The sequence below is a fragment of the Cupressus sempervirens genome, chromosome 7 (genome assembly GCF_028749045.1).
Source record: "Cupressus sempervirens isolate cs-2001-9-10 chromosome 7, ASM2874904v1, whole genome shotgun sequence".
In the NCBI taxonomy this organism is placed as follows: domain Eukaryota; kingdom Viridiplantae; phylum Streptophyta; class Pinopsida; order Cupressales; family Cupressaceae; genus Cupressus; species Cupressus sempervirens.
This window is the reverse complement of record NC_143124.1, coordinates 172,304,319-172,448,497: the sequence shown is the minus strand read 5'-3', so window position 1 is coordinate 172,448,497 and position 144,179 is coordinate 172,304,319. Positions and strand designations below refer to the sequence as shown.

The 144,179-nt window shown below is 35.7% G+C and overlaps 1 protein-coding gene and 1 pseudogene across 1 annotated transcript; one reads left to right on the top strand and one right to left on the bottom strand.

The window, feature by feature from the left end:
• The first annotated feature begins 28,623 nt into the window (after positions 1 to 28,623).
• On the top strand, positions 28,624 to 29,529 carry LOC149546069 (protein DETOXIFICATION 41 pseudogene; annotated as a pseudogene).
• Positions 29,530 to 46,410: 16,881 nt separating this feature from the next.
• On the bottom strand, positions 46,411 to 106,739 carry LOC149546068 (uncharacterized). Its single transcript, XM_089790977.1, has 2 exons — positions 104,745 to 106,739; positions 46,411 to 47,069 (listed from the first exon to the last, which is right to left on the bottom strand). Exon 1 carries the CDS (start codon positions 106,360 to 106,362, stop codon positions 104,767 to 104,769), a length of 1,596 nt encoding a protein of 531 aa, XP_089647103.1. The 5' UTR covers positions 106,363 to 106,739; the 3' UTR covers positions 46,411 to 47,069; positions 104,745 to 104,766.
• Positions 106,740 to 144,179: the final 37,440 nt, after the last annotated feature.

The following is a 144,179-nucleotide window of genomic DNA, read 5'->3' as shown; positions in this document are numbered from 1 at the left end:
TTGCTTGCTTTTGGTTGTTGGCTTTAATATGTCTATGTTTGTAAACATTATTTGGTAAAAAAGAGTTTTTGCTCTCTTTAAAACCTACTTGTTCCTTAATCAAAAGCATCATTGGTTATACTTTTGGAGCATGTTATCATTGGTTATACAAGTTTGGTAAGATCAGAAAAATAGTTTTGAACGTGGAGATTTTCTTGCACTTTAAGGTATCAAACAACCTAACATGTATATAAAACTATGAATTGAACATAGTCTAAAGAGGTATTTACAGTGGATAATTCTAGATTCAAATCCTACTTTCTTGGCTTCATCTAGTCTAATCCAAAGTTCCTTTCTTTAAATCACCCAATATAATAGTTAATGTGGGAAACTTACAATATGGAAACAATCACAACCTTGGCCTTAAATAGGCCTATAGTGTTACTTTTGGTGCTTCTAGTTTGCAATAGCAGAATGATGATTTGTTTCATGGTTTTTGATGATATTTGATCAATGGTGGCTGATTATGAATGTTAACGTTATTGTTTTTGAACTGAAACATCATTGTGGTGGTGTATTTTACTATGTTTCCTTAATATTAAAATAGTGGTGTATGAGATTATTTGTTGCTACATCTATGTACATATATATACATATTTTTAAAAACATATATTCTTGTATGGAAAAACCCAAAATGAATTTGAACACAACCCCAAGAAAATTTGAATGAATTTCAAACCTAAATATCAAACCTGAATTAGTACCCAAATCCAAACCGATAACTTAGTTCTCTACCAATCTTGGACTTTGTCTCACAAACCCACTTCACCAAACTTCAAATTTCTCTTGGAAAATTAGATAACTGACTCTTAAGCACCCCAAAATACATATGTACACTATATATATAGTGGTCTTCTTGATTCTAAAAGAAAACCTTCTCTACACGTTCGAATTTACAAATGGGAAGATTTACTTCTTGGGGGGGGTGGGGGGGGTGAATAAGAAGTAACTAATTTTAACCTTTTAAATTTTTTAGCTAAGATCATTCACATGCATCTACCATTTCTAATTAACATAAAAGTAAAGACATGCATGAAAATAGATAACATAAGATTTGGTCACCCAGAAACCCTCCAAAATGAGAAGGTAAAATTGGGGTGGGGATGACACCCACAAATTATCACTACAACAATATGTAATTGTTTAAGGTTACAAAGTTTTACCACTTCCAATGCTCAACCCTGTGAAAGACATGCCCTATTAAAAACTTTACACCCTATTAAAAGTGACTTAGTTAAAGGATTTACAAACACTCACTTGGAATGTTACCCTGTTAAAGGATTTAGCACCTTGTTGAAAGGCTTACAACATGGTTGTTAAACCAACCTATCATCATAGGATTTTCTTTCCTAATACAATGTCTAGAAAGTATTAGAATTTGATCACTTACAATCTTTGATTGTTGATTCCAAATTCTTGTTCTACTCAATTTGATATGATCCTTCCTTGATCTAATATGTCTCTGCTCGAAGTGTTGATGCTCTGTTCTCACAAATTGAATTCTGCAGTGTTGCTCTTCCTTCTAAGTCCTTATACCCCTCTGAACTTCGCTAGCATTCTCCCATATATCTCTCTTACACACATGAATTATGGGGTAGTTTCCTCCTTTTATAGGCTTTGAAGACTTAGGGTTAGGTATGAATCTATGATCAACATTCATCCTTCTTTTCTCACTCAAATTGTTACACTTTTCTTATTGGTTGCATGCCTTCTTCATTTTTCTTATTGGTTGCATGCTGATTTCATAGGGAATGTAAAAGATTCAATCTTATCTTTAAGATCCTTTGAGATTCATCTTAAGTCGGCTCAAAAATGGTTTACATCTGAGTTTGTGAAGGCACAAGCTCATATGATGATTCTATGTTACTTGGCACTTACTATTTGTTGATGCTTGGCACATATAGAAATTCTATCTCACTTGGCTCCTATAGTAACTCTGCCTCACTTGGTATCTATACTTTGCTCAAAACCTATAGTGACTTGGCATCACTTATCTCTTAACATCTAAATCTTTCTTAGCACCTGAAGTTCACTTGGCACCTATTGAATCTTTGAGTTGGCACATACTATAGCTCGACATCTATATTATACTTGACATCATCTTGGAAATTGGTTAAGTGTGTTGACACTCAATTGTCAAAACCAATCTGAGACCAACAATCTCCCACTTTGACATGAGTGTCAAAAACACTTAACTAAGCATTATGAATTTGGTCTCTTATGAGTATAATACACATCCTATTCGGAATTTGTACAAAACCTCAAAAACTTATTCAAAATTTTGTAGAAGACTATATACCTCAAAAACTTGTAACTCCCCCTAAGCTGATGTGCCATTTCTGTATCCAAAATCTCTTAAGATGGATTTGTCTCATGTTGTTTCCATTATTTTCCTTATCACTCCTTTGCCTCTATTTTTGTCTGCTCTCTTTTTGCTCTATGTTTTCTCTATGTCTACTCCCCCTTTGTTTATACTCCCCCTTTTACACATCTCCTTCCAATTTTTTGTATCCTTTTGGTTGTATCTCCTTATTTCTCCTCAAAATTCAAAATTTGAATATCTCCCCCTTTGGATATTCTTTCTCCTTTAGGTCTCATTTATTATTTCCCCCAAATTATTATATCTTATTATCTCCATCTCCCCCATATCTACATAATGTATTATCTCCCCCTTTTTGACACTTATGTCAAAGTTTCCTAAGAATGAATGGAATATTTAGCCAAAAAAAATTATTTACCTCCATTATTATCTTTAGAGTAGCATCCCAGTTATCTAATGTTATTTCTAGTGCTTTGAGCTGGATGGCTGTCTCTACTGCAAGGTGTATTGGGCCTTCTAGTGTAGATAGATTTGGATCTTTCTTTAAAACATTTTCTGCATAGGTCATTTCTTTATGCAATACTTCTAGGTGTGGGGTGATTGTAGACTATATCTGTATCAATTTGGCCTTAATATTAGCCTCTTCTATTGTTAATACAGCTAATTCCTTCTAAGTGTGAAGCATTGTGGCAAAATGCTTCTCACTTTGAGCTGGATCCTTAGGTAGCTATGTGCTTGATATTTTAAGGTTCCTCTCTAATCTCAATATTCTCTAGCTAGTCTCTTGTGTGAAATATGAGGAATCACACAACTTGGAGTACAATGAGAATATATTCTCAAGTATTGCTTTTACTTTCTCTATCTTCTTAGCTAGTTCCACTTGTGATAGTGCTATTTCACCAGATATCTTTTTATTAACCTTCATTTGAAACTTCTTCTTAGACCATTCCAATAATTTGACATTGGTATCAAGGTCTTCATTTTGTATCTAGTGCACTTGAGGAATCACACAATTTGGAGTACAATGAGAATATATTCTCAAGTACTACTTTCACTTTCTCTATATTCTTAGTCAGTTCCACTTGTGATAATGCTATTTCACCAGATGTCTTTTCATTAACCTTCATTTGAAACTTCTTCTTAGACCATTCCAGTAATTTAACATTGGTATCAAGGTCTTCATTTTGTACCTAGTCCCCTATGTTGAACAATTTCTCCATGATGCGCTTTGTTTCATCAGGTACTGGCAATATGAATGCATCAAGGAAGATGTCTTTGATTTCTATTAATGCTTGCCTTTGCCTATACTCATTCTTGAGTATTTCTTTCTTCTTCTACTTCTCAAGTGCCTCTTGCACTTCATTTATCTATGCTAAGTTCATTGTCTTGTAGTCATAACTTGGTATGACTATCTCTTCATCAAGTGTAGGGTCTCCATAATGAAGTACCCTTGCTACCTTGGTGAAGCTCGAGCTTGGTGCTGATATTTGTATTGGTATTGCATTAGTGCTTGGCTACTTAGTAGGAGTCCCTGTAGTAGGAGAATTAACTAATGTTTGGATTGCCTCTTGCTCTCTCTCCTTAGGGATTTTCTCCTCTTCCTTGTCTTCTTCACTTCTACCTTGATCAATTATGGTGATTAGAGGAGGTGCACCTTGGCTCTGCGCTGTAGGATTTTTGGTATCTTCTTGTCATATTTTCTCCTTTATTTGCTTTTTGACAGTTACTGTGACTGTAGTGTTTGCCTTAGTAGTTGCATCTTGAGCTTGTTGCTCTTGTGGTTGATCACTTGTAGCTATAGGAGGTTGTGAAGGTGGTTCTTGTGTGTTCACCTTTTCCTTGGTAATTTTAGCTATAGCCTTTTGAAGTTCCTCTACACTCACCAAAATAGGATTTGTACAGAACTGTGATTGCAAAGTTGTTTGGTGAAGGATTTTTCTAAGATCCTCTACAGTCCATGGATTAATGTTCTGACTAGTAGTGTTAGGAATATATTTCACAATTACTATCTTTGCAGGTGTAGGTGTAGCATGTGGAGGACTAGGTGGTGGTGGTTGTGTGTCTTGGACACTCTTTTCCTGTTGCTGCTTCTCATCTACTACCTTATCACCTTTTTGTATTTCTTTCTCCATTGTTACCTCTTCCTTTTCTTTCCCTCCTTCTTCCTCTTTTTCATTTTCCTCTTCCTCTTCATCATTATTTCTTCCCTCAAAGGGATCTTCTTGTCCTTCCTTGACTATTTGGAGACCATATATAACTTTCCACATGAGAGTGGACTTCTTTACAACATCTTCAACTTTATTTTGTAGAATGTTGAAGGCTCTGTATTTGGGTGCAAATTTGCTCTCATGTTTCTTTCTAGCCTTGCTTATTTGACCTTTAGTAAGGTCAAGCATTACATGAGCCAAAGTTGACTCTCTTATGTCTTTCTCCATGTTTAGGAAATAATACCATTTATTTTCAACAATTCAACTTAGCTCCTTAGGCATAGAATTATCAAGTTCAAGTGGAGTAGTCTTGAACTTGGCTATCATAGTGTAGATATATTCTTCCACTATGTTATGCTCTTCTCTACTTAGCTTATTAAAATCAATGCCTTTTAGTCCAGTCAAATCTGCATTATCCCTAATGTTATCACAAATATTTTCAAGGTCAAATTTGGTGGTGTGACTTACCACTCTGAATTGTTCATTGTCAGATTTTGTCCTTTCTTCATCTAACTCTGGGGGTGCCACATATTTTCTTCTCTTCTTCTCTACTGGCCCTCCTTGCTCTATGGCTTTCTTCTTTTCCTATTCTTTTGCCACTTTTGTCATTGCCCTTGTATCTACCCTTGTGGTAGGCTAGGCTAGGATCGTCTTAGCTACTTTATTTTTGCCTCTTGACTGTGCTATAGGCTATTTCTATGCCTTCCTCTTCTTAGGTTCTACTTTTGGTGCTTCCTACTTGGCACCTTCTTCTTCCTCTTCATCTTCACCCATGCCTTGGGTTAGTACTAATGACTCTTTCCCTTGTTCATCTTCATCATCACCCATCTCTTCATCTTCTTCTACCTCCTCTGCCTTTGTTGTGCCTTCTCCAAATTTGACCTTTAGTTTCTTTACCAGTTTGTCCTTTTTCTTCAATGTGGAGGCAATCTTCAACTCCATGTCCACCTTTGATCTTACGACATAATAAGTCCCAAAATGTGGTGCTTTCTTATCTACTTCTACTAATAATGCTATTATAGTTGCAGATGCCTCATTTATATTTATCTCATATCCAAGAGGTCTTAACCATCTAACCCTTGGTATGGCTACTTGAATATAGGTATAATCAATATCTACAATAAAACATACATCATTTACATGTTTCTCAACCAATGAAATAGGTATCCTTAATCTCTATTTCATGGACTTCTTGAAATCCTCAAAATAACTTGTCATAAGTGTTTCAAAATTAGCTCCCATTTGTTCAATATACTCATTCACTTGAGCTACAATGGACCTATTGGTTTTCCAGCTGACTTTGCCAAAATATGGAAATTCATTTTGTACATAGAAAAATATACAAATCAAAATTGCACCAAATTTGCATTGTGCTCCCTTAGTTCTGCTTATTTCTCCTAAGTTCTCATTAGTTTGTTGCAATTGCAATTCTGCAAGATCATAAGAATAATCATTTTTCACTAGTTTGTACCCAACATCCACTGCAATGCATGGAACACTATTAAGTTTACTGGATTGATAAAATTTGTGTGAAATGACTCTAATAGCAAAGTCAACAAGAGGATCCTAGATAATATCTATAGGCATTCCTCTCTTATTCCATTTGGCTCCTATTTTTTTCTTAATGGCTTCCTTAGAGTCACTTCTAAGGGTCTTAGGCTGATCTAGGGTTGGATACCCTATTTCCCTATGAATAATCATCTTTGATATCTTTATTGGGCCATCTTCCAACCATAATCTTCCATCATGAATCCTACTGAGCACAATTCTAATCCATTGAGTTTTAAAGACAGTAGGGAATTCTAGGGCACAAGTCAAACCCTTCGTTTCAATGATTTGATATTCTTCCTTCAATACTCCATTTTCACACAACTTGTCATAAGCTTCCCTCATTTCCATGTCTGCAATAGCACTAATATTATAGTTATAACACCTCCTCACATCCTAGACCATAACTACCTTAAGAGGAATAATAGATAGGGCCCTGACTGGGTCATTTTTGTATGCTACTTCAGGGATTGGCCAAAAATTTGGTTGTCTAACTTCATTTGACACTAGTTGGACCTCAAACAACTCTTTCTCCTATGGTTTCCTAGAACTGGAGGCCATTTCTGCTATCTAGGGTTTAAACATGAAGAAATTTGAAATTGCGTAACTCGACACTAGTGTGAATACCTTGGAATCGATGAAAGTATGCTGAATCACTGTTGAAATCTACTCAAATGTTGGATTCTCTACTTTGAAATCATTCTGCACTCTTCTTCATCTTTTCTCTTTGTTCATGATGAGGAAAAATGGTTCAAAATGTGATTATATACCCTTATTTTGTAGCATTTAATGCTTAGTGTGTTTATAGCTATCCACTCGGCTCCTTAAGCATTTCTGCATAACTCGGCTTCCATTGTCCTTTTAACTGCTCGGCATCCACTGAATTTTCCCTTTGCTCGACTTCCACTACCAACTCAACTACAACTAATCATTCAGCTTCTACTGACTTTAGCAAGCAACTCGAAATGTATTGGGATTTTACTTAGCATCTGAAGGCATCTTTACTTACTCGAAAATACTGGTGAAAACTTGAAGTTTTAACTTTGCATCTTTATTCATGCAGATCTATCCTTTTTAGTACTTTCTTATCTTAGAACTGATGTATGATAAAGATTCATATATTAGTCCCACATACCTTCTTTTTCTTAGTTGGATGAAGTGTGACCACTTGACCTTTGAGGTGAAGTGATCCCTTCATTGGATGTGCTACTTCCATCTTTCTTCTTCCATGTCTTATTCATTTCTCCTTTGATGTGTTCAACGTCTACCTTTCCTTTTCCTTTGTTGAACTCTGAGTTAGGTGCCTTTGACCTTGTTGGGTAGTTTCTACTAATATGACCAATTGTCAAACAACTGAAGCATGTTGTTTGGCTCAACCATATGATGTAGTTTCCATTGAAATGTGTTCTTATACAATTTTTAGGGATGTGTCCATATTCTTGATAGTAGTGACAACTATGTCTGGTGTTGTTGTCCCAATTATCGTGATGTCCATGATTATTTTCTTTTGTTGGTTGATTAGGTGTCCACATAGGCTTTGTTCTGCACTCAAAAGCTATATGTCCATACTTCTTGCAATTGTAGCAGTGACATTCAAATCTTAGTGTCTTGATAGTTTTTGTTCTGCAGTCATGTGCTTGATGTCCTCGCTTGTTGCACTTGTGACATTGACCCATATTCTTAGGTTTTTCATGCTGATTGGCATTCTTACTCCTACACACATTAGAGGTATGTCCTTTTTTACCACAAAAATGACAAGTAGGTTTATTATTCTTACCTTTGTCACTTCTTTATTCTATAGTCTTGGATGACTCTCCTTTTTCAGTGCTAATGTATCCTAGTCCTAAAGTATCATTACTGGCTCTTGGTGATTTAAGTAGCTGTTCAAAGTATTTAATGGCCTCATTGGGTTTTTTGAAGCTCTCTGCAATCTCCTTCTCTCTTTCCAAGGCATTTTGTAGTTTTTCATTTTTCATCTTCAGTGTAGGGATCTTAATGTCCTTGATATTTAGTTCATGATGTGCATTCATCGTCTGGCTTAGGGTGTCTAGCTACATGTTGGAAATTCTTGCAAGCTCAATTGACTTTTCTTCCAATCTATTGGCAAGGTTTCTTTTATCTTCTTCTAGCATAGCCTTGTCTTAAATGGCTATTTTCTTCTGTTTAGTCACTTCACAAAGCATCATGACTTGTGATTCTTTTTCAAGCTTGAGTATTCTAAGCTCTTTTGCTTGAGATCTATTCTTCTCCATCAGATATGCTATTGCTGCATCAAATTCTTTGGAATCTCCATTTGCAAATACTTTTGAGGTTCCAATCTACTTGTATTGTGTATCATTCTCAGCTATGGCAATCTCTCTTATTCTCTTTAAGGATTTTCTCAGTTCTTCTCTGGCTTCTTCCAAATTGTGTAGAATGAGTTGTACATCAATCACCTAATTTTCTATGATCTTCCCAAGTTTTTAGACTTCCATTTCTAGATATTTTCTCCAAGTTGTGAGGCTTCTTCTTGTGAGAACTCAAATCTAATACCAATTTTTGGAATTTACAAATGGGAAGATTTACTTTTCAGAGGGGTGGGGGAGGGGTGTGAATCAGAAGTAACTAACTTTAACCTTTTAAAACTTTTAGCTAAGATCATTCACATGCATCTACTATATCTAATTAACATAAAAGTAAAGATATGCATGAAAATAGATAAGAGAAGATTTGGTCACCCAGAAACCCTCCAAAATGAGAAGGCAAAACACGGGGTGGGGATGACACACACAAATTATAACTGCAGCAATATGTAACTATTTAAGGTTACAAAGTTTTACCACTTCCAATGGTCTGCACTGTGAAAGGCCTACCCTATTAAAGGCTTTACACCCTAATAAAAGTGACCTGGTTAAAGGATTTGCAAACACTCACTTGGAATGTTACCCTGTTAAAGGATTTAGCACCTTGTTGAAAGGCTTACAACATGGCTGTTAAACCAACCTATCATCATAGGATTTTCATTCCTAATACAGTGGCTAGAAATATTAGAATATAATGACCTGATGACTTACAATCTTTGATTTCATATTCCAAATCCTTGTTCTGCTTAATGTGATATGATCCTTCCTTGATCTGATATGTCTCTGCTCAAAGTGTTGATGCTCTGTTCTCATAAACTAAATTCTCCAGTGATGCTCTTCCTTCTAAGTCCTTGTACCCTCTGAACTTCACTAGGATTCTCCCATAAATCTCTCTTAGACATGAATTATGGGGTATTGCCCTCTTTTTAAAGGCTTCAAAGACTTAGGGTTAGGTATGAATCTACAATCAACATTCATCCTTCTTTTCCTGCTCAAATCTTTACACTTTTCTTATTGGTTGCATGCGTTCTCCATTTTTCTTATTGGTTGCATGTTGATTACATAGGGAATGTAAAAGATTCAATCTTATCTTTAAGATCTTTTGAGATTCATCTTAACTCAACTCAAAAATGGTTTACATCTGAATTTGTGAAGGCACAAACTCATATGTTGATTCTGTGTTACTCGACACTTACTAGTTCTTCATGCTTGGCACATATAAAAATTCTATCTCACTCAGATCCTATAGTAACTCTATCTCACTTGACATCTATACTTTTCTTGACACCTATAGTGACTCAGCATCACTTATCACTCAACATCTGAATCTTGCTTAGTACTTGTTGAATCTCTGACTCGACATATACTATAGCTTGGCATCTATATTATACTTGACATTATCTTAGAAATTGGTTAAGTGTGTTGACACTCAATTGTCAAAACCAATCTGAGACCAACATTACAGACCCAATAACTAAAAAATGCAAGGTGGTTCAGTTTTGCAAAAATTTGTCAAAATTGTCAACTGCAACTTTTGCAAAATGCAAATTTGCTTGAGCAACTTTTTGCAACTTTGCATTCTAGCCAATTATGAACTTAAAAAAACCTTAATCACATTAAAATACAAAGTCCAAATTATGGTGGAGGAAAAACATTAGGAAAGATGAATTGGGAAGTAATGTGTAAATTGGTTGGCCTAATCTTGTGAGGATGATTTGCATGTGTATTTATAAATCTTGTATAATCTTGTAATATTTTATTATTTTTTATTATATACAAGATACTTGTTAGGATTAACCACATAAAAAAATCAAAATTACATGCAAAAAGAACCAATATCAAAAAATAATAGATCACATAGAAGAGAAAACAAGACACAAAGATTTAACATAGTTCACCCAATCCTTGAACTAAGTCCATCAACAAGTCCATTATTATTATTATCTAGTGATTACAACCTACAATCCCTTATAGCTCAATACCATTGCAAGAGGCTAAAATATCACCATACATTGTGAAATTCCTAACCCTAAACCATTTTATACAAGATTTTTGCTGCTTACAAAATTAAGGCTAGAATTTGCCCCTCAACCCCATGCTATATTATGACAAGAAGTGCACTTGGTGCGCTGCCCCTTAACCTTGTCCCCATAGAAATAATCTGGGGAGAAACTATACTGAATAAACTCCAAGTTTGATTAGGTTCCACATCGCAACAATACTACTCATGCTTGTATGTTTACATTTTTTATATTTATAGCTTGAATATTTTCCTGTGAAGAAAGACCACACCTAGCAATATGAATCGAGAAAAGAAAAGAGACAATTGTTAGATTCTAGTCTCACTTCTGAAAAAAAGTTGATAAATGTAATTGGCCTTGCAAAAAGTGTAAGGGTTTAAAGAATCAAAGAATTCTAATCACAACAGCCTAGAGTCATTGTAGGCAACATGGTCATATTGAAGAGGGGCACAGTTTTTGTTAATTGGTGAATGAGGATTTCTAACTGGAGGAACATGGAGGTGTGAATATCCAATCCAAGGATAATGCTCCCATGATGGAAGATGATCCTATGGTAGAGAGCATGAAGATGATGGTATTGGCATAGTTGATAATGTGTCAGAGGACATGATTGAAAAAGATGGTATTGACGCAGTTGATCAAGATGATCATAATGATGATACTAGCACATTTGATAATGATGATGAAGATAGTCTTGATATACCTATACTTGAGAAGGCATACGAGCCCCTATACTGAGGCTTCCAAACAACTCTTCTCTCTTCTATAGTGTTGTTGGTGAACTTGAAGGTTATGAATAATTTATCTAATGTAGAAATGTCACGTATGCTAAGGTATGCTATTTTTTTCATCTTCAATGTTAGTATACCATTACTATTCATTATATTAATAAATCATATTTGTTTTTGTAGGTTGATAAGTGATTTTTTTAACACCATCAAACATTCTATCTCATTCGTATGGAGAACTATCTACTATTATGAATCAAATTGGAATGAAGTATCAGACAATATATGCATGTCCTAATGATCACATTAAATATTGTAAAGAACATGAATTTGTAACAAAATGCCTTGATTGTCATATTAGTAGATATCAGTTAGATTAAATAAAAAAAGCTACTGCACAAGGTTCTTCAGTACATTCCCATTGTTCCACATCTTGAATGATTATTTAGGTGCACTAACTTGGCACAATTTATGGATTACCATGCTTGCAAAAAAAGTCAAGCTGACATTATGTGAATGCCTATGGATGGTTCTGCATTTAAAGACATAGAAAAAACTTTTCCACACTTTAAAGAAGAACCTCATGATCTCAATCTTTCATTAGCAGCAAACAGTGTCAATTCATTTGGAGATATGAGATCTATTTACTTAGTATGGCCTATTTTTGTTATTAACAATAACATTCCTCCTTGGATGTCCATAAAGAGGGAGCACATAATGTTGTCAATGATTGTACTAGGTATTTTTTTTCATTTAATTGTTACCTAAATTAATTTATAAACACCACTTCAAAATGGTCATAATAATTATGTAATGTTTATGTTTATTCAACTAGGTAAGTATCAAGTTAAAGATATGAAGGTGTGTATTGAGCCCCTTATTGATGAGTTGTTGAAATTATGGAATGGGGTCACTATGTATGACATCTCTAGACCAATAGGGAAAAAAAATTCAATTCCATGCAATGCTTGTATGGATAATACATGATGCCCCTGAGCTAACTCATTTTTACGATATGTTATATTGTTAAGGTCATATATTTTTGGTATGTTATAGTTCTTACGCATTATTGTTGTATGTTTAAGTTTTGCATGATAATTGTACACGATCTTTTAGGTCTTCAGACAAAGAGAAAATTTGCATGTCCAATTTGTGGTTTGAAGAAAAAATCTCGTCATTGAAGAAGTTTAGGAAAGAAGGTGTTTGATGAGTTTAGACACTTTCTCCACAATAATCATAAGTATCAAATTACTGAAAAACATATTTTTATTGGGAAATAAGAGACAACATCAAGGCCATGAAGAATGAAACCTCATCTATGGAAGTTGGAATACAATAAACTAAATTGTCGAGGTAATGTCATTCTATCTGATAATTTTTGTTTGAAATTTATATTTTGATATTGTCTTTTATTTAGTAATGATCTAATTGATGCTTTTGAAGGTCGTCAAGGCATCAATGACCAACTTCTTAGAGGAATAATAAGTTATCCTAATCAATTTAGTAGGTTTTTGTACTACAAGGATCTCCTAATCTTGCATTTGTTTGATGTTATGCATATTGGAAAGAATGTAACAAAGACACTATGGAAAATATTGGATGGAAGGTGTGACAAAGAACAAATTGCCAAAAATTGTAATGAAATTCATGAATCCAACCATGCACTAAAAAATTTCACTGAATTAAATAGCAATAGAGACTGAATAAATATAGGCGCCCTTCCTTGGTTATTGAGGGAGCAACAAAGTGATGCATTAAAAGAAATGATTAAAAAAAAAATTCTCATAAGATTTGCTGCAAATATAAGTAGTCTTGTATCAAAGAAAGGTGATTTTGGGCTAGGGTTGAAAACACATTATTGACATGCCTTCGTCAAGATAACTCATGTTCTCTATTTACAATATATTTGTAAAATTACATGTATTTTTTTATTGTATTATTTTATAATATATTGAAATGATCATTTTTAAATTATTGCAGTATGTCCTACCTCTATCCCTACCACACCAATTTGATAACAATGTTAAACAAGTTATATATAATCTTGGAAGATATCTGAGGTTAGAAGTGCTATTTATTAGATTTGGTGTACATATATTATATTTACAACTTTCTTTAATTTCTATGTAATTTATTGTATATTTTTTTCTAAAATCTTGTTTATATGTTCTTGTGTGTTGAATCTCTCTTAGGTGGTTATCATCTAAAGAAATTGATAAAAAAGATATGAAACATTGGAAGAGAAAAATTTCCTAGCTTATGTGTGAAATAAAAAAGTTTCTACCTTCAACTTGTCTCAATGCTCAAGAACACTACCTCATACATCAAGTTGAGAAGATTGAGTTGTGCGGGTCTGTATAAACTAGGTCAATGTGGATGGTTGAGAAGAATTTAAAACTTATGATAGACTTGGTTCAACAAAGAGCACATCTTGAGGTTCTATGGTGGAGGGATATATGATATACTAGACTATGGTGTACATTAGTGAATATCTTCTCAAGTTTGTAATAAATATCATGGTAGATCATATTTGGGATCTCAACTCTATTAAATTTTTTGAAGGGGAGTACTTGATGGTGAAAGGTAGATTGAGGAAAGTGAGAGGTAATTACAAGATATTATTGTAGTTTATTAATTCTTATAAATCTTCAATCTAAGTTGTATCTAAGTGGTCTATTTTTTTTCTTTACAGTTGGTCATGAGTGGGATGCACTACATTTGTATATTGTAAATAATATTTAATTGGATGATGGTATGGATTCAACAATCTCATAAAAATGGTTGCTCATTAACATGGGATGGTGTTGCATCATTGGTTAAAGAAGCTCATCGTAATGGAGATCCCAATGTTACACCAATGGTACTTGATCTAGCATATGGTTCAAGAGGTAGAAGGTATGTATAAGATTACTAATCATGAACCATAAGTTTAATATCAACTCACAAATTGATGTAATAATCTTGACATATTTGAATAATTGTAGATCAAACACCACAAAGCTATGTACTACCATGACCATAAATTTTGTGATTGATACTATGGCATTTTGGATGATATACTTGAGTGTGAATTTAACTCATTCAAATTAGTTCTATTTTTCATCAAATGGTATAAGCTACGAGTGAATCAAAATGATCCTAATAGGACTCTTATTGAACATGATAGTGGATTTACAATGATTAATACAAGGTCATTTGAGCTATTTGGAGATGAGCCCTATGTTCTTCCAAGACAATGTGAGGAAGTGTTTTACTTTGGCGTAACACATAAATTAGGTTGGTCATTTTTCATTAGACATGATCCAAGCGGAAGGCTAGTAAAGTATAATGTGATGGAAGAAGAAGATAATAAAGAATCAGAAGATGAAGTAAATAATGATCATGAATGACTATCACACAATGACTAAGAAGAAGTAGATGACAATTCTAGTGATGCTAACGATTATGCTGATGATGATGACGATCATGATCATGGTGATGAAGATGGTGACGATCAAGGTGATGATGGTCATGATAATGGTGATGAAAATGATGATGATGGTGATGAAGATGGTGGTGGTGTTGGTTTTGATTATGATGAAAGGGAAAAGTACGATGATGGTGGTGATGATGATGATGACATGGATGAAGAGGATGATCAATGACATGATCAATGAAATGTATTCCGAGGTATGATCAATATCATGTATGAGGTATTGATTTATTCTTTTTTTTTTTTGAATTGTATATTTTTATAATCAATTTATTATGTGTTGAACTCTAATGTCATGGAGTATATACATCAATTTTGCAGAGATACCACGCATAAATTAGAGGTAAGGAATTAAAAAATATACAATAATTTCAATGAATGAATCATGTAATTTTTGTCTTCTATGTAATTTGTAGCATACATATCATGTAATTTTTGGCTAATGTAAGATATATGATTTACATATGTAGAAAATTTAATGCCTTTGACCAGGATCATGCACAATGACGTGGATTGATAGGTATAAGTCAATAGACCCTATAGATACAATTTATTATTTGTGTGTCAACTCTTTACCATCCACATGAACTTTAGTTCTACAATGTCTCTCATTTGATGGATTACAGGTATCACCAAATAGGTATTTGTCTAATCTATCTTCCTCGAGTGAGAAAAATGTGGGAATAGAAGACAAAAGTGAGACATCTAGTAGGTCTAAAATAGGGAGATCAACTAGAGGTCAAAAGATTAGAAAAAAATTCAATAAACAAATACAAATTTTCCTTGTTGATGGGGGGTCATGTTCTTATGATAATGAGACTAAATGTGACATGAAGGTTCCCTTAAGGTACACACATCTTCAAAAAAAATGGGTACCCAAGGAACCACCTCCAGTTAACACTATTTTTTCTATTAGTGAAAGGATATATCACATAGCTCCATCTTCATTACATGGTTAGGGCATATTTTCCATGGATGGTATAAAGGTCAGTTATAATAAAGTTGTTGAATTGATGGAGTATGTAGGACCTTTTTACTATTAAAATAATTGGATGTGGATTTTGCAATATAAAAAAAGTATGTGTAGGTATGCATTATTAGCAAATTATATACAATGAAAAGAAAATGATCAAAGTAAAAGGCTCACTATGTATATTGATGGAAGGCCAAAAGAAACAGGGAATATTGCAAATTTTATAAATAGTTCTCAACCTATGTCAACTAATAAGTGACCAAATTGTATATTTGAGGCACATGAGGGAATTGTGTTTTTGTATGTGCGATAAAATCAATAAGTGCAGGGGAAGAGCTTATGATAGATTACAAATTGAATTATGTAGTTACAAAAAAATTCACTATCATGGCATTGGTAATTACAACATTTAAACCAATTGCCTCCAATTAATATTGACTCCAATATACAATCTACTATTTTTTAAATTTTATTTTTGCTAAATCTATTACTTTAATTTCATTTCGGATTGCTACGAATTATTAATCTTTGTTATAGGGAAACTTGGATCCACCACAAGGCACATGCGAGGATGTTCCTCACATAACTTCAACAAAGGTAAACCTTAATTAGTGTAACTATACAAATTATATAGAAACAAATGTCATATTATTATGTTCTTTTCTTTATGGATTTGGATTTATTTTGATATAATTTTAGTCATATTGATGTCACAACTTGATATTTATTGATAGGGAAAAGAAAAAATGACAACAGATCAAATGCAATCTAAAATTGAGGTGTCATTTTTAGATGACATTGCATATAGCGCTGACCCTAGCTTCATGGCTACTTAGATGATAAATAAATATATTAAATAAATTCTTACCCTTGTCTTGGAATAAAACAGAATCGATGAGGCTGAGGCACTCAAAGATGAATTGATACATAGAGTAAATTGTATGAAAGTAAGAAGTAATTAATATTAAGAAATGATAAAAGTTTAATAGATGTTTATATTTTATACTATCTTATGGATCATGATCTAAAATATGATGTGTTCTTCTTACAAGAATTTTTGACACCTATAAAATGTGGTCAACATGCTGAGGGTTGTAGCACAAAGCCTTCATGTAAATAATTCTTAAACCTTTAACCATTCATTTAACCTTTGTATGCATTATTGACTCAACTTATGTTTGGGATGCTTCTAGTATCCCATTTGATCTTTATTCTTTGCAAATTTCTTTGCTAACAATGTGTTCTTCAGCTCATGATGAAATGCGGATGCCTCCTTTGATTACTGTTGCGATATTGCCAACTGCATTTTCAGCAACAAGGAGCTTGCATACATCTTCATCTATACCAGCTACAATTGGTAAAACCTTGTTTTTCTATATTTTGTTATATGCTAATCATGCTTCTTTTTTGAGTGCATTTTATAATCATGGAGCTATTTTGTGCACTAATATATACACCTAAAGCTAATACAGGAACAAAGACTAGTACTATTGAAGCTCAATCATTTCCTAGATCAGTATGTGTTACTACTACTAGTTTGTTTGTGGGGTCATTGTTGTTGAACAAGACAAATGTGTTTCCGTTAAAAGTACCAAAACTTCAAGGTGATCTAAAATTTTTATTATTTACAGTGTAATTGTAGTTTACTTATACATAACTCATTTTGGACTGATAATCCTAGGATGTTTTTTATAATACTCTTTTTGAAATGACATTGAAGCAATTTGGGCCCACCATACGTAAAAGGTACATAGCTTTATATCATTGGTATAGTATTTTTCTTTTCTTCTATTTATCATACTATATTAAAGTTATATATTTAACAATTTTGTTTTTTCAAAAAAGGTGGAATGAACAGGTTCCTAAATTAAAAAATCAGCTCATTAAATCTTTAGAGGACCTCTTTGGAATATTTTTTTTTTTTGACAGTGCCTTACTTCTTACAAGAGCATCCAAACATATAAAGACTATGAAAGACCAATATAGAAGGACTCTAAAGGAAAACCAAAAGTACAAGCATCCTTCTATGATTCCATCGATGGAGTGGAATGAAATAATGGAAGATGCAATCGAGAATAGGCTATAGGGTAAATGAATTGAATCGAATGATGAAAAAAGAATCTATGTCATGATATTATTAATTAGAATGTAATCATGCACTGATTAATGATCTTTGTAAATATATAATCTAACATGTTTAAAACTTTTCATAGATTGCAAGACACATCAAAAGCTACAGAAGTGAGAGTAAAAAAGGTTGGCCAACACAAACTTAGCTCTGGTGGTTATATGAAACTCTACTCTTGACTTGTAAGTAGAAACAATGGAATTTCACATCAATTTTTATTATATAAGGTTGAAAACAATTTTGTTTAATCAAATCATACATGCAAAACTAATGATATTAAGCAAAAAATATAGGGCACAAAATTCAATGTAGAACCCACAAATGAAGACAAAAAAATTGCCTTGAAGGAAGGCTATAAAGTTGTGGTTGCATGACTACACCAAGAATTTGAAAGCTATACTGAAGAATCTAGTGCACCAAATGAGACATAGGTAAATTGGTCAAATGAAAAGTAAATGAAATTGAATAGTTGAAAAATTTCATGTTTGGTGTTAATTTCCAACATAAATTGACTATTTCTATTTTTTATATCTAACAATGACAACAATGCACATGACATTTCACCACATCCTTCAAATCCTATCACAGAACTTGCACATGACGAAAGCCATGATGTGCATCACAATGGTGGAGGTATTAATTTTCTATCGAAAACAAATTATGTAATTATTAATAGAATTAAACACTTTCAATTAAAATTGGCTGTGCAACCTTTTTTTGAATATTTTAGAGCATGTTGAACATCATGGTGAATGAGTGGAGCATGTTCAAAGTGTTCAACATGTTGAGGTGGTAGTCAATCAAAATGCTAATGTACATGATGTGGAATTGTCAAGTAAAGAAAAATGCATGTTATGTTCTATTGGTTAATGAAATACTTGTAACAATAAAAAGAAGTATGTGAATTTAACCCATTTACTTATTATTGTAGCAGACCCCCCTTTAGTGCAGTAGCCTCGTGCTCTTCAAAGTAGGAGGAAGCATCATAATTTGACATTACAACCACAAGAGGACGAGAATGAGGAAGATATTGATGCTCCTATCAACCTTTTCCTTAAGAAATCTAAGAAAAATAAAGAAAAGAAATGCTTTTTAAAAAATGCTCTTTGATAAACCTTGTTTGATAAACTTTGTTGGATAATGAAAGAATGCTGTTTTAAGTATTTGTCTATGAATGTTGCGCATTAATATTGAATTTTATGTCATGTTAATGAATATTATTGTGTTAATGAATTATTGATTAATGTTTAGTATTAATGAATTTTATATCATTTTAATGAATGTATTGATTGAATGTTATAATTCATAAATGGATGAATGAATGAATGAATGAATGAAGTATGTAATTAGATGTTGATGGAGAATTCCAATTGATGTTAGGGGGAGGGATTGAAGCAGATGAGCTTCCACCTTCATGTGGTTGGCCTTGTTAAGTAAAGAATATTAAATTATTCTCAAAATCAAGTAAAGGTCAAACCAACATACATTCATTATTTAATCAATTTCATTCGTTCTAGGTCTTTGCTCATAAGTGCATTTTGAATGTGTCATTCTCAAGAAATTATCAAATATCAAACTAGAAGGGCCAATACTCAACTTGTCTTGCATGATTCGGCTTCATTTTGTGTAAGTATTCTCTTCTTCAATGCGTCAAATCTACATGGTTTATTATATTTTTATTATATTCAATTTAGCAATTTTTTACAATTTTTAGTTTAACTTGTTCGTTTGTCTACATGTGAGAGAGCTTTTTAAAACTAAATTGATATGCATTTTTAAAAGTATATTTTATATAAAATTACTATAAACACCACCTTCGCAAATGATTTTTGTGTGCAAATATTGTTAGACTGGGTCATCAAGCCATTGAGCAATGTTGAACCACAAATTTAAATGTGCTGTTGATTTTTTTATTTTATTATTTCATATTGAATTCAATGTTGTGTTAAATTAGAGAACTTAACTTTATTTCCTAATTTTAAATTTTTTTGTGGTGGACGAAGAAGTAGGGTGGAAGCAGATAATAAAAGAGGCAGAGTAAGATGAAGAGTTGGAGGAAGATAGAAAAAAGAGGAAGAAAGAGGGCCAAACAAATTCAAGTAATTCTTCTTACATGTAATTTTTATGGTAAGAAATAATGGGCAGAAACATCATCTTCAAATTATCATGTTGTGATGTGTTTGATTGACAATTACAAGGATTTGGTCAAGCTTTGAAAAAAGTTGTGATTGGTAATTAAAAGAATTTGTTTTTGTTAGGATTGTTTGTGGCCTAAGATCAATAAAGTGGCTATTTTTGGTGGGTTTTGAAAGTGCTGGTGTAAATAAATATTTACTATTTACACTTTACTTAAGTTTACTTAGGTTAATGCATTGTTTTATTATATTGCATTATTTTATTATTTATTTGGTGAGAAACTTAAGAGTTTGCATACTTTTATGAGTTGTCATGTTGACAACATAGAAGTAAGCAACTCTAATTCAGCACATGGTGTCTACAACATTGAAGTTTGCATAATTAACTGAGTTTTCATGTAGACAACATGATTATTCACACTCCTATTTTAGCACATGGTTTCTACAACATTATTTTACATGCTACACGTTTGTAGGCTTATCTTCTCATCACCGCACTTACTCTTGTGCTTAATGGAGGATAACCCACACTTGGTGGACATGTGCCTAGTTGTATGACTTATCATGTTGCTGACTCCTATGCATTCTAGAAGCATTCCAGAGGCCTTTATATATAGACACTCCTAGTGTACTTTCACGTTGAATTGAATACATATCAATATTCTGATCATACTTTTTTTGGTCTACTATTGTGCTTGTGCTTGAGTTCTTTGATCTTGGGTGAATTTTTCCCTAAGAAAAATTCTTACATGATATCAGAGCTCTTGGAGAATTTCTCTTCACATAGCCATTCGAGACCATTGTTGCTTTAGCACATCGGCCTAGATCTGGAGTATCACAGCCTTTGGGAGCGTCTAGAGTTAGAACAGACCTTGCCATTTCATCCAAAATGTCAATTTGGTGAAAATTAGCTATAAATTCACCTACCCTAGGTTAAAGTCAATTTTGAGGCAAATTTTTTTTGCAAATCAGTACTTGAAGGCCCAATTTTCAAGTTTGGATATGGTCATTTTTCAAATCTGCTTAATTTTTTTTGGACATGATAATTTATTTTTTCTCTACTTTTTCAAATTTTGCATTTTTTGAAAACCTTTTTGGCCTTTGGGCAGTAGAGAATTTTTTTTTTTCTATAGGTACCAGGCAATGATACCCCATCCCTGCACCTTGCACAAAAATATTTCTCTTGATTTAGAGAATATCCTAAATTGTTTGGTGGTTTAACATTTTTTGGCACCAGACTACATACAAATTCTGGCCAAGATAGTCTTTCTGGAAAACTGCACCGACACCAACTAGGGACAAGCTGACCTACCGACAGTCTCTTTTCCTTGCCATCCACGAGCAAACTCTTTTAAATATGTTTACAGGTGCTTCCACAGTGAATGTGGGATTTTATCCCACACCATTAGCACCTTGACAAATCTCTGGCAGTCTCTTTCTCCCTAGCGGCAATGATTGTTTGGTATTCCAGTAGGGCAGTGATTCCGGCATGACAACTCCTGAACCCAATGCCAGACTTTTGCACTCCAGCCCCATGAAAAACTTTACCATGTCTACTGTTAGGAACCCAGTCTGCACACAGGAATCTAGCTTTTTAGTGATCCCTCCATGCAAACTATTATACCTCTTGCCACGTGGACACTGTCCAATCACACTTGCCACCATGGACCATGCCCAATTAGAGCGGCCACATCAATGCAACATTGTCCATGCAGACCTCCATGTGTACTCAGGCATGTCATCATGCCCTGTTAGCACTGACTGTACATTGAGTTAGCCTTCCGTATAGTCCACTTGTGCATCTGTACATTTGACTCAGTTGGTCCATACTTTTTCATACAATTGATGTCATCCTGATATCATCACCACGTCAACAAGGGCCCGCATTTTTGCTTACATCAACATTTTATAGTGTTAAATTTAATGACTGTCAGACCATCATTCCTAGGCCTTTTTGAATTATTGTGAAAACCATTTGACCGTCAAATTTAAGCTAGTAGTTTTCTACCCAGACCCCTCTCTAGATGTAGTTTTGATTTGCTAGTTCGACTTTGGGAGGCCATAACTCAGTCATCAACTCCAAATCAGGTGCAATTTTTTTAAATTTTGGGTAAAATTTCTTGAAATTTTTAGTGGTGGTGTTCTTTTCTGGTTTTGGTGCAAGGATTTTTTAGAAATTGCATTTTTGGCAATTGTACCTATCCAATCCTGCATCTTGCAACTTGAAATGCTCTATACGAGCTCATCTAGACACATTTTCAAGTTCTATTTTTTTGAAAGTGCATTATTTTTTGTTTACTTTCTAGATTTGTAATCAGATTATAGGGTTGTGTGGACAAAAATTCTCACTTTTAGACTTAGGGCCTTTTCTGCATTATAATGCTTTGATTACTTTTCAAAATTGTTGAACATATAAGCTATAGTGCTTAGTGATAGATTTAAGCCTCTAAAGATAGTTGTAAACAACAAAATTAGAAGTCCACTTTGTACATTTTGACAAGTGGCCTATTGTACACACACTATATATAAAGTGCCAAAAGCATCTTTTTTGGGGGGTTCTTTTGATTGAGTGAACGGTGGGGGGGGGGGGGGGGGGGGGGTGTATTGTGTTCTTGTGTCTCTTTTTTGTGCTCTTTTACTTTTCTACATCATGGGTTCACCTAAAGGTCCACTTATAACTTCACACAATTATTCTACATGGAAAGATATTGTATGGAGTAGATTAATGGAAAAAGGTCTGTCTTTATGTTGATGGTTCAATTGCAAAACCCACTGATCAATGATTGGAAAATTAAAGACCCACAAGCTTTAGGAATAAACAGGACTTGTGTACATAGAGATCTCTTCTTCCACATTTCTAGTTTCAAGGAAGCCAAGCTTGCTTGGGAAAAACTTGAATCTTTGTATGGTAAGGTGGATGAGGAAAAGGGATACCAAATTGAGGATGACCTACTTCTCTTGGATTCTAAGAATTTTGACACAATTCAAGAATATATCAACAAAGCCAATGAGTTTAGAGCACTACTTAAAGATTCTGGTAATCCCATGAAGGATGATAGGTTGATTTATCACATCCTGAAAAGGCTACCTTCAGAGTATGCTTCTTTTGTTTTGAGTTATAACACTTACAAGTTGACCATGGGAAGTGCTTTTCAAAAGCCTACATTTGATGCATTTGTAGAAATGTTGATTTTTGAACAATCCCACTTGATAGATATGGGACTTCTCATGTCATCAAAGACCAAAGCATTGGTGGCTAGTGATGAGAACCAATCAAGTCAAGGAGGAAAATATTCTAGCAACAACAAGAAAAAGTAGTGGAAGCAAAAATCACAATCTGAGACACAACAATCCTCCTCACAACAAGGTGGTTCTTCTTCCAACAAGAAGGGAAATAGTAAAAAGAAGGATAAAATTTTTTGTGCATATTGCAAAAAGCCAAATCGTGATGAGCATCATTGCAAGATTTAGAGAATTGATGAGTTGGAAAACCTACTAAGGAAGAACAAAATTCAAGTGCCAGGTACTTCCAAGGATTCAACTCCACCCACTTCAAAAGGAAAAGGGCAAGCACTTATGGAAACCACAAGTTCTTTAATGGAAAGGATTCTTGACTCAGGTGTCTCCTATCATATGGGTTCTTCAAAGGGAGATTTTTCCTCATTGAAGCAGTCATAGGTACCACACATCTTTGTGGGAGATGATACTAAAATGGAAGTTGAAGGGAAAGGACATGTGGAGATGGGAAAAGGGTTTATTCAAAGATGTTCTCTATGTTCCAAACCTTAGCTCTAATCTCCTCTCAATTTACCAAATCACTCACCTTAGAGATGGAAAAAAATTTGAGTTCCTTTTAGATTTAGTAATGGTGCAAAGTCTCAAAGATGATTCATTGGTTGCAGTGGGGATAGTCAATTGTGACAAGAGGCTTTATTCCTTCTCCCACTTTATGCCTAAGTATCCTTCACATACCTTGTTAACTCAATCTAATTCACAAATAAAATTATGGCATGAGCGGTATAGTCATCTTGCCTTCTACTATCTTCAGCAACTTTGTTAAAAAAAATGGTCAAAGGTCTACCTACAATCAAATTTTCTAAGGATGAATGTTCATCATGTTCAGTGGATATGCATCTAGAGGAGAAATTGATAAAGGGAAGTCTTCAAGTGCACCAGTTGTTCTTCAGTTGGTTCACATGGTTTTAGTAGGTCCTTTTGTAGTGACATCAGTCAGCCAAGGCTACTACATCCTTACTTTCATTGACGACTTTTCACGCTACACATGGGTCTATTTTCTTCATCACAAGAATGAAGTGGTTGATAAGCTTCAAGCCTTCAAGAGTCATGTTGAACAACACTCCAGGAAAGCCATCAAGGTTCTTTGGATGGACAATGAAAGTAGATATTTGGATAGAAGACTTAAAGACTTTTTCAAACTTGAGGGTATTGATCTTTAGAATCCACCAGCATTCAATACGCATAAGACAAATGTTGCAGCACTGAGGATATGAACTCTTAATTCCATGGCAAGTTGCATGATACAAGCCAAATCTTTTGATCCAACACTTGTAGTCGAAGCTATAAGCAGTGCTACTCACATACTTAATAGCTCTCCTCATAGTGCCTTAGATGGTAAGACTCCTTTTAAGGAATGGTGCGACAGAAGACTAGTTGTGAAATACTTCAGAATCTTTGGTTGTCTAACATGGACAAACATTTCTTCTAGGCGATGCAAGGAACCACCACCTAGGCCTTGTACTTTCATCGAATATGAAGATGGTATTAAGGCATATAGAATTATGGATCCTAAGACACATGAGATCTTTGTGGAGAAGGAGGTACACTTTGAGGAAAGTTCACCCAACTTATCCTCTAATCCTCTTCGCACTTCATATAGTATGGAAACTGATAGTGACACCAGCAATAGTGATTCAACATACTCAGATTTGTGGGATCCTATTGACAGATGTAGAGAGAGGTCACATCATCAACACATTCCACATGCATATATTGCCATAGTGATAGGTCCAACACAGCAGGGTACACCTTGTCTTCCAACTCCAGCAAAAGGGGATGACTACATAGCAAATATTTCAAGTTTGTTTGTGGAGATGAATCCTACATAGCAGACTTGGGAGACATAATTGATGATATACATCTTCTCTTTGATGAAGAAGATCCTTCTTTAGTTGTTGCGTGGGCTCACTCTGACCCTCATGTCCATTCTCTACATAATCAATCTTCACAGGTTGATATGATTATGGATCCTTATGTACAACAGTTGTAGGAGGTATCTTTCTCATTTGAGGAGACAATAGGTTCTTTGGGATAGGTTCTACATTCATCCTTGTCAGATTTGCACTTGTTCTTTTTAGCAATCTTGGAAGGGTCAACCATCAACATCGACATAGGGACAACTGAATAGGTTTCAGAGGTACCTTTCATCATTGGGATTCTTTCTACACACAAGGGAAGCATCTCATTTGTACCCTTTCCATTGTTTCTTCCAAAGGGGAGGAACATTATTCAACACTCATGGACCAACTTCTACCTTGGAGTAGCTATCACTGATCAACATTCTTCATTTTGGGGGGGGGGGGGGGAGACTACCTTGTCTCTCTTCCTCTTCTTTCTTATGGGAGGACTTTTTCCTCTAATGAGGTTTTGTTCTTCTCATTCTTCACTATCGTATATACTTGATGTATGTCATAATGGGGGGGTCTTGATTACTTCATCCATCCATGCATCTTGTCTTTTCATCTCTCTTTTTGGAGGAGGGTTTTTCCCATGAGGTTTTCCCTCTTTCTCCACTTTATGAGAGATTGCATTTCATTATGTACATGGGTACCTAATATGGCCTAGTAGCCAGGACCCATTATGCATTTCATCCTAGTTTTTGTGAGCTTAAGTGCATTCCCCTAAGTTGCACTTAAGGGGGGTGTTGGTGTAAATATGTATGTACTATTTACGCTTTACTTAACTTTACTTAGGTTAATGCATTATTTTATTATTTATTTGGTGAGACACTTAGAAGTTTGCGTACTTTTAAGAGTTGTCATGTTGACAACACAAAAGTAAGCAACTCTAATTTAGCACATGGTGTCTACAACACTGGAGTTTGCATAATTAACTGAGTTTTCATGTATACAACACAGTTATTCGCACTCATATTTTAGCAAATGGTTTCTACAACATTATTTTGTGTGCTATACCTTTGTAGGCTTATCCTCTCATCATCGCACTTACTCCTGTGCTTAATGGAGGATAACCCACACCTTGTGGACATGTGCCTAGTTGTATGACTTATCATGTTGCTGACTCCTATGTATTCTAGAGGCCTTTATATACAGACACTCTTAGTGTACTTTCACATTGAATCAAATACATATCGATATTCTGATCATACTCTTTTTGGTGTACTGTTGTGCTTGTGCTTGAGTTCTTTGATCTTGGGTGAATTTTTCCCTAAGGAAAATTCTTATAGAAAGAACTTAAAAAGAAATACTAAAAAATAGTAATAGTCATAGTATAAACAATAGGGGCAAAAATAGATGTGAAACTAACAACAGATACTTACCTGGAATTATGGAGGCATCAAAGATATGTTTTAGAGTTACTTTCAACCTTAGTTTCCAATTGTTTAGAACCTTCTTTCATTATATGTTCTTTGAGCACAAAAAATCTATAGAATATTCTAGCATGTTTAGATAAATTCCAAAATCTTGGCTCTTCAACTCTTCGTTAAGATAGTGAACTCTTCATTAAGACAGTTAAATCCAATCATGATAGTCACTGCTATAACCGTTTTACAGTGGTCGGTTGTTGCATGTTGGGATTTATTGTTTTGGAATGTTAATATTATGTATTAAGGGTTTTTTTAAACCATTAGGAGATTGGGCCATGGAGAATAGAAGAAGATCCACAAGTTTTTGTTGAAACTAACTTGAAACCCTCAATAATGAAGTTGTTTATGAAGGGTTTGATATTCCTCTTGATTTACCTGATGGAAAATTGGTATTCTAGGTTTATTTGAAACTAGACCCACTACTCTTTTCAATGCATTAAGTTTTTCATCATTTGGTGTTGTTTGTTGAAGATGCTTTGTATAAGGTGTTTGTAAGTTGTTCTAATTGTATTCATAATCAAAGATGGAGCATGTGTATTCCCTAATATTAAGTAGTACCCTTGATGGGTATGTTGTCGTTTGTTAGAATGAATGAGTGCATGTGTAGGATAGTATGACAGACAAAGAAACATGGAAAGTTTGTGGAAGAGATGGAGACTTAGCAAAGAACAACCAAAAGAAAGGAAGAGCCTCAACACTCAAGACTAAATGCTAAGAGATGGGTCAAAAGACTGAGATGAATTAGTGAAGGTAAATTAGTGATAGATGAACTAGTTTGAATCAATTTAAATTGCCATAAAAAATATTTTGGAGATAGATAATGTGTTTGTGGAAGTGATTAATTGATTGAAGTTTATAGTAGGCATTAGATTCCTCAAACCCATACTAAGGGTCATTTAAGAATAGTTTGAACAAGGCTATGCCTCTACATGAAATGTGTTTGTAATGGATCATGTGAGATCCTTGATGAAGGAAGTTAAGTTTTCAATGATGTTTCTTGCATCACCTACCCAACTCTTCCAATGGGTTCTTCAACATTCCTTGAATGCATGCAACATCTCTAACACACTTGCAAACCTTACCCAAGCCTCTATCACATTCTTCTTCAACTCTGTTTTACTATTCGTAGATATTTCTAGTAGGACACATAAGGAATGTCTTGCTTAGCACCTTTTTTCAGTCATGGCCATGGTGAAAACTTGAAATAAATGGAACAAAAAATATGAGAACCTTAACCTACTGCTACTCCTAACTTCAAAACCATGATCTTGTGTAATCAAGGTGGAAACATGAGTAATGGATGCATTGAGATACCTACAGATTACCCAATATATAAAGAATAACAATAGTGGACAAATGTATACACAATCAATATAGGAATATGCATTCAACTATCTAAAGGCTATTTGAGAATCATGTCCACAAGATCTAGAGGAAAAAGTGTAGTTCTAAAATCAAAAAACAAGGTACAACCTAAGTTGCACCACAAACCAAAACTATCACATTACATTAACCTTCAAATCACCATCCTACCTCCATCATTGCTCTTCATTACAAAGGATTGCATATTATATGCAATGAGAATGAATTTTTAACTTCCTAAAGACTCATATCCAAGCGTACAATCTTGATGACCCTTCACATTCCAAAATTGTCATTTTGCAAGAAAGTGTTGTGAGCAACATTTTTGACAACATTGCAACATTTTACAACTTTTTGCATTTTTGACATTTTATGCTACCACATGCCTACTTGGCACCTCAAATAGGTCCAATGGCTTACAATGAACATATCCAATACAAAATTGACTCATTTGTGACCTTGCATAGAATTTTATACCTTATGGATCTCTGATTCACTTTATACCTTAGGGGTCTCTGACTCAATAAAGGTGTCCTGCTGTAATTAATTGTATGACATTAAGAGTACTAGAGATTGGAGTGTGCCACCTGTTTTCTCTTCACGTTAGCCAACTACCAAATTAGATATTTCTTTTACTTGAGATCTAATCGGGAAAAAAGAGAGTTCTTGGAAGATTTGTGTTTTCGAGTTTTAGTAGCTAAAACCACATTGAAATCCATTTCAATGAGTGAGAGAAGTACCCACATCACAAATTATGTAGCTAAGGATAGAAATGAGTGACCCAATTGCTTAAGATGAGTGTTATAAGAATTGAATAACCTATGGCTTCTTTCAGGGCCTGCAATACTCATCATGTTCTTCAACTTTTTTCTCTCCATTGTTTCCCAAATGTTTGCAGGTCGCTTGGGGGAGTTGGAATTAGCAAGAGCTTCCATAGAAAATATTGGAATTCAAGGATTTGCCTATGGAATTTTGGCTAGTACCATTTTGAAGAATTTGTAGACAATCCAAGACTGGTTTTTTCTATAGTAATTATGAATTTAGTTCAAATAGTTTATAATAGTGAGTTTCTTTATTATTTGGAGAACAACATAGATTGGAATGTCAAGTGTAGTACAAACATTGGGTGGGCAAGCTTTTGGAGCCAAGAAGTACAAAATGTTTGGAATCATATGCCAACAATCTATGCTTCTAATGAATGCCACTGCCATCCTTCTTAGTTTACTTTATACATTTGCAGAGCCTGCATTGCATGGCATTGTGAAGAATAAAGAAATAGCTTCTCAGGGAGCCATCTTTGCAAAAGGGATCATTCCTCAATTGTTTGCCTTTGCTTTGACTTGTCCCTTGTAGAGATTTCTACTAGCTCAGAACATAGTGGCCCATCTTGCCTATATTCTTGTAGCCACTTTTCTGCTACATCTTCTTCTAAGCTGGGTAACTATTTACAAGCTTGGGTTTGGCCTGCTAGGAGCTTCATTAACTTGGAGCTTTTCATGGTGGATTCTCACCATTGCAACTCTTCTTTACATATTGTACAGTCCGAGTTGTAAGGATACATAGACTACCTTCTCATGGATTAGGTATTTAGAATGCAAAGTAACACAAGAAGATAAATATCCAGACTAATCACCAACTAGGATGTCCTTATTAATTAGTTTGGATATTTATCTTTAGGTGTTTTAAAAAAATATTCTATATTACTTGAAATTTTGACCAAACTTGGTCAAAACCTAACCAAGGTTGGTCAAAATATCGACCAACCTTCATTGAAATTTTAACCAAATCAGTAACAAGGGCATCGTCATGGGTTTGGCATCCTGATCGGATGGGCCAAGCTTTTCGACCAACATTGGTCAAAGTTTCAATGATCACAATGGCCAAATGTAGATGCTGATTTGAAACCTTAACCAAGGTTGGTCAAACTTTTGACCAACCTTCATCAAAATTTCAACCAAACGTTGTGGGTTTGGCATCCTGGTCAGATGGTCCAAGCTTTTCAACTAACATTGGTCAAATTTTTTATGACCACGATGGCCAAATTTAAATGTCTATTTAGACCAAGACTTGCGTGAAAAGTTTGACCTCAATGAGGATTTGTCCAAATTTTGATGGGAAAAATACCAACAAGACCATTTGTGGATCATTTGACCAATTTGGGTAGAAAATTTGACAAGAGGTGATCATTTGATAGCTCTCTTTAAAGCCAAATTTGGATAGAAATTTGACACCTATCATAGAAAGAGAGGAGAAATGCTACAAAGGCTAGAATTCACAAATCCATAAGAGAAATTGTTATTGAATCAAAAAAGTATTTTGTTACAAAGGAGATACATCCTTATAAAAGAGATCAAAACCCTAACAAGAATCTAACCTAGCTGGCCTGATAGTAATTAATAAATAATTAGGCAGGGGTCCCAATGGGGGGGTCTATAGGTCTAGTTTTTAGGTCCAAGAGGTCCCATAGGAATTGTTTTGGGGGGCTACAAGATTAATTAAAATATTTGTCTTCAAAATAAGAGCCCCACTTTTTAAGGCCTCTTATTTTGAGCAGGTGAAAATGGGGTGGGGCTAGAAATAGCCCCACCAACTTAGGAAAGAATTTAGTAACTTGTCAAAAAATGATACACTTTATTCTAATCAAAAATTTAAAAAAATACCAAAATATATAATTTAGAAATATTTTCCTTAAAATTAGGAGGTGAAAGTTCTCCCTACAAAGTTCATAAGATGAGTCACCTTAAAATTTCCCTAAAAAGTATCAATGGGTACAACTCTGTTTTTAAGGAAGTTGGCATCCATGGGACCCCAGCCTTAATTATTATATACCTAAAGTTTAGCTTAAATAAAATAGAATTAATAAGAAAACACCGTATTACTCTAACAGAAGAAATATGCTAAAATAACAAAAAGGATTAAAGATCTCACCTCTAGATCAGATTTTTTACTTGATGTGTTGCTCAAAATGGACAAACAATGTCGAATCTAGGCCTAAAACTACCAAATCTACATAACCTAGAAACCGTTTGACAATCTGTCTAGGTCAACTTTTGTGCAAGGTCAACTTTCTCCTGAAGTAGGGGAGTGGTGCATCCCTAATCAACTGTGTCTAATTTCTAATCTAACTTTGCAGTTTCAAAGAATGACAAAATGGGTACATTTGAATCCATAACCTATTTGTCATTCTGAGATTTGAAACTTGCAGTAAAAATGATTTTTGTTTTCCTTGGTCAAACCCTAGTTTAGGAATTCACCTTGAATTGAATAATTGAATTGTAGAAATGCAAATGAATCCTCAATCTTCAATGGTTTTTTTTTTCTTGAAGAATGCTTGAAAACTTGAGTGCTTGAATGTAGTAAGCATGAATTCATGAACTTGGTGAATGCCGAATGGAGCAAATTGATGGGCTTATAAAGTGATCAGAATTAACTTCCTCCTACATGCCAACTTACCTCAAAATCTTCACCATGGGTAAATCTAGACTCAAGATGTGAGAAAGGGACCAAATATAGGGCTTAGGTAGGGACACACTACATCCTTGATAGGCTAGGGATGCATTACGTCCCTGCCAACTAGGGCCCAAAGCCCTAGGGACTCTGTTAGGGTCCCAAACAGGTCTTGAATCCTGAAAATTAGTACATATTGCAAAATATAATCGTTATAATGTGAAAATTAGATTTTGAGTAATTGGATGAAGGAAATGGAGGACCTAGGTGATTAGATCTTACCTCAAACTTTACGTCATAAAAATAGGATCTTTAAAAAAGATCAATTAGGCCTTACCCAAATTCCACCTAGGAGAAATGAGAAGAAAAGGGAACAAAGGATGAGAGATGTAAGGAGATGATGATATTTCATTAATTAGGTGCTAAAACATCATTAAATTCAAGTGATTTCAATTTAAGATGGTAAATTTAGCCCTTTCTTTTGTGAGAGTATGGACTTGATCCAAACTCTTGGTAAAGTATAACATAAGACATGAGATAATCTTATCATGATCAAGGAGACAAAGAATCCATCAAGCCCCAAGGGATTGAGTCTTTTCTAACTCCAAGATCATTGTGATAAGAGAGAAATAACTAATTGAGAGAAGTAGAGAGAGAATGGGTGTAATTAATTCTCTAATGAGAATGTACATCTCATTGTGAATCATAGAAAAGAAAAATGAAATTGTGTTACCTATATATAGTACTTAGCATGTTGTGCATGAATGTGTTACCTATATATGAAATTAGCAAATTATTATTATTATTTGATCGATAAACAACTATTGCTAGATTTTATTAATTATTAAGAAATGTTACAACATTTTTTTTGCCTCGTTCAAGGTGTGGGTACTAGGGAAAAAAGAATGGGGAAGAAAACCCCTAGTCTAGCCAAGGACCGAAGTCTTGTATACAAGGGGAAGGGATCCTCCATTACATAAGAGCAAGGGCATACCCTTGGTTTACAATGCCATAAACCTATGGCTGAGGTCAAACACCACCTGTACAAGTGACCCCAAATGAGGTCTTGAGTTGGCATCCATCCCTTACAGATGTGCTCAAGAGTGGGACCAACTCCAAGGCCTATCAATTTGAAAATTAAGATGAGATATGTTACAAAGGGAGAGCAAGAGCAAGTAGTTTCTAGAACTTCATAAGGCATGCACCCCTACAACCATAACAACACGAAGATAAGGTACCATATATTGTGGGAGATGAACAGTTAAAGGATACCCCTTCCCAAAACCAAAAGGGCTAACTAATACAACTAGAGAAGATTAATATGAAAGTATCTGAGATATAATACAAAATGTAGTAAAGCATAGAAAACCAAATATCTCTAAGAGTGCATGCCAAAGATGAGGGAAAGAGCAAGTCCTACATAATGAGTTCCTCTGTAATGCCAATATGGACATAAATAGGGAAGGAATTAGCTAGAAACCCATTCTCAACCATATGAAAGAAGATATCCTCAATCAAATCTCACTAGAAAATGAAAAGCAAGGGTGGGCTGAAATGCCCCTGCTCAAGATCAAAGGGGGGGGAAATGGAGATAGGAGAACCATAGAAGCATTTTTGGGGCTTCAAGAAGCTCATAATTTCCCAATTCATAATCCATTCCCTTCACTCAAGAAGCTCTGCAGGGAGCGAGAATGATAGTTAGAGTAAGGGGACATTAACCCTTATGTTTCAAGATCCTGCAAGATGAGACATTGAAGGCCTAATAAAGCCTACTATCACTCTAAAGATATGTAAAGAGCCAAATATTAAAACCATTGTAAGCACAAATAATACCCATAAGGGTACCATGAAACTATGCTACGTAGGGGCCGTAAGAGCACTGTACCACCAAAATATAGATAAATTGATATAGAGAAACCCCAAGCCAATGCAAATCTAGACCATATTTATCCATAGCCAATAACCATCATAGGGTCCCACATCAATACTAATTTTATATTGAAGCCCATACTTTGATAAAACACATTTCGAGCTAATTACAAAGATAGACAGTGTGAGGGCCTTGGAGAGCCCTCGACTGATTTATCAGATATTCATAATAAGATACCCCATTGTCAAAGAAGGCTAATTATTTACAAATAGAGCTTAGAAGCATAAGGGAAGGGAAAGAGGGGAAGGAAGCCTCATCATCCTTCTAGAAGGGGTAGGTGGAGGGAGTAGTAAGGAGACAGGAAAAATAGAGATCCGTTCAACCTACACAAAGAAAAATATGGGCAAAGTTGTAAGCCCTGAATCAAAGTGGGTTATAGATGGCTCCGCTTATCACCATCCCCGTGTCTGTGAAGATTGACAAGGCCCATTCTAGGTACCAAAATTGGGTGATGGGATGACCCTTATGCTTCAAGAGCCAAGTCAAAAAGGATAAAGGGAAAAGCCACTCATAATTAGTTATGGAAGCCCATGCTTTGCTCTGTTATTTTAGAGGAGAAGTATATAGCCAAAGAATACCCAATGCGCCTTAATCCATAACTAGAGTGTGATAAGAAAATCTCAAAATCATAAGTACCCAAAGAAACCAATTGAAATGGAATCATAACCAACAAAGATGCGGTTCCCAAAAAATAACATCGACCCTTTTATGAGAATAAAATATGGAAATAACATTGTCTGCATAAAATAATATCTCAAATTTGAAGAGCTAAAGCACTCATAAAGATACAAAGGAAGATAGGTCGGCATAAATGTGAGTTTATCCAACCTAGGAACAAATAGTAGAGAAGCACTAAAGCAATACCCACTTAAGAAGTTATCCCAGAATAAGGTTGGGGCATTTTCCTAACATCAACTGTAATAGGCATACTACTATGATGCCAACTTCACAATCAATAAAAGAAGGCTCTGCAGAAACTGAATTTAAAACATCTTGAAAATTATAAAGAAACTGAATTTAAAACATCCTGAAAATTATAAAGAAAGTTAGAGATAAACTTTTAACTACTTCCTTAAGCTTACAATTGCCAACATTATCTTCAGAAAATTGACAAGACCTGCGATATGACTTTAAATGATAATATGTATAATGCAGATACTTATGGGAGTTAATAACCAAAGGAGCTTCCAAACATCAAAGTATAATACATTTATCATGAGCTTCCAAACATCAAAGTATAATACATTTATCATTGATGAAGTTTCATAAGAAGGGCAAAATATATAGGGATATTGCAACAAGGGAAACAAAACCAGTTACAGAACAATTTTAAGCGATATAGACCAAAATTACAAAAAGAGGAACATTAGGGTAACTAAACTAATACTCTTGACACATTATTCCTTGTGGACATGGAATTGACTTCCAAATCACAATCCCCCACATAATCTTCTTTGAAGAACCAGTCGATTCTATGCCACTCGGGAGGTTGGTGAATTTGCATGACTGTGACTAAGAGCCACCAATTTAGGCGAATGGAAGGGATGCAATCGTTAAAGGCAGGAAAATTCTGGATAATGAGGATAGGAAATACCTCCATTGGTCTATCACTAACTCCAATTCACTCCTCTTAGGAATTCTTATATTTCGATCAATATTCTCCAGGATGAGCCCAACTTCTATAACCAACGAAGAATTGAATAGGGCATTGCAGAGCTCCAAAATAGACCTCTTATCACCACCAACATGGAGAAGGGTATAAATAAACATGGCTATGATTTATGCATTAAATTTTTCCCTTTCTTGGAGAAGAGACAATTCTTCACCCACAATTTTTGTAATCGCTCTAATCACTAGACAGTGCAGAGAGTTAAGCATGAGCAAAATACGGCTATCAGAGATGCGGCCCTAGAATTGGAGAAGTCTATTCCCAGTTTTCATGTGATTATTGGTGTCCTTGACTAAGGTTACCAATAGAGGAGCCTTCTGAGCATCTAAATAGGCATGAAATACCAAGAAAATGTGTGACAAAGATAGGTATTAAACACCACATGAGTATGAAAGGACGAACTAGATAGATCAAAGCCAGAGGTGTCACTATAATGAGTAACCCCAAAAAATGAGGTATCAATCAAGCTGATACGACAGTTAATAAAAGCACCATGATTACTATGTGTGTTGATATGAAAGGTGGGGAATGACATCAGAAATCTAATAATGGAGGGCAAGGTGATAAAATTAAGTAACTGCATCAAAAGGTCAGGAATAAATGAAGGGGCTATATGTAGAAGGACCCTCGAAATCTAGAGAACCAACATTATTCTAAGGTAGGAAAAGGGAGGGTTGAGGGGATTAAGGTGGTTCAAAAATGTGGGAGCCATCTACACCTTGGTTGGCAAGGGAATTCTCTTGGGAGTTTCCTTCTTTATAGATGTGAGTACTTTTAAAAAGGGATAAGAAATTAAGTAAAATTATAGCTCTGTCAAATCTAGTATTTAAAGTTCATTTGGGGGATGACTTCTTCCTTAGAGCATTAAGAATAATTTGAGAATCTCTTTTGATGATAATATTTTTGATACCAAGCTTATTAAAACGTATAAGGCCCCCCTAAAGCTTCTAATTCAACTATATTGTTGGAGGTCGCTCCAATAGGCTTGGCAATTCTCCCACAAACCTTTCCATTCCAATCATGAATGATGCTGCCAATACTGACAAGTTCTAGGTTACCTCTAGAGGCTCCATCAAAGTTAAGTTTGAACCACTTAGGTGGAGGGGGAGACCAAGAGAAATATTTCCTAAGTTGTTTTGAGTTGTTACCTCCAGGCCTACACACTAAGGATTAATAAGGCCAAACCATTCTTTCTTCATCCACGCGTCCTAGTTAGAAAATAGGCCTTTAGATTGAGGAGTGGACCTAAATTTTTTGATGATGTTCTCCACAATGTTGGCCTCAATTTTATTACATAGAGAGTCAAGAGGCATGACACAACCTTTGAAGATTATTCTATTTTGTTCTTTCCAAATTTATCATAAAATGATAGTAGGGGAAGATAGCCAGAGTGAGTCATAGGAACTCTTGTTGACTTTACATGGCCAAACTTGGAGATGACTCGAGAGTATTAGGTAGGGCCATTTGAATATGGAGTTTGTTGCATAATCAAACCCAACATTTATGGGCATAGGGACATGTAAGTAGAAGGGGGTCCACTAATTCCTCATTTTGATTGCAAAGGCAACAACTAGATGGACCACAAAAGTCTAGCCTCCTAAACCATTATGTTGTGAGGATTCTTTTTTGAGCAACAACCCATAAGAACATGCTAGCTTTGGGGAGGCCAAACTTGTTGCAACATAGATCTAGTGGTAGAGAGGAGAGGGAAAAATTATTTTGGAGAACTAGAGAATTGTATCCCTCCTTAACACTGTCATGTCTTGACTTTACCTTGGTCCATACTACAAAATCCTCTTTTTCCTTAAGAAAGATTTGTAAGGGAATATTCTCAAGGGATCTCCACTTCCACTAGATATGGGGATCATTGTTAGAGAGTGTTATGTAATTTCTCAATCTGTCCCCCCAAGATGCTTTCAGAATATTGATGGTATGGAGGGAGACTAAATTATTTAAGGGAGGGTAACCTCCCCATGAATCATCCTAGAACAAAACTGATTGACCATTTCCCACATCCCATTGTAAATTATTATATGTTATCCATATATATAATTTAACATATATGTCTGGATCATTTCTTTTGGTTGGTGATAGGCTTTTTGTCACCTTGGTTACCCTATGTTTCAAGGGGTGACCAGTTCTGGTTTTGTTTGTTGTATCTTTGTTTCTGAGTTTATTGAATATCTTTAGTCTTGTACAGGGTTTTAGGCACCCTTCAAAATCTATTTATCTAATCAAAAAAACATATATGTCTAGATGTGTTACACATAAATGAGGTTTAGCGAGCTTTTATGCATTACCCATAAATGAGAATTAGCATGTGTGTGCAAACAAAATAGAGACCCAATGCTAAGGATGCTCACTTCCTAAATTGATAGTGTGCATGGAGAATCCATTCTTTAGGATTATGCATAATCCATAAAGAGATCCACAAGATGCATGCACAAAAAAAGGATGAAGTAGCAATGCATAGATTTGAAGATAACTTAGAAAGCATACCAAGCCTCCAAGGTATATGTATACACCTAGACAACATTTTAGATATGTTTTTTGAATCTCATATTGTAAATTTGGGAGACATTTTAGATATGTTTATTGAGTCTCTTAATATAGATTTGAAAGAAATACTTGAGGGGGTTTCTCTTCTCTTTGATGATAGTTTCATCACAGCTAGAGTTGGAGAAACTTCTTCACCTTCTTTGTAGAATGAGTTCATGATTATTCTCCTTCACATGGTTTGTCACATTTTGTAGTTTATCTTGATCGTGGTGATGTGATGGATTCTTCGAGCTTGAAGCTACCTTTCAATCTTTAGAGATGCATATTTAGAGAACTTCCCCCTCCTTCAATTTGAACATGGATTAGATTCTTAATAATTCATTGTAACTTTTTTCTTAATAAAGAGAGACATGATTCTTGTAGGTGTTGGATTATCTTTTTTTGTAGGTACACTTCATTAACATTGGAGCTACTTTAGTACGGGTGGTCATGTCTCCCACTTTCTATTATATAGAGGGATACTTGATTATATATACATGATGTATGTAGTCCTTGGCGAGTCTTGAGTCCTCCATCCATGCATCCTATTTATGTTTTCATCTCTTTTTTTGGAGGGGAGTTTTGTCTCATGAGGTCTTCTCATTTTATCTTCTTTATGAGAGATTTCTAGCATTATACATAAGTACCTAACATGCCCTAGTAGTTGGGACCCATCTTGCATTGTGAGTTTAAGTGAATTCTCTCATTGAACTTAGAGGGGGGTGTTGGTGTAGTTAAATACTCACTACACTTTACTTAAGCTTACTTAGGAAATGCATTGCATAGAAATTTGCATTTGAGACACCTAGGTTTGTGTAGCTATATTTGTACAGGGTGTAGAAGAAGTTCTACTTTGGGCGGTGATAGTTGTCCACATTCCACTTTATGTGCGATATCCACCTATAAAGAACTAAACACTTTATCATCCTCCGCATGTTGCACATACTCCATTTCATAATAGAGGATGATCCACCTTTTATGGACATGTGTTTCTACCTTGTGTTGGTGATAAATTATCTACTCCTCATCATTGTGATCCTAAGGGTGTTGCAGAGTCACCTAAAACTCTAACATCAAGACTAGGAAATTATCCTTACATAGGACAATGACTTAGGTTAGGTTTATATTTGGGTCTAAATACTGCCTCACCTCTACCACAATTAAGAAATATAAAGACATGTTGAGACCTATGAAACTAGGTGGAGTTGACATCTAGTACCAATATAATCACCTACACAAAATAATAACACACACATATAATATGTCAACTACACAATTAATGAAAGAGACTCGAAACATCATATGGGCCTCACAAACGAGTAAAACAACATCCTCTTTCTTCATACAAACACATCATGGAAAAAAACATGAGCATGTACATAAAGCATGCCAATATACTAAACCATCATCAATGACATTATCATAATCATGGGTTACACCAAGGCAATATATCAAGCATGAAACATAATGATAAGAGAACATAAGTACACCATTTTAAATTATGAACATCTGACATGTGCACATATAATTCCATGATTATTTAACACCCACCTTAGTGTATTTTCATATGACTTCATATGCCACTTAATCGATATCTAAATTCAAATATAGGTTCTTTATCATTTCACTATTGTTTAAAATTGAGACAAGTTATTTCTATGTGTGCTCCTATATTCTTCCTCCAATCCAATAGTTTATTTCATTGCCCTTCCCTATGTTACCATTTGTGCCTTTGTATTCTATCTTGACCTCAGAATTAGTCGTACATTTTAATTTTGCATCCCCTAATTGTCCAGGACTTGTGGTCATGGTTTGAGCATTGATTTGTTGGAATATAATGCCTAGGGTGTTATATTAATGGGAACATAAAGCCATGTGCATTATGTTCTAGGATCATAAAGCCCTAGGAATTTTGTTCCCCAAAGATTTTGCCCAAATTTGAATTAGGTTCATCTCCTAGTGATTTAGTGGGATATTTGGATTTATAGTCAACTTGCTTGTGTTTTAACCCTTAATGTTGTAGAGCTATAAAAGCATCCTATCTCTTCTCATTTTGGGATGCATGGTATGAAAGCATCAAAGATCCAACTTATTATCAAATGTTCATTATTGTCAAGTGTAAGCATTCAAATGTATATTTCTTCACAAGCATTCAAGGTGTTCTTTTTCATGGATCAAGCACCTTTCATCATTGAAAGCCTAACAAAGGAGAATTTTATCAAGGAAAGAGATATACCCACATCTACATCTTTTTTCTTATTCTCAATCAAGCATTGCAACAAACTACATACATCACATAAGGTCTTTTCTTTCATGATTTCTTTTTGGGTTTTTGTCTTTCAATATATTTGTTCACATTTAAAGAAGCATTTGTATTGCCTAGGTATGCTATTCTATTTTTTAAATCCAGCCTCTACTATATGAAAAATACTTTCATTCATTTCAAGGTTGATTCCAAACAAGGGTCTCACTAAAGCAAATTCCTCTATCCAACCATATTCCTTATTTTTATGTGTAGATATAGGTGATGCAACTATTGATACTTTATTGGCCTCGTTCATGGGCTTGTTGGGGTTAATCCAACTTTGATGAGGTCAAAGGCATTATGGACACCTCCAGAGGATGGTTGGATTAAAATTAATGTTGATGGGTTGGCTAGGGGAATTCTAGGTGTTTTAGATTGTGGGTGCATAGCAAGAGAACATAAGAGCAACATACTCACATTTGCAACAAAACATTTGCAGGATGGAACAAATAACATTGCAGAATGTTCTGCAATTAGGGAGGCTTTGGGCTTAGGAGCAAAAATTGGCTATAAATGAATTCATTTGGAAGGTGATTCAAAGATCATCATAAATGGCATCAAGAGAGGAAAGATGGAGGCATGGCATTTGGATCAAAGTATACATCAAATCAAGGAATTGCTTCTGGATTTTGACAATTTCAAGGTTTCACATTCTTTTCAAGAAGCAAATAGAGTGGCGGATTTGCTAGCCAATTTATGTGTCAATTCAATATTGGGTCCACAATATGAAATCTTTGAGGACTACTGTCACCTTGGAGTTGAATAAAGAGAGCACTATTGTTCGACCATTAGATACAATATTTCATTCATGATATTTTAAACTGGAGGATTAAGGGAAAGGCATCACAAGTCCGACTTTCGATGATATTAATCATTCCATGGTAAGCAAAGATCTCCATGCTACCGATGTATCCATCATGCGTGCCAACTGGAGTATTGATTTGCTTTGGTACTTTGTTCCATAGAGTTCCAAGGCAAATATATTCAGGTTGAAGGCAGGTCAAGTTCATTTTTTTCATTGAGTCAAAAATGGAGGCTAACTTCACTCTCGACTTAGATTCTCAGATATAGACCTACAAAGGCCAGATTTCCATGTGATGTCTTACGCATATTTTTGTTTTTGACGATCCAACCTTCTTGAAGGGTGTTCAATAGATGCTTAGGCCAGAATATTTGGAGGCATTCTGGAAGAGGAGATCAAATTTGGATGTGGCATCACTTTTTGTGGCGCTAGCATTGATGGTGGGGGAATTGAAAGAAGAGGTTCACCGGGGTGTGGTTGGATGCGTGGAAAGGTAGTGGCTTCTGGGGCTGGAGGACATAATAGAGAGAGCAGTTCTAGGGGTTGGAATTGAAATAGAAACTGAGCCTTAGAGGTTAATTAGTGGAGGGGACTCTTCTATTAAACCACTGGTGGTGTGGCTTTCCTCAAATCCATAAGGCGTTCATACCCCCAAAGCAGAACACGGGTTGAAAATGATGTTGGAATTCCTGACTGAGCACATATGGGTGCCGAAGGAGCAAGAACGAGTCTTTATGAAGGTCATGCTGAGGAAGAGCACACTCACCCTTGGACAACAAATTTGCCACCAGATTGTGAAGAAATGCCACCTGAAGGAGGGTGCATCCACATCACAGGGAGATTGGGTTGATGCCTCGTTGTTAGTCATAGAGGGGGGGCAATGGAAAGCGTCGTCAAGGAAGACATGGGAATTTAGTGAGGGATGATCACTCAACTCCAACTTTCACTCATGAGGAAGTAGCGCAATGGTTCAAGGAGTAGCAGACAACAGAGGTGATGGTGGCTCTATTTTGTTTGTATTGACTGGTTTAGTGTTTGGGTTGGGCGTTTGTCTTCGTTAGAGTGTTCATAGTCTGAATTTTTGTTGTCTAATGGCATATGTATGGGCATGGAAAGGATAGCATAGGCTAGAAGGCTTCTAGCCATACCATAACAATGTATTTATTTTTATCAATATAATACAAATATTACCTATCAAAAAAAAAAAAACTATTGATACTTGATCTGAAAAGTACACGATTTTTTAGGAAGACTACCACTAGATTTTGGTAAAACATATGGGTATAGATTGCCCTGGGCTTTTTTTTTATGGAAACAAAATGCCCAAGGCATTTTGCACTTAACAGATATTCAAATTCACATTACAAGTCAATGTAGTTCTCAAACCCCCATTTTAGGTCAGTACAACTTTCTGCCTATTTTCTTTTAGTCTGGATTTCTTTTGGAATAGTTTGTGTTTGCTTATTTAGCTTCCTATCTAGCATCCTCATATCATGCATATAATATATCATTCCAACACAACATCTTGATAAAAAAATGGATTATTGACCCAATTAAAGCTTAATTCTAACTTGATCCTATTGAGACATCTTCCTTCTGATTGTACATTAGGAAAAGGGGATCTATCCATCATTAACAAGAATCCCAATCTTTTCTTCTTATACATTTTGGCGAACCTAACACACAACACTTCCATTCTTATTTTGGTCTTTGGTCCTTTTTGTGTGTTTCTATCAAATACATTACACCTGACATGGTGACCTTGACCTAGTACATTATGATTGTTATACATATAGGATTAAGTTCTAAAAATCATCAATATAAAATGATCATTTATCAAAAAACATTTGGGCTTACATGCAATGTACAAACATTTAAGTGGATAAAAAGGTGTATAATAGAATTGGCTATTAAAGAGTGGAAATAGACACTTCATAAATATGTTTTATACATATAAGATTAAGTTCTAAAAATCATTAATATAAAATAATCATTTATCAAAAAACATTAGGCCTTACATGCAATGTGCAAACATGAAAATGGATAAAAAGGTGTATAATAGAATTGGATATTAAAGAGTGGAAGAAGACACTTCATAAATATGTTTTATACATATAAGATTAAGTTCTAAAAATCATTAATATAAAATGATCATTTATCAAAAAACATTAGGCCTTCCATGCAATGTGCAAACATTAAAATGGATTAAAAGGTGTCTAATAGAATTGGCTATCAAATAGTGGAAGTAGACACTTCATAAATATGTTTGGAATATTTTCAAATATAGAAGAATTTCTCACATAAGAAGTTAATGCTTCATTTTTATTATATAATCTCTACCTTGATCTTGCTTTTCTTGTCTCCATTTCATGGGGATGGAGATGTTGATATCTACATAGCCCACTTGTTTGTGGCAAACATATGTCTAGAGTTTGGCAAGTGTTCTAGCTAGTGACAACACTCCTAGTGTTCTCGTTGGTTCATGGAGACCATGACTAATTATAGTAAGTCTTTGTTTCAACACCAATCATCATCCTTAGATTATCAATGTATGCCTTTGATGCCTTGGTGAGTTTTCTATAACATGGTTGATCATATTGTAGAGTTTGCACTAAATTAATAAACTAATATAAATTGTTATTCGCTTTAGTGTTTAAATATTAAAAGGGTCTTTTTTGTTTTCCAAGTTAGATGCATAAGAGTTGCGAGGGACTTAAGTTGTTTTAAAATTTTGTTGGGTTTTTCAAGTAAAAATAAAATACTTGAATTTTAAATTGCCCTAATTACCTCCAAACTCTATCAATTTGAGTTTTGGCTCACATTTCTCTCTTTCAAAGTTTTGCACACAAGGAGATGTCAAAAAGAACAAATGAGTTATTTCAAGAGTTGTTGATGAAATAAAAACATCTTCAATCTTACAAGTTTTAATGGTGAAAGATTCATCCTACTTGGTCTATTGTTTTGGTACATGAAACATAGTGGTTTTATTAAAAAAATTGGATTTGGGTTCCTACAAGTATGATGATCTTTTGAGGTGTATTAAATCCAAGTTTTGATATTTATATGTCTGTGATGTATACATTATCACACAAAAAATATAACCATAATTCTCAAGGGAAGATAGTACAAAAGAACACTCTTTATTGAACAAGGAATTTATTATGAGATATAGAAGGGATGGGCCCACATGCATTTCAACAACACATGAAAATCACTATGTAAAATTAATGTGAAAGTATCATCAAAATAGGAGGATGAGGTGCTCAAACATAATGTGTCACCATGCTCACACATATCTACTTGAAAGGATATAAACCTAAGGGGAATCACAAATCTAAATTACCTTTCAAGGAGATTTTGTATATAGTTAAATCAATCATTCTCCTTCAAAAAGTCATTTCCAACCAAAATTATGTTCTAATAGTGTTTTTTTTTCTTGTTTTTCCTTTTTTCCAATATTGTAGATTCAATGAAAATTGTTTGAAATGAAATTATTCACTAGCCATAAAATATGACAATCACCTAAAATATCAAATGAATGTCATTCCTATACATAATATGTTTTTAAACAATAAAATTTTATCAGAAAATAAGCCATAAAACCTAGAAGTTGATGTTGATTCCATTCACAAAAATTGTTAGATATATTATTATTATTTTTAAAATATTACAGTAGAGAAAGCCTTGAAGTTGATGTTGATTCCATTTAGCGAAAAAGAAATGTGAAATTTTAGAAAAAAATCACTATGGTAGAGGAAATCCCAGTTGAGTAGAAGCATTTCATTTCTTTATACTTTTGTAAAATGGTCAACAAATGTTTGATCTCCCATGTATTCCTACATATGATTATTATATATATGTAATTTTTTCTACTTGTATTAGAGGATTTGCTAAATTATGTTTTGAGCAAGACATGTAAATTTCTGTGATCAAGACATAAAAGTTTAAAACATTATTTAATAAATTATCAATATTATTATTTTTTCTTACTACAATAAATTTCAGAGTGTACAAAATGAATTTAAAAAATGATTTTTTTTTACAACCCGTAAACCTCACTATATCACTTGTTTAATAGTAAAACTATAATTACAATTTTATTAAAAATTTATAAAATACAAATCAATAAAAATGATTCAAAATTACGCTATATATCTATATTTCATTAGTTTAAATCTTGATACATCAACTCCAAGTGATTCAAACTTAACAAGAGAGGGTTATGTTACTCTTTTTTAAAATCAAGTAGGACGGATCAGTCATGATATAAAGGTTTGAAAGTGATTACAGACCTTAAAAATTGCAACTGCAAAGACATTGCATTAGATTGAATGTACCTCAGGCCTTGCATCTGGCATCCGTGGCATCAGGGCATTGTCATAAAAGTCTCTGGGGCCTGGATGGATGAGCTGATCCTTCATTGAAAGTTTCTTCTAATACAACCACAGCGAGGAATTGGACTGGGCAATGCTCGCATGAATCAATCCTTACACCACATAAATAGCTTAAACACTTTTGTTTCCTCGAACAAACTTCATAGTGTGAACACCATCAATTGGCTCCATAGAATCTCTGTTCAGAATGTGTGTCTCATATATATAAAATGCACAGACTACAGAAGACCACTTCGCTGGATTTGTTGGCTTAAGTGCATAACCATTTTTACAACTCACCGCACAGTGCATACGGACATTTCCACCTCCTAAAACTCCATATTTTCTTCAAAGCCAATCAGATACTTTTAACTGGTCCAATGGATTAGCATTTTTCTGACCATGGGCATTAATTCTACAGCTCTTACATCTGTATATGGAATCTGAAACTGAATCTTCATTCTCATCGCACATACATCCATCTGATGTTTGAGCTACATTAGAAAGCATGGAACTAAATATTTTACTAGAAGTAACAGCTCCTTCCGAACATCACTAATGGGCTTCTATTTATCCATGGAAATTATCGAAGAATTCGCCACAGGACTATCAAAATGCTAACTTCCTGAAACTCTGGCAGGTTCCTCTTGTGATAGTGTGAATTTTTGCTTGGTAGCAGGAGTAGGTGTTTTAGTGAGTTTTAGTTTAGTGGCAATTTTAGAGTCTTGCTGATATGAGTTTTGTTCCATTACAACATAGAGAACCAAATACTTGGTATTTCAAGATGAAACACCAAATCTCCAACTCTCTCTTGAGTAAGGATGCTTACATGTTGAACAATGTAGATAAATTGTCTCATAAAATGAGACAAGCTCAAGATTTCTTCCTAATGTGGACTTTCACTCAGTTTTATAATGTGATATGCTGGTTATCACAGAAGGACTTATGTTGTTCATTCAATGGATACCAACTTGACTTCTAACTTCTTCACAACTTCAACCACTTCCAACCAAATAAACTACAAAGACTAGGGTTTAGAAATTCTATCTAACTCTAAGAATGTATGATAATGTTGAGGATGGGCTGAGCCTTTAACTAATCCTTGCTTCACCGTGTCAACAAGGCACAGGAGGGTGCTATCTTCTATGAATGTTAGAATGATTTCCACATTATCAAATATTCATTTGAATAGCCTATTAAGGCACAATCTAAATGAACATCTCCAATAGAAGTTAAGCACTTACAAATTAGGCCTAGACTAACCTTGCACTGTTTCTTACAATCAGAAAGTATCAAAAGGCATGGACACTAACTCCAGCATTAATCACCATTCAACACTATTTTTCATCCAATCTACCTTTACTTAACATGAAATGAAATCTAATCTAAGTGAGGAATTGAAGAAACCATGCAATACTTCAAAGCAACATTAAGTAATCCACCATGAAGACCAACAAAGAATCAGCAATCATTTTGATAGCACTATGGCAACGATTTCATCAAGTCTATTCCTACTCTACCTCTACTACTAGCTAACTTCTCTCTAATGAATCCAAAATCTAAATCACTAACTCCTTACAAATGAGAAGGCCTTGGCCTTTTATATTTGTTCAATTACAATGAAGGGCCAAGATCAATTCAAAATCAAGGGCTAAGATTTATCTCTGCAAATCCTACAGGGTTGCCACCCTATCAACCAATTAGATGAAGGCACCACCTTGTGGGTCAATAAGAAATTACAATGTTTTTGAGAGCCAATGAGAAAATTGTACACTCGGCATAATATGATTGAAACATGTGTAACTAGATTTTCTTGGTTGGTAGAAGACAAGTGGGTGCCATGATACTCAATTTCCAAATTTTCTCTATTTTTATTCTTGAAATTTCCTAATTGCTATGACTTACACTTGCAAACTTGATGTATTTTGAGTTTCTTGATAAAGTTTTCATGTGGTTGGATCCTTCTTGCTTTCTTGAATTCCATCTTGATCTTGATCTTCAAATTCACACTTAAGTAATCTGATTTGAGTCTTTCTTCTCACTTTCAAGCTTAAGCTTGCTTGGAGTCTTGGGCTTGAGTTCGCCATATCCCTCAGCAAATTTACCTTGCAAAACAAAGGAAAAACATTAGACTTTGTGAAAATTAATAAGTAAAACAAAGTGAAGAAAATCTTAAAGCTTTCATGACAATTGCATCAACATCAAAATGAAATGAATTTTCCTTAATGTCAAGATCAAACCTCTCTTCCTCTTACGAATTTTGGAAATAAATTATGCTAAAATATGGAAAATAAACTAGTTTTCTTATCCATAACATGCCCAGATTTCGTTTTTCTTGCTATCTTCATCTCTGATTTTTGGGATAATCTGCCCTTCCAACCCAGAATTTCAGAAGACTTTTCTCCCCCTATATCTTATGATTTATAAATCCTCGAGTCTATCACACCACATTCGGAACAATACACTTCTCTCCAAAGGCAACTTTGCTACTACCTTTATGAAGATTTTGCAATCTCAAAACATAAAGAAAATCACTGCCAATGCTGAGAGGGAATCACCGCCTTAGAGCAGAGACAAAACTGCTTTGTTTTGTGATAAAATGATTTGAATTAACCCTCCTTATATAGACAATTTAAGTTTGAATAGGCACCTCCTCCAATGCAGGCTGACCTAGCTCTAATCAGCCAAAGAAATCATTTAATTTATTTGTTCTTTAGGCTCCCTTAGGCCGACTTATATTAAGGATTTGAAAGATTTTTAAAATGTTTGATTTTCTTTAAATAAATCGCAGCACACAATATCCTTGGCAGAGCCTTCATTGCAAGGGCAGAATTTTGCCATGTTTGAGGATAAAAGAGTCCTCTGAGGTGGCGAAATTCCACCACTTTCAAAAATGTTTCCTCGTGCCACTTGATTTTCCACCACCTAAGTTGTCTTCTCAAATCTTGCCTAACCACATCTTCATTCATTTGTTTGATTCTTTTGCAAGTTGGGAGGGAATGAATTATGTTTTAGGCTCCAAAATGTAAGGCAGAGATCAGCTTATCAAGAGGAATTCACATTCCCTGTTGTACATCCATCTTCATTTCAAAAAATTTAATCTGATTCTTCATAGTTTCACATCTTTAGATCAGATTGCCATGTTGAGTTTCATTCAACTCCAAGGCCCTAATCTTGTACTTTCTTTGCTTAGGATGGGAGGCAGATTTTTGGCATGGGAGAGGATTTTGTTGTTGAGGTGGGTGGAGATCAAAGGGAATAGAGGGTTTTTATCCTTGGGGGCAAGGAATTCCTTCAACTCGTCCAAACATCACTCTTATTTAATTTCCCGCCACCTTACATGTTGTCTTCCAAGCTTGTTCAACTCAAACCTACTTCTCCATTCTTGATCAGGTTGCCAACATATTGCTCTTCATCCAAATCTAGGTCTTTCAAACTCACCACTTCCTTGCTCCATTCAAGGGCGAAATTTGGAGGGGCCCAAGAATTTTATTAATTTTGATTTAACTATGCCTTCTTCAACTTCAAACCTGCTATTTTTATGCCAAATTGAAGGGGTACTGAGTTTGCCTGTCGTCAGCTTTCAGGCATAGCTTATGTTCACGGGTGGAAATGATGAGTGCTCGAGGATTATGAATCCCAAGAAGGCAGCAGAATCCATTGCTTCCCAAGGATTCCCTCTTACTTGCCTTTAATCATTTCATTCACCCCCACTTCCATCATCATTTTCACTTTGTGCATCTATCCTTGTTTTGGGTGACTAGAGGACTTTATTTCCTTAGACATTTGTGTTAATTCTATAACTTCAAAATCATACCGGTCTGATGGAACAGATCATATAGATCTGATAATGCATAAATAATGGCTTTGTAATGAAGGCCTATAAATATAATTGTTTAGTTTTCAATTATGATTGGCATCTCCCTTGGAGTAATGTTGTTTAAGTTTAATCTTGAACAAATTAGTTAGTCACTAACTAAATCTATTCCTTAATAGGTGCCGATTTGGAGAGAACAATTCTGGCCGACCTAGAGAGGGACATGTCTCCTCTAGAGACATGCCCCTTTGATGCCTTATTTATTTAGGTTATGTTTGTGGATAAAGGACACACAACAAATCATAGTCTGCTCCTTTAGCATACATTGCCTCATACGAATAGTAACAGAATATATATATTATTGCAAAACTATTATCTCAGCAAGAAGGACTAATATTCCATCTGTAATTGATCAAGACCATCTCCAGCACTTCAAAGGTTTGATATCAGTTTGAATTGTAGCAGAATTTGCAGAAACTTTACATGGTATCCAAGCTCTAGTAGTCGAACCTAGGCCTTGCAAATTGACAATAAGACTTTATATATCTAGCAACATCCTTCTATCTTCAATGGCAAGCACAATCACACCCGAGGACAGGTTTGATGGGAAAGAACACTTCGTTGCTTGGAAATTCAGAATTATGATGATTCTTGAAGACAATGATGTGAAATAGTTTGTTGATTCAGCATCCAAGCAACTTGATGTTGAACCTAATAAAACTATTTGGAATAAAGGGAACAGGAAAGCCATGCAAATCATATTAGATGGAGTGAAAAATGAAATAGTGCCTATGCTAATGAAATATCAAACAACATTTAATATGATGAATGTATTATTAAATGCATATGAGGTTAACAATGCAACTAGAACCCTTGCACTAAAAAGGCAATCAAATCATATTCAAATAAAGAAGGGAGAATCTATGAATTCTTAATTCCTAAGTGTGGCTAGTCTAAGAGACGAACTTGCAAGTATAGGGACCATAATTGAAGACAAGAAACTAACACTTAAGGCTATAGATGGGTTACCAGATTCATGGGAAACATTCTCACATGGAGTAAGTGCTAGAGACAATCTTCCAGACTATAATAGACTTAAAGGAGATTGCCTCCAAGAAGAATCTAGGAAACTTAAGAAAGGAAGAAAATTGAAAATTGAAGATGAAGAACTTCATGTTCTCAACACAAATTTCTATAAAAGTAAGAAGAAGCACTTCAAGAAGAAGAGTAATCAAAGAAATGACAATCCTAAGAAAGATTTATCCAAAATAAAATGCTTCAAATGTGAAAAGTTTGGATAGTATAGATCTAATTGCCCTGAGAATACAAAGAAACAAGTAAATTGTACAAATGTTACCAGGAAAGAAGAAAACTATGATCCTAAGAATCATGTATTGTATTCTACACTATCAAATAAAGTATCAAGCAAAGCATGGGTAATTGAAAGTGGATCATCTTGACACATTACAGGATACAAAGAAGTACTAGATTCAATATCAGAAGAAGTTGATGGCAAAGTTACCATAGGTGATAATTCCTCCCATTTAGTCAAAGGAATTGGGAATTGCACCTTGAAATTGAAGTCAGGTATTTCTCTACATCTCAAAAGAGTACTCTATGTACCAGGAATAAAAAGGAATCTAATCTCTGTTACAACACTTGAAGATGATGGACATAATGTTGAATTCATGGACGGTAAAGTAATGACCTGGTCTAAGAACTCTTCATTTAAGAAATCAAAGTTGATTGGTCAAAGAAAGGGATTCTTGTATGAGTTAAATACAATACCTAGTCAACCTATTCAAGCCTTAATTCATAAAGCTGCTGATATAAACGAAATATGACACAGAAGGTTAGGACATCTAGATTTCAAAACCTTATCGACTATGGAGAAGATGGTTATTGGTTTGCCTAAATTGAATAAATATCATTCAAGCATATGCAAAGGATGTGCTCTGGGTAAGAACACCAAAAGTCCATTTCATGATAGCACTAGAGAAACTAAGAATGTTTTGGTATTAGTCTGTGGACCTATGCCCGTTCCTTCTCTTGGAGGATTTTGGTACTATACTCTGTTTATAGATGACTTCTCTAGGAAAACTTGGATTCACTTCTTCAAATGTAAAGAGCCAAAAGAAATCCTTAAGAGATTTAAAGAATTCAAAATCTTAACTAAAAACTTATAAAGACACAAAATTAAAACTCTTGGGACTAATAATGGAGGGGAATATACTTCAGACTTGTTAAAAGATTTTTGTAAAGAAGCAGGAATTAAGAGGGAGTATACTGTTCCTTATAACTCTTAGCAAAATAGGGTAGCAGAAAGGAAGAAAATAAACAATTATAGAAGCAACAAGAGCTATGATATTTGATCAAAATTTAGAATATTATCTTTGGGCAGAAGCCTCTTGTACTATTGTCTATATTCAAAACAGAAGTCCTCAATCTCACCTTAGAGATAAAACTCTTGAAGAAGTCTTTACTAAGGTTAAACCTAATATGAGCCATCTTAGGATATTTGGGTGCCCAGTATATACATGTTCCAAAAGAAAAGAGAACTAAGTTAGAACCCTCAGGGAGGAAAGGCATTTTTGTTGGGTATAGTAAAACATCTAAAGCATATAGAATTTTCATACATGGTCAGAAAAACATTGAACTTAGTAGGGATGTAATATTTGAAAAAGATTTAGCATTCAAAAGAGCCCTAAGTTCTAAAGATCCCACACATTTACCTAGTTCTGAAGAAAATCATGAATTTGAGTTTCAGAAGAGCACACTGAAGAAATTGAAGATGAAATTAAAAATCTTAATCTTAAGGAAACTAAAAATTCTAAAAAAAGACCACTTTGGACCATTAAGACTGTAGAGGAAGCTGAAGACTTTGCTGCACCATCTGGAACCCTCAGAGAAAGCAAAAGACCTAAAAGATTTTCTAGTTATGCAGCAAACATGAGTGATTTATCTAAATCAAAACCTACCAATGATTCAAATGCTATTAAAATTACAGCTTGGAAGGATGCTACGATGGAAGAATACTAATCCATTATAAAGAATGACGTTTGAGAAATTGCTCTAAGGCCCGAAGGAAAATTTGTTGTTTCTTCCAAATAGATATTTAAAATCAAGCACGCTATTGACAGTAGCATTGAAAAATATAAAGCTAGATTTGTAGCCAGGGGATTCTCTTAGAAAGAGGGAATTGATTATGAAGAAACCTTTGCTCTTGTTGCCAGATACACCTCTGTAAGGGCAGTCCTAGCTATTCCAACATCGAAGGGATGGAAAGTACATCAGATGGATGTGAAAACAACATTTTTGAATGGAAAGATTATAGAAGAGATATATTTGGAACAACCTGAAAGATTTGAAACTCATAACCCTAAAGTCTTTGCTTGCAGGCTCAACAAAGCTCTCTATGGGCTGAAACAAGCTCCAAGGGCATGGTCTGAAAGAATTGATAAGTATCTCTCCAGTTTAGGATTTTCCAAGAATGAAGCTGATCCAAATCTCTATTATGAAAAGGATAAAGATGATATGATAATCTTGATACTGTATGTTGATGATTTACTAATAACAGGCGATGATCTTCTTATAGATCAATGCAAGAAAGATCTAATTAAAAAAATTTGAAATGAAGGATTTAGGACTCTTTTATTACTTCCTAGGACTGGAAGTTCGGTAGAATTTTGACAGCATCATACTTAATCAAGGGAAGTATACATTAGACATCTTCAAGATATTTGGAATGTGGAACTGTAGACCTATGTCTTCTCCAATGGAGACTAATCTACACAAACTTAAGGAAGCAACTACAGAGTCATCCTCCATAGGTTCTACTCTTTACAGATAGATGATTGGGTCTCTTATGTACTTGATAAATACAAGACCTGATATTTTCTATGTTGTTAATGCCTTAAGTCAGTTTATGTGTGAACCAAAGGAGATTCACCTAGTTGTAGTAAAAAACATTATGAGTTACTTACAAGGCACTCTTAACCTTGGACTCAAGTATGAGAAAGTTGACTTGGACTTACATGGGTACATAGACTCAGATTGGGTTGGAAGTGTTATTGATAGGAAAAGAAATTTAGTATGTTGTTTCAGTTTAGGCTTGCAATGATATCTTGGATATGCAGTAAGCAGGCATCAGTAGCACAGAAGCTAAATACATTGCCGCAACAATGGCCTCTCGGGAAGCAGTTTGGCTTAGAAAGTTATTTGTGGGATTATTTGGTCAGCCATGAATCCTACTATTATCCATTGTGATAATTAGAGTTCCATCAAGCTTTCTATGAATCCAATTTTTCATGAAAAGTCCAAGCATATTGAAATTCCTTACCATTATGTAAGAGATAAGATAGATAGGAATATTGTAAAATTAGAATACATTTGCACTACAGATCAGACAACAGATATTCTTACCAAACCTCTCTCTTGAGTGAAGATAGATCACTTTAGGAAAAGACTTGGTATGGTTGAATTATAATACATTTGTATTCTTTAAATTATTAATAAAATATTTTTTGTCAGGCTATTGACTATTATGGGCTTCACCATTTGTATTCATTATCTAAGAGGTGACGATCTCTAGGATAATGAACACTTGTATAAAAGACATACTGAGAGATGACGATCTCTGAGATAATGTGTTGAACAGTACAGAACTACCGTAAGATCTAGATGAGTTCAAGATCATATTGTGATGTAGACATTTCTATGTTTGAGTCCAAACTTGGATAAAAGAAGAATTTAATCATTCTTCGGATTTTATCCCGTGTTCTAGTAGATCTTAACTCAGGATCATGTTGTGATATAGTACTACTAGTACTTATGAGTCACAACTTGGATAAATGAAGAATTTAATCATTCTCTAGATTTTATCCTGTATGTTGCATTTCATGCAATACTGTTATTACTAGTAAAAGTCATATCATAGGTATAGTAATATGACAACTACCATAAGATCTAGACGAGTTCAAGATCATATTGTGATGTAGACATTTCTATGTCTAAGTCCAACCTTGGATAAAAGAAGAATTTAATCATTCTCTGAATTTTATCCCATGTTTTGGTAGATCTTAACTCGGGATCATGTTGTGATATAGGACTACCAGTACCTATGAGTCACAACTTGGATAAATGAAGAATTTAATCATTCTCTAGATTTTATCCTGTATGTTGCATTCCATGCAATACTGTTATTACTAGTATAAGTCATATCATAGGTATAGTAAATGACATAGTATCATGTGTTCAATGATACCACAGGCTTAGAAGATTTAGATTGATATAGAGTATCAATCTATGCTTATTCATATTAATTGATGATGCTAGATATGTTATCTCTCAGTATGATTATCAAGTAAGAGGAAGTGTTAATTTTGTAACTTCGGAATCATACTTGTCTGATGGAATAGATCGTGCAGATCTGATAATACATAAATAATTCCTTTGTAATGAAGGCCTATAAATATCATTTTTTAGTCTTCAATTATGATGGGCGTCTCCCTTGGAGTAATGTTGTTTAAGTTTAATCTTGAACAAATTAGCTAGTCACTAACTAAATCTATTCCTTAATAGGCGCCGATTTGGAGAGAACAATTCTGGTCAACCTAGATAGGGACATGACCCTTCTAGAGACATGCCCCTTGGGTGCCTTATTTATGTAGGTTGTGTTTGTGGATAAAGGACACACAACAAATCATAGTCTGCTCCTTTAGCATACATTGCCTCATTCGAATAGTAGCAGAATATATATATTATTGCAGAACTATTATCTCAGCAAGAAGGACTAATATTCGATCTGTAATTGATCAAGACCATCTCTAGCACTTCAAAGGTTTGATATCAGTTTGAATAGTAGCAGAATTTGCAGAAACTTTACAATTTGTTCCCAATTGTCCCTTAATAACGGGGATCAGATCAAGGGCAGAATCTTACCTCGACAAGGATCAAGAATCCTATTGGGATGGCAGAATCCGACACCTCCTAAGGATTAATTCATTACTTTAAAACTTTACCCCTCGGTGTAGCCTATACCTTTTCAGTTGCAGCCTAGAATCCAATTTGCCTCTTGAGTGCATTGATAATCACTTCAATCCAAATTAAGAAACTTTGGAGTCTGATTTTATGCCATATTTCCGATTTCTCAGTCTGATTCCCCAAATTTACTTAAGATTTTATTTGCATTTCATACTGAAAATTGTATCTAATGATCTTAACACTTGCAGCTATAGGTGGAATTAGAGGGAGGACCAGGATTATAATCCATAGGAGAGGGTGGTCATCAGGGGTGAGCCAGGATCTAAGAATCCTAGGGAGCAGGTGGATTCCGCCTTGCTTCTCGGATTCTACCCTATGTACTTTTCTGCCTGTACTTAACCATTTTTGCTCATCTCTCAAGTCGCTTCAAGCCTACTAAAGTAAAGTTGCAAAAGGATTGACTCATCATGTTCAACTCAAACTCAAGGACCTGACTGATTTTAAACTCTCTGCCCCTTCCCTAACTTCATCAAACTCAACCTTACTTGAAAATGCCACTAGCTAAGACCGCTATTAAAGCAAAAAGAGGGGGTCCACATTTGCAATGGGGAAATGGTGTGAAAACCTCACAACAAGTCTCTAGGTCAGTAAGATGAGTTTGAGCAACTTTATGTGCAAGTTAGGTCCACTTGAGAGTCAAGCGAATTAGCAAAAGTGGAGTTGCAAGCAAGACATCCAACACTTAGTCAAATCCTAGGAAAGGTTGAGTTTGAGATAATGGTGAGGGTCTTGATCTAAAGTTTGAGATCTAGTCACTGAGAGAGGAGATATAGTGGGAAATGGATTTTGAGAGTTACAAACAAGATGAAGACGGAGATTTGGTGTGAGGTCAACATGAGAATGCAAGACAAGATATAACAAGAAGGAAAGATTTGAACGTAGAAAATATTAAGTTATGAGAACTTTTGGAGAATAATAAAACTTGAAAACTATGGAATAGAGGAGTGGATTTGCGAAAATTGCATAAGTGAAGTAAATATTTTGGGGAAAAAAATCCAACTTGAGACACTTGAAAAGTTGTCTATGAAGAGGTCAAAAACCAACCCCACATTAGACATGCTTATCCAAGGACCCCCAAAAATTTTGGCCCCTAGTTCAGAGGAAATCTCAACTTTATGTGAATTTTTGTATTGAAATATGATCATTTCAAGGTATAGACCAAGCTTCTTCAACAAAAAAAACCTGATTCAAGTGGGTAAAAGGACAAACCTTTCAATGAGAAACATGAAAATCGGGCTTTTGACTAAGGAAAGTCATGATCAAGTGTTTAGGGTAAAAGTAATATCAACATCAAAACCACCATGTTTCAATCAAGGAGAAGTTTTGAAGCTAAAATGAGAGATGCAAAAAGTTAGCTTTTTAAACAAAGAAGGCGATTTTGAGGTCAAAAAGGCGAATTGGATTTACGAGTTCAAGTTTAAATGCCAAAGTACTGAATCAAATGATGAAATTGACTTGACTTAGGTTGTGCAAGCCCTGGTTGGAACTTGACCAGGCCTTGAACACTCTCTCTCTCACACACCTTAGTTTGTCTTCTTCATTGTGGAGCATGGAACATGTTGATAAGGCCAAAACATAACCAAGGTGTGGTAACTATGAAGCATAACTCCTAATAATGAGCAAATCTTAAAAAATCAGTGATGAAGTTCAAAATAGTTGGCAACTAAATCTAAACTCATCATGATGAAATCTGACATTGAAAGGTGGAATTGATTATGTATGCAGAAATTAGTGACAATGCCTAAGCTAACAAATACATACACAATGAAGGATTACAATTCAAAACGGGATCGTTACCTTTCCTTGCCAGTTGTAACGTGCCTCGATTGTCCTCCTAAGCTTGAGTTTCCTGATTTGTGAGCCCTTAGATCGTGATCAGCTCCCTTCTTCAAGATGCTTCAAGGTTTTGGAGATTGTGAACTTCAATGCAAGATTCTTATTCAAATGATCCTAGAATACTAATGCAAATTATGAAGATGGATTCGTGCAGGATACTAATGTTGTTCCCAGATTCGCACGGGATTCTAACAGGGTCTGTGATCCTGCTTATGGATCTGCTTGGATTCATGGGCTATGGATCCTGATGGATCCACAGGTAGGATCATAGACCCTACCTAGGTCCTCACGAATCCATGCCCGAATCAGGATCTGGATCGGATTTGGCCTGTTTCAAGCGAATCTGGTAACTAAGATTTAATGTTATGGATTGTGAAGATGAAGCTTCTTAATTGGAAAGTGTAATGAAAAAGCGAAGTACCGAAGTGTATTATAAATATGAGTCCATTTGGAGAGGAAAGGATCAATTGACTATTGGTTATTGATTGTCTTTGTGAGGGTTTCAGTTTGAGTTTGTGTGTTAAATTCCAATACTGAAGTATAGTGGTTTTGATCTGGCCCTTCCTCTATTCTGTTTCTAATTTGGCTGATGGGTAAGTGTCTTTGGAGAAATTCAATATCTTCCCAAACTGTATTGACTGTAGCTGAGAAGTTGATCTACTTGCTGAGGTAAAGAAGGCTTTGGAATTTGAATTCTGGAAATCATTTTGACATCTTCGATTACCAATTACAGTGGTTAGGAAACCAGCTTTATTGCTGGAGTTAATGCTTTGCCATCTGTGATTGAGAATTACTGTACTGTATTTCATTGTCAATTGTTGGGTGTCTAGATTGGTCTGTTATTGCATTGGAATTATCTGCACTTGTGATGTCATTGGCTTATTAATTTCTGGGCATCTTCTACCTGGATTCCAATTCCCATGGTGTCTGCTATTTAGGCGCCTAAGTTGCTGCAAACCTGGGCAATTGTCTGAAAGGGCCAAACTGCATATTGTGGGAAGCAAATTGCCCTATTGGGCTATGCATATTTTTCTGAACTGGGCAATTTTGTAAATTTGTTTGGGTATGATCTTGAGCCTTGTTGGACGCTCCAAATGCCCTACCAAATGGTGCAATTCTGGTCCGCTATAATATCTCCTAAATCTGCATCCAATGGACACCTAGATCCTCTGCTATTTGGCTTTAGATCCTTCTACTTCTTGGGCATTTATCTCACTGCTGTTGAATGCAGAACATTCACTGCTTTGGCATCTTTTTGGACTCTTGTAGTTGTGGATAATCTTGATACTTCTTGTGTGAATCATTACCAGGTTCATTGCTATATTTTACACACAATTGTCTTATGTTCAATAAATGCAATTTGTGCTAAGGCAATAAATATAGTGGAATTGCTCATTTAATTCTCTCAACCAATCTACGATGAAGAATTTTATTTTATTTTTTTGAGGTTTTGCAACAATATAGCAGCAAAATAGAAGATATTGCAATAATAATTTAAACTCAAATATTTGGATATTACATAGAGAATATACAGCTAAAAATTCCAAATTTTAATATCAACTTAGATACTGAGTATTTTCACAAAATACCAACAACCTAGTCGATAAAATATACCCTAATATCTAAATCAACAATACATAAAAAAATTAGAAGTTACAATCCATCTACTTATAGGTTAACCATGCCTTGAAACCCTCTAAAATGAAGACTATTGGCAGCAAATAACAAATGCAGCTGTAGATAGAAAATCACACCCAACAACAAATATAAATGGTTACTCAACCAACTCCAAATTAACCAGCACACAATTTGATTTAACAATTCCAATGAATCTCTTCACAAATTCTAGAACAACCTCCAGCAGCAAGAAAAAGTTAAACTTCTCCTTGGAAAAAGTTAATACTGTTAAAACGCTAACTTTGATATTCAGACTGGTCTGATTGTGCAACTCGCACATTCTTCTTTTCTCATAGAACACCATTCTAAAGGCTATTAATACATTACTTTTGGTTAAAGCATGAATCGGCGATCCTTGGTAATGACCATTTGTTAAGGACTAAACATCAACTAATTAGTTATGAATGTTAATGTTAAACATCTCCTTCTAGGTGCCGATTTATAGAAGGTCATGTCCCTTTTAGGGACATGCCCTTTGGTTATGGTATATGAGGTGGGTGTAGTTGTAGTTTTAGCACACACAATCGAACACCAAGTTTGCTCTTAAAAACAACTCTGCCACATCGATACTTGCTGTGATAAATATATTTCAAAAAAAACAATCAACATTGTTATCCAATTTCAAGATCAGACTTAAAGAAGGTCTGGACAGCAAGCATAGTTGAAGGTATTACCATAGATCTGATTATTAGAATTTGTAGAAACTTTACAAATACACTAGGAGAAATGACAAATTGTATACCTCAGCACAATTCGCCAAGCAAACTCGGGGTAATTCTTAGATGTGAATCTACAATACTTCAATTGCAAATCCCAAACCCTTATACTTCAGTAGTGGCACAAAATTTCAAAACTTTAGAAATGTCACAAAGACAACAAGAAAAAATAATATTCAATCAGATGACTTTACCTTCAAAATGAACTCATATTTATAATCCCTTGTTGACAGAAGTTTCCCAAAAGAACTCAACTCTTGAAATTTTCCAACAGAACTCTTTTAGTAACATCTAATACTTGGCTTAGGCTTATAATTAATTAAATAAATAGCCCCTTCCTATGATGTCTCAACCCTTAAGTGAAATTATAAGTTAAATTAAAATAAGGCATTTGATGATTTAATAATAATTTGGCCACTAAAAAATATAATAACTCCCAAAATACTCATCATTTAAATATGTCGTTTAAAATAAGAGTCACTCCTATTATTTCTCCATGTGGCCAAATGTACTTTCCAAAAATAGAAAGGGTCCATCTCAATCAACACCCACCTTACAACAAATAGTGAGTACACAAAACTAAGCCCAAATGAAGTTCAATCTGAGCCAAATGAAAACCACAATGTAGCTTACTGAATTGTGGATAAGACAAGACCCTCCCAAACCAAGCCATTGCCTTAGAAAACCCTCTATCCACAATAATTAGCCTACGAGGATCACAATAATAGGCTGATCTCTCAAACGCTAGCAAAAATGGGGACATTACCATCCTCCCTCCCAAAAATTGCTTGTCCCTAAGCAATCCCAAAACAAAATGAACATCATAGTCCACACAGATCCCAAGGGTAGAATTGTGTACTATCCCTATAGTGTACAAGCAACTCCTATAGCATCAACACCCAAATAACTGATATCAATGGCAAAATCATCTGGAAACTGGCTGTAGGCACTGATGATAACAACCCATCAAAACTCAATCCAACTGAAATACCGACTCTATCCACAACTGAGTCCCCATTAAATTGACACTCACACCCAACTGCACTATGGAGGTGACAACGATCATATGTACCTGAATTGCTATCACCAACTCCAACCTCTGATAAATTGTCCTAGGTTTGTGGATACTAAAAGTGTTCTAACTTGCAATTGTCCATCCCATCTATAGAAGATGGAGCTAACCCATCCCATTATGGATGGTATGAAACTGGAGCCGACCCACATTGACGCGAAAAAAATGTTCAACATGTGGGTCAAACAAAAAGTGATGAGCACTTCTCACAGTGTAATGCAGATAAAAAATTCCAATCTCTATCAAAGGGTCATCAGTATCAAACTGGGAATCAAAACATGGCTCCAATCGCTGACTTCAAACTACTGGTTGGGAAGGATCCTAGGCAATCCTCTTAGCAAACCCAACCTCAAAATCCCTATGGGGAAGCATAATAGATAGAGTCTCTACAATCTTTCCCACCAACCTTTGAATGCCACAAGAGCCTCGGATGAAAGTATCCTCAAACACTTTGTATGAATCCTCCCACATATCCGAACTCTCCAAAAGATACTCTATGAAAGACTGTGTAGTAGAAATTATATTTGGAAGCATCAACCTGCTCCCTTACGACCCCCACTTGATCCCTCAATAAACGTGGCACAATAGGAATCACATTGCAGTCCTCAACTGATGTTCTCATCTCTTTCGTACCTACTGCACCCATATCTTGGGCAGATGTGACTATCACATCATCCCCATCCATAGAAGCAAACTCACCACCAACCACCACAAAGTGCAGTTGAACTAGATCTATGATTGGTGTGGACTGAACATGCTCCAACTCCATGGTTGCCTCATCCAATCATGATTGTGATTCCTGAAGAGCTAATTGAGTACACTCAAGAGAGTCCACATTCACCTCAAGCTCCTAGGTGAGATCAGCCACCTCTTTCCCTAAACACGTCTCATAATAGGTGCTGCCGCACTCTAGAAGGTAATCCCTGTCAGCAACTAACTGAGAGTAACCATACTTCGAGATCTTGACAGCCTCTTGAACACATGAACCTCTACTAGGGAAAGACTACTATCACTGTACTCATCTGACATATGAGCATCCTAACCAAATGTAGCTAGCATCTGACGGATAGCATTATAATGCTCAAGAGTTGAAGAAATGTCACTTTCACTCAACTTCAGTTGATTGGTCGCATAATGCCTTTGTAACCCCTGCCTCCTATGCAAGCTCTCTGTCTCACTAACTACACTATGATCAGAAATCGAATCAGAATTGCCCACCACAAGATCGCTCACTGCATGTGTGCTACCAACCTCATACACATCTCTAATCAACGTACAACTACTCAATACCTCAACAAACACCTCCTTTGAAGAAGCAAAAGCCCTAGTTGTATCGCACTCCTCACATGACTACTTCCTCATCAACAGAAAGTCCCTGTAAATCCCAATCTTGGGACCCATCCAAAAGCTCCTCGGAATCATCACCTAATAATTGGCAAGGGGTATCATACTGAGTGTAGCTCATGGCATCATCATATGAATCATTAGATGTGCCCATACTATCTACATCCACATCTCCTGATAAAGTCTCAATTGTTGACACATGACTCAACATCAGGCTGTAAATCGATAATGCTAGAGCATAAACCAATACCCACTGACTCTGCTATAACATCCAAATCACAGTTGGATGACTCCACACATGCATCAGTTCCACCTAAGGAAGGAAACTGCCTCCTCCACTAGACCAACACTACGACAACTGACATATAAATCTCCAATAACAATCCCCTCCTTGAGAGGGCCTGAAGTATCAGTGGAAACACCTGTATCAACTGTCTTTATACTAACTACAACAACTCTAGGAGCCTCAACCTACTAAGCCACTGACACAACCACTTGTCCCTGTGAATTAAGTCCATCATCAACACTGCAGATAGGACTAGTAGGTGTCGTACTAAATATAAGTCCCTCTGCACCATGGACACCTGTCAAAGAGAACTCAAGCCTCCTTCCCGTCGACCTTCTAAAGGTGGAAACCATATACCTCGCTGCCCTCTCAATTGTCTTTGGATTCAACAAGCTCTCTACTATCCTTTGCTGATGAAGCTTAAGTTCTTCTATACTATCTCTCAAGGAATTTAGTTTCCTGCTATCTTCCTCACTACTCCATCCACTCTTGGAACCACTAGGCCTCTTCTGTATATCCATAGATGGAAAAAGCTAGAGTGTTGGTCACTCCCATAACAAACACAGATCTGAAATAATAAATATTTTCCTACCCCACAAGATGGAAAGAAATTACTTTGATACTACTGTAATAAGCCATGTTGGCTCTCAAACAATCTATGCTGAAGAATTAATTTTATTTTTTTTGTTTTTTGAGATTTTGTGATAATATAACAGAAAAATAGAAGATATTACAATAATAATTTCAACTTAAATATTTGGATATTACATAGGGAATATACAGCTGAAAATTCTAGATTTTAATATCAACTTATATACTAAGTATTTTCACAAAATACCAACCCAGTCGACAAAATATCCCCTATAATTTAAATCAACAATACCTAGAAAACTTAGAAGTTACAATCTATCAACATATAGGTAAAACATGCCTTGAAACCCTCTGAAATGAAGCCTATCAACAGCAAAAGAATTCTTCAACAAACAAATGTAGTTGCAAATATGGAGAACGCTACTCCCAAAGTGCATATAGAAAATCACACCTAGTAGCAGATATAAATGGGCACTCAACCAACTCCAAATTAGCCAACACACAATTTGATATAACAATTCTACTGAATCCCTTCACAAATTCCAGTAACACCAAAAAATGAAACTTCTCCTTAACAACAGTTAATATAGAAGGAGAATTGACAACTTGTATACCTCAACACAATTTGCCAAGCAAACTCGGAATAATTCTCAGAACTGAATCTTCAATACTTCAACTATAGGTCCCGAATCTTTATACTTTAGCAAGGCCACAAAATTTTTGAACTTCGAAAGTGTCACAAAGACAACAAAAGAAAAATAATATTCAATCGGATGTCTTTTCTTTTACAATGAGATCATATTTATAATCATTTGTCAACAAAAGTTTCCTGAAAGAACTCAACTTTGAAAACTGCAAAAGTTTCCCAAAAGAACTCAAACTCTTGAAACTTTCCAACACAACTCTTTTAATAACAATTAATACTCGACTTAGGCATATAATTAATTAAATAAATGGCCCCTTCCTATGATGTCTCAACTCTCTACTTAAGTGGAATTATAAAGTTAAATTATAACTTTCTAATAAGCCATTTAATGATTTAATAATAATTTGGCCACTAAAATTATAATAACTTCCAAACTACTCATCATTCAAATATGTCGTATGAAATAAGAGTCACTCCTATCATTTCTCCATGTGATCAAATGCACTTTCCAAAAATAGAAAAAGGTCCATCTCAATCAACACTCGACTTACCACAAATAGTAAGTACACAAAACTAAGCCCAAATGAAGTACAATCTAAGCCAAACGAAGACCAACCTGTAGCTTATTGAATTGTGGAGAAGACAAGACCCTCCCAAGTTAAGTCACTGCCTCAAAAGACCCTCTGTCCACAATAATAGCTGACAAAGATCACAATAATAGGCTAATCTCTCAAACTTTGATGCTAGCAAAAATAAGGACATTACAGTCCCCTCTCCCTAAGATTACTTGTTCCCAAGCAATCCTACAACAAAATGAACATCACAATCCACCCAAATCCCAAAGGTAGCTAGCATGCATCTGAAGGATAACATCATAATGCTCAAGAGCTGAAGAAATGTCACTTTTTCACTTAACTTCAGTTGACTGGTCACATGATGACTTTGTAACCCTTGTCTCCTATGCAAGCTCTCTGTCTCATTAATTGCATTGTGATAGGAAACCAAATCAGAACTACCCACCACAAGATCACTCACTGCATGTGTTGTACTGACCTCTCACACATTTGTAATTGAGGTACAACTACTCGGTACCTCAACCAACACCTTCTCTAAAGAAGTAGAGGCCCTTGTTGTATCGCACTTCTCGCATGAATCTACTTCCTCCTGAACAGAAAGTCCCTTTAAATCCTGATCCTAGGACCCATCCAAAACTTCCTTGGAGTCATCACCTAATATTTGGCAAGGGTCATCGTATACAGTGCATCTCATAGCATCATCAAATGGATTATTAGATGTGTCCATACTATCTACATCCACATCTCCTAATAAAGTCTCAACTGCCGACACCTGACTCTGCACACATGACTCAACATCAAGCTATAAATCGATAATGCTAGAGCATGAACCAGCACCCACTAACTCCGCTATAACATCCAAATCATAGCTGGGTGACTCCACACTGGCATTGGTCACATCTAAGGAAGAAACTGCCTCCTATATTGGAGCAACACTACAGAACTGACATATAAATCTCCAATAACAATGCCGTTCTTGAGAGAGCTTGAAGTATCAGTGGTAACAACTGTATCAACTATCTTTGCACTAACTCCGACAACAACTCTAGGAGCCTCAACCTGCTGAAGCTTAATGCCACTATCCTTCGTTGCCATTGACACAACCACCTATCCCTATGAATTAAGTCCATCATCAACACCGCGGATAGGAATAGAAGGTGTTGTACTAAATATAGGTCCATCTGCATTATAGACACCTGTCAAAGAAAACTCAAACCTCCTTCCCACCGACCTTCTAAAGGTGGAAACCATATACCTCACCACCCTCTCAACCGTCTTTGGATTGAACAAGTTCTTTGTTATCCTCTTCTAACGAAGCTTAAGTTTCTCTATACTCTCTCTCAAGGAATTTAGTTTCTTGCTATCTTTCTCACTATTGCGCCAACTCTTGGAACTATGAGGCCTTTTGTGTCTATCCATAGATGGAAAAAGCTAGTGCTGGTCACTCACAAAACAACAAATCTGAAATAATAAATATTTTCCTACCCCACGAGATGGCAACAAACTGCTTTGTGTAATATCCCTTCAGGTTGTCTTTATAAAGAGAATTAATAAATTTGATATTTATTAATTATTTTATATTAGTTCTCAAATTACAACTAATATAACACAATTAATAAAGATTAGCAATGCTATTATTAATAATATTACCAATAATGCTCATTTCGTTCAGAAATCATGGACAATTCACAGGAATGAGAAACCGTTCACGGGATTCTCATTCAAATCATTGAGTTTAAATAAGGTTCTCGGGTGCATCAAACAATGGGCTAAAGATTGGAATAAAATTTGGTAGCTGAAAGCAGTGAATAGAATTTTCCTTTCGTTAGAATCTTTCTAATCTATTAGAAGTGAAACTGGTATTGGTGTTTGTGAGGAAGACATTTTTAGGAGTAGTTCATACTTCCTGGAAGTACTGGTAGATAGCATGGTGTATATGCTCTAAAAGAAACAAGAACCTGATTTTGTCTCCATGCGATGGCAGTGGATAATGGTGTCCAGTTTATGTCAAGGAAATATCGAGCATCTCCGATAGAGTTATGATAAAAACCAGAGGGGATATCTAACATGTTAGAGCCTATTGTGTGGATCTAATTGAATCCTGTAGATTTTGTGTGAAGGAAAGGTGACCATCATGCCTCAAGATCAAAACAAGTTATATGAAGATGGAGGAGCATTATTTTGTCACAAAATCATTTCCAAAATTCAACACTCATATTTCAAAATCATTCTGAGCATCAATTGCAGATCGGGTAAGTGATCTCACAATTGTAGATACACGTCAGAATTTAAGTATCTCAAAAAATAAATAAGTTGGCTTATACTCTAGATGCACATTGTTTCAAATAATTATGAAGATTGTGTAATAAATTCAAGCATTTATTGTGTCCTGAAATTCAATTTAAATTGAATCAAATCTGTGTTCTAACTGAATAAAATGTGTTGGATAAACTCTGGAAATTACATACATAATTAGATTTTATAAACTCAGAATTTTATGGTGCTATTAGAGCTTTCAGTCCTACCAGCTTGTGGGTACAACCACACGTGCCAAAAGGAAATTATAACTTCCGTACTACTAGAGTTGGACAAAAGAGATTGTTAGAATCATCTAGTTCCTCTATATAAGTTGACATTGAAGACAGTCATATTGAATCAGATGAGGAAATAATTTTTGAAAACAGTATGGGAGATGCAAATGAAACTAGGGATCTAATAACTGCATTACTCAAGAGCCAACAAGATATGCAAAAGAATGTAAACCACATGGCAAATTTGATGGCACAATTCATGAACTGTAAGAGGAATCAGAATCAGAATAATGTAAGGGAAATAGGTGAATAGGAGAACCAATTAGTAAATGGACAACCTGAAAGTTCAACTACAGCAAGACCCTTCGTGCCAACCTTCACTCATAGAAATCCATAGCTTGAATGAAAACTTACCATTAGGGAACTCTAGGAAGAGGTATATCAATATTGGATACAAGCAAGTAATGAATTTAGAGCATCAATGACTTTTAGAGAATATTTAGAAGTTAGGATGAAACATAAGAATAAGGGGCAAAGGGGTTAAAATAATGAATTACAAAGGAAGGTTGGTAAAATATCCATTTCATATTTTGATGGGTTAGGCAAAACCACTGCCAGAGCTCGGGTACAAAAACTTGACACATACCTACAATTAAAACCAATAATGGAGGATGAACCCGTCAAATATGCAACATTACATTTAGAGGGAATTGCTCACGAATGGTGGCATTATAAACTAATCACATTGGGTCAAAATCAGATTAACACATGTTGTTTTCACAGAAAGGCTTATTGAAAGGTTTGATTCTAAGGATCCTGAACTCCATCTCAAAGATTTGACTCTACTTATACAAACAAGTACGATGGAACAATATATTTCTGAATTTGAAAAATTAGCAGTATAAGTAACATAAATCACTGAAAGGCAAAAAACAGTGATGTTTATAGATGGATTATCTGATACTATCAAAGGGTGTGTTAAGTCCTTAAATCCTCCTTCCTTGTAGACAATCATTAAAAGGGCTAGAGAACTAGAACCTTCTTCTAAAATAAAGACATTTAACAAAGGGCCTCTCTTTAAGTTAGATTTTGATTAAAAACCTTTTCCAAACAACACACCACCTAGAAACAAATTAGAAAAGGAGCGTGATGAACCTAGAAGAAAAAAATTGTGTTTTAATTGTAAAGAAGCATGGGTACCAAGTCATAGATGTTTGGGAAAAGGAAAAAATCATTACATTGAAGTAGTATTAGATAGTGAAGAAGAGGAAAATATAGATTCAAATCAGGAACAAGATCCTAAAACCTCAAGACCAGTTCGAGAAGATCCACCAAGAACGGGTGAAATAGTAACAATGACAGGTACTCCGCATTATAATATTTTCATAGTAAGAGGAATTTTGCAAGGGCAATGAGTCATTGTTATATGATAGATAGTGGTGCTACACATCACTTCATTGATATTGCTCTTGTTAATAATTGTGACTTACATACAGTGAAACATGAAGGTTTTAGTGTCCGAGTAGCAGGTGGCACTACTCTCGTAAGCACACATGAGGTTCCTCAATTAAGTATTACTCTTGGTAATTATACAATAACAGACGATTTTGATGTGGTTGATTTGGCTAACTCTAATGTTATGTTGGGCATTCAATGGTTGATAACCTTAGATAAATACTCACAGAGTATCAAGCGTCTAGAATTTTCTTTCAAAATTAACAGAAAAAAGTGATACTCAGAGGAATGTCAAATGGGGAACCCCGAGTAGTATCTGTTAACAAGATGGAAACCATTTTTTGTCATGGTGATATAGCTTGGTCAACACAATGCCTTATCTCCACTAAGGTAACTGGTTTTGAATCTAAACATTATCAAGATGATTTGTTGCAGATTTTAGATTGTGGTTTTCAGTGACATACCTCTAGAGTACCTCTAGATAGAGGTTTTGAACATACTACTCAATTGGAAGAAGGGGCAAAACCAGTTACTACTCCATATAGACATCCTAAAGAATTCCGAGATGAAATAGAAAAGCCAATTAAGGAGTTGCTGGATATAGGGCATATCAGACCCAGTTCGAGTCCATTTGCTTCTTTAGTAGTGCTAGTTAAGAAAAAGGAAGGAACTCTTTGCATGTGTATAAATTATTATGCTCTCAATAAGAAGACCATTAAAAGCAAGTATCCAATTCCCTGGATTGATGAATTACATGGTGTTGTATATTTTTCAAAAATTGATTCAAGATCATGATACTATCTGATCAAATTAACAGAACAAGTTATTCATAAGATTGTTTTTCGTTGTCATCATGGTCATTATGAATTTTTAGTCATGCCATTTGGACTAACAAATGCTCCAACAACATTTCACTCTTGTACGAAACATATTTTTAATAAGCAACTAAGGAAATTCTTGTTAGTCTTCTTTGATGATATTTTGATTTATAGCAAGGCCTGGGAGGAACAATTGCGTCATATTGATGAAATTTTGGGCATAATGGAATCTTAGTCTCTTTATGCAAAAGCATCTAAATGTGAATTTGGCATGATAGGAATTTTATATTTGGGTCATATGATCAATGCCAAAGGTGTACAGATACATTAGGAGAAGATTAGAGCCATTTTGGATTGGCCACCTCCACAGAATCTTTCAGATCTAAGAGGTTTCTTTAGTCTATGCAGTTATTATAGGAGATTTGTTGAGGGATTTTCATAGCTTGGAGCACCACTAATAGATCTTACCAAAAGGGAGGAATTCAAATGGTTTGAAGAAGCACAACAGAATGTGATGCTTCAGGTGAAGGACAAGGAGCAGTTTTAATGCAGAATAAGCATCCTATAGCCTATGAAAGCACGAAACTCAATAGTGTTGAACATTTGTATTCAATATATGATAAGGAAATGTTGGCAATTATGCAATGCTTTGGCTGAATTTCGTCAATATTTGGTGGGTGATAGGTTTGTGGTTAGAATTGATCATAAGAGTTTGAAATATTTCTTGAGCCAGAAATATTTGAATGACAGGCAGTAGAAGTGGATCAGAAAGATCCAAGCATATGATTTTGAAATTGAATATGTTAAAGGTAAGAACAATGTGGTTGTTGATGCATTATCCAGGAGACCTGAAATAAATGCTATCTCTGAAGTAGCAACTGATTGGAAATCTCTATTATTAGTAGAATACTCTCGGAATGCATTTGCCTGTGATCTATTGGATGGGAATGTACAGGATGACAGAAATAAGGTTCTGAAAGATATGATTTACTACAAAGATCGCATTTTTCTTGTCCCAAGCTCTAAATTGAAATGGAAGATTTTGCAAACACTCCAAGATTTACCCTTGGCAGGTCATCTAGGTTATTTCAAAACTTACAGGCAAATCCGTGAATGGTTCACATGGAAAGGTTTCAAAAATGATGTTTCACAATATGTGAGGGAATGTACCACATGTCAACAAAACAAAGTGGAGCATTCTTATTCAGCAAGAGTACTTTAGCCTTTACCTATTCGGAGCAAAAATGGGAAAGCATTTCTATGGATTTCATTATCGGTTTGCCTCGGGTACAAGGTAAAGATTGTATTTTTGTTGTGGTTGATAGACTGACAAAATTTGCACATTTCTTTGCTATTACCACAAGCTTCATAGCGGGTCAAGTCGTTGAATTATTTTTCAAGGAGGTTTTCCGCTTACATGATTTGCCAAAGAACACCATCAATGATAGAGATAGCAGATTTCTGAGCATCTTCTGGGAAGAATTGTTCGTATTAACAAGTACAAATCTGAACCATAGTACAAGCTACTATCCGCAAACAAAGATTGTAAACAAATTGGTTGAAGGGTACCTTCGCATTATGTGGTTGGACATCAAAAAGCTTGGCTCAAGTGGTTGTATCTAGGGGAATATTGTTACAACACATCATATCATATGTCTATCAATATGACTCCCTTTAAGGCTTTGTAAGGATATGACGTTGTATCTTTTATTGATCTAGCTTTTGCCAATAGTAATGTGCCCAAAGCTCAAAAATGGCTTCAAGAAAGTCAAGATGTGTTAAAAGCACTCAAGGAAAACTTACAATTTGTCCAGAATCAACAAAAGATTTATGTAGACAGAAAGTGGACTAAGCGCAGTTTTGAAGGTGAATTGGTATATCTCAAGCTATAGCCCTATCATCAATCGACACTCAAATGTAGTGGTGCTGAAAAATTGAAGCCTCATTTGATGGACCCTACCAGATTATCAAACGACTCAGTTCAGTCACTTATGAATTGAATTTACCAAAGGGTAGTCGCATCCATAATGTCTTCCACGTCTCTTGCCTCAAGAAGGCGTTGGGTAAACAGATAATATCTGAAGAATTACCACCTTTAAATTCAGAAGGCAAACTAGAAACCATACCTAAAAAGGTTTTGGATGCCTGTGAAAGGCACTTGTGTAATTGGATCATCAGGGAATATTTAATACAATGGAAGAACTTGCCAACAGAAGATGCTACATAGAAGCACGAACAAGTGCTCAAACATCCTAATTTACAATTGCTTGTGGGCAAGCAACACGGGGAAGGGGAAATTTGTAATATCTGTTCAGATTGTCTTTATAAAGTCAATTTTAAAAATTTGATATTTGTTAATTATTTTATATTAGTTCTTAAATTACAACTAATATAACATAATTAATAAAGATTAACAATGCTATTATTAAGTAATAATATTACTAATAATGCTCATTTCTTTTAGAAATTGTGGACAGTTCACGGGAATGAGAAACCATTCACGAGATTCTCATTCAAATCATTGAGTTTAAATAAGGTTCGTGGGTGCATCAAACAAAGGGTGAAGATTGGAATAAAATTTGGTAGCTGAAAGCGGTGAATAGAATTTTCCTTTCGTCAGAATCTTTCTGACCTATTGGAAGTGAAACTAGTATTGGTGTCTATGAGGAAGACTTTTTTAGAAGTAGTTCATACTTCTTGGAAGTACCGACATATAGCATGGTGTATATGTTCTAAAAGAAACAAGAACTTGATTTTGTCTCCATGCAATGGCAGTGAATAATGGTGACCGGATTGCATCAAGCAAATATCGAGCATCTCCGATAGAGTTGTGATAAAAAACTAGAGGGGGTCTCTGACACGTTAGAGCCAACAAGGAAAGGTGACTATCGTGCCTTGGGATCAGAACAAGTTATATGAAGACAGAGGAACATTGTTTTGTCACAGAAACATTTTCAGAATTCAACACTCACATTTCAAAATCATTCTGAGTATCACTTACAAATCGGGTAAGTGATCTCATAGTTGTAGATACACATCATAATTTATGTATCTCAAAAAATAAAGAAGTTTTCTTATATTCCAAGTGCACATTGTTTCAATTGATTATCAAGATTGTGTGTAATAAACTCAAGCATTTTTTGTGTCTAGAAATTGAATTTAAATTGAATCAAATTTGTGTTCCAATTGTATAAATGTCTTGCATAGATTTTACAAACTCGGAATTTTACACTTTGATACCACTGTAATAAGCCCTGCTAGCTCTCAAACAATCTATGCTAAAGAATTAATTTATTTTTCTGTTTTTTGAGGTTTGGCAACAATACAGCAGCAAAATGTAGGATATTGCAATAATAATTTCAACTCAAATATTTGGTTATTACATAGGGAATATACAACTGAAAATTCCAAATTTTAATATCAACTTAGATACTGAGCATTTTCACAAAATACCAACAACCGAGTCGATAAAATATCCTCTAATATCTAAATCAACAACGCCCAAAAAATTAGAAGTTACAATCCATCAACTTACATGTAAAACATGCCTTGAAGCCCTCTAAAATGAAGACTATCGGCAGCAGAATAATTCTTCAACAAAAAAATGCAGCTACAGCTATGAAGAATGTTGCTCCCAAAGTGCAGATAGAAATCATGCTCAGCTACAGATATGTGTTGAACCAACTCAAAATTAACCAGCACACAATTTGATATAACAATTCCAGTGAATCCCTTCACAAATTCCAAAACAACCTCCAACAACAAGAAAAAATTAAACTTTTTCTTAGAAACAATTAATACAGTAGGAGAAATGATAAATTGTATACCTCAGCACAATTTGCCAAGCAAATTCAAAATAATTCTCAGAATTGAATCTACAATACTTTAGTTGTACATCCCAAAGCCTTATACTTCAACAAGGGCACAACATTTCAAAACTTTAGAAGTGTCACAAAGACAGCAAGAGAAAAAAAAAATTCAATCGGATGTCTTTTTCTTCACAATGAGCTCATGTTTATAATCCCTTATTCACAAAAGTTTTCCAAAAGAATTCAACTTTAGAAATTACAAAAGTTTTCCAAAAGAACTCAACTCTTGAAACTTTCCAAGTCAACTCTTTCAGTAACATTTAATACTTGCCTTAGGCATATAATTAATTAAATAAATGACCTCTTCCTATGATGTCTCAATCCTCAAGTGAAATTATAAAGTTAAATTATAAATTTATAATAAGTCATTTAATAATCTAATAATAATTTGGCTACTAAAAATATAATAATTCCCAAAATACTCATCATTTAAATATGTCGTTTGAAATAGGAGTCACTCCTATTGTTTATCCATGTGACCAAATGCACATTCCAAAACTAGAAAGGGTCCATTTCAATCAACACTCGAGTTACCACAAATAGTAAGTACACAAAACTAAGCCTAAAGGAAGTCTAATTTGAGCCAAACAAAGATCAACTTGTAGCCTACTGAATTGTGGAGAAGACAAGACCCTCCCAAGTGTAATGTCCCCATTTTTAGCAGGTTCCTGGAGTTGACTTGATTAGTTCACTATCACGACTCTCATGAGCTAACAATGGGATTTGAGAGTCTTAGTTGTGGGGTTATAGGCATTCCAGCAGCCTATGGTGTGTTTTGGCTCCATTTGAGAGACTATTTGTAGTAAGTCAAACTATTGGTTTCAATGAGCTCAGTTGAGTTGGGAGGAGTCTAGTGATACTCTTAGTATTTATTTTGGGCTTCTAGTTTGGGCTCCAAGAATCTTGGAGGGAGCATTTATTTATAGTAATTCACCCAATCAGGTTCATTTATCGTCTTTCATCATCAGGATTACTTTGGTGTTGTCAGATTTCGATTTTGTTGCTTCTTCAGTTGTTTTCGCAAGACAGGTGAATTATTATTATTATTATTATTCATCTAAATAGCTATGGTTGCTATTTTTGTTGGTGTTGTTTGTTGATCACCTCAGTATCATAGCTTGTTGGAACTGAGACGAAAAGTTTGAAATCGTGGGAACAAGAAACAGTGTGGCCTTGTGTGTTAGAAAATTAAATTATGGTGGAAACGGTCATTTTTTGGAGCCAAAAGCAATAAATGAATTATATTAATGGCACTTTATTATATTTTAATGTTGTGTAGAGAAAGCTTCTTGAGTGGAGTTCTTTTGGGAAATTGGTGTCATTTGGAGATTATAAATATGAGGGCATTTGATGAGGAAAGCATTTGATCATTTGATTATCTTATTTTGCTTTGTCGTCTTTGTGATGTTTCTTGAAGTTTTGATTTTATGTGCCCTTGCTAAAGTATAAGGGTTTGAGATTGAGTTTCTGCATCAATCCAATGCTCAGGTAAAGTGGTATTGATTTCATTTTCAACCTAAATTGAAGACTTCTCAAACTGTGTCTAGTGTGGCTAAGAAGCGACTGGCTTGCTGAAGAATTTAGTTTTAATTCGTTTTCAATTATCTCTATTGTTGGGTAAGAGTTTAGTCTGCAAATTGGAGTTTGGTAATTCTGGATATCCTAGTTTGTTCGATTTGCATCATAATTAGTGTGTTGGATTTACAGCTTGAATGTCAAGGGTTATTATATTTGAAGTGATTTCTGTATCAGTTTTGGGCAGCATTTGTAAGGGTAAACTGTGAACACCAGATTGAAATTGGACTAGGTGGCATTCAGTTTGACTTTGCAATTACATTCTATGACAAGAACAGGTTCTTAATTTGTAAATTTTAGTTTATAGTGCATAGTTTGAAAGTATAACAAACTGGCTTCAAATTCTGATTTATAGCAATCAGCCAACAATTAAATTCCCTTTTCATTATATTGTTGTATGGTTTGTCAATGAATGAATTTAGAGGCTGGTGTGAACATTTCAGAATTGTTTATTGACGTTTGGCATTTATTTATGCAAAACTTATAAGGCCAAAATTAAATAAATTTGTGATCGATTTGTTGTACATCTTGATATTGTGTTTGAAAATTTAAGACATCATATATTTAGTGGTAATTGGGTTTCTTGCCAAGTGTTTGACAAAATGTCAAACCATTGAAATGTGAAAGAAATTGATGCTTGATTTAGCTATACCCAGACAGGGTTATTACAGTGGTATTAGAGCTATTTCCTGTCATTCTGTGGTATAGAAAAGTTATTTTATTTTTAGATTTTTTGTTGCATTTGGAGTGACCAGCACTCTAGCATTTTCTAGCCATGGACAAACATAAGAGGACTGATAGTTCTAGAAGTCAATGGAGTAATGAGGGAGTTAGCACGAAAATGAATGCTTTGCAGGAAAGTATGGAGAAACTTAAGCTTCATCAATAGAGGTTGGCAGAGAGCTTGTCAAATCCAAAGACAGTTGAGAGGACGGCAAGGTATATGGTTTCTGCCTTTAGAAGACCGACATCAAGGTTGCAGGGAAGGAAGCTTGAGTTTTTTCCGACAAGTGTCTATGATGCAGATGTACCTATATTTAGTACGGCACCTGCTAGTCCTATCCGTAGTGTTGATGATGGGCTTATTTCACACAAACATGTGGATGTGTCAGTACCTTGGGTGGATAGTAGCATTAAGCTTCAGTAGGTCGAGGATCCTAGAGTAGTCGCTACGGTTAATTCAAAGGCACTTGATGTTGTAGTTGTCTTTGACTGTTCAGACTCTTTTGAGGAGGGAGTTGTTATTGGGGACATATATGTCAGCTATCATAGTGTTGCTCCCATGCAGAAGGCAATTGCTTCCTTAGGTAAGACCGAGACACATATGGAGTTGGTGATATGGGTGTTACAACAAAGTTAGGAGATGTGGATGGAGATAGTATGGACACCTCTGATGATCTATTAAATGATGCTATGAGTTGCACTGGATATGATATCCCTTACTAGGTATCAACTGATGACTCCGAGGAGGTTTTAGACAGGTTTCAGGATTGGTGTTTACAAGATTTTACTATTGAGCTGGACGCTGAGGCATGTAAGGAGATTGATACTATGAGGGCTTCCATTTCTTTGGATGAGATCTTGGTTGAGGTATTGAGTAATTGTATCTCAAATGTAGAGGTGTGTGAGGACGATAGCACACATGCGGTGAGCAATCTTGTGGTGGCAATTCTGATTTAGTTTCCTATCATAGTGCAGTTAGTGAAACAGAGAACTTGCATAGGAGTCAGGGGTTATGGAGGCATTATGTGACCAATTAGTTGAAAGTGAGTGATAGTGACATTTCTTCAGCTCTTGAGCATTATGATGCTAGCTATATCCAGTTGGGTTGCTCCTATGTCAGATGAGCACAGTGATAGAAATCTTTCCCTAGCAGAGATTCATGCGCTTTGAGAGGCTGTTAGGATCTTGAAGCATAGTTACTCTCAATTAGTTGCTGATAGAGATTACCTTTTGGAGTGGGGTAGCACCTATTATGAGACATTGTTAGGGAAAGAGGTGGCTAAGCTCACCCAAGAGCTTGAGGTGACTGTGGACTCTTTTCAGTATACTAAGTTGGCTCTTTGGGAGTCACAGTCATAGTCGGATGAGGTTACTGTGGAGTTAGAGTAGGTACAATTGACACCAGCCCTAGACCCTATTCAGTTACATATTGTGGTTGGTGGTGAGTTTGCTTCCACATTTGCGGATGAGGGACGCGATGATGTGGTTGACACATCTGTCCAAGATTTGGGTGCAGTAGGTACAGATGAGGTAACAGTATCAATGGAATCAAACTCTCATGATGATTTGCTTCCTTCTACTAGAAGCAAATCTATTTCTTCATCTCATACAGTTGATAGCATTGGACAGTTGGTGGTGCCACATTTTCAGAGAGATCAGTTGTGGGTTGCAGGGGAGCAGGTTGATGCTTCCATATATAATTTCTACTGCACAGAGTCTTTCATAGAGTATCTTTTGGAGAGTTCAAATGTGGGAGAATTCATACAGAGTGTCTAAGGGTACTCTCATCTGAGGCTCTCGTGCCATTCAAAGGTTGGTGGAAAAGGTTGAAGAGACTCTGTCTACTATGCTTCCCCATAAGGATTTCGAGGTTGGGTTTTCTGTGAGAATTGCCCAGGATCTTGCCTGGCTAGTAGTTTGGAGTCTGAGATTTGAGTCATCTTCTAATTCCCAGCCTGATACTCATGAGCCCTTGACAGAGATTGGGAGTTTTATCAGCATTACACTATGAGGAGTGCTCGTCACTTTTCGTTTGACCCATAGGTAGAGCATTTGGTTTCACATTGTTGTGGGTTGGCCCTAGTTTCATACCATCCATTATGGGATGGGTTAGCTCCATCTTCTATGGATGGGATCAATAGCTACAAGTTAGACCACTTGCAGGATCCACACACGCAAGAGACTTCATCTGTGGTTGGAGTTGATGATAGTGATCCAAGTACCTATGCTTGTTACCGTCTCCACAATGCAGTTGGGTGTGAGTGTCAATTTGATGGAGACGTAGGTGTAGACAGAGTTGGTATTTCAATTGGGTTGAATTTCGATGAGTTATTGCCTTCATCAGTGCATAGGATCAGTTTTCAAATGATTCTGATGGTGATGTCCGTTATTTGGGTGTTGGTGCTATAGGAGTTGCTTGTACACAACATGGATAGTACACAGTTCTACCCATGGGATATAGGTGGATTGTGATGTTCATTTTGCTACGAGATTGCTTGGGGACAAGCAATTTTGGAGAGGGAGGACTGTAATGTCCCCACTTTTAGCAAGTTCTTGCAATTGGCTTGGTCAGCTCACCATTGCGACCCTCGTGAGTTGACAATAGGATTTAAGGGTCTCAGTTGTGTGGTTATAGGCTTTTCAACAACCTAGGTGTGTTTTGGCTCCATTTGAGGGACTTGCTATTTATAGTAAGTCAAACTGTTGGTTCTGATGAGCTCAGTTGAGTTAGAGGATTTGGGTAATGCTCTCAGTATTTATTTCAGGCTTCCGGTTTAGGCTCCAAGAATCTTGGAGGGAGCATTTGTTTATAGTAAGTCACCCAGTCAGGTTTATTCATCGTCTTTCATCATCAGGATTACTTTGGTGTTGTCATATTTTGATTCCGATGTTTCTTCAGTTGTTTTCGCAAGATCAGTGAATTATTATTATTATTCATCTAAATACGTTGAGGTTGCTTATTTTGTTGATGTTGTTTGTTGATCACCTCTAATCATATATTCAATGGTAATTGGGTTGCTTGCCAAGTGTTTGACAAAATGTCAAACCATTGAAATGTGAAAGAAATTGATGCTTGATTTAGCCATAACCAAACAAGGTCATTACACCAAGCCAAGCCACTGCCTCAGAATACCCTCTATCCACAATGATTAGCCTACGAGGATCACGATAATAGGCTAATCTCTCAAACTCTAATGCTAGCAAAAATGGGGCCAATAAAATCATCATTCTGATACCGATTTCAGTTAAATTGTGTATCTGAAGTTAATAATTGAATTAGTTGGAGAATTGGCATTACATCTGGTTATATGCATTAATCCTTTAAAAATTCATATGCTCTGAAGATGCTTAAGTTTCTAAGCTAACATTCTAAGCAAACTAGTATCATCTCACATTACAGTAGGAACAAGTTTTCTTGCAAAGTGTTTGATGAAACGTCAAAGATCTGAATAATTGGTGTTTGTTTAAGTTATAACCGACAGAGGGTTTTACACACCTAATGTCTCTACCTTACCCATTTTTTCATTGGTCCATAAAAGCAATGTACTTTTCCTATGGGACAATAAATTGGCGCCCAATTGTAATTAGTAAGCATTTAATGCTTGTAGTTGGTAGTTACATAAGGGTTGTGTTGGCATAATCCCTATTGATCTCAAGTTAATCCTAGCCATTCATTGTAACTGAGGCCTTTCCATTTGTAGGGGAGAGACTTGGAGAGATTGTTTCTATAAAGCTACCAAAATTAATCCTTATGCATAGTTGTTATCATGGTGGACGTTTGTGAAGTTTTTGAGTGTTGCATGGTTTCTTCATTTCCTAACTTAGAGTAAGATTTCATTTACGTTGAGTAGAAGTTCATGAATTGAAGATATTGTTCTTGGTGAAGTATGGTGAAACAAGTATCCATACCTTTTGATACTTCTTGATTGCAATTGCAAGTATTAATGTAAGGTTACACTGGGCTTTATTGCAAACATTTAACTTCAATTAGAAGTGTTCATTTAGATTGTGCCATCGTTGCATATTTGAATGGTATTTGACAATATGAAAATCATCCATGCATCCTTAGAAGCAAGCATCCTCCTTTGCCTAGCTGATTTGGCAAAGCAAGGATACGTTAGTGTCTCACTACAGTATCAATAGTCTCTTACATTGTAGAGTCGGCTTGGCTTTTCAAACCATTATCTTTTGCAATTTGTTTGATTAGAACTAATTGAAGAGCCATTTTTGCCAAATCATTCGCATTTGCAAAATTGATCATACAATTAGAAGAAACCTTGGGGTTGTCTTAGTTGATCACACAATAATATACATTGTTTAACATGTAAGCTTCCTTATTCAAGAAAGGATTTGATATTTGGTCTTTGAGTCCAGAATACAAGTGTTGCATCTTGCATGTTGGATTGGTCACAAGACTCACATCAACAATTCCTTTTCAAAAATTTCTATGAACTCCTCAAACTTAATATTCAGCCAACTGTGACAAGATTTTTCATTTGGAAATATCATCATTCAACCTCCTTAGTCGTTCTTGATCATCTACTTCAACATCATACTCTAGTAGGTGCACCAATGCAGCATATCTATCTACCTTTGAACAATTGGTGATCCTCGAAGGAAGAAGTTGATAAGACCTATCCAAATTAGACTCTAATTAGGGTATGTTTATAGACATCAAGGTCTCTTCCTTTCCCCCAAGTGAACCACTCATAGGCATAGTCATCTTGTGCTTCCTATAGGGTATAAACTCCTCTTAAAAATCTAGTGTACTAATGTTGTGAAGTTTTCGCACCATCACCCCAAAATTTTTGGGAACCCCCTTTTTCGGTCACCTTGGCAAAAAAATTTGAAGTTATCAAAAAATTTCCGATCTTAGAAAATTTTATGTCTTGGACACCTTCTGGCCAGGAAGGAGGAGGTTAGATTTATTTTCACCTGGATTTAAACTTGATTTTCCAAAACAACCAATTTCATCCTTAGGCTGAACAAATTTCACAAAGAACAACACTTGGTAGGATAAAATTACAAAATTTTGGGTACTTAGATGTTTTTTTGAAATTTTGGATATAATTGTATAAATTTGAGTAATTTTTAAAAAAATGAAATTGTTGCTAGATTTGGTTTTTTTTTTGGAAAATCTTGAATTTTTCGGTGAGAAAATTAATTTTGTGATGGTGAAATCAAATGGGAAAATCGATTTTGGACTCTAGAGAAATGATTTTATTTTGGTTAAAATTAAAAATTAAAATTGCATAGGAAAATCGATTTGGATTAAATTGCAAAAATTAGCATTAAATGGGTTTAATTTGCCTTGAAGATTTTAAAATATTTATAGGAATTAGTAATTTAAAATTGAAAAAATCAATTTTGGCTAGCCAAATCCAATTTTTAATGATATATTAATTACTAAATCGTCATTGAATGGAAACATTTAGCATCTCCAAAGCTTTATTTACTTCATTTTTGCAATCTTGGTCTAACCGGCAATTTAAAAAAGTAAATATCTTTTGGCAAAATTAATTTTTAACTAAGCATTTAATTGGGGTCAGATTTGTGTTCTAATTAATGTTTTTTTCGCTCCTAGGGTGCAAGTCGGCCAGCTAACAAGAGTAAGCAAATTGGGTGTAAGTGGAAGCTCTTTCCCCTTATCTCCTCATTCCTCATTCTTTCTGTTCATGATGTTTGGTGATTTAGACTAAGGAGCAGATTTCTTCTTCCTTGGACGATTTTTGCAAGGGCATATTGGTACTTTCCTCAGATGATTTTTCGCAAGAGCAGATCTACACTCTTCTTGCTAGGCGAATTTTGAGGGAGCCAAATTTTGTAGGAGCCGAAATTTGTGGAAGACAAAATTCTGATTTTCAAGAGGGGCTGTGATTCTCCTAGGGATTGGACGATTTTGTTGGTGAAGAAAACAAGTAATAAAGTTTGATTATTTGGCACATGCATGAGCAATTTCAAGTGGACACAATTTTGATTTCTTCAGCTAGGGCATCAATATTTGCAAGGGGTTTGAAATTCTTAGGTTTGATCCTAAATTCCAAAAGAAGACCCGGCCATTGGTAAAGGTAAGTTCAATTCATTTAGAGTTGAAAGGGGTTCTTAAGCGGATTTCGCTCTTTTGTTATTATCTAGATTTGTTTCCCTTGGTTCTTCTTGCATTCATCATCCACCACTTCATCATCTCATCCTAGGTTGAAGATTGGAGATTGATAAGGGTAGAATCCATGATAGGACATTTGAAGAGGCAGAAATAAGCTAAACCACCCTAGGTATGAAGATCAGAGATATAAGTGTAGTCCATCCTAAGGCAACAACAAAGCAAAAATAAGTGGTAGTCCCACCCCTAGGTTGAAAATTGGAGATAAGTAAGTGTAGTGATAAGACTTGGAGACGCAGAAATAAGTGTAGAATCCATCAATAGAAAGAAGGTTGGAGATCGATAAAGGTAGTCCATATCACTTAGAACAAAGGGGCATAAATAAGTGTTTAGGATAGTAGATGTTAGTGCAAGCAATAACCCTAAGGGAAAAATACTAAGAAAGATATAGAGGATATGATGCCCAAAACAACTTTCTTCTCGAAAATGAGGCAAATAACCTATACCAATGTTGGTACATTAAATATGATATAGGTAAAAGATAGACTAAAGGAAGGACAATCCCTCTGGCAAAGAAGATATACAGAAGTGGGATTGTACATGTAGTAGCTTTTCCTCCTACCTTGCCTTGTCCAGAATTGGTTATGGAGTGCGCATCCAAGTTTGATCTGATCAATAAATCCATCATTTTTGATGAAGGGAAGAGGGTGTTGGCCAAGATTGGTGGACAGGCAATCGAAGAAGCATTTAACATTCCCCAGTACAAGAGCATGACAGTGGTGGTGATGGATCAGGCGGCCAAGTCATTTCAGGATAACTAGGAAGCTTATTTCATGCATCTAAAACAGGATTAGCTACACGAGGGAAAGAAAGGATTAACCAGATCATCAAGGCTCATAGTAACAGATTTCAATTAGAATATGGAGATCTCATTGTGCTTCTCGGCCGGATCATGGGCCTAGCTCAAGGTATGCAGTTCAAAAATTAGATGTACTTCTTTATTGATGAAATTGAAAAAGGAAAAAGAAGATTTGATTGGGCTAGGATCATAAGCGAGAATTTAGAGTTGCAACTTAGAACCGTAAAAAACCAAAAGCAATTCTATATGAGATCCTATCCATTTTACCTAATTGCTAGATTGTATAAAAATCTGGAACTTAAGGCCTTAGGAGAAATTGGCAGTGGGTCCGGGCAATATTTGGTGCAGAAATGCTATCCACAGCTTCATTTGCACAACAACAAAGATTACAAAATGTTTTGTGACAACTTTGCCATGAAGATAGTGAGGGTATTACAAGAGACCCCTGCTAGGAGACTCTCATCGGAGGCAAAAGCAAAGATAAAGAAGTATGGGAGTTGGTTCATCCAATTTCCGCAATTCACCTACATTAGAATAGCAAGAAGCATAGTTTGTCCCAAAAGGCTTCCAAGATACCCACCCGACAAGGTAGTTTTGATGGAATTGCCTAGGCCATTTGAGCATTATGATAGAATAATGAAACTCGAGGGTAAGTCAATGATTACCTTCTCATTGGGAATTGGCAATGATAATTGCCCTAATCGTGTTGCCTTTGCAGCTGTGGAGAAGGAATTGGAATGGTATCATTTGGGATGGTACAAAGAAAGGCCAGGATTTTATCCTAATGGTCTTATCAAGATATCTCACAGAAATGCATTTAAACATGTTTCCACTATAGAAGACTTTTGGGCCAATGCCAAGGATGACTTTCATGTGAGAAAGCTAGCTTTCTCAAGGTTGCTAGTGAACATGATGAGAGATATCAAATGGAGAGGCCTTGACATTCCCAATCAATTGGAAGATGATGGAGATGTGCTAAGAGAAGATTATGTTACAGTAGAAGGAACAGAGTTGAATCCGGTGGATTGGGATGATCATCAGGATCCTTCCTTGGAGGTAGTTACAAGAGTAGTTGATTTGCATACCAAGTCATGGTATAATGAAACATTAAGGAAGCTACAAAGTCAAAGGGTTCCCCTTACTTATGAGAAGATGAAGCCAAAAGAAGGTCCAGCAGAATTAGTCGGATAGAAGGGTGAACGAAGTAGCCGGCAACAAGAAACAGTTAGAAGCAAGAAGAAAGCTTTGGAGGTTGAGAAAAGTAAAGAACATTCGGAACCTCCAGTAAAGAGACAGCACGCAACACCGTCAAGGGAAAGTATAATTGAGGCTAGAGGCTAAGAAAATAACCCAAGTGAACAAAGGACCACGATAGAAGTGAGCTCTGATTCACAGTCAAGTGGTTACAATAATAGCACTAAGTACTCTCCTCTCTCAAAAAATCAACGTGGTGATGACATGGCAATTACTAGTGAAGAAGGAGATGGGCCGATTGATATTGAGGCAATAAGTCAGACACCCGAAGCTGTTGGTGATGCTCTGTTAGTCGAACCGAATCTAGATTTAGGGAGATGCATCGCATCACTATGGTTAAGGCAAATGCTTATGCCAAGAGGCGAGGGAGTAACTGCCCGAACAACTAAAGGCATCCAAGGACGAATAGAAAAGGGTGATAGCGAGAACCAAAAACAAATGGCAAAAACAATGGCAAAGGTAATCAGGAGCGACAATGATGGTCACCGAAAGGTTTAGATTGCTATACTAATAGTCAACAAGGCATTAGATGAGATTGCGGCCCAGGAATACGAGATAGTGGAGCATAACTTGGGAAGAAACACGGATGACATGGAGTGTGAGGAGATCTGGGAGGGCATAGTTTCAATAAGAGAAAGATTGAGGAAGGCAAATGAAAGGATCATAAAGTTGGAGGCCGAGAACAAATATTGGAGAGATTGCCAACCTATCCAACAATTGCACCAAGCAGCCCTGCCTCAAGACAGCAGGAGCACTATAGAAGAGATATCGGCTCAGCTACATGAAGTCAAGGATTGGATCCATGATACAATCCAAGATGGGTGAAATTTCTTGCCTTCCATTATCTTGACATTCCGGTCATTAGTGACTATTAGAAACAAATTTAGAGCATTTGAATAGAAATGGAAAGATTTCCTTCCAGTCAAGGATTTAGCTATTCCCAGGCTATAGGCATTCATTGGGCTACCAAAGACATATTTGGAAAGGGCCAAGTTGGTTGATGAAGGAGGATTGAGTACGGTAGAGTCTTGGTTTGTTGCCTTGACTACTAGATTGAGAACACTCGAGAAGATAAAGAAGGCAGTTGCATATCACAGCCCAGGCGTCGACACTTCCATTTCAACCATGATGAGCGACGTTGGGGCGGCACTTAATTTTGAAGACATCAGAGAAGAGGACATTAATGAGACAGGGCTTGGATCAAAATTGGATGAGTTAGGAAAGGCTGCTATCAAGAAGAAATATTTGGGCACCCTTTCCTCCCTCACTGCCTTTATCAGATACGGAAAAGAGTATGAGAAGGACCATGAGAAGACACTACAAGCAGCAAACAACATGATGAAATTGGCTAAGCTCAACATAAAGCATACACCTTGCCCTCCCATGGAAGAAGTCAACGAAAGGCTAGCTAAGTTCATTGCCTTAGTTAAAAGAAAAGGGAGATTTATATTAGAAGATCATTTGATGTAAGCCTAAGTGGCAATTTCTCTTTCTTCTAGGGTAGGACAAGTGTCTAATTCTGATTGGCAACCATTTTGCTGCCTTCTCATTCGTTGCAATTTTTCCTTTTTTTTTCATTGGTCCATTGACAAGGTGGCGTCCTCTCATTGGCCGATAGGGTGGCAACCCTAATTAGGGTTTCTAGGATCTGATCTGGATCGTCAATTTTGCCTCTTTATCTCTACTGTCGGTTGTACATTTTGGCCTCTATAAAAGGCCATTTGCTCTCATTTGTAATAGTCGAAGAAAAAAGTTGTATAAGATAATGCCAAAATTTCCTCTATAATTGTTGTGACTTGCATGGTGATTAAGAACATTTGGTATTGTTGCATGGTTTCTACTTCCACTAGTTAGAATAAGATTTTTATTTTAAAGTTGCTAAAATAGATTTCATTTCAAATTGTTAAGTAAGATTAAGAGTAGATGGATAATTGTATGGTAGCATTAGTGAATGTTTCATAGGGATCAATAACTAGGCCACTAGCATCCTAACGGCTTGTTGGGAAGCCTCGTGTGGTAAATTAGTTTATTTTCCTTTAAATCATTGCATCTATGGAGGTGGAGCCGCTGGTTAACTTTCATTAGATTCGATCCTCGTCCATTTGCTAATCTTTCCATTCATAGGAGTAAGAGTAGAATAGCAAGTAGTTAGGAGTTCGAGTTTTGAAGAGGAAAGTTAGAAAGGTGTAAGTCATAAGAACATTCACCCTCCATCACCATCACCTTCTCCATCAACATTGTCTGACATTCACACTGAATCATCATCACCATCATTCCACCAAAGACCAAGTTATCTTCAAATGAATAACGTAAGCCTGCCTACGTGATTACCAACAAATCACATCAATATACTAAGTTAGTATCCACAAGTGTAAGGCACATTGGAGTTATTGCTTATGTCTTCATAAGTATTAACTTTTCAATAGAGGAATTGTGTGTTTGATACTCCATATCAAATATTCAATTGCTAATATGTTATGTAGTGGTACAAAAAATGACATCAACATTATCTGGCACTAGGAGGGCTGAATTCAAATTCATTGTTGAGAAAATTGGAGCATTGGTGACGGAGGGCCAAATTGGAATTCATTCTTGGAGCAATTTTGAAATTAGAAGCATCATTGCCTCCATCGTCGCGCCATCAACATTATCTAGCGCTAGGAGGGCTGAATGACTTTCATTATTGGATCAACTTGGAAATTTAGAGTAGACATTGACGAGGAATGAACTTTCAAAGTTAGATTTGAGATGAGAGATCTCTTTTAAAGTGAAAATCAAAAAAAAAAAAAAAAAAAAAAAAGAAATAAAATAAAAAAAAGAAAGAAAGGTAGGTTTCTCAATGGATAGGCAAGTGGATGTTCTTCCCATTTGGTTTGATTTGAACAAAAGGTTACCTCCATGGGATCTGTCTCAACTTGTAGCATCAGGGAAGTGTAGGATACATGGTACTACAGATCATGAGGAGTTGGATCGTTTGGTGTTTCTCTTAAGAGTGGCCTTGGCATTAAGAGGAAAATTTTCTTTTTCACAAATACATGAGCTTGCTGTCCTTGTCAATTCGGAGAAAGATTTTCTTGTTTTCAAAGAAGATATCAATAGGGAACCAAAAAACATATATGGAAGAAGTTCTTGGCACAATGTACACAATCTCTCACATTTAGAGTCTACTTGCCCATCTTGCCAAGACACCATTGACTTGGTCAAGTTTCAATTGGGTTGGTATGAGGAAATATTGGTAGGGGGTGGTAAGGATTTCTTTCAGCTTTTAAGTTGGACACCAGAGAATGAAGAGGGTGAGATACATCAAAATGATATGGTTGATTCTAATGTTCAAGATAAGCAAGTGGATGAACCTTCACACACTACATTGCGAGGAGGAGGGGTTAGTAGGAAAATCAAGGAAACAATTGAATTTATCCAAGAGAGAGAAACAATGGTAGGCAAACATCAACATGTGAAGACATACGAAGAACTACAAATGGAAAATCGAAAGATGGACGAAAAGGAAATCTCTAGTAAGCCTTCATGCATAATTCAAGGGGTGATTCTTGAGGATGGGTTGCACGAAGTTTCAAATATCCTTAAAGAGGAAGACAATCAAGTGGGTGAGTTGAACAGTGCAATACAAGATATCACAAGAGAATTCAAATATGAGGAAAAAATACAAGGCACTATCTCCACTATGTTCTTTGGGGGGATGCTTGAAGATCCTATGGAAGATAAACAAAAGGAGTCATTGCCCAAAGCCTTTCAAGGTGATAAAGTTGTTGCAAGTGGCATGATTCACCATCTACTTCGACCTCCAAAAATTTTGCCACTTGAAATGGAAGTTGATGGGCAACTCACAAAGATGTATGATGGTTCTCTTATTAGTCTTGAAGGTGCTATGTTTAGTGAGAGTCTATATAAAGAATGGCAAGATGTTCCTAAAGAGAGTTCAAAGGAAAATTACATGCTAGATGATGAAGCTCCTATTGGTGAGGATATGCAAGGATTGTTAAGTGGTGATCAAGTTGCTACTATAGAAAGGGAAAACAAAGAACAATTCGGGTTGATGCTACAGTTGGATATTGTGTTCGAGCAATTTGGAGAGGTGTTTGGTGGGGAGGATATCAAGGAATCCTTGATTTTTGAGGATACACTTGAGGGGATTCACAAGGATGCGTGGTTCATGTTTCACAAGGACAAGCCCCCTAGAAGGATGTTTCAAGGCCTTGACTTCACAATTGTCCCTGCCTCGATCACTCACGAGTTTGGTGTTGATGCAATTGGGATGGTTCACCACCAACTTCGACTTCCTGCTGTTGTGGAGAATTTGTAAGTTCCATTTGAATTTGAGTCATGCTAGGTTGTATCTTTCCTAGCTCTTAATGTTCAAAGTTGTAAAAGTTGTTATTTTGATTATGGAAATTTTGGAGAGAAAACTTGTTTGTGGTTGGATCATGGTCCTAATGAATTTCCTTAATGTTGATCTTGCATGATAATTTTCTAGAGTTTGAGTTTGAGGTGACAATTTTTTTTAGAGTACAAGGATGAGTTTGCGAAAATTGAGAACTATCACCCAAACCTTGTTACTTTTGAACATCTTGAGAAACCATTTTAGATCTAGTGTATATATTAGATTGGTTAGCGTTGTCCCTTTAGGGTCTTGTACATAGTTAGAGTAGGTTTGTCTTGGACCATTTGGTTCAGGAGAGTAGTTTAGTTTGCTTCGTGTGTGGCTTAGATTAAGTTTCCTTTTAGTTGGGTAGATTAAAGTTTCCCTTTCAGTTGGTTAGAGTAGATTTCTTTTAGTTGTTTAGTTTAGGTGTTGTGATGGAGCTTGAATTTGATTTGCATCAAGTCATTTGACTTGAAATTTTTTAGCTTTCCTCAATTGGAAAGTAGTTTTGGTTTTGGGCCTTTGCAAGAGCAAAGGGGTGTCCATGTTATCACACATGGGCGAGGTGTGTAGATTTTACATTTTTGGTGACAAAACGGAGTCTTTCTTGTTCATTTCTCAAATACATTTAACAAGGTTTAGAAATCTAAAGATGTGCTTAGTCATTGATCTATGGTAGGACTTGTACTAAATTTGGATCAGATTCGATAGAGGTTCTTGAGTTATCTCTGGCATGGTTACAACATTCTACTCACACTTAATTGCTTTGAGTTCTTGATGTTTTGAAGTGAAATTGGACTTAGTAAAAATCATACACCTGCTTCAGTGCCATTGTGGTCTTCCAAACCCTTTGCAAGCTTCATTGCCTGCGAGCCAAACAAAAGATTGAAAAGAAAAGAAAAGAAAGAGAAAATATCATGAGAAAAGAGAAAAGGCAGTATCAAAGTGAAAATAAAGATGAAATTTGGTTCAAGGGTTGGCAATCATCTCTGTCGATGCTATAAAAATAATCGCTAAAGGTAGAACCAAGATTGTGGTGCCACAATAATAACTCCGTTGGGGTTATAGACGCCTGACTGGCAGCAGGGCTCTATCCAGGTTGCTTTTGAAGTAAGGATATTATAATAACTAAGTTTAATGCATCTAAGAGAGTATCAAGTTCTCGTCGAGCGGGGAATAAATCATTTGCACACACGTGGGTAACTTATGGTTAGGGTGCTTAGGATCAACTTGAGAGTTCTTTCCCTTGTTGAGTGCTTGTTCTTAAGTAGGTTTTTGGGTAAGCCATCTTGAGATTTTTGTTTTGAGTAACTTATTTCTTGAAATGTTCAGGAACATTTCTTTGGGTTGATGCTAGATGTTGTGAGGTTTTCACACCATCACCCCAAAATTTTTGGGGACCCCCTTTTTCAGTCACCTTGGCAAAATTTTTTGAAGTTGTCAAAAAATTTCAGATCTTAGAAAATTTTATGTCTTGGACACCTTCAGGCCAGGAAGGAGAAGGTTAGATTTATTTTCACCCGGATTTAAACTTGATTTTTCAAAATGACTAATTTCATCCTTAGGCCGAACAAATTTCAAAGAACAACACTTGGCAGGATAAAATTACAAAATTTTGGGTACTTTAACGATTTTTTTGAAAATTTGGATATAATTGTATAAATTTGAGTAATTTTTTTTTTTAAAAAATTGTTGCTAGATTCGGTTTTTTTTTTGGAAAATCTTGAATTTTTCGGTGAGAAAATTAATTTTGTGATGGTGAAATCAAATGGAAAAATTGATTTTGGACTCTAGGGAAATGATTTTATTTTGGTTAAAATTAAAAATTAAAATTGCATAGGAAAATCGATTTGGATTACATTGCAAAAATTAGCATTAAATGGGTTTAATTTGCCTTGAAGATTTTAAAATATTTAAAGAAATTAGTAATTTAAAATTGAAAAAATCAATTTTGGCTAGCCAAACCCGATTTGTAATGATATATTAATTACTAAATCGTCATTAAATGGAAACATTTAGCATCTCCAAGGCTTTATTTAAGTTATTTTTGCAATCTTGGTCTAACTGACAATTTAAAAAAGTAAATATCATCTTGGCAAAATTAATTTTTAACTAAGCATTTAATTGAGGCCAGATTTGTGTTCTAATTAATGTTTTCTTTGCTCCCAGGGTGCAAGTCGGCCAGCTAAGGAGAGCAAGCAAATTGGGTATAAGAGGAAGCTCTTTCCCCTTATCTCCTCATTCCTCATTCTTCCTCTTCATAGTGTTTGGTGATTTAGACTAAGGAGCAGATTTCTTCTTCCTTGGACGATTTTTGCAAGGGCAGATTGGTATTTTCCTTGGATGATTTTTTGCAAGAGCAGATTCGCACTCTTCTTGCTAGGTGAATTTTGAGGGAGCCGAATTTTGTGGGAGCTGAAATTTGTGGAAGACAAAATTCTGAGTTTCAAGAGGGGTTGCGATTTTCTCCTAGAGATTGGACAATTTTGTTGGTGAAGAAAACAAGTGATAAAGTCTGATTATTTGGCACATGCATGGGCAATTTCAAGTGGACACAATTCTGATTTCTTCAACTAGGGCATCAATATTTGCAAGGGGTTTGAAATTCTTAGGTCGGATCTTAAATTCCAAAAGAAGACCCGGCCATTGGTAAAGGTAAGTTCAATACATTTAGAGTTGAAACGGGTCCTTAAGCGGATTTCGCTCTTTTGTTCTTATCTAGATTTGTTTCCCTTGGTTCTTCTTGTATTCATCATCCACTATTTCATCATCTCATCCTAGTTTGAAGATTGGAGATTGATAAGGGTAGAATCCATGATAGGACATTTGAAGAGGCAGAAATAAGCTAAACCACTCTAGGTATGAAATTGGGAGATATAAGTGTAGTCCATCCAAAGGCAACGGCGAGGCAGAAATAAGTGGTAGTCCCACGATTAGGTTGAAGATTGGACATTGATAAGTGTAGTGATAGGATTTGGTGAGGCAAAAATAAGTGTAAAATTCATCGATAGAAAGAAGGTTGGAGATCAATAAGGGTAGTTCATATCACTTAGAACGAAGGGGCATAAATAAGTGTTTAGAATGGTAGATGTTAGTGCAAGCAAGAACCCTAAGGGAACAAATATTAAGAAAGACAAAGAGGATATGATGCGCAAAACAACTTTCTTTTCGAAAATGAGGCGAATACCCAATACCAATATCGGTATGCTAAATATGATATAGGTAAAGGATAGACTAAAGAAAGGACAATCCCCCTGGCAAAGAAGATATACAAAAGTGGGATTGTATAGGCAAGGACAATCCCCCTGGCAAAGAAGATATACAAAAGTGGGATTGTACAGGCAATAGCTTTTCCTCCTACCTTGCCTTGTCCAGACTTGGTTATGGAGTGCGCATCCAGGTTTGATCTGATCAATAAATCCATCATTTTTAATGAAGGGAAGAGGGTATTGGCCAAGATTGGCGGATAGGCGATCAAAGAAGCATTTAACATTCCCCAGTACAAGAGCATGACAGTGGTGATGATGGATCAAGCAGCCAAGTCATTTCAGGATAACCAGGAAGCTTATTTCATGCATCTAAAACAAGATTGGCTACACGAGGAAAAGAAAGAAGTAACCAGATCATCGAGGCTCACAGTGGCAAATTTCAAATCAGAATATGGAGATTTCATTGTGCTTCTCAGCCAGATCATGGGCCTAGCTCAAGGTATGCAATTCAAAAACTGGATGTACTTCTTTATTGATGAAATTGAAAAAGGAAAAAGAAGATTTGATTGGGCTAGAATCATAAGTGAGAATTTACAGTTGCAACTTAGAACCGTACAAAACCAAAAGCAATTCTACATGGGATCCTATCTGTTTTACCTAATTGCTAGATTGTATAAAAATCTGGGACTTAAGGCCTTAGAAGAAATTGGTAGTGGGTCGGGGCAATATTTGGTGCATGAATGCTATCCACAGCTTCATTTGCACAACAACAAAGATTAAAAAATGTTTTGTGACGCCTTCGCCATGAAGACAGTAAGGGTATTACAAGGGACACCTACTAGGAGACTCTCATCGGAAGCAAAAGCAAAGATAAAGAAGTATGGGAGTTGGTTCATCCAATTTTCGCAATTCACCTACATTAGAATAGCAGGAAGCACAATTTATCCCAAGAGGCTTCCAAGATACCCACCCGACAAGGTAGTTTTGATGGAATTGGCTAGGCAACTTGAGCATTATGATAGAATTATGAAACTCGAGGGTAAGTCAGGGATTACCTTCTCATTGGGAATTGGCAATGATAATTGCTCCAATCATGTCGCCTTTGTAGCTACGGAGAAGGAATTGGAATGGTATCATCTGGGATGGTACAGAGCAAGGCAAGGATTTAATTCTAACGGTCTTATGAAGGTATCTCACAGAAATGCATTTAAACATGTTTCCACTATAAAAGACTTTTGAGCCAATGCCAAGGATGGCTTTCATGTGGGAAAGCTAGCTTTCTCAAGGTTGTCGATGAACATGATGAGAGATATCAAATGGAGAGGCCTTGATATTCTCGATCAATTGGAAGATGATGGAGATGTGGTAAGAGAAGATTATGTTACAGTAGAAGGAATAGAGTTGAATCTGGTAGATTGGGATGATCATCAGGATCCTTCCTTAGAGGCAGTTACAAGAGTAGTCGATTTGCATACCAAGTCATGGTACAATGAAAGATTAAGGAAGCTACAAAGTCAAAGGGTTCCCCTTACTTACGAGAAGATGAAGCCAAAAGAAGGTCCAGCAAAATCAGTCGAACAGAAGGGTGAAGGAAGTAGCCAGTAACAAGAAACAGTTAGAAGCAAGAAGAGAGCTTTAGAGGTTGAGAAAAGAAAAGAACATCCGGAACCTCTAGCAAAGGGATAGAATGCAGCACCGTCAAGGGAAAGTATAATTGAGGCTAGAGGCCAAGAAGATAACACAAGTGAACAAAGGATTGCACTAGAAGTGTTGATGTTTCTCGGATTTGCTGCAAATGTAATGGCATTGCCTATAATAAGGTATATATTTTCCATATGCAACATCCTCTCATATTTATATTGAGCATAGGTTATTGAATAGACATGTCTATTCAATTATTAAATAATTAGTTAATATAAACTTAATTATTGTTAGTTATATATATATATATATATATATATATTCACATAGAATAATGTCTCATATATAATTACATGTATATCCATAGAGTTATTCGATAGAAGCTACCAAACATCAACACTCCCTCTTAGCAAGGGAGGATGAACACGACACAAATATTACACCATTGGTAATATTAGGATATCTCAAAAGTTTTCCACAATTTAATATTGCATAATATAAAGAGTATTGATCTCCAGAATATCAACATATGATATTCATCAATTACTCAAACTTAGGGTAAGATATCACATTTGATATCAAGAGTCTTGATCTCCTAGAATATCGACATCTGATATTCATCAAGTACTCAAAAACAAGATTTGATATTACATTTAATATCAAGAGTATTGATCTCCCAGAATATCGACATCCGATATTCACCAAGTACTCCAAAATCATTTAGATACAACATTTGATATCAAGAGCATTGGCCTCCCAGAATATTAATGATATTCACCACTTTCTCAAAACATTTAGGTATCACATCTGATATCAAGAGTATTGGCCTCACAGAATATCAATGATATTCACCACTTACTCAAAACGTTTAGATATCACATTTGATATCAAGAGTATTGGCCTCCCAGAATATCAATGATATTCACCAAGTACTCTAAGAGTAATGGCCTCCCAAAATGTTGAGATACAAGACATTCACCATTTACTCAATTTATTAGATCTCATAATACAAGTGGATTGTAAGATCGTCACCTTACAACAACTTCTCCCAAATACAAGTGATGATCATTTGGAAGTCTTCACTTCCTCATGATGTACACAAGAGATAGGCCCATATAAAAGTCACATGGTCACAGTCCTCTTGACCGTGACAACTTATAGATCATTATAGAAACCATCTCAGAATGGTTTACTCTCTCTGAATCAATATAACCAAGGTCATTAAAGGTTGACTGAATCACATAATCTATTTGCTCCCTCTCTTTCAAGGTTGCCTGAAATGTCAGCCTCCCTTTGAATCTCAATCTCCCTCCTTTTTGTCTACAAGAACATTCTCATAGGAAAGATCAAGGTATATAAACTCATATAGAAAAACATATAAACTATTTTCAACATATCTAAGATGATCAATTTCACTAATATTTATAATAACTTTTTTAGAAAATATAGTTTACTTTATAATCACCATATATACTTAAAAATTATATCAATCTTATTCATGAGTTTCTCATAAAAGATTATAACAATATAATTAGAAAATCATGAATAAATTCTAAATAATATATATGCATACCTTCATTAAAAAGTTTTCTAACACTTAATTTACCTCAAGGTTGGTGGTGGTTTATTATTTTGACCTCCTCATTATCACACATCCTTAGCACTTAGGACATAAGTGCCTCTTGTGCTCCACCTAATGACGTGACATCATGACTCGTGACTTGTACATTGACATCTTTTACTTAACTTGTGCTCGACTTTCCACACTGGCAGCAAGCCGAATGGGCAAGGAATCTTGCAACTACGAGTTGACAATAGTGGTGCGATGATATATATAGTCAATCATATATAGTAGGCAGTCAAAAATCTCCATTCACTACTCAAAGTGTCAAATGTGGTATTCACATAGAGATCCATGATATTAATTGGTTCTGATTTTTTTTTTGCTAGGTAATACAATGATAATCTTATATCCTAGATGATCGAATAATATCTTGATTTATGTATTAAGTGTGACCCATGTATTTATCATTTGCATCCTGATTTGAATACTACTTGTTCGATGGGGTCGACATGCATTATAGATTTAGAAAGAATTTATCTTTGTCGCCTCTAATATAAAGCCAAATATATAAGGTTCTATGTCTTCACAGGTTTTGTTTGTTCCTTGCTGGTGCAGTCTTGTTGAGAATGTCTAAACCACTGTTCATGACTATCTTGTCCTCTGTGTTTATTTTCCATGCCAATGGCTTTTACATTCGGTAGGGAAGACTTGTACATCTGCAGGGGGAGACTTTGTTGTTTTGCTCAATGCTTAGTGTGCATTCCTTTTATGATATTCAACTCTTCCATTGATGTCTGCCCTAATCAAACCGCTCCATTCCTATTTCAATGTTAGCTCCAGTTTGCACTACACACAACTGCGCAGAACTAATGAGAGCTTACAGTTTTGATAGAAAATGCACAGGTGCTGAGAGAAACACACATCACAACCCTTCTTTATTTTCACAATTAAATCTCTCTGAAAGATTCCTAAGACCAATCTGCTCTAATACCATGTTGATGTTTCTCGGATCTGCTGCAAATGTAATGGCATTGCCTGTAATAAGGTATATATTTTCCATATGCAACATCCTCTCATATTTATATTGAGCATAGGTTATTGAATAGACATGTCTATTCAATTATTAAATAATTAGTTAATATAAACTTAATTATTGTTAGTTATATATATATATATATTCACATAGAATAATGTCTCATATATAATTACATGTATATCCATAGAGTTATCCGACAGAAGCTACCAAACATCAACAAGAAGTGAGCTCTGATTCAGAGTTAAGTTGTTACAGTAATAGCACCAAGTACTCTCCTCTATCAAAAAATCAATGTGGAGATGACATGGCAATTACTAGTGAAGGAGATGGGCTGATTGATATTGAGGCAATAAGTCAGGCACCTGAGGCCGTTGGTGATGCTCTGTTAGTTGAACCGAATCCACATTTGGGGAGATGCACCGCACCACTATGGTTAAGGCAAATGCTTATGCCAAGAGGCAAGGTAATAACTATTTAAACAATTGAAGACATCCAAGGACTAATAGAAAAGAGTGATAGTGAGAACCAAAAACAAATGGCAAAAATGGTGGCAAAGGTAATCAGGAGTGACAATGATGGTCACCGAAAGGTTTAGATGGCTATACCAACAGTTAACAAGGCATTAGATGAGATTGCAGCCCAAGAATACGAGATAGTGGAGCATAACTTGGGAAGAAACACAAATGACATGGAGTGTGAGGAGATCCAGGAGGACATAGTTTCAATAAGAGAAAGATTGAGGAAGGCAAATGAAAGGATCATAAAGTTGGAGGCCGAGAACAAATACTGGAGAGATTGCTAGCCTATTCAACAGTTGCACCAGGCAGCCCTTCCTCAAGACAACGGGAGCAATATAGAAGAGATATCGGCTCAGCTACATGAAGTCAAGGATTGGATCCATGATACAATCCAAGACGGGTGAAATTTCTTGCCTTCCTTTATCTCAACAGTCCAGTCATTAGTGACTGTTAGAAACAAATTTAGAGCATTTGAAGAGGAATGGAAGGATTTCCTTCCAGTCAAGGATTTAGCTATTCCCAGGCTATAGGCATTCATTGGGTTACAAGAGACATATTTGGAAAGGGCCAAGTTGGTTGATGAAGGAGATTGAGTACGGTAGAGTCTTGGTTTGTTGCCTTGACTACCAGATTGAGAACAGTCGAGAAGATGCAGAAGGCAATTGCATATCATAGCCCAGGCGTCGACACTTCCATTTCAACCATGATGAGCGACATTGGGGCGGCACTTGATTTTGAAGACATCAGAGAAGAAGACATCAATGAGACAGGGCTTGGATCAAAATTGGATGAGTTAGGAAAGGCTGCTATCAAGAAGAAATATTTGGGCACCCTTTCCTCCCTCAATGCCTTTGTCGGATACGCAAAAGAGTATGAGAAGGACCATGAGAAGACACTACAAGCAGCAAACAACATGATGAAATTGGCTGAGCTCAAGATAAAGCATACACCTTGCCCTCCCATGGAAGAAGTCAACGAAAGGCTAGCTAAGTTCATTGCGTTCGCTAAAAGAATGAAGGAAAAAGGGAGATTTCTATTAGAGGATCATTTGATGTAAGCCCAAGTGGCAATTTCTCTTTCTTCTAGGGTAGGACAAGTGTCTAATTCTGATTGGCAACCATTTTGGTGCCTTCTCATTGGTTGCCACCTTTCCTTTTTTTTCATTGGTCCATTGACGAGGTGGCATCCTCTCATTGACCGATAGGGTGGCAACCCTAATTAGGGTTTCTAGGATCCAATCTGGATCGTTGATTTTGCCTCTATCTCTCTATCGTTGGTTGTACATTTTGGCCTCTATAAAAGGCCATTTGCTCTCATTTGTAATGGTCGGAGAAAATTGTTGCATAAGATAATGCCAAAATTACCTCTCTTTATCATTGTTGTGACTTGCATGGTGGATTAGGAACATTTGGTTTTGTTGCATGGTTTCTACTTCCACTAGGTGGAATAAGATTTTCATTTTAAAGTTGCTAAAATAGATTTCATTTCAAGTTGCTAAGTAAGATTAAGAGTCGATGAATAGTTGCATGGTAGCATTAGTGGATGTTCGATAGGGATCAATAACTAGGCCACTAGCATCCTAGTGGCTTGTTGGGAAGCCTCGTGTGGTAAACTAGTTTATTTTCTTTTGAATCATTGCATCTATGGAGGTGGAGCCGCTGGTTAACTTTCATTAGATTCGATCCCCATCCATTTGCTAATCTTTCCATTCATAGGAGTAGGAGTAGAATAGCTTGTAGTTAGGAGTTGGAGTTTTGAAGATGAAAGTAAGAAAGGCGTAAGTCGTAAGAACATTCACCGTCCATCACCATCACCTTCTCCATCAACATCATCTGACATTCACACCGAATCACCATCACCATCATTCCACCAAAAACCAAGTTATCTTCGAATGAATAACGTAAGCCTGCCTATGTGATTACCAGCAAATCACATCGATATACTGAGTTAGTATCCATAGGTACAAGGAACATTGGAGTTATTGCTTATGTCTTCATAAGTATTAACTTTTCAAGAGAGGAATTGTGTGTTTGATACTCCATATCAAGTATTCAGTTGCTAATATGTTATGTAGTGGTACAAAAACTGACATCAACAACTAATCGTATCACTTAAACCTGAAAAAGATGTCTTGATAGTTAATCCCCGGAAGAGTGTTGCCTTTCTATCCTTTTAGATGCAAGCTTTCAGCTCTTCATTTGTAGATATAATAGTAATATTCTCCATCATTACCATCTGTTTCATGACTTTTCTCATTTCAAGTTTCATTTTCTTAATATGAAAAAGAACTTGTTATTGTTGCATCTCAGAATTTTAAATAAATCCCAAGCTGTCCTTGGGGTAAGAACTGAGTTTCTATCTGACCCATTAACAGTGAGAGTTCTACTTGAGTCCATTTCCCCATGTGCAAACTTCTACCCATCAACAACTGATCGTACCAAGTACCTTGTATCTTCACAAGTATCCACTCGAGTGATACTACCATCAAGAACAAGATTGGTGTTGCTTTGACATGTTATCCTTCCATGGTTGCTCTTCTGTAGATTCCTTTGGAGCCATGGCAATAATTCTCTATTTCTCTAGCCTTTGTATACCAATCTGTGGCTGCCAGTGACAATAAAGTCTGAACCTTCTTTTCATGCATTCGACCTTTTTGAAGTACTTCCTAAGAACTTGTTCTGACTTGTGAAGAGCTTCAAACTCCATTAACTGATTGACTTGTTCATTCAAAATTGCAGCAGTTTGTTCATTCTTCCTAGCAATGTCACCTAGGTCCTACACTATTGCATGTGAATGTCCTTGAACTTGAATGAAGGGATCCTTGTGCTCCAATTTATAGAGTATAACTGCCATCTCCTGATTTTGTTAGGATTTTCATGATAGAGTTGGGATTCCTCCTTATGGGTATCAATCTTAGTTGAATTACTCATCACAAAGGCAAAACACATATCTATGAAACATAATCAAATGGTCTAATCACCTCCATACATTGCATATCATCATTATGTGGTTCAATTACTTCTATACCTGGAACTGGGTGGATGCTTCTTTGACATCACTTGACATTATTGACCTCTCGCTTCATCTCAAGCTCTTCAAGTCCAACAAATGGAGTCTTTCACTTAATTGATATTTGCTGGTACACAATCATTAGAAAAATGAAGAATCTTTAACTTCAACTTCCTGCTGAGGGTACAATTGTTCATGCTCCCTAACATTCAATAACTTCAAATTTCCTTCCTTGTCCACGATTACAACTTCTTTCTTGACCTCTTCTTGTGCCCTGCAGGTGCCACCCTTGTTGTTGAATATTAAAATGTGATCATAAGGTTCCTTTCCCCTTGAATTTGTCCAATCCAAATATCTAAAAATAATCATCAAACAACCCTAAATAGTCTTCAATGACTTTGATGGCTTCAAATGTGCACCTTCTCTGATCCCATTGTTCCAATCTGATACACTCCTTGCAGGTTTTCTTAACAAATATCCTTAACAAATAGTTCTTAGATTTGTATGCAACCTTAATAAATTAAAGCCCAGAACTACAGAACCCACAAGAATACCACGATGGGAAACTTGATAAACACAGATATGGAAATCTTAATCTGCTGTGGTGCACAAGAGTTTCAATACTTTAAGGGACAAAATAAGAAATATCTCAGTTAGTACAAGGGTCTGAAACTGATTACTGATCTTACAAATTGCTATTGCCAAAAAAATAGATTAAAATTGAATGCATCTTGGGCCTTCCATCTAGGATCAGTTACGTCAAGGCCTTGTCTTTAAACTCTTAGGGACCTGGATGGATGAGCTGATCCTACAGAAAAGTCTCTTCTAATGCAACCATGGCAAGGCATTGGAATGGGCACCTAGATGCTAGATCTTTTAAATCCAAACTCGTAATCACTGGATTTGCTAAACTGGGTCTGATAAGTGATATAGTTCACCTCTATTTCTATCGAGTGGTGATGCATGGGGATCTGCCCATAGAAAATAATCAAGCATCTGCAGGAAGAAGTGCCCAACAGAAGTGAATGATAAGCCCTCTAAAATACCATCAATAGCAAGCAGACATTGTGAGAGATATTTTGCAATGTTAAACAAGGGATTCAGATCAGATTGACATTGTAGAAATGTAGAACAAGGTTAGGGTTATCATCATAACTAGAAAAGGGGGCCAGGGTTCTTTTCCTAGCTAACACCCTCGGAAAATTCCCATATTCATCTTATTTTCCACATTTGTGATGATCAAAGAGTGTCCCATAGTTCATATATATAAGCGCCATCAAATAAAACTCCCATAGGTTGGCTCAAAAGAAATAAAACATACCTTGCATTAGTCAACCCAAGAAGAATAAAAAGAAACCTTGCACAAGTTGCCCTTGCACAGGATCAACATTTAGTTTTATTAAAAGTTTATAATTAAACATTGAGTTTCAGAGTTTTGGTAATTTGGGTTTTCCAAAAGATGAAATCTTCATGGGTTTTTGATGGCTTTTTGGACCGATGTTTGTCATGCCCCCAAATGTAGAAGCAATAAGAAAATCATATTAACCAAAGACTTTGCAATTTTCTGAAAATGAAAAAAGACCGTAGCAGACTCAGTACACAGAATCTACCAAGAAGCTTTATTGAACCCCACTCAAATATTCCGGCTGATGATTGGAAAATATTAATCAACTCGTTTGGTCATTTATGTGAGACTATAAAATAAGGTAAGTGGAATTTATTGAGAATAAGGAAGTAATTGTTTGACCTGATATTGGAGGACCTGACTTGCAAACTAGCAGAAGAGTATTAAGATCATAGGAGATGTATTTCTGTTTCTGCAATGTCATCTGCAATCCCTTGGGGATTTGTTCTTGAAGTTGAAAGCAAGACAAACAGCCCCTGTTAATTATGAGAAGGATTATCATGCACCATCTAGGTTCCTTAATTCACCCAGTATCGGGTATTGTTTAAGCCACACTAATAGCTTTAATTGAGTAAAGAATAGAGTATCCTGCCAAGGAAAATATGGAGACTGGTTTCATTTATTTCAAAAGCAACAAATTGGCACATTCTATATAACTACACTTAACTAAGAGAGGACATGTAATTGCTAAAGGGTGGCAACTCTTGGTATTAAGGGTGTCTCTTCATCCTCTTTTGAGGATACATAAGGCAGACCACCAACTGTGGGAAGGTAGGGAACATAAGGAAGAAAGATAAGAACTATCTCTACAGCAATCTATAGTGTACTCTGCAGCATCAGAAGATAGAAGACCGCCAGAAAACAAGGACATCAATTACAATCATAAGAGCAGAAAGTAATTCCAGGCACATCCAGATCGGACATAACAGACCCCTGTATTTCATTTCAGAACTGTTATTCTGACATCTAGTAATCAGTTGAACACTCTTGTGGTATTAACATCACCTATGCATTATGTCAATCAATTATCTTTGTATAAATTTATTTACGATTCCATATAGAATACATGTATCAAAAATCTGTTTGTAAACTTCCATTATATAAAAGGAAGGAGGCGTAAGGAAAGAGGAATCATGAGGATTGCCATTTAGGTAGGGACCTTGAGTGGATGTTGATGTTGCTTGCTACTGGGGCCAAGAGGGCTAAAGCTCCGCTCCTGTGCTTAGATAGGAGAATCAAAGAACCTCCATTAGGTTCTCCTCTTTGACTCTATGATTGTCGCTACTGAATCTAGGAGATGGAGCCTGGATAGGGAAAGTAGGTACAAGTGCCCCTAGGTAGGGACCATGGGTAGAGGGGCAAAGGGCCAAAGTTCCACCATTGGGCTTAGTGTGGATAATTTCAGGATGACTTATCATGCTTCCTCCCTAATGTGTTGAAATGATGCTATGGATATTATATAAATATCATGTGTTATGTACTAATTCAAATATGTGTGTATGCGCTTCTTATGTTATGATTACAGGATTCAAATCCAAGAACATTATTCGAAGAGATATTTTACTTGGCAAGATGTAGCCCTAACCATAATTTGTTATGATTGTGATTCTATGGAAAATTTGAGGGCAACTTAGGAAGGGAAAATCACAACATTTATGATAAATATTCTGCGGTGTTTATGGCACTGTGTGTTTAACTTAAGCATCCAGGGTTATGTTGCTGGTCAAACCCTTGTCTAAGCTGGCCATAGACCTGTTTTGATGCCCTAGCTGGTGGGTTGTTCCCATGTTTACAGGTATTTGTTCAAATGATTCTGCTATGCTAGGTGACCACCTTCCATGAGAGTTTGTGAGCATTTAGTTAAGATTGGATCCACTTTCCAATGTGGATACTTTGGGCTGTGGTGATAAGGTTTCCATGCATAGCCATCTTGTTGGGGTGCTACATTGACAAAAGGTAGTGCTGTTGTTGTAATCAGGCCTGCACAAGCTTATTTCAGACATATCTGGGAGTGGGAAATCAGTTGGAGACATAAATTCCCATGTTCGTGATTACATGGTTTGTTCCCTGGCGTGTTTCGAAGTCTGTTGCTGGATATTTTAAGCTGTAGCTGAGAGTATTCATGTGAGTTTCAGACCTGTTTCTTTCTACTAAGTGGTTCGAACCTAAACAAGTTGTTTATGATGCTTATGTGAGGTGTTTCATGTGCCTTTTTAATGTATATTTCAATGATATGAAATGACCATGCGCATGCAAATGACATTTCAATTAAAAACTTGATGTAATTGGCACTTCCAAGATTTAAATGACATAACATTTATTATAGCTGTGACCTATTACACAGATGTTGTTTATTGATATTATTACTCGTCAAACTTTCAAAAAAACCAGGGGTACATAATACAGTCATCTTCATTAATCTGTTGGATGCCGATGGACAGTCTTTAGGGTTTATGAGGATGTGAACTATTCTACAACTAGGTTATAACTGTTCATAGATCTGTAGGTTGCAAAAAAACAATTATGAAGGTATGAATCACCATGCCATTAGGATTCTGTAGAGTCTGCACTAATCACGCTGTGGGAGCTTTGGTTAAAATTTCTACAGATAGTCTCCTAGTCTTCTCGTATTGAAGACAATGGCCAATGTGCCTTGGTAGACTATGGAGACAGAAAGGTAGGTGCCTTTGGTGTGATGTCCACTAGAAGTAAGACAGTTATTATTGGTGAATGTGATCTATGGATTGTGCTGTTCTCAGCCAGTAGAATTAAGTTCATTTATTGTCATTTACCTTATGTTATCTTGCAATGTATACAGGTGAGAGAATGTTAGGATAGGTGAGTCGCACACCTTGCAAATCATTGTAACTTTATGTTGGGATATTATTGTAATGCCAAAAGTTAGCTAACCGTGATAATATTTCAATACTGTTCATAAATTGAATCCATGAGATTCTGGTATGCCACTTAGATTGAATCTAATGATGTGTAGAGGTGTGCAAAAGCATCTTTGGCATGTATAAGAGGTATACAAGAGCATCTATGACATGTATAAGAGATACGCAAGAGCATTGATGAAGGAAATTATGCACTTGTGATGGTACCTTTAACCTCCTAATATTGCTCAACTGTAGAAACACCTTGTAAGTAAAATGAATGTTCCAAATTGGAGCACCCAAGTTGGTGGATTGACTTGTTGACTGTAGGAGTCTAGGAATCTGAAGTGGCCCCATGTATTTAGCTCATGGCTTGACAAGACCACCGGTGGTTTTTTGGGGCTCCCTTGCCCATAGATTTAGGACTAGGCATAAAAGCTTTGCTTTGGCTCAGTGTGAGTTTACACAAGTTCAGGAAGGCATTTGCAGCAGCTTAATGTATGTCATGAGAAAGTAGCATGAATGGATGTATGTTGTAAGTTATTGTGAGAAGTTTCCAAAGAAGAGAGATGCCATTAGTTTGAGCACTAGTTTTGATGCAAGAGGTGCTTCACATATGTTGGTAATGCTATTTCAGTACAAGGAAAAGCTTATTGTAATTCTAACCATTTGAAAGTGGTAAAACTATACATGTTGCTTATGTCACAGTTGGGGCTTTTCCAAAAAGGCTATCATAGGATGATTATGGTGTTATATGCGTTCTTTGGTGTGCTATGTTATTTTGTTGTTATATTTCTGATATGTTGCAGATATAAGTCAGATTTATATCAAATTTTAAAATTTAGTGCTGATTGCTAACAATCTCACAGTGCTTCTGAAGAAAATTATCAGTAATTTTCTTACAAAAACTCAGTTAGGAATTCACCAGTAAGAGGGATTCTATATAAAACCTTAGAAGCTAAAATATCATTAACACTTTCCATCCCACCAAATGGCAATTGATAATCGTTCCACATTCAATGAGTTTTTACTTTCTTTCCCATCATCTTTATTAGACAGGACACATAAGAGAATATCATTGAGCATAACCTTGCAGCATTAAATATGATAAAAAACCATCATCTGTGCTGTTTAGAAGTTTCCAACTTCTTAAACATAATGTTTTAAGTTTAGTCCAAGATTTCTAGTTAGGTTACTACTGCTGCAGTTTAGTAATTTATTTACCAAGAAAACTAATGAATTTAAGGGGCCACTGTTGAGTCTTAAAACACAGTTGAACTTAAACCACAGGGTTGAGACTCGGTGACTACTGGAAAGTACTCCCTCAGTCAGGGACTGAGGGCTGTCTTGACGAAATCTTGCTGAGTCGACTGATAAAAACAATAAATTAAACTTTGAAAAACATTATAGCAATTCTAATGTATTATATTATAAAATTCTGATATTTAGTCGAGCTTTTATTCCAAGTCCATGTCAGAATCCTTATCAAAATTTAGCTAGGAAATGTGGTGTCTCAAACAGATGAATTTGCTCCCTCAAGCATTACAAATCTTATAGATAGTTAATAGAATCCTGATTCCAACAATTATCATGCCCAACCGTTATTAGCTCAATCTGGATTCTGGAATCTAGAAGTATTAGTGAAGGAATCCTCTAGCCAAAAACTTGAGATCCAAAACTTATATGAAACAAATAGCAGCAGCCTTATCTTGCAACAAAAAACTGACTTTTCTGTGCCACCAGAATAATCAGATTCCTCTACAATGACAGTCCACTTGAAATAACATAACTAGCATGACAACGACCACAGGTTTAGTTATAGCAGTAACATATCTATCAAGACAACGGTGACAGGTTTTGATATAACGGAAAGAGTTTCAGCTTTGAGATTTTTCAGTAACAACAATAAATGACAGAGATTTTGGCATCAAAGAACCCTTCTAATCAGCATAAAACATTACTACTAAAAAATTGAGAAATCAGAAAATCAAATGCAATTTCAGAATATTTTCCGAGGAATTAATGGGTTAGGTAGTCCAATCCATAATATGCAAGAATCATATTTGATAGTCTCACTCAGTCACTAAGAGGTCTCCTATCGACCCCTGTAGAAAAAATAACCAAAATATTGTCCTCTCTAATGCCTCAAAGCCTATTCTTATTTCATTATCCCCTCTTGGTTCTTGTATCTCTTGCGACTTAAATGATTTGGAGTTATTAAAAGAAAACAACTACGTGGCACGGACGTTAAATTTGATTAGGTAACCAGAAAACCCAACTGTCAAAGTCCACCATCGGAGATCAAATAACAATCACCAATGCTAAATCAGATCATTTAGGCTTTATGATACATACCATCCTGCAACAGATGAGGGAATCATTCAATGCTCCTAAGACTTTCATAGAAGTTAAGAACTTCAGGATGTGCTTTTACTTTTGACGGATCGAATCCAAGGAGTCTAAGCCCGTCTAACTTCCTCAACCTTGACAGGGCTACGTAAATCATGCCAAACCCAAATGCGTTACTAAGATCTGTTTCAATTCTGTCCAATGTCATTCCTTGACTCTTGTGTAAACTAATAGCCCATGCTAAAATCAGTGGAACCTGCTTCCTCGTAGCAGCTACTATAACTTTCCCACTCTTGTCAAAACCATGAATCTCATAACACTGAGGTTGTATAGTCTTTAGTTTCTGAAGACCTTGAAATTTGACGATTGGCCAAAAACCTTTGGGTGGCATGTCCTTTTCATTGGTTTCATCGGTAATTAATTGGAATCCCTGAACTACACCCTTTTTTCCATTCACCAAGCCACTTTTTGTGTTTATATTATATGTGAGCATCACTTGTGCCCCAATACAGAGTGAAAGCTCCTTGACAACAGGCATACTGTCAAATCGAGACATAGCATACTCCAGACCACTGTCCTCCGCGTAGAAAGTGAACTTTTCCTTATCAATTTCCCTCAGTCTCTGTTCGTTTTCCCTTGTGACATCAACCCTGTGGGGATACAATTTTGTGCATGTTATACCATCATCAAATTCTGGTCGTTCTAGGCAAGGTCTAAGCATATCAAGGCTTTGAGGACTACAGATGCCTCGGCGGAATTCATTCAACATCTTCACGAATTCCGAATCTGATTGTCTATAAATTATGTCCAGCTCAGTTTGCACGTCAAAGCATTTATGCCAACAATCAGCTTGAAATGCAAATTCTTTTTCAACATTAGGTGGATTCACAGGAGGAAGCTGGCAAAAATCCCCAGACACCACCAGCTGCAGGCCTCCGAATTCTTTACCTGTTTTCTTTTGGGAACAAAATCTTTTCGCAATGCAGTTCAATTTGTCAAACATATCGCCGTCAATCATACTTATTTCATCAATGACGAGGGCTTTTGCCTTTCGCCATCTGTTTTTTGCTTGGCCACGACTTACCTTTAACAGCAAATTCTCCTCACTACCCAAACCCATGCCAATTCCTGCAAAGGAATGTAAAGTAGTTCCTTTCAGGGCAGAGGCAGCAATGCCAGTCGATGCTGTTACAAAGACAAATTTGTGCCCGTAAATTTTCCTAAGATTTGCTATGCATTGCTGAAGCAGACTGGTTTTGCCTGTTCCAGCTGCACCAGAGAAGAAGACAGATTTTCCCTCTGAGACGGCCGTTAATACTGCGTTCTGTTTTTCTGAGAGTTCAGTCTGGTGTAAGTTTTTGCGTCGGTTCTCCTTCCCAATAGTAAGTTTATTTTTCGTCTTCGCATATGTCTTTCTACTTGGCTTTCCATCCTGAATAATCACCTTCTTGGGATCCTCGATTTCAATTGACTTCCCACAATGGGAATCTTTATGTTTGTTTATAGAAGTGAGTGGTGGTCGACATTGAGATATGGGGGATCCCACGTTACCAGATGAAAAGTTTTGGTAAAGCCCAACCAATCTGCTCAGTTTTGATACGTACAAGTATGTCATTCTGTTCATTCGAGCATCGTCAAAGATCCGAATCAGCTTGGTTTAAAGTAACCGAGGGCAGAAAACTTTCGTCTTCGATTGAAAAGCACGAACTGTTACAACACATATTTGAGCCTATGGGAAGACCACGGAGAAAAGAAAGTGTATGCCTAGAAGCCAACAGTCTTGCTCGCTGCTTCAGCTGCCTGAATACATGAAAAGACGGATGGAAAGTATGTCTATACCTCGATGCCGAAGAGACTCTGCCCACTGCCCCTTGCTCCCCCGACTGATAAGGATTTTCTCCTTTGTAGTTGCAAGATAATTTTGGCATTTTCCAATATGTGTTGTCATTAGCGTAAGCATTGAAATTTAATGTATCCTGTTTATTTATTTTCTTTCAAAAATTTAGCATGTTTCGTTATGTGAGTTGAGAGCTTGAATTATAAGAGAGGGTTCGATTAAACTTTTATAGTGCTTAAACTTTTATTGTCAAATAGTGATTATACTTTTATATCTCTGCAAAGAAGGAACCAGCTTTTGTTTCTTATAATTTCTATTGTGAAGATTAAAACAATAAACTTGCTCACAAGTTAAACAAGGGCCACATGAGGAGCTCGAGTCGAAGTGTAAAAGAGGGAAGAACAATGTGCTCGAGTCAAAGTGTAGAAAAGGGAAGAACAATGTGCTCTTAATATTTGCTCAAGTTTATGGTGGATATGCATTGATAAGTTGGAAGAGTGGATTAATCTTGTAATCATTAGAGTGCAAGATAGAGGAAATTGTTGATAGACAATCATTGTCATGTTGGAATCATATGTGAACTGACTAAACATAAAGAAAATTTAAACATTGGACATCTAGAAAAGATAAGTTTTCACAACATGATTCTGAAGAGTTATCAGAGTTATAAGGCCAACCTAGAGATGGATACCACTGCCAACAACAAGGACTCTACACATGTGTGCTAGCTTCAAAATCAATACTATTTATTTCATCGCCCCTAAGGACCCTGAAGGTCTCAAAGATGTTTCTCCTATGACTGCCACTCCCCCCTTGTTCTACAAAATAAAAAGGGAAAAAAAAAATAGATGATTTTACTAGGCCTCCTATATTATTACATAATTAAGTTGTCTAAATGAATAATCCATTTAGAAAAACTTGCATCAAGATGTAATAAGTAGGCTAATTATTAATTGTTGTAAGAAATGATTTCTTTTCAACCATTACTCATAGAACATGACAAAACAATTTGACTAGACAAAACAACATGATTGAATTTTGATTATAATATTATAACTTAATTTATTGAAAGATATATCTAATATTTATCAATTATTCTTAATGTTAAGAACATTTTCTTATCAAAATTATAGTATTCTTATTATTATATTGAACAAGGGACCCAATGTGTCAAAGTTCCTGCCAAGTCTATTGATAGATATGATTAAAAAAAAAAAGTTAATTTGGAATGAAATTATAAATATATAGATAGAAATGGAAAAAAATGAGAGGAGATATGAAAAATAGGTCAAATTAAATAACCAGTGTGGTCATCTAATGAGGCAAGCTTAAATCTAAAGTAAAGAATTAGTGGTTGTTAAAAAGTCCTACGGAAAACATTTGTCAATTATTGAAAAGTCATTTCATCCACAACCATTACAAAGTCAAAATAGAGTGATGATATCAAATTGAAAGAAAAAGGGAAAATAATGCTTGAATGTTTTTTTATGCCTGTTTAACAAATTCATTTTGTACAATCTTGAAATCATAACATGCCAAATTATAATGCATAAGAGTGAATGAAAAATAAGAAATTAAAAATTAAAATAAAAAAATTGCATACTTACAGGAATTTTCATAGTGAGAGATTGGAAATGAATAGATCATTAGTCATATATGAACCACCATTCATGAGCATCTTATTTGCATTCTCAAAGATGGTTGTGGCATATGGAATTTCTTTAACAAAATGAATGAAATAACCAATTTGTTCATTTGACACCCTAAGCTTAAAGCTATAGACAATAATTGTTGGTTGTTAGAAAGCCATACCAAAATACTAGTACAGACTTGTTTACTCTCTCATAGTATAACATTGACAACTACAAATCCACTTCAAAATTTTTAGAATCAATTGTAAAGAAAGAAACTTACAACAAAATGCTCTAGGAAATATTATGAAATAAAGCATGAAGGAAAAAGAGAACAAAATAGATGAGGGAATTTCCTCAACAATAACATTTATGATTACATTTTGTCTTTTGGAAATAGAAATTATGCTTCATGTCAATACAAAAAGAAAATTATGAATTCAAATCTCCAATGCTTTGTAAAGTGTACAACCAACTATGCATTCTCTTGTACATCCAAAGAAATGACACCATACTATAAAATGAATAAACTCTACTCATTTTCCAACTTATGGTAGCATTGAGAATGTGCATACCAATAGAGCCCAAATACCTATTACAAGCTTGGCCATAAACATGACTTACATTCTGCCCATTATATATATGATAGTCAAGAAAAATCTAGAGGGAACATGCTTAAGTACAATGAAATTTATACTAAAATTTTTATTATAACTTTCTAACTATATAATATGAAAAAAAATTCATGGATAAAATTGTATATATGCTCTAGATTGACAACAATCAAATTGTGCATGTGTGTACAATAATTAAAGATTTGGTATTGTATTGCAATTTCAAACATGCATAGAAAAAACAAAGACAATGTAGGCCTTACCACTGTGAAGAATAATGGAGTTTCTTTAAATCTTATAATCAAAAATATGTTGATATGCACACATGAGAAAATCAAAAGTTTGTTATGCATGCAACATTTGAGAGTTCCAATAAAATAAACAAACTTTTTTTGCAGATAATTGAATGTATTAATCTGATTTAAAATGCTAACTAAAACTAGTAAATTTGAAGGGATTATGAAGTGTAAACAAGTAGACTTAGAGCTTGAGTAAAGTGAAAATGGGTGACATGGTAGATCACGATTTGGTGCTCCTCCATAGTTTGTCCAGTCATGTCAATAGACATATGTCATGCATTTAGTCTAAAGAGAAAATAATAACAATACTCTTCCATGAAGGGCCCATTTGTTGTGTTTTGAGAGAAGAAAACAACCAATTCCACTGGTGTCATAACTGAATTATTTGACTATCATTATATAGAATCAAATTTCATTGATCTTGCAGAACAAAATGTTATTTTTAATATTTAAGTGGCTACTCTAGTTGTTGTCCTTGCAAATGTTTTTTTTTTTTAGAATTTAAAAAAAAAATTAATTTGAATGTTAGCTTAAGTTTTGACATAATTGTTGCTAGTTTCTTGTGATTTTATTTTTTATTAAAACTTTAGATCATAAATTTTTGATTTCTTTTCTATTGGGCTTTTCCTAACTCAACCTCATTATTCCTCAATTCTCTTCAAATAATTGAATTTTTTTGTATCTTTCACTTTGTGGATGTATTTCTTAAGAATTTATTGAATAATGCACTAGTTGTTGTTGGGATTTGTATATGTGGCTTACTAAATGCTTTTTCAATTTATATTCTATACAAATGTGTCATTACATCATGCCATAAGATGAGAGCTCTAAGTGGCATTCAGGCAATATGCTTGCCTTGTCTGCTCCTAATGCTATTTTTTTTGTACCTCCTATACTTTGAAGGTGTTGGATGCAATTGTTCAATTTTGTGTTGTCTTTGATATTACACAAATGTCATATTAATTATCAGACAGAGTCTACCAAGCTCATTTGGTTAGCAAAGCAAATAACAGAGTCTACTGAGCTTAGTTGGTCAGCAAAACAGATTACAGAGTCTACTGAGCATTCCTAAAAGTTACTCTATGGAAACAATTTCTACTAAGCTCACTCGGGCATCGAAGAATTTTGTGGCAGAAGACAGTGGTAATCAAGCTTACAAGGTTAACGAAGGAACGCCAGTATTTACTGAGTTCACTTAGTCTCCAAAGGATTTTGCAGAGTTCACAATGTTCACCAAGCTTTAGCTGGTTAACACTGGAAATCATTTCTGGAGTAGTGTCTACCGAACATGCAAGTGAGTTGATTGTGTGAAGAGGAAAGTGTAAGAAAATTTTGAAGAAGGATCAGATATCCTTGAGGAGCAGAAAAGTTGTATTCGATCAGAGAGGATCTAGTGAAGCAAAACATAGATCTGTATTAGCAAAGTTCAGTTGCATCTCATTCAAGTCAACTCATTGTTACTTTCTCACAATTGTAGTAGTGATTTCCAAATCTCTTAACAAAATTGGTTTAATAGCCATTTTGTAAATCCTCTAACAAGGTGGACAGTTCTATTGAATTTTTCTAAAGTCCTCTAGCAAGGCTACTCCTAGCAGGGTGATTAAATCCTTTAACAAGGTCACACCTAACAGTGTGTTTTGTAACCTTTAACAGGGTTGGCTCCTAACAAGGCTCACTTCAGAAGAGTGAAAATCAATAGCTAGTTACTTGGTGGTTTTTTTCATATTGGGTTTCTAGGTTAAATCTGGTGTCTCTTGTGTTCATGTTTTTGATTAGATAAATAGGTTTTATAGGGAACCTGAAACCCAATAGTTAATACAAAAAAATGCTGATAATAAGCGGAAAAGCTTAGCCAAAAAAGTTTAAGTTCATAGGCTGATAATAAGCATTAAGCCCAGCCAAAGGAAAGAGTTCTAAGAAAAGACCAGGAAAAAAAGACAAGCAAAGCCACGGCCTAAAGCTAGAACAAAAAGCCTAAAGACAACGATAAACAAAAGAATAGGCGAGAGTTATTCCTTGTTTTTTTGCTCTAGGTCTTGCATAACCTAAGCAGCCTCAAAGCCCAGTTGATTCTCCTCCGCTTCTATCTGTTGCGCCCTTTGGTTCCCTTGGTCTTGATAAGGAATGGAGTTGTCCTTTGCAGAGTCATCCTCCATTCTGGCCTCATCCCTGTCTTTTCCGTCCTCATCTTCATGCATTTCTCTGTCTCTGATCCAACCCATGAGAGAGATGATGTTGTCGTTAATGGAGCTTAACAAGGAGAACATTTGATTCGCAAGGTTGTGATTATAGTTTTCCAGGTTGTGTATCTTTTTTTCTACCAGACTAAGCCTGTCAGCCAAATCCATCCTCCTGTTGGCATCCATCCCTTTCCTTATTGCCTCAATATGTTTCACCTGATCTTTGACCTCCTCGAGCTCGTGGAAAAGCTATTTGATTGATCTAAAATTATCAATCATACTGATACGAGCATTATTCAAGAGGTTCATCCTTGTCTCCTTGGCTCTGTCCGAAATAGCCACAATCGCCGGATCAATGAGTTCTTCTAGTCGTTGTTCTTCTTGATTATCCACAAGGATTTGGGGATTCATGGCCTCCCTGAAGATGCCCATCTTGGAAGTCTTGACATTGAAGTTGATCCACGATTTCCTCCTGTCATTAGTCTGTACTTCCCCTCTGCATACCCCGCTTTCTCCTCCTTCTACTCCTTAGGATGGAGATGGACAAGAGAAAGGGGTAGCATAGATGCCTCCTCGAATTGAGAGCGCACTTCCTCCAAACTCTCCCTCTTGCATTTCTTCCTTCCACTTTCCTCCTTAATTTCCTCTTGCGTCTCCTTAACCACCTCCTCAGACTCTGGTTCCTCCTCATCATCATTGTCTCTCTCCTCTACCTTCTCCAGAGGCTTCTGCTCGAGATCCCTAGGGCTTTTTCTGCTAGGGGTTATGGGGGAGGGTGATTTTTTAGCAAGGTAAGTCACTGCTTTCCCTGAAGAAGAGATCCCTCCTTTTTGAGAGCTAAGGCTCTGAATATCATCCGAGTCAGAGGAGTAATTAGAACTACCAGACTCCACATTCGCTGTCTGAGGGGGGCGATGCTTATAGTTTGAGCTTTGAAGTGCTCATGGATAAGTAGCAGCAGCCCCTCGTGCAGAGCCAGGTTAGCGATGGGCTTCTTTTTGAAGCTATCCACCACCTTGCTCATTGAGGTTAACAGATAATAAGGAAAGGAAATTTTGGCCATATTCCAAAAATGATTCATAATGACAAAGTGGTGGGTTCGGGCTTTATCAAACTTAGGGTCCAAAGTAATGTACTCGATAACAGCTTTCAGAACATACCTCCACCACTTCTTCATGGAGTCAAGGACATAATAGGTGTCAATCTTTCTCAATGCCTTCAATTCCTTCTCACTAATTTAAAACCCTCGATAGGGATTTCGGTGACAGCTGTAATCACCTCCTCCATTATCCGAAAGAAGATACCATTCACCTTCACCCTACCATCCTTCCAAGACCCCACCATGCTTTTGGTCTGATCGAATCCATGTAGCTTCATGATATAATTGGTAACCCCACCCTCTTCAATCTTTTCCCACACTTTCGGCCTACTTCTCCATTTCTCAAAATCCCCCACCAGCTCCTTTCTACATCTCTCGCCAACCATTTCCGCACACTGCATGCCCACTTTACTCATGTGCTCTTCACTCTGTGACTGAAATGGACCTCTGAGAGTAAGCAAAGAACAGAGAAAAATAACCCTACTATTTCCCCAAAAGCGATTGCAATAAACAACCCACAAAGCATGTCGATTAATCAATGAAGGATTACTGCATTTACGATTTCCCATGCTTCTATTATGAAAAGTACCCTTATTTCTTAACCCCTTCATTTTCATAATTAAAGCTTGATTTTCTCTGTACTTGGATTTTATCCAAGTCAATCAGACTTTTAATGTCCGTTGGCAAACAAGTTCTGGGAAGCCAAGTCATTTTTTGGTCTGTGCTGATCCCTATATTTGCAAACCTATCAGCAATCGAGTTTGCTTCCTGAAAAGTACGGGTGACGTGGATTCTATTAAATTTGGCAAGGGTCTCTCTAGTCTCATCAATTTGCAATTGTCCAAGATGGATGTGAATTTCCATTGATGAACTTTATAATGTTATTTGAGTCCCCTTCAAGCCATAAATTGGTGACCCCAATTTCAAAAGCCGGATTAACCACATTGCACGTTGCGTTGGCTTCCACAAAATAATTTGTTTGGAAACCCAACGGGAGAGAAAAAGTCGCAATACTATCTCCATTTTCATTCCTTATCACACCTCCACTACCCGAGGATCCTGGGTTGCCCTTGGAGGCTCCATCGAAGTTGGCTTTGTGTCAGCCTTCAAGGGGGAGGAGCCACTTGGCTTCCTATCTTTTCCTCGCTCTGTCTTTTACCTTCTCCTTTTTCCTGCCTCCTATCTCAAAAACTACCCCCTTCCTCACTGAAAAATTATCCTTTATGTTACCAAAGATCTTCCTTCCAACAACTAAAGCCTGCTCCTCCCTATCTCTGAAAATTTGATTGTATCTCTCCTTCCATATGCTCCAACAAAAATGGGGAAAGAGCCAGGAGCTAATTTCCTGCAAGGCAGACCCATTGAATATGCCATGCCATTGATAGAAAAAGTCCAGAAGGTTGGAAGGAAAGCACCAGCTATGGCCTAGGTCTTAAGTGAGGAAGCCCCAAACTATCCTAGAGTAAGAGCAGTGAACGAACAAATGATTACCTGTCTCCGACTCTTCTTTGCACAAAACACATCTGCTAGGCATGATATGACCTCTTTTGATGAGATTTTCCTGGGTGAGAGTTTTGTCCTGAAGAGCCAACCAAAAAAACATGTTGACTTTTGGCATGAGGCTTGGGAGCTAAGCCCTCGACCAAGGGGGAGACTCTTTTAAGCTCCATAAAGCAGAGTGCCCAGAGGTAATAGAATAGAGCCCATTGGCAGTATCCCTCCAAACTAGTTCATCCTTATTACTGCTCAGGGATAAGGAATTAAGCATGATCATGATTGGTTTGAGGTCCTCTGAGATAATGGAAAGGTCCTTCCATCCTTGTTCGGTCTTGTAATTGCTGACTTTGTGCCCAAAAAGGTTGATGCAATCATTAGCCCATGATCCATAGCTAGGTTTATTCATAAGGGGGCCCTGAGAAAGCCAACAATCAGACCAAAACAGAATATTCTCCCCATTACCCAGCTTCCAGGAGACTTTAGAGTTTGCCAAGTCCCTAGCTTTTAAGAAACCATTCCAAACAACTGAGCCTCTTGGGATATCCTCATTGAATAGAGTGAACTGAATAGAGGGCCTTTTTATATACTTATTTACCAGAGTGTCTCTCCATTCCCCCATGCTACTAAAGATGTGCCAGATTTGCTTTTCCAGGAGGGCCTTATTGAGGTGAGTGAGCTTCCTAATTCCCAAACCTCCTTTCTTCTTAGGGAGGCAAAGTTTATCCCAAGCAACAAGGGGGTACCTTTTATTCCTTTCAATTGCCGTCAATAAAAAATCCCTTTGGATTTTCTCCATCCTCTCGACATATTTCACCGGTATGGTAAAAAGGCTCAGAGCATATATCGGCAAGTTTTGGAGGATGGATTTAACTAGTTGACATTTTCTAGCTTGGCTAAGAATGGCTCCTTTCTAGCTAGCCAGCTTCTTACTGAACCTTTCCATGATTCCATTCCAGAAGGATTCATATGGGGTCATTCCCAAGGGGAGACCAAGGTAGGTGGAAGGAAGCTTCCCCTCCTGACAACCCAGGATTTTGGAGATTCTCTTCTGTCTTTCCTCTAGAGTATTGATAAAGAAAAGAGAGCTTTTGTCCCAATTGATGAGCTGCCCTGACCCTCTAGAATAGGTTTCCAAAGTGTCTTTCATATCCTTGGCCTCCTTGACCGAGGCCTCTCCACCCATAATAGTATTATCAACAAATTGTTGATGCGTAAAGGGGGTGCATTTGGAAGAAGGTTTAAAACCTTTGATCCTCCCTTCTTTCTTTTTCTTCTCCATGAGTCTGCTAATACATTTCGCCAAGATAATAAAGAGTATCAGTGATAGAGGATCCCCCTGACGAAGACCTCTGGTAGGTTTGAAGAAATCAGAGGGGGCTCTATTCACTAAAATAGCTAGAGAGGGGGTGGTGACTAGTTGGGAGATTAGCTTGCACAATTTGACATCAAAGCCAAAAGCCTTCAACACCAAATCCAAAAAAGACCATTCCACCCGATCGTAAGCTTTGGACATGTCTAGTTTGAGTAACATCCCTTCTCTCTTTCCAGCTTCCATAGAGTGAATCACTTCATACACCATGATAATCAAATCTAAAATCTGTCTGCCCAGGACAAAACCAGATTGTTGCCAAGAAATAATCAGGGGGAGAATCTTAAGCAACCTTGAAGTGAGCACCTTCGAGATGATCTTATAAAACAAGTTGTATAAGCTGATGGGTCTAAACTTATCCAGAGTGTTGGCTCTTGACACTTTGGGAATAAAAACTAAGAATGTGGAGTTGATTTCCTTCAGAATACTTCTGGCTCCAAAGAACTCTTGAACGGCCTTAACGACATCCTTCATAATGACAGGCTAGTACATTTGGAAAAAGAAGGTGGGAAAACCATCAAGTTTGGGTGATTTATCTATCGGAAGAGAAAAAAGAGCTTCTCTTACTTCAAAATTAGAAGGAATGGCCCGGAGCAGATTATTATGGTGTGGTTGAGGATCTGAGGGATACAAGAGATAATGTCATCCTGGTCCACTTTAAAAAGTAAAGGATCCCAAGATAGAAGGGAGGAGAAAAAAGAAACAGCTTCAAAAGAAATTTCTTCTTCCTTAGTTAGCACACCCTGACCTTTCTTCGGGCTAGAAATCTTGTTATTAGCTCTATGCTTAAGAGTGGATAAATGGAAGAACTTTGTGTTTTGGTCTTCTTCCTTGAGCCAATTGATTCTAGATCTTTGCCTCTAGAACTTTTCCTCTTTGCTAATAATGTCATGTAAATTAGACAGGATGGACAACTCTTCTTGCCTATTTAAGGCATTAGACCCATTTTTCTGAATGGAGGCTTGGATAGAAGAGAGATTAGCAGAGAGATCCTCTTTAAGAGAGAATAAATGACCGAAATCTGACTTATTTCAAGCTTTTACCATCCTTTTAACATTACTGAGTTTTCTAGCCACCCTGAACATTGTAGTGCCTTCCACATCTATGCTCCACCAGACCTTAATTCTTTCTAAAAGGTCAGGGTAGGAGGTCTACATTTTCTCAAAACGAAAGGGAGGAGGTCTACAGGGATCAAAAGGAGCAATCGAGAAGAAGATGGGGGAGTGGTCGAACCCTATTCTAGGAAAAAGAGCTAACTTGCAATAGGAGGATTACAACCAATTAGGAGAAATGAGGGATCTATCCAGTCTAACCTAAATACACTCCTTGCCTAATCATTTATTGGACCAGGTGAAGTCACCTCCCATTAGATCCAGATCCAGAAAAGCCAATCCATTGATGAAGTTAGAAAGGTCATGCTTGCTATCCCATTCTTGAGGCAAACCACCCTTCTTCTCCTTGTCCAGAAGAGGGGTGTTGAAGTCTCCCATAATGATTCCTTTTTTCATGTTACTATTCTGTACCAACCCTTCTGCTCTAGACCAGTAGAAATTTCTATCTCTCTTATTATTGCGAGCATAAATATTGAGCAAGAACCAAAATTCATTGGAATGGATATGGAACACTTTACAAAAAAGAATACTACCTTCATTGAATACTGATTCCACCCTGAAAAGTTTAGTCTTGTATAAAGTTAGCAGGCCCCCAGAGGCTCCATCAGAGTCTAAAGCCTCCCCGCTCATCAGGTTACTGAACTTTATATTTCTCAAAGAATCCTTTTTCATTTTGTTTCTTGGATCATCAAAATGTCTGGTCTCTGGTCTCTAATTAGATTCCTAATAATTTCCTGTTTGTGGGTACCATTTAGGCCCCGAATATTCCATGAGATGATCTTCATTTTTTACTCTTTGAAAAATCCTTTAGAGTGCTTTGGCACCCATTCACCAAGTATCTTCTGGTCTCGTCTTCTTTGGACTCCCTCTCTAATTTTCTGCTTGCTTTGGTTGTAGAGCACACATCTGGTTTGCAACTTCTCCTAGTCACCACAGAAGAAGCCTTGGACGGGTCTCTAATTTGATTCTTCCTAGGTATCTCTCCCTTCTTTTCAAACTTCAAGGATCTAGAAGTCTTATTACCATTCCTTGGGGTGCTGAGAAGATCTACCCTTTGGTCCAGATCTTTCAACAAGTCCTCCTTTTTTCTTGTTCTGGTCGCTTCTTCTCTGGTGGAAACCAAGTTTTTCTCTGGGTCCTGAAAGACGATAATTTCCTTAATTTCTCTTTCCTTTGCCTCTTCTGTGGAGCCCAGAACCGGCTCTTCCATGCTGGGTAAAAGGTCCAAACTAGACTCCTGAAAGCCATTCTATGGGATAACCTTACCTTCCTCTTCTCTAGGCATGAGGGTCCTTTCCTTGACCTAGTCATCCTCAATCTGTTGGAAAGAATTTAAAGGTAGAGAGGAACTCAGTCCTGACTTGAGTGACTCTCCATCTTTGCTTGTCTTGCCCTGAGGCTCTTGGTTTGTCATCTTAGGAGGATTTGCTACAATCTGGGTCTTCGTAGAAAGGCTCTTATGGCCTTGTTTAGTGGTCTTCTTTTTCCAAACTTTCTTCATCCTCGATTGAGAAGAAGAAGGAGGATTCTTCTTCTTAGCAGTCTTAGCTTTCGGTCACTAAAAAGCCTTGTGACCTATTTTTAGATAGTGAAAACACCCAAAAGGTACACTCTCAAAGTCCAACTGCTGGATATGAGTGCCAAGTTTGGACTAAAAACATACCACTTCAGGCATATCATCCACTTCCCTCACACCTATGCAAATTCTCGCATAAGTCAGCCTACTCTTGGAATCTGTAATAGGGTCGATGGAGAAAAGCTCTTCGAAAGAGTTGGCCACTCCCTTAAAGACATCCTCATTCTAGAACTCCAATGGAAGCTCAAGGAGTCTGACCCAAACTGGAGCTTGCTGAAGGAATGATTCGTTTAAGTCCAGTTGAGACGACCATTTTTGAAGCATCAGTGTGGCCCTCCCAAAGCTCCAGGGGCTATCACACAGAATGTCAGCCAGGTCCTCTTGATAGATGAACTCAAAAGAGAGAAAACCCTTAGCCATTACTGTGACATTGACTTGACCTTTCAAGCTCCATTTTTTTAAAGTGTAGGCCCGAACCACATCAATATTTGGTCTCGGGCCAATAAATTTCTCGACGAACGTTGAGGCCATAGAGGCAATGTTGTGGTCAACAATCTCGTTTGGAATAGCAATTGTGCAAGATCCCTTTTCCAGTCTTGACACAACCTTAACCGGAGGAAAAGAGGACTTACTAGATGGCTTGACACCAAAAAGTGAGGCCCATCTCTTTGGGAGATTCCCTAGAATATCCTCACATGGGTCCCCATCTCCTGACTCCTCTCCGCTGCCTGCCTGGATCCCCTCCTGTGTGCCTGGTGATTAAGGTCCGCCTCCCTGTGACTTCCCGCCCATCTCTAGATTTGAATTTTGAACATGCGCTCCCATCCTACTCTTCATTGCCCAGATTCTGATAGAAACTATTGTTAAGATTATGAAAGTTTTAGAGTTCAAAATTTGACATATCTTGTGTTCATGTTATTTCTTTTATGCATGCATGTTAAATCTCTTTGAGTGCTTAAAGATCAGTAATAAGTTAACATACAATACATCTACCAAGTTACAACATTTTTTGAGTGGATACCGAGTGATAGCAATAACTAGTTTTATAAGACATCTAAGGGATCTATGGATTTATTTTTGTGGTAACTAATTCATCCCCCCCAGTTACTCCATCTATATTTCCAACAATTGGTATCAGAGCTTTTGGTGCTTGCAGGAGGGACTTTAAGGATCTAAGCTAAAGATCATGATGTCTTACAAAAGGGAAATTCTAAGGCTTAACAGGGATAACTTTTCAGCATGGCAAGGTCTCATGAGACTCCATTTGGCTTCCATTGGAGATATAGGATTGAAATATCTTGATGAAACATATGTAACTCCTACTAGTACACTATCTGTCAATGACATTGCTGAGAAAAAGACTCATAACACCATGATGATAAATATTGCATCTGCCCTAAGCTATGAAGAATTTAATGATATCAAGGACTACAAAACTACCTTTGAAATGTGGAACAAGTTGAAGGAAATCTATGGAGGTGATGACAATGTGAGAAGAGCCAAAGAAAAAAGTCTAAGAGGACAATTTGATCAGATGAGGATGAGAACATTGCCAAATATGTTGAAAGAGTCAAAGCAAGCATTAGTGAAATCAAGGCTTCTGGAGGAGATATCAAGGAGGAAATAGTTGTAAGTAAAGTTCTTAGAACATTACTTCCCATTTATGCAATTAGAGTTTCTACAATTCAAGAAAGAAGATGTGAAGCAAATCATAATATAAATTTAGAGGCCATAGTAGGAAGATTGACTACATTTGAGCTAGATAACTATGATAACTATGTTCTAGCTTCCAAGAAAATTGAATCAACATTTGAAGCTAAGCTTTCACTCAAAGAAAAGGGCAAGAAGATAAAGGATTCTCATTCAGAAAGTGAAGAAGAATCAGAACAGAGTTTTGACAGTGATCTTGAAGTGGTTGAAGCTCTATTGATAAGGAAGTATTCTAGAGGCAAAGCAAAATACAAATGTAAGGTTCCTCTAATACATTTTTCATGTGAGGAAATTGGTCATATTACTGCAAGGTGCCCAAACAAGAAAAACAAGGATGAGAAGAAAGGTCACAAGTGCAATGGCAAGAAAGACTTCAAATCATTCAACAACAAAGGTAAGAAAACATGTTTCATGGCTAAGGATTCTAAGGATTCTAACAATAGTGAGGATGAGATTGTTTACATTGCTGTGAAAGATGAATTTGATAATGATGAGGAAGATAAGATGGCACTTATCTCTCATGTGAGTAAAAATGATACATGGATCATAGATAGTGATTGCTCTCATCATATGACTAGTGACAAAACTAAGTTTGAGCATTTTGAAGACTATGATGGTAGCAGTGTGAGGTTTGGTAATAATGAACCTTATTGCATAAAAGGAAGAGAAAGTACCTCACTAACTAAAGAGCTTGTCTATGATAATGCCTATTAGGTTGAAGGTCTAAAACACAATCTATTGAGTGTGGCATAGCTAATCAATATTGGATTCAAGGTGGAATTCTTGCATGGAAAGGCAAGACTATTGGATGACAAAGGAAAGCTAATTGGATCAGGCATACAAACAAAAGGTAACTTGTTCTATCTTGAACTTGATGAATGTTCATGTTTTATTGCTCATGTTGAAGAAAGTTGGTTATGGCACAAAAGTTTATGTTGTGTGAACTTTGATATCCTGGTGAAAATAAGCAAATTCAGGAAAGTAAGAGGCATTCCTAGTATAAAGAAATCTGATGTTGGTCTATGCAAGAATTGTCAGATTGGTAAGATGAGAAAGACTAGCTTTAAAAGTAAAAACTATCAGTCTAAATTTTTTTTGGAAATTGTGCATACTGATTTGTGTGGACCTATTGGCATTGAGAGCTATACTAGGAAAAAAATTCTTCATTCTTTTTGTTGATGATTACTCTAGAATGATGACTGTCATGTAGTTGAGAGAGAAATCAGAAGCATTTGAGAAGTTCAAATGGTATTTGGCCAAAGTAGAGAAGGAAATAGGGAAAAGACTAAAATGCTTGAGGTCAAACAGAGGTGGTCAATTCATCTCCCATGAATTCAATAACTTTTGCATTGAAAGAGGAATCAAAAGACATGTATCAACACCTGGAACTCCCGAGTAGAATGGAATAGTTAAAAGGAGGAACAGATCTATCACAGATTGTGCAAAAACTCTAATGATTGAAAATAACATTACTATTAAATATTGAAAGGAAGCTATCAACACTGTAGTTCATACCTTGAACTGAGTACAATTGAAGAAGGACTCATTCAAAACTCCCTATGAGTTATGGTATGGCTATAAACCCAATGTAAGTTACCTAAAAGTATTTGGAAGTAAATGTTATATCTTGAAAGAATCTAGAAAAGAAAAATTTGAAGTGAAAGGTGATGAAGGCTTATTTTTGGGATATTCTTGCAAAAGTAAGGTATATAGATGTTTGAATTTGTCTACTCACAAAGTCATAGAATGTACATATGTGAAAGTTGATGAGTTTGCAGAAAGGAATAAAGAAGAAAGAAAAAAGGAACTAGAAGATTACAAGAGATTTGTTTTCATTGAACCTGATACAGTGCTAGATACATTTTTCAATTAGGAAACTCCCACTCTCGAGTCTTCAGTCACCAAGTTGCAAGAAGTTCAAACCGAGTTGTAGGAACTTGAGTCACATTTAGATGGTACCAAGCCAATGCCTACTGAGTTTGAAGGACTCAAGCAACAAATAGAGTAGCCAAAGCCAAAAGTTGAAACTCAAAATGAAGATAGTGAAACTGAGTCAGAAGGCAAAGAACCTGTATTAGCCAAGTATGTTAGGAGACATCATGCACTAGATCAGATTATTGGAGACAAATCTGAAGGTACTATGACAAGGAGTAAGCTAAAAGGTACTTGTTTACTTGCTGATTTTGAACCTAGAAATGTCAAAGATGCATTAGAAAATGAAAGTTGGATTGAGGCTATGAATGAAGAGATAGAGCAAATAGAGAAAAACAAAATATGGACTCTTGTACCTATGCCTAAAGATAAAAATGTGATTGGAACAAAGTGGGTATTCAGAAATAAGTTGAATGAAGATGGTAAGGTATCAAGGAACAAAGCTAGATTGGTGTGTAAAAGATACTCTCAAAAAGAAGGAATAGACTATGGAGAGACTTTTTCTCTTGTTGCAAGACTGGAAGGTGTCAGGATCCTACTTGCATATGCTACACACAAAGGATTTAAGGTTTATCAAATGGATGTCAAATCTACATTTCTTAATGGTATTCTGGATGAAGAATTTTACATTGAGCAAGTTGAAGGTTTTGTTAATCTAGACAAGGATGCCATGGTCTGCAAATTACACAAAGCATTGTATGGTCTGAAACAAGACCCTAGAGCATAGTATGAAATATTACATAACTATCTTATTTAGATTGGTTTTTAGAGAACTAATGATAAAAGTAGCTTGTATATCAAAGAAGGACCAAATAAAAAAATTGTTTTTGCAGAAATATTTGTGGATGATACTTTGTTTATAGGAAGTGATGATCAATGCAAAGAATTTTTAGAAAAAATGAACAAGGAATTTGAAATTTCTATGTTTGGTGAGATCAAATTCTTTGTTGGTCTTCAAATTTAGCAAAGCAAAAATGGTATCTACATCACTCAGTCTAAATACATCAAGGAGATACTCAAAAAGTTTGGTATAGAAGATTGTAAACCAGTTGGGACTCCCATGTGTACTAGACTAAAGCTTACCAAGGATGATGAATCAAAAGAGGTAGATCAAACCTTATATAGATCAATGATTGGAAAACTATAATATGTAGTTCATACAAGGCTTGATATTGCTCTTGCAGTTGATATTGTAGCAAGATTTTTAGAAAAATCAAGAGAAAATCACATGATGGAAATCAAAAGGATCATGAGATACTTGAAAGGCACTAAAGATTATGGATTGTGGTACAAATTTGGAGATAATCTAGACTTGAAGTGTTTACTGATGTTGATTGGGTAGGAAACATTGATGACAAAAAAAGCACAAGTGGAGGAGCATTCTTTCTTGGAAAGAGGTTGGTTCTTGGACAAGTAAAAAGCAAAATTGTACATCCCAGTCTACAATAGAAGCAGATTATGTTGTAGCAATAGTGAACTATTCTAATATTGTTTGGTTCAAGCAGTTATTGGAAGGCATGAAGGTGGGGATCAAAGAACCTGTTGTTATGTTTTGTGACAATACAAGTGCAATTAACATATCAATAAATCCAGTAATGCATTCCAAAACCAAGCACATTGCAATAAAGTATCATTTTGTTAGAGAATTAGTGTAGGATAAGGAGATCAGATTGGAATATGTCCATACAAAGGAACAAATTGCTGACATATTCACCAAGCCATTACCTAAGGATGCAATCTTGTATCTAAAGGGTAAGTTAGGGGTCATTCCCCTATCTGAAGCTCACTAAAATGAAGTTTTAGTGATGCATAAATAGGAACCAAGTTGAAGATCTTTCAGTTGATGCAACATTGTCATGGGAACATTGCATATGAATCAATACTTAAGGTACATTGTTACTCATTTGGTATGTGTTGTCTTTGGCATGTGTTGTCAAAGAGGGAGAGTATGTTGTCATATCTTTCTAAAATTTGAATTTGATTGCAGAGAGTTTGTTGTTTGAAAAGAAGTTATGTAATTCCTTCATAGAGGGAGATTACAACATTAGAGAAGATTGTGGCATAAAATCTAAGAGAGAGAAATGTTATGTCAGACAAGACTTGTTCTCAAATTTCATTGTGCTATGACATGTTGTGTTGCCATCAATGTCAAAGAGGGAGATTGTTGGATATAATTGTTCAATTGTGTGTTGTCTTTGATGTTACACAAATGTCATATCAATTATCAGATAGAGTCTACTGAGCTTAGTTGGTCAGCAAAACAAATAATAGAGTCTACCGAGCTTAGTTGGTTAGAAAAGTAGATTACAGAGTCTACCAAGCATTCCTAAAAGTTACTCTGTGGAAATAGTTTCTACTGAGCTCACTCGGGCATCGAAGGATTTTGTGGTAGAAGATAGTGGTAATGGAGTTCACAAGGTTAATGAAGGAAAGTCAGTATTTACTGAGTTCACTTGGTCTCCAAAAGATTTTGCAGAGTTCACAGTGTTTACTGAGCTTCAGTTGGTTAACACTGGAAATCATTTATGGAGCAATGTCTACCGAGCAGGGTCGACAAATGAAGGATTTTATTATTTTGGGAAATAAAGTTTAATTGTTTCATGTAATGTTTGTAGCCCATTGATGTAATGATTATTGGTAATTGTAACTTGTAAATGAGTCGACTTGACAATTTGTAAGGTATAAATAAAAGGTCAAGTTGTGAATTCTTAATTGTAATGAGCTAGCATGCAAGTGAGTTGATTGTGTGAAGAGAAAAGTGTAAGCGAATTTTGAAGAAGGATCAGATATCCTTGAGGAGCAACAAAGTTGTATTCAATCAGAGAGGATTTAGTGAAGAAAAATAGAGATATGTATCAACAAAGTTCAGTTGCATCTTATTCACGTCAACTCATTGTTACTTTCTCACAATTGTAGCAATGATTTCCAAATCTCTTAATAGAGTTGGTTTAACAACCATTTTGTAAATCCTCTAACAAGGTGAATAGTTCTATTGAATTATTCTAAAGTCCTCTAGCAAGGCCACTCCTAGAAAGATGATTAAATCCTTTAACAAGGTCACACCTAATAGTGTGTTTTGCAACCTTTAACAGGGTTGTCTCCTAATAGGGTTCAGTTCAGAAGAGTGAAAATCAGTAGCTAGTTACTTGGTGGTTTTTTCCATATTTTGTTTTCACGTTAAATCTGGTGTCTCTTGTATTCATGTTATTTCTTTTATGCATGCATGTTAAATCTCTATGACTTCTTAAAGATTAGTAATAAGTTAACATATAGTACATCTACCGAGTTACATCATTTTTTTCTGTGGATACTGAGTGACAGTAGTAACTAGTTTTATAAGACATCTAAGGGATCTGTGGAATTTTTTTTTTTGGTAACTGATTCACCCCCCCTCTTAGTTACTCCATCTATATTTCCTATAGAAGGATGTTTAAACCCCAATCAAAAGATCCTAGTTTTGGTGCACTAGACAATACTGACAAAATTGTTGGAACATTGTATAGTAGAAATGGTAACAATAGGTAGTTATTGTAAACTATAGATTCATATCAACAATGAAATTAGAGGCCTATGGAAAAAATAGAGAAGATATTGAAGCCCACATATATAAACCGCATGAAGGAATAGTTGAAGTAAAAAAGGGCTTAAAATGGACTTTATTTTTGAACAACTTTGAAACTTTGTACAACCATATTGGATAGATGTCAAGTCAGCTATGTTGGCTCCTGGTTCTACATGATTTCAAATACCTAATGAAAATCAAAGGAATACCTAGCAATTTTCTAGAGACCATGATGGATACTCAAAGAAAATCAATAGGACCAACTATGAAGACCTTCTAGCCTCCTTCCCTTTGAATTCTATAGGATTCAAGCGGGTGTACCTTGGAATTTTTTTACTCTTTTACTATAAAAGGGATGGAAAATAGCTAATTCTTCAAACCCAATGACTTTACAAATCAAGTGTGGGCTAACTTTTCAGATCTACAAACAATAAGTATTTTAAAGATTTGATTTATGAATTTTGCACCATATAGGTTATCCAGATTCTATGAATTTTAACCTATGGGTAGTGTCTTATCCATTTGGGCTATTATCTCAGCGAACTAACACATAACATTAGATCGATCCTCTCACTTTATAAAAAGGAGATCGGTACTCAACTCTTTAGAAATAGGGAATACTGGGGGGGGGGGGGGGGGGGGGGGTGAACTAGTATTCTAAAAACTTTTGTTACCAACTAAATATTATTAATTACTTTGAACCATGCATAAGAAAGTAAACAAGTAATGTTGAACAGTAAAAGTAATCATGTATAGAGAGAACTCATAACACCATGTTTTGTTAACTAGGGAAACCCTAGCCAAGTGGAAAAATCTGGTGGGAATGATGCCCACAAAGATATAATGATATATATGTTCCTTGTTAGAGGATTGACCCTATTAGGAGTCTGTAAACTCATTCAATACATAGGAGTCCCTATTAGGAGACTTTGAATCCCTACTAGGAGATACCAACCCTATTAGGAGTTGTGGTACAATGTGTGCAAGAAGAGCTCACTGCCCAAACATGCACTTTTAATTACAAGGAGAGCTCACTGCCCAAACAAGTGATTAAAGTTCCTCAAATATGGAAGTATGGGTGATGTACCTTCTTTTAGTTGATCTCTAACCTTAGCTCAATCTTAGATCACAAAATCAGGTTATCAAAAATTTGCTTTTGCATATGATACAAAACTTTGCATTCGCAACTGTCGCATGTCACTTCCAAATAATCTCGCAAGATGTCTTTGCATAAATATGATGTCTTTTCACAAATTGTTGCAAGGTCAGCTAGGACCAAAATAAACTTTCCCAACCTACAATAAACATCTAGGATGTTGTCCCTAATTGGTCAAGTACCTTTACCTTTCATTATGATGTTTTGTGCATGTTAACTATCTATTTTTTGTACTATCTATATTGATGTTTGAGGTTATACACATCATCATCAATGTGTATATTGTTCCCATATATCTTCTTTCTCAAAAATAACATCGTATAAACAAGTTATACATAAAATAGTACAGTATTGTAAACCATTTCTATACATAGAGAATTTTCTTAATACCAAAAAGCTATGTATATTTATTTCTAAGGTTTACTATAAGCATGTATATCATGTGTTGCCATCAATAACAATATTTACATAACTACATATAGCCAATTGTGAACAATCTTCCCCTTTGGCATTGATGGAAATAAAGTAGGAAAATTGGCTAAGTATCAAAAACTTTACCAAAACTTACAACATTACTATACTTACTATCTATTACAAATGCTTAATCTTACAAATTCTCCCCCTTTTGACATGACTAAAAAATGCATAGCTTACCTACAATTTTCTTATACAGCTTCTCCCGCTTTGACATCAATGAAAAAGGTCAGGATGTCCAAAAAATATCAAAAAGTTCTGCTAACTGTTGTTAGAAACTTTTGTCTCGCTGCCTCAAGTTGATATCATCTTCATACAGCCATCAAAATTTTCCTTTAGACTATCCATACATTTCTCCCATGTGTCCTTGACTACTTTGACTATAGTGAGAATTACACATATGGTATATGATGCAATCTCAATTGCATTAAGTTTTGAGTATATGAAATTGTAATAAGTGTCCTTTGCTTTGACATATTCCTCCAACTATCTCTCAATCGCTAATATTTTTAGAGCTATAGATTCTCTAAAATCTGATAATCTTCTCAAAATCAACTCTTTCTCAAGTTGTAGTTTCCCGATGTCAGTCTGAAAATTGGCAATTTTTCCTTCAAAATCATCAACTTTGCTAGAGGGTTGTTGTAACTGACTTGTTAGACCTTCTAGCTCACTCAACTTCCCTTCCATCTTATTATCCAAACTTTAGTCAACTTGTGAGATAAAGTACATTTGATGTACAATACCTTGCCATCTTGTTGACATCTTCAGAGTTCCTTGATATAAGTATCAAGACTCATCAAATCATTTTTTATGTTTTGACAAACAATGTTATTTAACATATACAAAAATATGAATAACACATACATAAACATAAAAGATTAAGATATTAAAAGATCAATTTAACATGTACATAAGACATTAAGTTCTAGTACTCAAGTTATGTTCTTAAATATGTATTAAATTTATTGATTAAATATTGAGAACATACATACATTCAACATGAACATAAGACATGATCATAATATGTACATTTATGTAAAATAACACATCTATGAAATAATGTATACATACCCATGTAAAATGTATCCAAAATATCATATAAAATGTCTCCAAAATACCACATCAAATATCTCTAAAATACCACATGCATCAAATGTATCTAAAATAACATGTACATCCATATAAAAGTATCTGAAATAAGACATGTATCTAAAATAACATACATATCTATATAAAAGTATTTGTAAAATAACACATGTATCTGAGATAACATACATCTCTAGATATAAAAGTATCTAAAATGACATGTATATATAAAAAATATCCTGGCAACATCAATGAAATAGACACAAGTGTAAACTAATATCAATCACATCCTCCTCTTGATCCTTGACCCCAAAAGGCTCTACGATTTGGATCTATGCCCTGTGTCAAATGAAAGAAATTTGTAAAATTATATTTAAATTATACATATTCATGTATATATGTGCATGTATTAAATATCATATGTGTACAATATATATATCCACCAAATATATAATAAAAAATACATAACATACCTGTGACTCATGTCGTGGAGGATCTATTAGGGTCTAAAGATCTCCAAAACACAACAGACTATCACTAAGACCCTATAGAAGACACATGTACATGTACACAAGTTAAATTGAATCACTCAAGAATATGTATGTATAAATTATAGTAAAAATAAAATATGAACATATATAAATTTACAATATTTACCATAGCATCATGTAATGCTCTGCTAATCTTATTGATATCTGAGTCATGTAGTGATAGAGTAATCTCTGAATCATGGAATGCAGGTGCTCTAAGGCTAGGCTATGTAGGAGTAGGAGTAGGAGAAGGTGCTACAGGATCCCAAGTAGCTGTGGGGATAGGTGTTATGGGGACAGGAGTTGTATGGCCCTTTGTAGGAGCAGGTGCTATAGAATGTGTAGGGACATCCTCCTATCTTTGTGAGGGTTGTGGTCCTGCTGTGTGTGACAAAATATGGCTGATGTGTCCACCAATGTCATGAAGAGGAATCCTCGTGACCATCGATAATGCTTGATATGATCTAAGAAGATCAGATGCTAAATAAGTTGCCATATAGTGCAATGCATCCACATTTGGTATGGTTGAAACCTCTAGTGGCGATGGCATATCTGCCATCTCATACAAATCATCAGCTCCTATGCTAAAGGATGCACTTGTCAAAATGGGACCACAAGATCATAACATGTATCTGCCACATCTATTTGAAGATATCTCTTGTAATTGTGTGACAACTATGGCAATGCTAGAATACATTTGAGTCCTGACTATATCATCAGGAACACTCAAACCCACAACAGTCATCTGTGGACCTCTCGACATGATCAAAAGGTTTGGATCCATTATTTCTCATTTATTAACAAGCACAGGGGTGTTCACAGGTCTAAATCTCTCTGACAATTGGCTTTAGCCCTGTACAACATGACCTAAAAAATTTGTATAGTCGACATCATGATGTAAATGAAATTTTGCAAACAATTGTTTGCAAAAATAAAGGGGAAACTCATCCTTCTGTGGCCACTTGTGATGCACGGCTAACCACCAAGGATATATAAATGGAGTGACAAGTTGATTTATACACTTCATCGTTGAATAACATCTAAATCTAGCCCTATTTGTATAAAAGGGAAACATGGTCTTCACCATAGCGATGGAGACCTGACCATCAATCTATGAATACTTCACAGTGCCAGTGACACTATGAGAAAGAGAAGAGTAAAATGTCTCAATACTAATATCATCAAATGGGTTGTACCTAGAGATTTTTTCGATCATCTGGCACAACTTATCTCTAATAGAAACAACCTTCTCCCTATTAGGGAGAGTGGTAGAAGCTAACAATGTAGAATCAAGATACTCAAGAGCATGAGATAATATAGCAATAATATCTGTAAATAAATATTATCTCTCCTTAGCAGATGATGTCGGTCTATGTCTTGTGCTCGACTCAGCACTAGGACCCCCTCCATGAACACTAGCCTCCCCTAAAGATGTAGGTGCTCCACCAATATCGGATGCCATAATGATATATGCAAAGATCTAGATATCTATAAATGCAAAGTTAAGATATACATACATAAGTACATATAAAACTGAAAGTTAAATTTAATTTAAAACATATATATATATATATATATATATATATATATATATATATATATATATATATATATATATATATATATATATATATATATATATATATATATATATGTACAAAGTTGAATGTAACTAAAAATATGCACATGTTATTTAGTACATCTAGCTCAAATATGCACATCTAGCTCATGTATGTGAATAAAAAATATGCATGTATGCCATTTAGTACATCTAGGTTTACTATGTTAATATTTTCTAAAATATAACTAATAGGCTTGTAAAATGTAATGTTATTTAGGACATATAGGTTTATTATGTTAATGTTTTGTAAAATGTAACTAATAGGTTTGTTGTTAATGTTTACTATGTTAATGTTTTGTAAAATGTAACCAATAGGTTTGCTATTAATGTTTACTATGTTAATGTTTTCTAAAATGTAACTAATAGGTTTGTTGTTAATGTTTACTATGTTAATATTTTCTAAAATGTAACTAATAGGTTTGTTGTTAATGTTTACTATGTTAATATTTTCTAAAATGTAACTAATAGGTTTATTGTTAATGTTTACTATGTTAATGTTTTGTAAAATGTAACTAATAGGTTTGTTGTTAATATTTACTATGTTAATTTTTTTTTGAAATGTAACTAACCTATTATCAACTACTAAAAAAACCACTTAAAATATAATTAATTTAATTAATAAAACTCTTAAAAATAATTCATTTAATTAATATTATCATGTAATAACTAAAAAACATAAAAAATAAAAAATAAAAATAAAATAAAAAATTCACCTACCTATTACGACCGAAACACTCTAACTACCTAGTAGCTACTACAATGAAATGAATAGTGAAAATGATCACCGAGAGAAATTTTTGATTATTTATAAAACTAAAGGGGTTATGGCCGAAACCCTTTTGACCGAAAGAGTTTCGGCCAAAAATCCTATTGCCATGTCAATGCCTGAAAGTGTCAAGTCTGTACGGCTGAAAACGTTATGGCTGAAACCCCTACAAATATCATGAAATGTCCCTTTTCTGATTTTTCATGATATTTCCAACCTCTAATCAGATCTTTAAAATCAAACAACTGCTATCACAAAGATCCACCAAATTCCTTAAGAAACCCCAAATCGGGTATGTTGAAAATAGTGCTAAAAGCTTCACAACTTCACAAATTATTAATGAATCTGAAAATGGAAATTTTTACAGAACTTTCAGCAGCATAACAGCCTACAAATTGATATTTCCAGATCCGTATAGCCTTTACACAACAGCTCGAAAATGTAGGACCAAAACTATGCTCATCGGGCTCCCGAAATAGCACAAAATATGCTCGGAAACACCACAAGAACACTAATAATCTATCTCAGAAGTTTAATCACGTCCCAATATATATATTCAGCTCTATTTTAACAGCTTAAAGTATAAAATACAGCAGCAACCAAAACTGATATGAAATACTCAACCGGAAACACCAAACTCTTACAAAAATACACCCGGAAACTCACAAATCTGCACTGTTCAGCACAAAGGCAAACTCTGTATGAGCATGCACATGGAATGGCTTCAAACTCCCGTCCTTAGCCTTCCTGGAAACCTGCAAACTCCCGTTCTTGGGTCTCCCTGGAAACCTGCAAACTCCCGTTCTTGGGTCTCCTTCTCCACAGGTTTGGCAGCCTCTGAAGAATAACAAAGAATGAGTGAAAATCAAGTCTGGAATCCCCCCAAAATGCCTCCAAACCTCTTTAAAAAGGGCATAACTGTAACTCACATCCAAGAGAGGTTAATGAAACATATTTTAATAATAATTATCATTTATTAGTCCAACGGTTTCCAAAGATTAACTCCCTTTTTTCGAAACTTCACTTTCTTGGGCCTGCCTGTCTTAGCAAAGATTATTATTTTTTAATTATTTGAAAAGGGGACATGACAAGTCCTCCCCTCCCAAACATTGCTTGTCCTCAAGCAATGGCTGAACAATAAACCAATCAATCCTCCTGGATCCCAAATGTAGTCATGAACTATACTACTACCAATTAACACAGACTCCTGCAAGATCCTCTGCAATATGACCAAGAGGAATCCATAATCAAACTGGCAATTATAGCTCAACCAAACTCCAAAATCACCATTACCACAGTCAAAAACCCATGAGACACAAACTCTTAGAATATCAAAACCCAAGTAAAGTGGACTACCAACATAGTAAATACCATCAATGCATTCCACTGGCCTATATGGAATGTACAATCCAACTCTGCAACAATGGTGAATGCTCTCAAATGAAACTATACCAAGTATGGAGAATCCACACACTATACAACTCCTGCAGTCAACACAACTCTGTAGATCATTGGCCACTGTCTCATAACCATAACTCCCATGCACCCCTGATGGTGAAAAGCCATCACAAGATAAACAACAAGAAATGGAACCCAAACCAAATTTTCCTGCCATCAACTCCTCAGCATAAGGATCAATTGTTAACTGATGTACATACCTTGCAATATAATGTTGATTAAAAAAATCAACCTCAGTCAACAACTCACCATGAACAAGTGATACAACCCACTGTGACTGATCACTAGCTAAGTCAGGAGATGTCATAGCCAAAGGAGTAGAATCAATAACAACACTTGCTGAAGCATCACTCCAAAACTCCTGCTCTAAGTCATGTATTATCAAGCTATCAACTACAAAACCTGTCGCCATGTCGTGCCCATCACAACTCTCATCTCGAGGCATCAAACTATTCCATAATTGATGATAAGCACTAGGAACCAAAGTACATCTCTGTATCATAATCTCATCAACATGGTCATCAAAGGTAAATTGATGAGCGTACCTCACAGTGTAATGCCGATAGAATGCGCCAATCTCAGTCAGTGGCTCAGACTGTAATCCAGATGAAACTAACTGCAATTGATCATCAACCATGTTGGAACTGACTACTACCTCCAAAGATATCACCAAGGGAGTAGTATTACTATCAGGAACCATGCCAACTGTCGACTCACCAACATCACACATGACCTTTGATACATCTCTAGTCTCTGTGCCTTCAGTACTAGAGGCCACCACCCTGTCAGGCATACAATAATCTGCTACAATACCCAACTCAACTAAACCTGACTCTAGTGGGAATGAACCTGATATGCCAATGTTAGTATCAAGGATGGATGCATCCCCATCTCCATTGTCTCTGACAATCTCAGTCATGGACATCCTCGAATCACCAAACACCATAGCTTGTGACTGTATAGAATCAGATAAAGACTGTAGTCGCTCTAACTCCATGGTCACCTTAGCCAAATGAAACTGTGACTCCTTGAAAGCCAACTGTGTACTCTCAAGAATCTCAAAAGTCACCTCAAGCTGCTCAGTAAGCTCACTCACCTCATCTTCCTTGGCCAACAATGCATCATATGTTGTACTACCCCACTCCATAAGATAATCTCTATCAGCTACCAACTGCATATAATTCTGTCTCAAAATCTGAATAGCCTCCCATAAAGAGTGGATCTCTGTCAAGGAAAGATAACTTCCTTCCTGCTCATCACTAGTAGGAGAACCCCATCCATAAACTGCTAATAATTGACGAGCAGCATCAAAATGTTGGCAAGTGATAGCAATGTCTCAGTCACTAACTCTCAACTGATTAGACACATGATGGCATTGGCTTGACTGTCTCCTACAAACCTCCTTTGATGCACTGTCTAAAGGAGTATCCTCAAAGTTACTAGTCTCTAGAGTATTACCATCCATGTCCTGTGAATCAACTCTAAAGCTCATATCAACATACAGAGTATCAAAATTTGTAGCACTGCTGTCCAACTCCTCTGTACCCAAAGAAACTAAGTCTTCAAAATTGCCCACTACATCCTCCTGGATGTCATCGATGCCAATATGATCCTGGGACTCATCTGTACACACTGCCAAATATGAAAGATCATCAACACATTCCAGCAAGTATGGTCGACTGTATATATGAACAAAGCCCAACACCGGTGTATAAAAACTAATACCAACATCAGACAAGATACTGGCACAAGAAAAGACAACACCGTGTAATCTGCTAATCAAATCCATGATAGCACCCAAACAAACACTGCGACCAAAAAGTGTTAAAGATCTCCAGTCAACTGAATCCCAAACACCAATATAACAATCTCGTGTCCATATCCGTAAACTAGAATCAACTGGTAACTCAAGCAAACTCCTCACCTGAGTAATATGACCAATACCAACTAACTCCACATACCTGTCATGATAAGGTAATGAAGTCACAATACTATCTTCACTCACCTTCAGCTGGCGGGATAAATCATGTGAAGTACTACCTGCCTCAACCTCATGTGATGAAGCATCTAACTGCGCCTGGTACTCTTTCTCAGCAAATTCATGAATGCTCAATGTCTGCTCATCTCTACTAGGTATCTCACCATCCTGCACAACAACATCCTCATAATCATCATCTGAACCCACTACACTGTAGTCACTGCCTGTTGTAACTATACCATCCTGAATACCTGTGGCATCACCCTTTGACAACCTGTAAACAATTGTCTCAATTTGAGTATCAAGTTGACTGTTACTATCAATCTGTGTAATATCCTTTCCCACCACCTCCTGTGGCAAAGTAGAATCTGAGACCACTACCTGGCTATCAGCTAGTTTCTCAAACTCCTCATGCAAGTTCTTGGGAATTGTGTCATCTGTCCTGTGAGAAAATCTGCCAAATAGAAATCCAGTCAACTTATCCACCTTAGCTGGGTCAGATAACATGTCATTTATACGGTGGTGCTCAACCAACTGTTTAGACATGTCATGGCTTATTTTCATAAGTTTATCTCGAATGTCTAAATAACCATCCTTTCTACTATTTTGACTCTGGCTATCAATTGTCCAAGATCGTTCCCTCTGAGACTCTGTACTATACCTGTCCATTCTGGATAAAGTAGAGTGTAACCCCAATAGGATATAACTTCTTCAAGCACCAAGAACTAACATGCAAATGATTAGAAGTAGCATGCAACCATAGATTTGGACATGCAACTGATTAGAAGCAACATGCAACCACCAAATTATGACATGCAAGATCTGGGTAGTTGTCAAAACTGACATGCAAACTTCTACAACCGCCAAATTCACCAAGAACTAATAGGAAAATGATTAGAAGTAGCATGAAACCATAGATTTGGACATGCAACTGATTAGAAGCAACATGCAACCACAAAATTATGACATGCAAGATCTGGGTAGTTGTCAAAACTGACATGGAAGATCTGGGTACTTGTCAAAACTGAAATGCAAACTTCTACAACCACCAAATTCACCAAGAACTAACATGAAAATGATTAGAAGTAGCATGCAACCATAAATTTTTACATGCAGCTGATTAGAAGCAACATGCAATCATAAATTATGACATGCAAGATTTGGGTAGTTCTCAAAACTGAAATGCAATATCTGGGTAGTTGTCAAAACTGACCTGCAACTTCTACAAACCCTCAGGCTGGCAAGATCATGGCTCTGATACCACTGAAATGTCCCTTTTCTGATTTTTCATGATATTTCCAACCTCTAATCAGATCTTTAAAATCAAACAACTGCTATCACAAAGATCCACCAAATTCCTTAAGAAACCCCAAATCGGGTATGTTGAAAATAGTGCTAAAAGCTTCACAACTTCACAAATTATTAATGAATCTGAAAATGGAAATTTTTACAGAACTTTCAGCAGCATAACAGCCTACAAATTGATATTTCCAGATCCGTATAGCCTTTACACAACAGCTCGAAAATGTAGGACCAAAACTATGCTCATCGGGCTCCCGAAATAGCACAAAATATGCTCGGAAACACCACAAGAACACTAATAATCTATCTCAGAAGTTTAATCATGTCCCAATATATATATTCAGCTCTATTTTAACAGCTTAAAGTATAAAATACAGCAGCAACCAAAACTGATATGAAATACTCAACCGGAAACACCAAACTCTTACAAAAATACACCCGGAAACTCACAAATCTGCACTGTTCAGCACAAAGGCAAACTCTGTATGAGCATGCACATGGAATGGCTTCAAACTCCCGTCCTTAGCCTTCCTGGAAACCTGCAAACTCCCATTCTTGGGTCTCCCTGGAAACCTACAAACTCCCGTTCTTGGGTCTCCTTCTCCACAGGTTTGGCAGCCTCTGAAGAATAACAAAGAATGAGTGAAAATCAAGTCTGGAATCCCCCCAAAATGCCTCCAAACCTCTTTAAAAAGGGCATAACTGTAACTCACGTCCAAGAGAGGTTAATGAAACATATTTTAATAATAATTATCATTTATTAGTCCAACGGTTTCCAAAGATTAACTCCCTTTTTTCGAAACTTCACTTTCTTGGGCCTGCCTGTCTTAGCAAAGATTATTATTTTTTAATTATTTGAAAAGGGGACATGACATATCACCAAGGTGACACAGGTTTGTGCTTCCACCCCATTCTTCTTAATACCTTATTCGTGTTTTCATTATTCATGTATATTTTATTTCATAGATGTATGTATGTCATGCCTGACCACTACTTCGGGTTTTTCTACAAATTAGGACTTTGTTGTTTTAAGATTTCATTCTGATGTTATGATTGAATTTTTGTAGAACTTGGTTATAATACTATTGTTGAATCATGAGACTGATGCTGAACGTATTTTCTGTGAAGAACTATGTTTTAGCAATAAATGTGATTTAGGATTTTATGAATTGAATTTGGCATATCATTGTTTTCAAGTTGATAGATTATCGATTATGTTATTATGTTTTTAACTCTTTGTTTACTGCATTCTGTTTCATGCTGTATGTTGACTTGATGTTGCAGATATACTTAAATGGTTATATGCTATTTTTATTCAGAATCCTTCATTGTACTTTCATATATGTTACTATACAGGGATTAAATATTTAGATCGCGTTAACCTTAAGATGGTTTCGTTTCATGACTCATATTGAATTTGTTAATTGAGGGAACCATGGGTTGCATTTATATATTTATATATGTGTTTTCTTATGATTAAAGGTCTAACACCTTAGGTGGAGGTTGGCATATACATTTGTATTTGTTTTTAATTTTAATTTTTTTTCCATGGTTCTTTATGTTTGTTCATAGCTTAGTTTTATTTTTTGTTTGTGGTGTGTTACAATGTAACTATGTTAATGTGTTAAATGTAGATGTGTATGTTTTCAATATTCATGTAAATATGTATATGTTATTGTTTTCAATACCTTAATCTAAGTATAATTAACTATATTTAATGACATGTCTTAAGTGTAACATATACATGTACATGTAACATATAAAGAGTATAACATAGAATATAACATATACATGTAAGAACATATAAAGAGTATGACCTAAAGAATGCATGTTACAACATTTAATTAATAAAAGTTAATACATATAAGAACATAAAGATTATATGTACATAAATACATAACATCATTAACAATCATATGTAAGAAAACATAAACAATGTATATAAATACATACAAATACTAAAGGGGTTGTCTTAAGGAGAGGTCCTAAAAGGTGGTACTAAGGGGATGTCCTAATAGGTGTTCTTAAGGGGAGGTCCTAAGAGGTTGTCTTAAGGGGAGGTCCTAAGAGGTTGTCTTAAATGAGTTATCCATATCTAATTTAAATAAAAATAACAAAACATGTCTAATTTTACATATCCAAGATAAATGATCCAATGTATACAAATTTATAAAACAAATATCCTGTCAACATTAAATGTGAAAGTATAAGATCTATATAGACATAACTGAACTAGAGCTCCACAATAAGTACATAGGTAAACTAGAGCTCCACAGACAATGTATTGTTAGGATCCTCTCTAGTTTTTATTATCTCTAAAAGTTTTTCATGTTCTTCAATAGATAGTTTTCACTTTTGATTTCCATGACATCCTCTTCTTTATATTGCTTCAAATTGTAACTTGGTTGCTATAACATGGTTACTATAATGTAAAACCTTTCCTCCAAGATTGTATTCAATAAATTCAATACCACTATCAGTTACCCTTGTTTGTTGATAATATGTTCCTTTAATAACAATTGATCCAATTGGATATGACATTCCTTCTAGCAACTTGTGTTTTCCTTTTGTGCATCTTAAAAGATAATAGTCCACATTTTCTGCATTATCTGGTAAGGCTTGAACTGCAAAAATATCTCCTGCATGTATATAAAAATATAGATAAATATAAATTAATTTTAAAATGAATATACATGTATATTAATATATATATAGATATATATGTATGTATGTATGTATGTATGTATGTATGTATGTATGTATGTATGTATGTATGTATGTATGTATGTATGCACACAAACCTACCATAACTAAATCAGAAATGCGCTCATAATCAGCTGAATATATAGGATCATGAATGTCAATGTCAATGTCAACATCTTCAAAAGGAGGCTTTCTAACTATCTGCTTCAAATCCCAATGTGAATCATATCCATTCACAATATTTTCACATGCACTCACTGGATTGTCCTTAATGCAGTCATCACTAAAACATGTTTTCTCTCTTACTTTAATTACCAAAGGTTTATGGTTTTCTGTAGTCATCACTTGATGTAAACTTCTAATACCAAGAATCGTTTGACAATTGTAAGGATTAGATCGATCTATATCTATTACAAATACAAAAAATAATTGTCATATTTCAAAAATATTTATATTTAATAAAAAGTTCAACAATTTGAAAAATACATTAAAAATAAATATAACTTAGTTCACCTTTCACTTTCCAAAAGTAACGCTTATTGTATCCAGTATCTCGAGTAGCAAAATGAACTTTGCATCATTCAAAAATTTGATTTACACTCTCTATCCTATTCCCTGATTGTACATACACTATGCATATATATAAAATTTAAAAGTATATATGCTAATAGTATTAAAAATGCATATCAAATGCATATATTTACCTACAAGTTCATGTTATCGAAGCACACTCTTTATACTTGCTCCTACTCCATCATGCTCCCCTTTTCCATGTCCACTTTCAAAGAAATTCCATAAAAACCTAACATTGGTTCTAGCATGTTGCATTGCTAACCAATTAAATGCTTTTGTAGATTTGAATTGTCCTATGAACATGAAACTGTAAGGAAACTTGACAAAAAGGAATATAATCGTTTCCACATAACCCATAATAAATCTGAAATAAACACGGAATTAAAATCCACATGCAAGAGAATAGACAACATACCCATTAAATGTGACACAAGATATACCCTGGGAAACCCTCATTGAGGGAAAAACCCAGCCTCTAAAAGCATTCATCACCATGTATTATTCAACAAAAAATACCATTGCCATACAACCATGGAAGCCTTCATGGCCATAGCCACAACCGAGCAAACTATGTGAACAAGCATGAATCCACAGATCCCATGCCATGCTTTCAACTTTCACAAATGCTCCCTTGGCTAACCTGTCAAGCCTTGTCCCGCTCGACTCTTGCCTTTTGTCTTCTCCTTGTCACTCTTTCTCTCTCTACAACAACTACCCTTGTGGCTGCTTATATAGTAGCAAGTCCCACAAAACCACCAACTGATATTACATAAACCATGTGCTAAAACCATGTGCTACCTAACCCACTGACCCCACATTTAATATTGGGCATTTAATTCTTTTCCCCAATATTAAATAATTACATAAAATATTTTCACAATGTTACAATACAACTCATCAAAAATATTTTATGGGAATCTTTACATGTTGCACATCCATCTAGGTACAACATTACATAATAAAATAAAATAATAAAATATAACAATATTATGCAATGTATGCAACACCCATTATCTCAACAGAAACATGGCAAGTATCTACAATTAGCTATGTACATGTATCAAATCGAAATAGGCATGTATAAATAAATTAAATGTGTAAGTTCGTGTATACTAACCTGCACATCCATCAGACCAAATTTAGTGCTCTGAAACATTTATTCCATGATTTCTGAGATCTTTAGAGAACATTAAAAAATAATGAGCCACATAACTCCTATCATGACTCTATAATCACTAATATAGAAATGAACCTCTTTGATGATGATGCATTCATTTTCATCCAACCTTTTTATCTGATCCACCTCAAATTGTGCATGTCTATAGGTCACTTGCACAAATATTGTAACTTGTTCAAAATGATAATATTTCCTTGAAGCTCTGTTTGAGGTGCAAATGTATAATTCTCAGAAAAATCTACAACTAAAAGTATAAAACTAGGTGGAAAACAATTTTTGGAATCATGAAACTATTTAGCTTGCCATCATGCACCATGACAATGTTGGATATGTGGATATATCAATGGATGGAACTTGGTCATAAATTCATCATAATGCAATTCACTCTCCTTCAATACATTTTTTCTAGATTCATCTCCTATCTTATGTTGGTATGTCTCATATTCATATCTCATCCATGAAATTGGTGTGGATTCATTAATATTCTCAATTTGCATTTCAAAAAATTTGTGTAAATCTCCACAATCTTCACACTAATTTTTTTGCATTGCACTTTGAACTCATCTAAATCTTCTAATTTATCACATAATATGGACTTCACAAATTGTGTTGTACTGTTAGGGACGACCAAATTAGGATCAAGTATTGCCATAACTTTTTTATATGATTGCAAGTGTAGACCAAATTCAACATGATTTCAACAAGTTTTACGCATCTTATTTATGTGTACAAAGGAAGGACGCAAACTCTCAAACATTCTCTAACATATTTTAACATTTGAAAATTCTTGCTTGAATGTTTGAAATAATTCACTTTGAGTTATATCTATGAAATTTTTTGGATGTTCAATTTTGGCCCCTATCTCTTGATCTTTAATTTGTATAGTATCATGCCTGTTGGAAGAAACATGAGAATGTGTTGTCCAAAATTTAATAACTTGTCTTTTCACATCTTCAAAAATTCTGTCTTTTTAAGGAACTCTACAAATATTCACCTAGTTATTCTCAATGTTATAATCTAGCATATTTCTCTTCTTGATGTATCTCTGAACAATTATTTTAGATATGTGTAGTACATTAGAAATTGCACATACCTGTTTTCTATGTGTCAATTTTCTACTAGATATAGTAGTCATCAATGCTCTACATGCATTACTCAAATCACCTCCTTGAGTTGTGTCGTCAATTTTGTTATGAGCATTTTGCAAGTTTTCAACTATTGTTTTATTAATATTATGCACATGGTTTTTCTTATTATCAACACCCAACAACTCTAAAATAGGTCTCATACCTTTTCTTCTAAATAACTTGACAAATAATTGTGCTTGTCCAAATATACTTTTATCTTTAAAATATTCATCTCATATGTTCTGACAATGCTTTCTAATAGTGTTATCATTTATCATATCTTTAGATGGAATTTGGTTAAAAAGTAGTTCCTCATCCAAATCCATCAAATTTGTTATGCCTTCTAATTTGTTTCTATCAATAGAACTACCAATTTCTTCATCTTCATTACTTTCATTCTCTTCATGAATCTCATCCTATTCAGGAATTTCAGTAAGTTGATTTTGGTTACATTTTGTATGACCTTTCATTTTGTCATCTCTTTTCCTATCATATTTCCTTGATCTTTTCCTTTTATTGCCCATTGAATACTTTAATCTATAGAAACAAAAAAAATAAATTTAGATTTTGAACACTAAATACCAACTAATGCTTCAATTTAGAATACATGAAAATAAAAATAAGTAGATGGAAAAAAATACCGTAAAAATATTTGATCCTTTGTGATTCTGAGGATTTCCACAAAATAGTTGCTAAAAATGGCTTTAAAAATCATTGTCTTCTAAAAATGCTCTTCTACTTTTTGTTGTTTTCTATATTTATTAAAATAAAGAAAACACAAATCTTATTTTTTAAATGAAACAACTTGGAAACTAACTTATTTTATACATGAAATTGCCAAACTAATCACTTGCGATTTTTTGGGCTGATAAGGGTTTCAGCCAAAACGGTTTCGACCGTAACTATCTATGTGGCAGCCACACAAGAAAAAATAAGAACTTCTACAAACATCTCACTTTGAAGGACAATTTGACCTACTAAGTTGAAGTTTTTTAAAAAACTAAAAATATAATTTTGTAAGTCTTGGAGTCAAGATTATGATCATATAATTTTTGTATTATTTTGATTATGGATAATATGTAATAATTTGAAAATATTACAAGTAGGTATTTTAAGATTTAGGAAGATGCCTATTGAAAAATAGGAAAAAAATAGTAAATCATGTTAAAAAATTATTATTATTTAATGTTGCACTAGAGGAGAGAGTCTTCTTCAAGAATATGTAATTTGTTTTTAAAAATATGTAGGTTTGATAGAAAAAGTTTGATGGGAGAAAAAAATTGTCAATTTCTGATAACATTGACTTTGACTAATTATAACTTGAAAAATATTAGCTAAATTTCAATTTTTCTTTTTTGGTACACTAGGTATACATGTCAACTCTAACATATTCCAAAATTAGACCACAATATGAACATTTGCATATATTTGTTTGACAGGAAAAAAACTCTATATTTTTAGCATTTTAAAAAAATTAAAAAATATAATTAAAAAATTCAGAAATAAATAAAAATTTCACTCTATTTAAAAAAAAAAAATTGTACACATAAACTTCACCTAATTTTACACATTTCATTAGTTTACATCATCTTCAAATTGTAAGCACAAATGAAATGTCCCTTTTCTGATTTTATATGATATTTCAAGCCTCAAATCAGATCTTTAAAATCAAACAACCAATATTTCAAAGATCCACCAATTTCTCAATAAACCTCAAATCGGGTATGCCAGAAATAGTGCCAAAAGCTTCACAGCTTCACCTATTATTAATAAATCTGAAAGTGGACATTTTTATAGAAATTTGAGCAGCATAACAGCCTATAAAATGACATTTCCAGATCTGTATAACATGCACACAATAGCTCCCAAACGGAGGACAAAAACAATGCTCATCGAGCCCCCGAAAATAGCACAAAATAGCTCGGAATCACCACAAAAATTTAATAATCTATCACAGAAGTATAATCATATCCAAATACATATTTTCAGCTCTATTTTAACATTTAAAAGTTTGATATACAATAGCAACCCAAACTGATATGAAATACTCAACCGGGAACACCAAACTCTTATAAAAAATACACCCGAAAACTCACAAATCTGCATTGTTCAGCACAAAGGAAAACTCTGCATGAGCATGCACATGGAATGGCTTAAAACTCCTATCTTTAGCCTTCCTAAAAACTTGCAAACTCCCGTTCTTGGGTCTCCTTCTTCATAGGTTTGGTAGCCTCTAAAGAACAACAAAGCAATGCGCAAAAATCAAGTTCTGGAATGAGCCCAAAATGCCTCCAAACTCCTTAAAAGAGGGCATAACCCTAACTCACATCCAAGAGGGGTTAACAAAACATATTTCAATAATAATTTTCATTTATTAGTCCATTAGCTTCCAAAGATTATCTCCTTTTTCCAAAACTTCACCTTTTTGGGCCTGCCTGCCTTAGAAAAGATTATTATTTTTAATTATTTGAAAAGGGGACATTACAAGTCCTCCCCTTCCAAATATTGCTTGTACTCAAGAAATGGATGAAAAATAAACGAATCAATCCACCTGGATCCCAAATGTAGTCATGAACTATACTATTGTCAATTAACACAGGCTCCTACAATATCCTCTGCAATATAACCAAGAGGAATCCATAATCAAACTGACAATTACTGCTCAACCAAACTCCAAAGTCACAACTTCCAAAGTCAGAAACCCACGAGACACAAACTCTTAGAACATGAAAACCCAAGTAAAGTAGATAAATCAAACTACCAAGATAGTAAATACCATCAACACATTCCACTGGCCTATACAGAATGTACAATCCAACTCTGCAACAATGGTGAATGCTCTCGAATGAAACTGTACCAAGTATGAAGAATCCACACACTATACAACTCCTACAGTCAACACAACTCTGTAGATCACCGACCACTATCTCATAACCATAACTCCCATGCAACCCTGAGGGTGAAAAGCCATCACAAGATAAACAACAAGAAATGGAACCCAAACCAAATTTTCCATGAACAAGTGATATAGCCCACTGTGACTGACCACCAGCTAAGTCAGGAGATGTCATA

What these genes read in the sequence shown, in the direction of transcription:
- LOC149546068 (XM_089790977.1), bottom strand. Translation starts at nt 106,362, where the DNA reads ATGAACAGAATGACATACTTGTACGTATCAAAACTGAGCAGATTGGTT.